We start from the raw sequence: 111,017 nt of genomic DNA, 5'->3' as shown, positions 1-111,017 counted from the left end.
GATTGTTTTCGTTGTACGACCAAAACAATTTTGTACAACGTTCCGGTGCGCAGTCATATTGAATTTGGCAGTATCGTATGGAATCCACTATATGCGATCCATCCACAACGCGTTGAAAGCATTCAAAGATGTTTTACGCGACACCTACGTTTCATAAGCAGAGTATTTTCACATAGACACCCGTACCATCAGCGACTTAAAAAAAATTATGTGATATGACTGTATCGGAGAACTTTAGCCGGTGTTACCTTCTTACATAATTTACTAAATAATCACATCCAGAGCAGTGGCTTCTTACAGGATGTTAAAATTTTCGTTCCTCATTTATTCCCTAGGTCTAAAATAAGCAATTGTTTCCTAATTCCTTCTGCCAAAACCAACCTAGGAAGCCAGGCACGTCTTCGCGATTTTAACAGATTGAACACAGCTAATCCGGAGCTGGATATATCTGGTAGTTGGCTGATCGGTTTTAGAGAAAGCATTGTTGGGTGCCTTTCTCGAAGATAGTAATTTGCTGGGTTTTTTTCTGTTTTAAGAACCAATAATTTCTGGTAATTTTAATGTGTTTAATTGTTCAATTGTATTTTTTAATTTCTATTATTTAAAATTAATATAAATTAAAGTAAAACTTTTGTTTACTTTGATTGCCATACATTTTAGTAAGATCATCATGTAAGATTCTGTAAAATATTCAGTAGACATAGACATAGATTCGTCGAGTAGAAATATGTCGTATATTCAATAAATAAATAAATGCGATAGGCAAAGTTTAGAATCCAAAAATTCTCTCTGGTACCCCTCAAGATTTCGGCTGTGGTAAACGTTGCTTTACCGTGTTGATACACTATGTTCACGCTGCTATCATCCAAAGCTGTTAGTTCTCCATTTTACTCATTTTATTTATAAAAAAATTTCACAGGTCAGATCACTCAAGTATGTAAACGAGTCTTACTTCCGCTAATATATATGTATATCAAATAATTTAAATGAAAATGATATTAAACATATGTAGATGATTGTTCTTTATCATTAAGATTCCATGACCCTCTCGCTTGGATTCGACCATGGGACCTCAAACTTTATTTGTTTTTCTGAAATTTTTCTTTAATAGTCAAGCAACATGCCGCTTCCTGATGATTGTTAAGTGGTTTATGCGAAACACCTGTTATATTTAAAATTTGAAAATCTACAAATTTAAGTTTAGTCATATTATAACAGGTGAGTCATACATATATACATTTAATAGAGCGTGTCACGTAGATTTCTTGCCACTGACTCATGGGTGTATAAAATACAATTTTCAGTAATTGAGTCACTTGTAACAATGCAAGAACTGTGTAGTTTTTCGAGAAAGGAATTTTTCATTTGGAATATAATACGGTTATAAATACAGCCTAAAATCGATTTTCTTCACCTAATTCCATAGTTTCCGCTACATACATAGTTACGTATGACACAATATATTTAAATATGTAATTTTATTACTAACTTTTCCGTACATGCACCCATTCCCGTAATGCACAAAATTGCATAAAATAATTGCCGACCGGTATCGCTATAATATTAATAACAGAAAATTATATGTAATCACATAAGTCAGTAAGTGGTCAGTGCATCTCGCTTAGTCAATTAATAAATTTTTGTTTCAGCAGTGTCAGCGGGTCATCAATGTTTCAATGAAACTTGAACACATACATGTTAGATTGCAAACCAGATAATAAAAATTGGTGAGGAAAGAAATCCTTCACTAAGAGTTTTTTAATCTGGGTCTGTTTCTATGCAACACATAAGTCATTCTGAAGATAAAAGTTCCGAATAAGACACTTCGTCTTTCATGACGAATAGCGCTATCCGTCAGTCGTGAAACGCAACAGTAGTGATTATCCTACCAATAAGTAATAAATAGCTTATTTGGAACTTATCCGCACATTGTCAACAGACAACAAACAGACCCTAAGTCTACGCAGAAAAAGACGACTAAGTTGTTTGCAATAATTACGTGTTTCAATTAAATAAATTTGAAGGGAAATTAGTTTTAATAGTGTACCTAGTGAATTTGTAACTTAGTAACTAGACATCCTAATAAGGAATAAATATTAAAGGTACACTGCCACATGGACTAAACTATTTAAATTTGTTTTGATGAAAATTTAATAAATTTTTAATTATTTTTATTATTACTTTGTAGGTTAAGAAAATTGTAAATACTGTATGTTTGATTGTGTAAATAAATACTTATTTAATTTAATCCACTGAATAAAGAAAATGATTAAAGTGGATTATAAAATGATAACTAAACAGTATTAATGCGCAATTGTCCAGTAATTATCGATATTATTTATAAAAATGTTATTTTGATTTATGATTTATAAAAACGTTTTATTTTATATTAATATATGTATATAATTTTACATAGCAGTGTTGGCCTAGTGGTCGTAGGTTCGATCCCCGGCTGTGCACCAATGGAGTTTCTTTCTATGTGCGCATTTAATATTTGCTCGAACGGTGAAGGAAAACATCGTGAGGAAACCGACATGTCTTAGACACAAAAAAGTCGACGACGTGTGTCAGGCACTGGAGGCTGACCACCTACCTGCCTATTAGATTTAAATATGATCATGAAACAGATTCCGAAATCTGAGGCAAAGAACTAAAAGATCTATTTCTTAACATTTATATATTGTTGACATTAGTGTCTTTTAGGTCTTGCATCGAAACGGAAAATCACGCAAACACATACTCTAAAATCTATAATCTATACCATAGCCTTGATTAAAAGATTGCACTTTTTTTATAAAACATCCCAACGCTAGTAACACCGGTACCTAAAGATACATGTATAAAAATAAAGAAGCGTAAAATAAAAATTTCCTGAGACAAGTACTAATAGGCAAACATACCAAACACGAAGAGAAAAAAATACAAATTACAAAAACTTAAGCAAAAATGATTGCAAAGTATGAACAATTATGGATATCCAGATATTTTAATTCTTAAGAATTCTTACGTTTTTAATTAACTCTAATGTTTTTAAATGCATTCTCATTCCCATTCCCAAACAACTTTTGAATGTTGTCATGAATGACATGAATGTGAGTCTTTTCGTGGAAGTGTTATACTCGTATAACTCTTGACTAACTTCACTTAAGGTTCTATAACCGCCAGATGTGATAGAGGGCGTCCACAGTTCTTGAGCTTCATAATTAGCCTCATTCCAAGTCTTTCCGGCTCTCTTTGCCTCATCTGTGAGACTCCAGGTTTTCTTGCGAGTTCCAAACAATCGCCTTTTGGGTATATAATTAAAATCTCTCCGGAGTGCATGTCCGACCCATTTCTACTTGCATGGCTTGATCTGCTGGCAAATCGGGCTTTATTGACAGCACCTACAATTTTTACTGGGTTCTACATATTAGCGGCTGCAAAATCCATGACTAGACCAGCTCTCAGTTTAGAAGGACAAAAATTTATTTAAATACATTTTATTTTAGAGACAACTATCCCCACAGTTAATAAAAATAACTAATGCGTATTATAATGTTACCAAGATTTAATTATTTTCAAATAGTAATTAATACTAAGTATATATATATATATATTTAGTATTAATTATATATATATATATGTATATCACATTTCCAGTCTTAAAGGGGGTAGGGACATGGCTACCCGCAGTTCACTTACAAAAAAATAGAACACGCTTCTAATTACGTTACTACGGAGACAACTAATCACCTGCACGAGTTAGTCTCAGTCAGTAATCAAAGTGATTGCAGGCCTTTAGTCAAACATTGAAAAACTAGCGAAGATGAGAGACAAATTATAGAATTTGGAGAAGGCTTTCAGTCCTTTGGAGGTCGTACAATAATATTAAGTATAATAACATAAACTTAATGTTATCCTTATTATAGTTCTCGCATACAGGCGATTTTAATTTTATTTATTTTTATGATGTTAAAGAAACCCAAACAGCCAAATCTAAATAAAAATGATAAACTGCGATTTATAATGCACACGTAAATGTAAAACTTTAATCTAGCATTCCACTTATTTAATGTTAGCGTTCAAGGGAGTTTATTCATAATAGGTGTTATTCTCGAGTAACTTGTTTGGTATAGGCTCAAACCTTCGGAATAATACATTCATAATTGAACAATTTAGTCCACGCAATAATAGGTTCTGTTTACACCGCGTTTGTAGTTACACCTACTTAATACTGTGTTTTTTAAATCACTTTTTATGCCTGTTATATCGCTATTGTTTATTTATAGCACTAATACATTATGTGAAAGAATCTTCTTTTGTTGATCGTACTAAATTTCGTCTAAATTGTAATTAATAAAATGTATCGTTATCCAAATTATTTATTCTTATTATATGCCGTGGTGACAAACAAACTATATGGTAAAGTTGGTGGTCTCAGTTCCACACTAAGGCGCTCATCAGGTCCGTTATGTGTAAAGACCTGGTTAACCAAGCCAGCCTAGCTCCTTCCAGAAGCACAAAAGTCTCCTGGGAGTTGTGCAGGCTCACGGCCCTTACTGCTCCGAGGATTTCTGTATGACAATAATCTAAATGACATGTTTAACTATTACTAACTCAATTCGTCTCCATACAGTCCGACCACCGAGAGCAAAGTTATAAATACAAATCATAACACTGGTGTGACTGTGAGGGTTTGCGTTATTTATGAGTTTCGACAAGTTTGGTTAGATTCTACCCTAACCGTATACGTAAAATGTAACGGAATATTTATAGCTAATTACTGAATGTACGGATCCTTTGAAGTTGTGACTTTGTTTGATAAATTTTAACATAAATAATGTAATTCTTGATAAATATTTGTTACACGTCTATCACATATAAGACAGAAAAGAAAATTATAACTTATGCAAGAATTACAATGGGATACAAAAATCGTTTAAAGCCGCGTTATTTTATGTTTCCAACTCACAAATAATAGTATTTACAACGTTCTTAACCTTTATAGAAATAATAACTAAAATTCGATACATAGAAAATTAAAACAAACTTAAAAAAGTTTGGTTTCTTGGGCACCAAATTTAAAAAAAAAATCGCTTAGACTAAACTAATCGAACAAAATGAAGCAAACAAAATTTATTTAAACTGTAATCAGGCCAATATAAATTAAAAGGACAATTGAAAAAGTGCACATGAATCCCGTTAACTTTAAATCAACAGGCGATCTTCAAAACGTCTTAAAAATACAAAGGAAAGTAGATATTTAAATATAATAGTTTGTAAAGAAGTTATCGTGTAATTCACACAATTTGAGTGGAAAACTACTGCAAACGATGTATTGTTTAATATTTAACGTGTCCTTGTTCTATAAATTAAATTTCGTATCACATACCTATAACATTATTATTTGTGTATTACATTTGTATTTTAATAATTCGATTAAATATGTCACATATTTAAAAAGAATTCAAAGCCTTATAATAAATAACTAACCTAAATATATTATTAAAAGGAGTCCCATTAGGCAAGGTTCCGAAGATACTGGCAGCGTTCCCCCTTTGAAAAGCTAGGCCTAATTCTTTGTCCGAGGTAGCTGCCAGCTCTTCGGTCTCCTGCTATGTTGACTACCCTTTTTGATATATCATCATACCTCACTATAAATACATATAAATAATTCTTCTGTACATGTGTATTTCACTGAACTCCTCTTAAATGACTGGAGAGATTTGAATGATTTTTTAATGCTTTTGGATGGCGTTCTAGATGGTTTAGATCAGCAAATCAGCCCGGCTAGCAAATACCATATTTAAATCATAAAGTATGGCCTTCAAATACTTGTTACGTAAGGCTAGACAACAATTTCGTTGACGATAAATGGATTTCTGTATTGATTGTGATTAATTTCACGTGACTGATAGGTATTATGTATAGTTAGAAATGTGTTTTCAGTCGCCATTTTGACAAAGTTTCACTCCACAAATATTATGCCCGATTATAGACGAACATGTTTCTCGTTAAATTAGTTAATTATTTATGTAATATATTTTGGGGTATCATGTATTGATTTTTTTAACATTGGGCCACCTGATGTGGATATGGTGATGGTATATGATGAAACCGCCGCCTACAGGTTCGAATTTAATGACGTGGAATAAGTGATACCATGATGATCTTATGTTCCAAAATAAACGTATTTTTTAAAAATGTAAATCGAATAACGAATTTTACTTTTTGTAGTTACGAACTAATTACAATTTACACTCATACAAAATATGTGATTAGTAATAAGACTGCTAGAAATCACTCATGACAGTTACTTAGTATCTTCTCCGTCATGATAACATGAATACAGTTAATACGTTTGCTTTGTCTCACCACCCTCGCATAGGCCCTGAGCAGGCGAAAAATAGTAAAAGCTCAAATATAAGAGTATTTTCTCCAACTTCGATTTTGTTCCATTTGGAGTAGAGACTCTTGGGTCGTAGGGTTCAAGTGCACATGCGCTTATTAAAGATATTAACTGGTATATAGTAACGTTGACCCCAGACCCCAGAGCTTGGGCTTTTCTCCCTCGACGAATAAATATCGCAAAACAGCGATGGAATGATGCCAGCGTCAAAGGTTCTCGCTGGCATAAATACCAAACTTTTAAAATTTGTTAAAATCATATCAATTAAATTACAATGTAGGTTAAGAATATGTAAATACTGTGTATTTGTGTGTTGAAAATTATTCACTCCATCTGTGGTTATATTCTAAAATTAAATGTTATTGTTAATATATATATATATATATACATTTTTATTTATTGAAAATAAAACGTGTACAAGTATAAAGGATATGGCTGAATACATATACATTAACGTAATTAAACAGTTTTTCAGTAATTAATTCCGTCCATCTTAATAGAATCTACATAAAATAAGAATATTATTATTTAATTTACAAAAGCCTGCCAACGCTCGGCACACTGATACATTGGTACATAGGAGATTTAATGAATCACTCAAACAATAAAACAAAGGGAAACAGTAATGAAAAAAGAACAAAAGCGAATTTTCATCGGCTAAAAATGTAAAAAAAAACGTTGCTACAATAATAGGAAACCTATCAAAATTTAATCGCCTTCGTTGCTCTGTTGAATGGGTTTGATCAGTTGATGTTGAGGCACAGGACCTGAATTCTCCGTAAATAATAACAAATTTTTGGGGTTCAAAAGTGTTTAATTTTGTCAATTGACAACGCAGCCCTAGCAAGCAGACGTGGTCCTTCATATTCCTTATCATATAATTATCGCTATTAAAAAGTCTGCCATATGAGCAATGATATAAATATTTCGCTCGTCAGCTCCCTAGCTATCAAAAGGTCACTGACCCTTTGCTCTGATAAGAAATTATAAGTGAAATGGACCGATATGGCTATAGCAGATTTTGTTTTCCCTTTGCCCTTTCCTTTCCCTGTAACCTGAACTTATTAAACTATTAACTAGCGCTTTTGGTAACAGTCGTTCATTTGTTACATCAACCTGAAAACAGATGCCTCTTTTCTTTTCTTTCTGGACTGCTTAAGCTCAATATCTAGATGTTTCTTAAAATCCTTGGCTAGATACAGCACGATGACATTACTGACCACTTCTAATTGTGCGTATTCAACGAAGAAAGGTTCGAATCGTCGTCGACCAATCCCTCTGCGAGCGGCTTGGAGAGGGAGAGTGTTCAGAGGAGTTGTTCGGATTAATACCTGCAGCTGAGTTTCATCATCGGAAGTCGAGGCAGAATATGAAATTCCACCCGCATCACCTTGACGTCCGCCGTTTAATAATTGAGCGTTTTTCAAGGCAGTTTTTGCCGCGGCCCACCACTTTGTGGAACCAGTTGCCCACTGAAGTATTTCCGAACCACTTCGACTTAGGGTCCTTGAAATAAAATAGCGTACCAATTCTTAAAAGGCCGGCAACGCACTCGCGACCCCTGAACATCAGGTGCGCCTCTTGCCCATTTGTCCCCTGTTCTATAAAAAAAACTTAAATACACAAACAAATTCCATTTGTCTAGGGCCTTTGGCGCCAGTCAGTGATAAGGCCAGTCCTTCCAGAATCCTTTAGGTCGAAGTTCAATCTCCATTATTATTATATATTAAATTACGTGACATTCCAACTGTGTTCTAAAGTTGTGCTATTTAAAAGCAGAAATTGTATTGAATTGTAAAAAGACATTGTATTTAAATTAAGTACAATAATTATGACTAAATTGAAGCAAAAATCATGAGTCATGCTGTTGTTATGAACAAAACAGATGAATGAACATATTTATGTTTTGTTTGTAGGTACAGGTGGTTAGCCAAAAGTATGCTGAAAAGTCAGTAATTTCTGAAAACGTTCGCTTGGCAACGTGTAATTTATCATTTCGTTTTCCTCTAATTTTCTTGTCATGCTTGTTTTATACGAACGCAATAAAGGATTTCATTAATTTAGATTCGTCATTGACTATGTCAAATTATATTCACCATACACTTTCATCGGTGCTTTGATCCTTTTTCAATGTCTTCAAACTGTTTTACAGCTTAACCTATCGATCCAAACTCTTTTGTATCGTGCGAAGAGTATTATTTCCTAGGGAAATCACTGTCTGCTTAATAAAGACGCGACAGCCCCTTGTGCAGAAGATGTTTCGGCGCAGAGGAATCAATCAGACACGTAGTCCTGGAATGCGTGCTTCTCGCTCTGTGTAGCCTGCTAAAAGGCCTAGGAAACTTATGAACTTCTGGAATGAGCTAGGCTGGTTTAGTTACCAGGATTTAAAGCACAACGGACCAAATATGTGCGCGGAAACTGTAGTAGTCGTAAATTCTAGTTGAACCATCATGCTATTAAACTAAATTTGCGGTTCTAAACCATAACACCCACCCAATTGATGATCAGCCTTCTGTGGCTTACACACATCGTCAATGCTTAGGTCAACGTAGATGTGGCCTTTCTCACGATGTCTCCGTTTACCGTATGTAAAAGTGTTAATAATATAGAAAAAATTTGGTGCATAGCGTGATTTGAGCGCACGACCGCAGTAGCGCTCATCACATCAGTCTTTCATTGCAAACAAATCACGAAACTCATCACTTTTAAAGTGATCCAAATTTAATATACGATACATACGAATCTATTTGCAATAAATTTTGCCGCGCTTTGGCCGTCAATGCGTATTTTGGAGTCGCACCCTACTATAAGAATCTTATTTTATAAATGTTAAATGTGGTAAGTATTCGACTTAGGGTCCTTCAAGAAAAGAGCATATTATGGCAGTGCTTGGTCCATGGGCGGTGTATCACTTCACACGGACAACATCCGTTGCCTGCCCGTTTGCCCACTTTTATAAAAATAAAATACTTATACTTATAAAAGTGTTGAATAATTATGTATGTACATACAATGTTTTTGGAATGTGGGTCAACTATTCAAATTAATAATGGCATGATTTATAAAACTTTTGTTCGTAATGAGCACAGTATTATCGTCTACCAGGTGTTACCTACTTACAGCAAGAAATTAATACCGACTATTAAATCATTTTCATAATTTGTTGCCTTGGATGATATATGTATTTCATATGATTTCAGTGTGAAGAAATTGAAATGTCAAAACCCGTATTAACGAATTGGAAAGTTGGTCGGTTAACCCATGACCATGCTTTACATAACGCAGACCGCCGTGGGCCAGTTTTATAAATAAAGAATATGAATATTAGCGACTTTAAGTGTATTCAGGCATGCAATTTATATGGAAAGACGTAATCTATTTTAAATACATATATGTATCCGAGGAGTATATGCTCTGAATATGTATATAATAAGTATATATAACGTCAACAATTTTACAGAAAGAGTACAATATTTAAAAGACTGCAGTTAGGGTTAAATTCAACTTCAGTTTATGGGACATTTTCACCAGAAGATTCCATTCAAATAGCCTCAAATCTAAGAAAAACATTTCAATTATCACATCATGTTTCATATCAATTTCAATTTGAGCACACTTATCTTGTTAGAAGTAGTATGTTAGCAATACTTGGTGCATATTGACATACAATGTTTTTTGAGTTTTTTACTTTGATAGCTTACGTAAAGGGCTATTAGACAAGATTGTAAAAACATTGTAATAGTGGTGTAACGTATAAAAAAATTTTAATTAGTTATTTCTTATAATTAACAATATAATATATATTCCCTACAGTATATCTTGGACTTCTGTGTGCTTCTTGGCAAAGGCCTCTTTTAATCCTTTCCTCTATTCTCTATCCTATTGACTCTTCTCCAGTTGTAGCCTACTTTTAATTGAAGTTCGTCCTCCCATCTTTTGCGATGTCGGCCACTTATTCTTTTTCCGTCTCTAGGGTACCATACCGTCAATATTTTGCTCCATTTTTATGGGGGCTCCGTAGGATATGGCCCGTTCATCTCCATTACAATTTGTTGGTTTAATTATATTAATAATTCGTAATTTCGAGAACTTATATATAATATAACCTATATAATATATCAGTAAACAGTTTTTTGCGTGTCAATTATCATTCTATAAACAAACGTCAAGGTCTTTTAGTGTATAATTTTTAAATTACATGAATACATTTTTTTCGATCATCAGCCTCCGACGAAAATAAACTCCAAGAGATAGGGATAGATAGATAGTAATAAGGCGAAGACATAATTTCATTTCATATTACGTCATCGACTTATCTATGACCATTATGTATCACGTGACTGATGTGTATAGTTTTATATATATTATAAATTTTTAATTAGCGATTTATGATAAACCAGTACATAAAATTTTATTATTACAAAACGCATTTTAAAGTATTGTTTTTAACATATTACTCATTAATGATTAGATTACACTTTTTTTCATAGTGTCAAATAGCCCATTGTTATAATTTTGTAGATCGTATTTAATTATACATGTATTTTTGGCAGCTATTAATATGTAGAGAGGTAGGAGTGAAGCAAGATGGGGTAGGCATTTGCTAAAAACGGGGCTTGACGCCTTTTTTTAAGACGACAGTCAATTTTTATCCAAATAATCTATTTAAAATAATTGCTGTTCGGTGCTGAACAGAGAGTCCCACTCTAATGGCTAATGATCTTGAAATATTTGTGGAAGTTCAGGTAAGGTTAGACGATGGAAAACATAATTAATAACTAAAGAAAATATTTAAAACAACATTGAATATTCTGTTCCTAGTTGGAATATTAGATCTCTTGTTGCAAAAACAAAAAATTCCTTTTTTGCAATATATTTATAGCCGTCAGAAATTTGTCGTTCAGATCTTTGGTCTGTTTTAAATCTTTTGTACGAAGTTTTGACACAAATATATGTAGTTAAGAAGTTCACCGGATCATGTTGAATTATGTAAATATTCATTGTAAAACGTACCTTATTATCGTTTTGCAGATAATGTGTGTGACAGCCGTCAACTGTCAGAAGACGATCAACAAATCTAGGAAACAGTAGGTGAAATATACATTTTGAAATTAATTAATTAATTTTTGCATTCATTTCAGACACATGCAAAAAAATTCAAATACAATAAAATAAAAAAATATCAGATAGAAAATTTTAATGGCGTGGTCACCAATTAAAAGCTAATTTATTCAACCTTGATATAATTTGAACTTATAGGTACATTAATTACGAAATATTATAATTTCTTTGTTTCGTTCAAGTTTTGTTACAAACAGGAAACTGTACACCTTTTGTACAGCTGACACGGTTGCTTCGTTAATAATAAAAATACTGCAAAAACATAGTATGATAGTACCAAGCTATATTTAACGTAACAAAAAAATTATAAACCATAAATAACCATTTAATAAATACTTAAGAAGTATTATTGTTAATGGTCAGGTTTAAATATTTTCCATGTGTTATTATTGAAATCAGTGGCCCTATTTATCTCCTCAGATTTTTGTATCAGTTTCTTGATCATTTGTTACAGGCAAGTCATCACCCTGTACTGTACCTGACACACGCTGTCTACTTTCTGGGTCTTCTTGGGCAAGCCGATTTCCTTGCGATATTTTCCTTCACAGGTCGAACGAATGTTAATGTGTTATTAATAATAATCTAAAATGAACTCAATTAAACCAAATTTTATCGGGTCTGACGCAACATGTCTGCTCTATTACAACTTGTTTTTCGGATAATAATAATGACAATCGCCGAGACGTAACAATTCTAGGCAGGTTTTTGTCTTTTGTAAAAATCAATGGCTCATCTTCTCTTCCTGTAGTATCGTTAGCAATTTCGAGAAGTTTCTAGGCACGCGTTGGAAGTGGTTGCTTTAAAAGCAGAGAACTTGAAGTAGAGACAAGACTATTTATTGCACTGTCTTGAGTCAAACTTGTCAATCTGTCCTTTGCTAATATAGAAAATATTCTTATTGTGCAAAAATACGTTAACATGTCAATAGGAACAGACAGGGAAATACAGGGAAACCTAGTATGGGGTCTATTCTGTTTTACCCAAATATCCTTGTAGACTATCCAAATAGACTAATACGATACTTGAAGAATTTAAATCCTTATAAGTACCTATAATTTTAATAACATATGATATATAATGTTGCTACCGCAAACGTAAATATGTTGGGTTTGGTCGGAGACAGCAGACGCAATGTACACGTTAACAAAGACATTGCATTGCTATTTCTGCTTTGAGTAAATCAAGTTGACTTGACTAGAAACAAATATCCATCCACCTCACGTTTGTGCTCATCGTTTAATGATCCTGTTAAAAAATTATGTAGGATTTTCAATAAAACTGTGATCGGCAACTCCGTGAAGAACTTTCGCACAGTCGTTTTAAATTTGTCTAGAGGCTGGAGATTCATTTTGTTCTGTCTTGTTGTGGCTAGAGAGTCAAACTCCTTGTGTTGGCTAGGCTTCCCATCAGGTGTGGCTCCAGTTATGTTCAGAATAGTGACTCTCTGACGAAAGTTGTAAAGCAATTAAAACGTCGTATTATTTACAGATAAACTGTGCTGATGCTCGGTGGACAGAGACTTTTACCGAGTCGTTTTAAAAAACGTTGCTGTTTAATTTTTTGCTATTATTATTATTTTCTTTATTGCTACATAATATATTTACAGTGTAATATCACGGTTGCTTGATACAGACTGCGGACCCATTACTTCTTAAATACATTTTGAAGTGAAACTTCTTTAGAATCGTTGTGATTTCAAACCGGATGCAACGAAAAAGCGACAGTAAAAAGAGACAGAAACATTAATTCATATGATTTAACGTGGGAGAAAATGAGATAGATAAACTTCTTTCGAATCGTCGTGATTTCAAACCGGATGCAGCGGTTAAGAGAGACAGAAACATCAATTCATCATATGATTTAACGTGGGAGAAAATGAGATAGGAGGCATTATACAGCCTCTATTTACTGCCGCTTTTTTTTTGATCGAATTTCAAACTTTCGTTGTTTTAGTTTTTGTCAAATTAAAGATTTATATTAAACTTATAAATTAAAATGTATAATTAAAATATACTGTTTTTAAAGAACACACACATTTAGATAGTGGAAAATGATTAATTTATATTTGTTTTTGAAGGTTTCACTTCTACCATGTGTGAATTGCACAAATGTTTTTTATTTTTTACATTATATAAAATAAAAATTAATATGTGTCTAGTCAAACATAAGTACTTAAATCATCTAGCTTTTCATAAGTGATTTTAAACGACAGTTATCGTATAAAGGAACGATTAACTTTTATGTAGGTCGTTCTAACACCGTGTTTTGAGTAATTAAGTATTAAGCCATCTATCATATGCCTTATCCCTTATCTGATTGTCATGTCAAACATTTGGTCGTTTTTAAATTTTCATAATATCATAGTCTAAATTGTCATAAAAATACGATTAAGTTGTTGTCTAATTACAAAAGCAATTACTAAATGAAACAATCGTATCGGGGCTTAGGTGAACCATGTATCATGCAACTGTAATCAAATCTTAGTTGCAATTAACATTAAAATTAAAATTAGTCATATGGTGTATCGTGCGAGAAAGAGACGGGAACAAGTGCTTTAAAGGACGATTTTAACAATTAATTTATAAGTTAGCAAATCGGGAAAATGAGCAGTGGTGGCCTAGTGGTTAAGCAGGCGACCCTCATCTCTGAGGTCGTAGGTTGTCCCCCGGCAGTGCACCAACTGGCTGTCAATGCGCATTTAACATTCGCTCGAACGGTGAAGGAAAACATCATGAGGAGACAAACTTGCCAATCAATTTGGCTATCTAAGAGTGCGTGACACAGGTTGACGACCTAGCCAAATGAAACACATACAAAAGTTTGAGGCACAGACCTAAAAAGATCTAATTTATTTTTAATCGTTGAAAAAAAAACTTATTCTACAAACAACCCAATCGAAGGCGTATTCAGGCATGTTGTTATCATAAAATAGTCACGCAACTCATGTTCATGGAATAATTATAAAGCGTACCTATGTCTAACAGTCATCGTTTACTAATGTATTTTTAAACTTCTAACTACGCATAACTATTATCTGGGGGCTCGGCAGTTTGTCCGATAAGTCGAACAAAACAACGGCCATTTTCGACCCCCAACATCGCTATGGATTAAACTAGAAGCCTGAATTTTACGTGGAAATTAAGTCAATGTGTTTATTTATACATATATATTATACATAAAAGATTTATAATATTGATGTGGTCCCTATAAGCTTATATCGATATTGTTAGCTAATTACGTAATAATTTTAGTTTAGTTTAGTAGTTTTAATTTTAATAGTTTATTCCCTGACGAAGGGACTGAATAATAAAAATAAAATTTAAATAAAAATATTACCGATGCAGACGGAGCGGGCGTATCTCGCGAGACGGGTAAAACGTCATTCGTGAACTAATTTATTATAATAATTAATACATTTATTGTATCTTTTTAATAGAAATGTAAGAGATATAAAAGTCTCTGGACATAATGACAGAGAACTAGAGTAAACCGTAAAAAAACAATACATGTGCAGCGATGGCTTTCTTCACTCAATGGATACGTACCGCAATATAGTGAGGAAATTCTGAGTTAATGTTAATGTTTGAGTAATGAATGTTTTTATCTCGTCCCATATTAAATAATAAAAGCATGGTGACACTACAGAGTCCCTTATGCGTTACCAGGAGCACGTACGCACGGCCTTGTTTACGTCGCATTGTGTTAGTACCGGCTTGCCTTGTACCCTGAAGCTTAAAATATACTCGCTAATTAGCCAACAATGGCTTCAATTATCCCGTTACTTAAATGTTTATAAATTCAATATATCTCTTCTATGGATAGAAATAAACATGGCAACAAATAATTCTATATTTCGATTTTTAAATTGAAACAGAATGGACAGCAAGAAGTTTTTAATAAAAAGTTTTAAAATTGGAATACAACGGACACCAAGGAGGTTTTTAATAAAAAGTATTGATTCTGGATGCGAGAATCATCTAGCCCTTATCGCGAAGGGTCGATGGCTGGCCTCGAGGTCAACGACCGAGAGCTGTCAGCTGTTGCACACAACTACAAATGACCTACTTCGCACACAGTTACATAAGTGTTCCACTCATTAGCGTATTTTGTTTTTTGTTGAATATGCTTTAAGGTGTTTTGTGGTATTTGAAATATGTTTGTAGACATACATTTTACAGTACATTACACATATGTTTTAATTAAATAACGTATGTTTAAATTTGTGTTATCAAAATTATAGATTGTCATATTAATTACAATTTATTTACGTTTAGATACGATTATCTATAAATTGTAATCATGATACGGTTAATAATAATCATTGAAATCATTGTTTTTATAGTAATACGTCATTAAAGTTGGGTTTAAGTATTTTAAATGTTATTTCAAATCGTAAAAAACATTTAAATACATTACGCGATGAATTATCTTCAATTGTTTAATTAAACTGGAAAATTGCTTTACAGCACCATATTTACCAAGACCGTAAGCTAGAGTTATGCAAACATTACTTTTTACCTTCACACTGCGATATAAAATTGCTATGAATAAGAATTCAAAGTAACATTGAAACAATGCTCATAAACGCTTTGGGATTGATTATTTGTGAAAGAATATTGAAATTATTCATAGCTCTTCATACGTTTTAAGTTACAAACATACATACAAAAAGTATATTGCAACATTATGTATTTTTTTTTGACATGTTTTAAAAATAAAAAATAAATCACTCAAATTAAGACAGATAAATAAATCATAACCGTTTTAGGTGTACCTAGGTGTCAGATGTATGTAGTTGTAACGCGGTGTGGATTCTGGAGTCTGGACCCAGACGCTAACCCTCAATGCAGAACGCGATTTCCAGTAGCGTATTGATGGAGATACGGATTAAGGGAAACTGTCACCGTGCCTACCATCCGTAGCGAGCTGATGGGGCTATCTGCATACGGCATAAAAAAAAATTGGATAAAAACCTAGTCCTAAAATTGAACTAAATTGTTTTTTTATACATTTATATCTACATAAAAACCTCAGAGTTGATAGATTTAATAAAAATTACTCGAATTGGTCCAGCGGTCTTTAAGAGTGCTTGGCAACATATTTTGCGATTCATTTTTATTTATATAGATAACAAGATAAAAGATTTGTTTGTTTTTGTATTATTTCACCTACATTACACATGATAAACATAGCTTATGTTGTTATATAATGAGCCTGGGTATCCGGAAGGTATTTCCAGGATGCTCCCTTGCTAAATACTATGAGCTGGAGTCGCGAGTCAGTATGAAAAAAAGCGGATCCAATAATCGATCAGACTAAGACTAGCACTTAGCACCAATGGTGGTGTTTCCCACTCTAAGCACTGGAGCCTTTTGTAATGGTAAAAAAAATACGGTAGGATTTGCGGTCTATAGTTAGCACGCACACGACAGCGGTTAAAATACACCTTTACTATTTCCGGTTCATGTATCAAAGAGGAGTAGTATAGAATACTTTGACGAAATTACCACGTACCTATGTTGGAGAAATTTAAATATAAATTTAAGTATAATCAAACTTAAATTTTTGAGCCTCGGCCTATGCTCTCTTATCAATAGCCAAACATAAAAACAGCTTTGCAAAACATGTTTTATCTTATCAATCCAGACTATTATTACTTTATAACAAACAAAATTTAATATTAAGTTCTCAAAAACATTCTACGTGACGTCTTTGTGTCGTTATATACAATTTTTATTCGAGAAATTTTATGTTTATTAAAACACTATTCCAATGATATCGTTATCCTTCCGTTCCATGGACATATTTCTAGTAAAATCATTGAAATAATTTCAACTTTCCAACAAACAAATAGGCCCGTTCGTTAAGAGTTTCCTAATTTGATGATAATCACTGAACAAGCTATGGCAATAAAAGTAACAGAGACAAACTTAAAAGAAATAATGTTCAACGATAGTTTAAGAGGCATCATTCTGGAATTTGCTGTAAATGTTGTAGATGAAGCTTTTAAAAAAAATAGTAAATGGTATTGGTAACCCGGATTCAGTAGTGAATCCATTTACTAAACCAATACCATTTACTTAAGTTGTACATATATATATACGTAGTAAATACATATATATTTAATACCTACGATGACATAATGTCATCGGCGTCGGGGAATTATTATGATTAAGCCTTTATAGCCCAGTATAATATATTAACACTTACATAAAAAAACTTAATATACCTAAAAAAAACGTGTGTACAAAACAGGCAGTAAAAGTTGATGATAATAGTTAATTCGATGACAGAGGTCGGCACTGAAGAACGACTGTCTAATCAAGCCGTAGCCGACTTTATTATCCGTTTAACAGACTAACATTTTTAAATCACATAATATAATTATAATAAAAAATTACCGAATAACAATACTATTCAGATGTTGATAAAAACGCAATCGCATGGTAATAAACTTTATTTAAATGTGTTTCAAATATAATTAGAAATTATATAACATAACAAATAAAGATTTACAAGGTCGTCCCGATAACAACTTCATATTACCGGTTGTTGTTTACAGTATGTTATCAGTGTTAGTCAGAACGTTAAACTTTATAGCAAGAAATGATCACGTTTGTTAAGATATCATGCATCATATAATCGTGACTACTTACGACGTTGTGATGCGATTAAAACGAAAAAATAAGTGGTTCCTACGTCACCCACAGAAGGCAATTTGTTTGTGAAGGGGGCGAGAATTTTTTAAAATTTGAATTAAAAAGACAAATTAAAAAATCTACTTAAAATAATACTTACTGTGTTTCGTTAACAATGTCCTAGTAATTTGTTCCTTAAATTCAATTTTGTTATGTGAAATATATTTTTTTAATATTAAAAAAATATTTATGTTACATAGTGCGTAAGAATTTTATAAGAGTTATGTGGGGAATGTCACAAAAAGCTTGAAACATACCTTTGGACCTAAAGGATAGAGCAATGTAATTTGACAATTGACATAATATGCCATATTGACAAATAGTTAGGCGTGACCCGTTAACGCTAACCGAATTTGTATGGGAATGACAAATAAAACTGTCTTTTGTGTTTGGTTGTTAATCCCTCTATTTCATGAATGATAGTTTTATATAAGTTCTCTAAGCTGATGAGATGCATGCTTGCGCAAAAACATAATGATTTTTTTCTATGTTTTACTCTACTGAACAGATACGATCGCAATATCAACACGGCTTTATGGGGGCCTAGTCAAACAATACCTTAACTTTTTTCACAGAACTTAAGAAGTATAATGCAGAATCGATAAAATAGATCAACTAGAACAACATCTCAAGCAGGTCAGGGTCTGCAAACATACCGTAAGCGTCTGCGCATATATGTACTTACCTGACTTTTATAGATCGAGTTTGTTGGTTTGCCTCAAACTACATACTACTACAATTAAGAAACGCAATTAAAACTTAGGGTCCTTCAAGAAAAGAGCGTACCAATTCTTAAAAGGCCAGAAACGCACTCGCGAGCCCTCTGGCATTGAGAGTGTCCATGGGCAGCGGTATCACTTAAGATCAGGTGAGCCTCCTGCCCGTTTGCCCCCTGTTCTATAAAAAAAAATATTTATAACAATTAGTTGCATGTACAGAAATTTAATACAATATATATCTATAGTTATACTAGCGGATCCGACAGACGTTGTCCTGTCTACACGTCTTTAATTTCAAAATTTCAATTTTTAATAAGCCATTTTGATGAAAATTATTATTCAAATGTTATGACAATATCTAACGATCCAGCACATGGTCACATACGATATAAAACAGGACAGACTAAAATTAAAATTCGAATATTATTTAAAATTTGACACTGCGATGGTAGCGCCGTCTGTCGGATCCAATGTAAAACATTCCAAAATCAACAACAACTAATAAATTGAAAATTAATTAAAAAAACATTGTCCAGCGGACAAAATTGTGAATCTAAACCATTCCCAGATCCCCTTGAACACACACAAAAAATTTCGTCTAAATCGGTCCAGTCGTTTAGGAGGAGTTCAGTCACATACACACGCACACAAGAAATATATATATTAAGATTATAAAGAAACATTTGTGGTTTTGTATGTATGTTTGTAATGCTATATAGATAAAGTAAGCGTAATAAGTACAAAATACATATTATATGATATATACTTATGGACCAGGTTTCGTCCAAACGTCTTGATCCTTCAAAAACTCTGTATTAAGCAGCGTCTGTCAACAGTACAATCTCGCAACCCTTATTACATTCTACAAACACGTATCTCCGCGCTGTGATCAGTCCATAGAACGCCTTGTATTCTAAGGTGGAAGACACTAGATCTCGCGGAAGGTCACCTACCCAACTGACCAGATTAAGTCTGTAGGAGGTTCACTCTAGATATCCATATGTCTGGATATCCAAAACTGCTTGCGACACACTTTGAAATCTATATCCATTTGGTTTTTATATTTTTTCCTATTATCTCTTGTTATGTGGCAAAAAGTGCTTGTCGAATTAAAAATTGTATTTAATTTACTTGTACCAATGTATCTGTGTGCCAAGTTTGCCGAAGTGTGCCGAAATTGGAAGTTATAGAAGGGAAATTTCAAGTATTACGTAATCAGGTATACTGTAATTTTGATGGGGGGGGATCCTTCCTCTTGCCAGAAAAAGTAAGCAAAGATCTAAAATAATTATAGTACATAAACGTACTAATTTTTGGATGAATCCTCGGCAATACATTTCGTTTTCAAGCATAGACAATATAATATCTGTAAAAAAGATCTTCAATCAGAAAAGATTGTATTTTGTGATTCTTTTACCAATTTATCAGAGCGTTGACAAGCAATACTCGTTTCTGAATATGAAACGAATATTGTTTTTTCCCAGGGTTTCATGTGACTAGCGGTTGTTTGAAAAGAAATGATACACAATGGCAACAACAAACAATTTTAACGATCACAACGAACCTATGAATAAAAACAGTTATATAAGCTCTGTTTACACACATTTATGAACCTGATTTCTTAAAAAAATGTTAGTTCGTTTAATAGGCAAATAGGTGATCAGCCTGAACATGCCGTCGCCTTTTAAGTGTAAGGCATGGCTATTTTCTTTCAGAGTACGAACGAGTATTCAATGCATACATAAAAAATCATTGGTACAGGTTCTAACCTGTAACCTCAGGGTTGAGAGTCGCAGGCTGAAGCCACTACGACAACACTATTCTTTATTTCAAGACAATTATGTTAAATAGTGTATACGATGTGTTTTTTTTAATTAATTTAAAAAAACACCTCGTATATCATAATCCTCATACAACATTAAAAAAAAGTGCGTGAGTACAAAGTACACATGTCAGAAGTGATACTTGTAAATTAATTATTACTAAGGTAAAAGACCAAATAGCTGATCATATACCAGTTTAATATGATCACACCATGTATTTGTATATCTATATTTACACTGTTTACACACTATAAACGTACTTAAGATATTATATAAATAAATAAATAAATGCGTTTACAAGACCTTATGCAAACAGAATTGCCATCTAAAGTTGTAATATATAACTACTAAAGGAATCGACCAATAGCGGGAAGAATAGAAAGAGAGATCGAGAAAACTGTATGTTTTCTCGATCTCCCTTTCTCACTCTCTCAATCGGTCTCAATCGCTCTCTCCCTTTTCTTCGACAAAAACGCTGCGCATCTTTGTGACGTTTCATCCGTAAACATTTTACCCTTTTTCGCCTAAAGAAGTTTCACTTCAAAAAATATATATCAATCAACAGCAACTGCTGTTAAATCTCTCATCAGAAGCATACATTTTTCTTAAAGGTAGGTTGAAACAACTGCTTTACATTTAATGATAGGCATGTACCTAAAACCGCATTGTATTGTTATGATCCAACGGATATAAAACGACGTAAATCTCTTCAAGGGTTTATGTTTAAAATCTCTTGAAATTGGCATAAATCCCATTTCAGACAGCTGGAAACATCTCTAGCTAGTGGGAAAGTCGAGAAACATTTCAGTCAATCCATTATCGTCATAGTATTCTTGTTGAAAAAATCATAATAATATAAAATAAAAATAGCCTGTATCCGAGTACCTATCCGAGGCCTCCGACGGAGTCAAAGCCTCTTCCAAATTCTTCCACTTGGCCAGATCGCCTAACCATTTTTCAATCCTTAAAAACAAAATTACAAAACAAAAAATAAATCTTAACTTAAGGTTACAAACAAGAACTAATGGTAAAATGCTAAGACAGAGGGAGTAAAAAACACGATTTTGAATGATTATAATCTAAATACACGAAGAAAACAGATTAAGGCACATATTATGTTTTGTTAGATTTAGCAATAAAATGCGGTGCACGGTGTGGTAAAAAGGGACATAATTGTATTAATTTATTAAAGTTTTTTCTCTATACAATATTAAATATGTATATTTAAAACTATTCTCTGATATGAGCCTCTGTTTGCAAATAAAACATAATATGTTGATTTATACCGCACCAATGGAAAGTTACAGAATCATTCCTTTTTTAAAATTTAGATTTCTCACTAGTAGTTACTCGTGCTTATTGAATATCAATTGTCTTTGTAGTGAGCTGGAATAATATTGAGATTAGCTTTAAGGTCAACGACCTCTTTCATCAGAAGTCATCATTGATAGAAGAACTGTCAGATAGATGTCAATGCCAAATCCAACTTTGACGTACGTCCTATTTGGAAGCAAAAGTGTATAGGGAAGTTCAAGAGTTGTTAATAGGTTCTTAAATTTGCGGTTTTGCTGCGCACCACCAGTATTTGAAACCAGCTATCCTCTAGCATTTCCGTACCAATTCGACATCTTCTCAGCTCAAAGCATTCTTGAACCCTATTTAACTAAATTTTTTTACAGCATAGATACTATGATTATAATATATGTATTGGTGCCCTAAAAAAAACATCTTAAATTCTTCTCTCAGTCTTCCCAATTATAACTAGTTCACGGAGCATCATGGTCACCCTGTCCGAAAATTCATTCATGTTACTAAGCAGCATCTGCAGCAAGCAGACACGAAAATTACTGATACCTTGTTACCAAGTTAACATGATGTCATAACTCATAATGGGAGCTAGATACGGAAACCAAGAAAGGCGTCCTACTGAAGAAAACTACAAGCCTAGGTTTAATATTTAGGTTATTAGAAGCATACGCACAAACGTACGAACTCCCATATGTCAAAATTCAATACGTTTTTGACATAAGAATGTCACACTCGGGAATCTTGACTGTGAATCTTCCCTTAGATTCTACAGAATGTTTTATTCTGATATCCTATTTTACGTTTTATTTTATCTTGTGTCTCTGGTTGTAAATAAACAGCTTATCTTATGTTATTTTTCGTTTAATACCAATGTATACTTTGGCTAGTCGGAATGATAAAATCAAGGTTGTCCCCAAAAATATTATTTAACCAGTAACATATTTTATACTACTATAGAATTGAAAATTGATACGCTCGGAGGGTAATACAGAATTAATACTTAGGGTCCTTCAAGAAAGAGCGAACCAATTCTTTATCATAGGTATCATATACCACCAGGAAAGCCCGTTTCTTTAAAAAAATCCAAAAGGCGGCAAACGCCATCTTGACTTGAAAGTATTTTTCGTTAATTTCTACTGTTTGCTTTTGTTTCATTTGACTCACATGTATAAAAAATTAACATGTAATTAAAACGTACAAATAAATTTCCTTCATGCATATAAATTCCATTTCCGCCAAGTAAATTGATAACAATACGAAAAAATAAATTAAAAAAAAGTGCGAATATTGACGAACAATATTTGAATTAATTCCAAAGCAATTCGGCGATGCTTTAAGAAAAAGAGCTGGTTGTCGCTAGCATTTAGCAAATTGTCCATAGACAACTTTTGTTACGTATTAATAAATTTCACCTAATGCACCATCTTCAAGATGCTTTTTGTTAATATGTTTTATTTAAAAATGACAGATGACATCTCTAATAAAAATGTCAGTTAAATTTTTATCTGATAATATCATTAAATATCATTAAATAAATTAAAACTTACCTTATAGATTTATCAGTTTATCATTAAAAAATATATTTTCATGTAGACCTATTATATGAATACCGTATATAAAAAATATGTATACATATATACATAACTAGCGGATCTGACAGACGTCGTACACGATATATCAAGCAATTAAGATATTAATGTACACAGTATGAAAATACTGACTGACAATCCTCCATGCAGCAACCAAACGCATACAAAAGATTTTTTTTTTACTTGGGGAAATGCATTGCGCATACCAATTTGCCATATGCCATGCCAATACCGGCGCGATTGCTTGAGGTGGAGGGTTATTTGGGACTCGCTATTGTGCATACCCACTAAAACCCCAAGGCCCCACCCACAATCGCCTTAGGCGGTATATGGCAACAGCCTTTCCACGCCAATTTTTGGTTTGTGATAGTTGACACAGCAAATATCCTTCACAGACCCGGCCATGCGCTTTTACATACAAATGAATTCATTCAATTCGGTCTAGTCGTTCAGTGACAGTTCTTGAAACTAAAATACAAAATTAAATATAATGTAGATAATCATTATAAAAATTGGATGGATTACGGCCTAGGTTCGTAAGGTTGACCTGACTATATGACTTGTGGGGTTTTAAGTTTTATTTTTTTTTACTGCAGTCAACATTACAGAAACGTTTTTAATACTTTAGATTATAAAACTCGTCTGAGCTGAAACTGAGCTATTTTGGTACAGATTTTGCTCAAAATGATATAATTACAGGTATTGTAAATTCTATTTAATAAGAATAACGCGAGCCTCGACTTATTCCATGATATAATAACGAAAAACGCACATACACACAAAAACCTTCTACACTTCAATAAGCCAATGATTAGTACATAATGTTCGTCGTATAGTCGTATAGTTCGGGAGCTAATCCATTGAAAATAATCCAAAAAATATATGAAAATATTGACAATTTAGCTAAAATTGTCAATATTTTCATATTTTTTTTAAATTTCTGTGGATTATCAATATATAAAGAGTTATGTATATAGCTTGCTAAAAGGAATAGATATTTAATACGCTATAGAATTGTGTTTAAACACGGGTGTGTGAGTGTATGTGTCTTTAATCGTATTAAACTTTTTTGGGCCTTGATTTAAGCTGAGCTAGGAAACACCTGCCTTTATGCACAGAGCATCTTTGGAATTTAATTCTTTCTATTTATCCATTTTGTGCTAGTGAGTAGCTGTGTGTATTAGAATATTTTAAATATGTACCCCCTGCAACACTCTAAGGACAAATTGACAATGATGGACAGTGTATAAATGTGTTCTATCAATAATAATTGACACGTGCAAGACGAAGATGTTATCAAACTGTACGAATTTGTTAGTCGGTCGTTCAACTGCATTTAGATTCCCCCAACTTCCAAATTCGAAATTCAAATCAAATATGTCCTTGACCGCAGACCGGGAAGATTACAGGTGAAAAATAGAGTCGATGTCATCATAGACAACATTCAATTTCTGATTTGTTTGTGGTCATTTCCGTCATACATCGATTGTGCCTTGAATGTTTTTATCTGAGGGTTCTTTATGAAGTTTTTGTATGTGATTTTTAGCAGTTCTAGTCCCAGTATAATCTTCGTGTTTACTTATTATATACAGGTTTATTTAAATTTTTAATTAGGTTTGCAAACAAACTTCATAACATAAGTAGCAGTGGCTATCTTCCAACGACAAAACTCACTTGATGGGACCGTGGGATATCAATTCGCGGGGTACCAATACCTATTAATATGGCCACTATTTATAACCGCAAGGATTATGCTTATCACATGTTAATTATTAACTGTTGCGGTTAACCACATGGCCCTATTATAAACTTCGCAGTTAAATTTAATACATATAATGTTTTTGTTATAAAATCGAGAAATTAATAATAATGTTATTTAATTATTTAATTTGTCAGGTTTGGATATCATAGTTCTCTAGGTATATTATTATTATTATTAAGTAAACACACAAGCAACAATGATGCGTGAATATTTAGGATTAAAAAACATTTCAAGTTTTTTTAAAGATTTATGTCAAGAAGACACGTATTCTTGAATGTCAATTAAACTTAAATATATACTTTAACGACCTCTCAAACCATTATTTCTGTATGAAGTTTGATATATTTAACAGCGCATTCAGACTGGCTTCTTTATTTGTGATATAAAGTGAGTCGTACCATTTCTTCTTTCGGTAATAATAAGTAAGAGGTAGTCATAATACTAAATGATGATGTTTATGTAGCGTCCTACCCGTTTGCCCCCTTTTCTTTTAAAAAATACAGGTAAATTGTAATACCCTGGAAGGTAGGTATTGATTTTCCTACGGTTATTTTCCAAGGTTTTATCCAAGGCAAATGAAGTCAAGACATTATTTTTCAGATTTACATCTAATGTTCGCATTTCAGTGTTCTTGATAGATAGTCAGAATTAAGGAATGCTGTTCAGTGGGTTTGCAATATTACTATAGGGTTTGTAATATAGAACAATTTGTGAATACTAAATTGACATCGGTCGTTTCATAACTGAACGCTAAGGCAGTTTTTGCCGCACAACTATGTGAAACCAGCTGTCCACTGAAGAATTTCCGTAACAATAAGAAAACCTTAAACATTTTTTTTTAATAATAATAATTCGCCGTGCGTTTTTCTCGCTCAAACTTGAGAATGGCTGATTCGGGTTAATATGATATTGAAATATACGTGTTTCAGTTCAGGGAAGGTTTAAACGGAGGGAAACATAAATAATAAGTAAAAAAAAATACTAAAAACGACAACTGAATTTTGCAATAAAACCTGTTTCTTAGTGGAAATTTTTTGATATCTTTTTTTTTTAGAACTAAAAAAGTATTTTATCTCGTTGGTCAAAAAAGTATTAAACCTCTTTTTAAAACACGTTTGTATTAAAAAGAGGTTTAATAAGTTAAGTTTTGACACATTCATATTATGTAGATGATACGAAGTTCATCTAGTTTTATTTCAATTCATTCGGCAAGATTTATCATTGCTGTGAATACACGTGTTATACTTAGTTTTGTTTTAATTAAATGAAGCATTATTGAGATTAACGTAATTTTTGCTTCCGATGTCATTACTAACCTGGCAGTCATATCTTTTATGAAGATGAAATCGTGTTGCGTATATATAGTTGGACTACAGATGGCCGTCTAATAACTGTCAAACGTAATGCGACGCTGTAACGTTTGTTTTAAATCAATACTTAATACAAACAATATTATCTTTTATTTAATAGTTAACGAATAATTTTTTTTTTAATAAAAACGTGAGTAGCGTGCCGTGGGTGTGTTTGGTAATACACGAAATTCGTGTAGTTAACTATGCTAATATAATGGTGCGCGTTCGACCTGTCAAACTGACATCAAAACTTCATACTACCTACCATAAATTCTGTGCTTAGTAAAAACTATTTTACTTTTATGAAGCTAAGCCAAAAACTTAATTAGAAATTAACCTATTTGAGGAAAACTGAATTTTTCGTTTTACTATTTGTGGTGAGACGACTTTATCTTAAAGACATTTAGATGTTTGCATGTGAGGTTGTCGGCACGAACGGGTCCATATTATGTATAAAACATTATGTTGGATCGCGCAAAAAGTTCAAATCAGCATTGCAAATAAACGTTTAACCTTGAATCGTGATTGTGACCGAACGGCCAACAATAGGTACCTTTCACAAGATTTTACAGCCTCTATATAGAAGAAACGATAAATCTAACGGGAGAAATATTGTTCTCGAAAATTCGATCTTTGATATGTTTTTTCCGGAGTATATAGAACAAATAGGCGAGGCTCAGGCTACATTGATTAAAATTTAGGGTTTCTTAAAAGCTTCCATAGTGTTAAAGACATAAAATTTGTATATATTTTATATGTAGTACTAAGTTAATTCTAATTAATAATTATCTACCTCGATAAAATCGTTACGTTTTTCGTTCGTTTTTAGGTCTAGGGATCTGAGTTTTGAATCCGTTTCATGATCAAGCCATACTCGAAGACAGCTGGACCAATTCATTTTTATTTATTCCTTGAACTCTGAGAAAGGTTTTTATAGAGTGGAAAATTAACTTTTATGTAGTAGATTTTATTTCGATTTTATATATTAAATTAGCGAACAGTCTACTGGGAACAAAGGCGGATCCAGGGGGGGGTCCAGGTTTTGGGTGGACCCATAATTGAACATAATGATTTTATTTCATTATTTGGCACCATCCAGATTTTATGTAACTACATATCTTCAATATTTATTGAATGTAATATAATAACTTTTTATGATGGTAAACGTTTAAGTTCTTGACTTGACCATGACTATGTGACCCCCTCCTGGCGCCACAGCTGGATCCGCCCTTGACTGGGAAGCGTAGTAAATTTTTTCATATATTGGTAAAAGTAAGTAAAATAACATAGTAAGGCGAAACGTTTATGGGTCTATTCATAAAAACAATGGCCACACCCATTTATATTTAAACGTTAAACGATATACATAAATTCAGTATTAATTAGTAAGTCAATGTTTAAAGGTGTGTCCAATGGTTGGAATTATGCGTAACAAAATGCTAATGTGAATTCCACGATTGGTTTTGCGTTCCTCAACTCATGTTTGATAAAAATATATTGCTTGAATGCATTATTTTAATTGTAATGACTCACTTCGTAGCTTAGTCACGCGCTTCATTTAATGTTTATTCCGAAAGGGTCCTAAACGAGCCTACGGGCCATCCAAAAAGGATAGTCATCGCAGCCCATAGACACCCATTTTCTTTAAACAATTGGAGGTCGCATCCCCCAGGGACCGGGACTCACACTCCCGCACAATTCCACAGTTCCCTAGATCGCAGTGTCTTGTAAAGCAGGCCGTGGAAGTCCTCCAGTCATCAAAATTTTGAAATAATACGGCTAGTACGGTGTTGCAACGATGAAGGCGAGATCCTATCAACCCTTCAGAACACTCTTCATAGTAGTTACTTAGTACACTTTGTAGAACACGCATAGAGAAAGAATCTAGTTGATAAACCCTTCGCTGAATTTTGTCAAGAGGATTGTTTTTTTTAGTTGGACTTGGTAATTACAGTAACAGGTAACGAATCAATTACAAAAAGCAAATCATAACTGGCAATATAGTCATACTAATTATTAAAAATCAAAAACATATGTATCATGTGAAATTTTGCAACGAAAATGTGTTACAATTTACGTTTGCTTGTTAATAATTTAAGCCAAGTAGGTTCTAAGGGAAAATACTTATTGCCTATTTTCTATGTGAAACTACTAAGTTATTTAGAACCTAAGGTGGTAGAAAAGTGTAGTGGTAATCATGACACATTCGTAACATAATAAAAACATGAGGAAAATATGAGGAACCAGCTACACACTGAAGTAAAAACAAAATAAGTTTATTTTGGAACATAAGATCATCTAGGTATCAATTATTCCACGTCAATCAATTCGAACCTGTAGGCATCCCTTCTCATCGGCAAAGAAGACAGAGGGTGTAGGCCGAGAGAAAAAGCCAGCGTAAAAAACTCTCGGTACTCTTTTAAAAAAGCAAATCATCAATCAAGATTTAAAACAAATATAACAAATTAATTAGAAGTAGCTGCACTAGTCCCAGGCCCTTTTATCAAATAGAATTAGAATTAGAACTAGTATTTTCGAACCAATTCGACTTAGGGTCCAAGAAAGCCTATTCTTAAAAGGCCGAGAACGCATTTGCTAGAGGCAATGTGCAACATCAGGTGAGGTTGACCTTCAGTTGTATAAAATAAAGTAATTACTTTCGACGCATTCGAGTTAAAGGGCTGGTTAAAAGGAGGAGGACCGCGCTAAAAGTTGAGCAGCAGAGTTTAAAAATATAACGTGCCAAGAGTTTAATTCTTATTTGAAATCGTCACAAACTCAAAAAAAAAATTTTCTGATAAATGTAAATGCTATATTCTGTGAATATTCCAGCTAACAACCCTTTTCTGAATAAACAACTTTAAAAAGTTTTTTCATTGACTATTTTTTATTTGTCCAAAATTAAACCAATGTCCCGTTTTGAATCAAAAAATAAATGGTCACAAAATATACACAAGAATATTTTTCGACAGTATAGAACTATCGTGCCAAATAGTCTGAAAAAATATGTGTTTAATAGAAAATTGCATAAGCCCAAGCACGCACACATAAGAAATGCGTTCATTGAATAAATTAATCACTTCAATGCACAGATTGCATAATAATTTCACTCTTCCCTTCGATATTGTGTAAAAATGTAAAAAAGACTTTATGATGTAAGACATTAAGTTTAAATTTGTTCGTAATAAGTAAGATTGCATCAGGATAATCCTGGGATACTTTTTGTGCACGGCCCTTTAGAATGGGTCACGTACACCGCACCTGTGAGTTGTGACAAATATTTTTGATCGACGGTTATTTGCTATTATTATTACTTAAAGATGGCGTACATCAGTGTTTTTCGCGCTTTTTATTCCCATCTTAGCTCCCTTTTTAAATAATGTTTATTGTAATTAATTTAATTGTTCACTTATGAAACTTTAATGATAGGTTAGAGGAAGAAATTACTAGAATATTGTTAACGATTTACAGGAAGTAAATTTTAAAAACATAAGCATAAGCCTTGACTTGTTTCAGCAATCGCCGAATATGGTTAAAAATAATATTCAGAATGTCCATAGCGCAAAATCACCATCATGAACATACCTCACATACAACACCTTCACATACTCACTTTTACACCATCACACAATACAGCCAAATTACCACTTAGTCAAATGTATTGAATAAATTTTGTTTGTTTGTTTCGCTTTGTTAATTTTTTTAACCTTTATGTAGTTAAATGCATAATATAATACAATATGTATTCCATCTCTGGCTATATTTTCAGTGTATCTGTTTGTATATATAATTTATGTGAGCTGTAGGATTACGAAATAAATAAATAAAAGTTGAAATTCTATTTTCAAATACTTTAAAAAAAATTTCGAATAGTTAAGGAAAACACTGTGTTTCGTTAGCTGCTTCTAACGTAAAGGCGTAATACAGAGGTACCATAAATTAATTTCTATACATATACATACATATATATAATATTAAAAAATTAAAAAAAAAAGAATTTTTTTTACTTGTGTAGGAATAGCAGACATCTTTAATTATTTTTAATAAGGAAATAGTACTCGAAATATTTCAGTACACCTTTCGTTCTCTACATAAATTTAACCTGCCAATAAGTAATCAAAAAGCTTTTACACCAAATTTCATTAAAACATTTTAGAGACATGACGCAAAAAATGACGAATAAATAAATGATGCCAGCGTTAGAGGTAAGTACTAAACTTTTTAATTTTGTTTCAATTTTCTATTTCTCAATTTTTATTATTATTATTACTATGTAGCTTAAGAATATTTGTAATACTTATTACGTACATGAAAAAGTCAGAATCATCAAGAAAACTATTCACGATAAAATCGTCGTAAATTTTTGCGACCTCGTAAATTTAGAACAGTAAAGTGTTCGTAGGAAGTGCTTTTGTTAAGTGCTTGGAAACATCACCATAGGATGTCTAATATGTTTGTATATATGTGAAATGAATGTTCTTCTCGTGGAAAATACAAAACAAATCAGTATTTACATAAATACTAAACTCAAGAAAATAAAAATCATTGATGATAAACTTAAGAATAACACACATTAAAAAATAACTGGCACATGGCCCTCATTTGTTATGGCTAAGTCAAGAAGTTCATTGTCTTTTCCAGTAGGAAGAAAAAGGAGAGGAAACCCACCAGAAACCTGGGAACATGAAATAGATAGTGGGGAAAGATTGGATAATAGTAGCCAAGATACGACAAGTGGAAGTATTTGGAAGAGGTCTTCACTCCTTAAGATCGTATACTAGTATTAAATATTCATAAACAATGAAAGTTAAATTATAATACTCGTATAAAGACTTATTTTTATATACGACTCTCGTTAATTCGAACCTGTCTTTAATACAGAATTATCACGCGTTCCCCACAAAATCTGTTGCTATTTCGGAATAAATCAATACATTTTATTCATTTGGTAATTCAAACGAAAAAAATCATTGCTATATCACAAATCGCCTTAATTCAAACTCATCGGCGTCCACGAACACTCGACAATACAAAGTTGCAGAGAGAAAGACCCGGAAAGATTATAAACACATTTTGCGACAAGTTAGAACTTGTACCTACACGAGCCTTTGGTTTTGTTATGTACAGATGAGACCAATACTTCAGAACCTTTGGCAGAGGTTGTAAATGAAGCAAGATCGTCATTATATACCTTACAAAGCATTTGTCTACACAACGAAAGTGATGAAAAGTCATTTTAGGCATTTTCTCTTAACAGTTATCAGCTAAGTTTAAGAGCAGCAGACGGCAGCAATTTGCTTCAAAGCAGTATAACAGAGTTCTTTAGTATTTATAAATTGAGATTACGAATATTATAACTTCTCTATTAATAGTATTGAATTGACAAAGGCACGGAAATAATCAAAGAGTTGTAGGTACCTACTATTGTAAATAATTGTTACTTATTTTAACGAAAATCAATAATTCTCTTCATTCGAGTAAATATTAAGAGCAATACAGTCGACTCTCGTTCGAAACTCGTGGGACTCTTAAAATATGAATTATCGAGTGTTTGAAATATCAAATGTTTCGAAATTTGTGAGAGAAAATAAATAAAACTTCGAATTATTCAGTGTTCAATTTCAAGCTCGAAGTGATCAATTTATATTTATTAATTACTATTCTATTACAATGTTATAGAAGTATAATATTAGTACACGAATATACAAGAAGTATATTGTTTATGGGTAGGACCAGCTTAAAAAGTTTCTTTAAAAGGTACACAAGGGAATTATTACTATGTTTCTGGAGTCGTAGTGAAACAATGAAAAACATTCACTATATATGTTTTCCATTCCTATCTAAACAAGTATAACCGTAAAACACGGTAAAAATGTTGACAATTGAACAGACATTACATTTGACATTATTAATCTGACAGCAATAAAAGAAAAGATAAAATAGAAGAAAATTTGTTAAAGAAAAGTGTAATAATATTTTCGCAGAAATTACTCTTGTGATTTGTCAAAGATGCTTCATTTTTTTTTGAACGCGGATACAAGTCCTTTAGTCGAAATACGGGACTATGAGAAGTTAAAAAAGACTGGTCGAGATCTATCTTGATCTTGACGATATAGAGAATTACTACTACTAATTACATTGGTTTGACCAGTGAAGATTTTTCAAATTTATTTCTTTGCGCATTTAATATTCGTTCGATCGGAGAAGGAAAACATCGTCAGGAAACCGGCTTGCATTAGACCCAAAACACCAACGGCCAATGTCAGACACATGAGGCTGATCACCTACTTACGTATAAGATTGACAATGATCATGCAACAGATAAAGAAATCTGAAGCCTAGACCAAAAACGGTTTTAGTGCCATTGATTTATTTTCATTTGTCTATGGATAACAACAATATGTTCAAAAAAATTTATTAAAAAGAACCTTTTTCATCAGCAATTATTGTTATGTGACATATTTAAGAAAGTGTACTGGCAGCATTATATTGAAGCTGATTTCATACATAAGTATGTAAAAATGTATGTACGTACTAGTTATTAAGAACTATGTGATGTCAATCAACCATTATACAAAGCCATATTATCAGTCCTAATTTCTTATCATAGATTACGCTATAAGCCGTCTTAGGAGCAACGATTGTGTACACTTAAATATTGAATTCGATTTAGAAATCTAAATATATACAAATCTTTTAAATCTTGTTGCAAATAGACTAAGGTTCAGTCATTCAAACTCATAAACTATGTATATCTGTTTTAAAGCACATATTTATAACTTCAATAATAATTAAGTTTACTGTCAATAGCACAAATCATGCTATCTTTACACCTATGCCTATGTTATATATATGCGTAATATATAACTATATCAACTCGAAGGTTGTTCATCAAGATTATTTTGACAGCTTGGTCATAATAACATCACCTGATATTTGTTTACTTTGCCAGATTAGACTTAAGTAAAGGGGAGTATTATTAATTGACCGATAAATTAATAATACTTGAAGTTGTTGTTCGTTATTAAAATCTATGCTTAATAATAGAAAAAGGGGTAGTCCTTTGTTTAGTTAAAATTATATAATAGCAATTTGATTACGACGGGTTAACATGGTCACGTAGGCCCAAGAGCGAGATGCACAGCTGAGATTACTAAAGAGTAAATAGATTGTGTTAGAAGAGCTAAGTGTGTGCTAGAGAAGGACAGAAGGGTGGCGTGACAACAAAAATGGCGGTGCCGGTTGCCGAATGCCGAGTGCCGACCCAACCGGCTTGATCGTATTCGGACCACGTGCGTGCTACGTCGTAATAATCTTCCGAACGTTGTTGACAAACAAATGCCCCAATATGAAGGTCACGCTATGGGGCATTTTTATGTCGTTAGGAAGACAAAGGATTTTCTATTAAAAGCCAAAATTACAGAAGATAAAAAGAATTTGCTTAGATTTTTAGAAATTTATTTACTAACCCATCAAATACTTAATAAGTTGATGCCAAAGAACATGTTTTTATAATAAAGCTAATTAATAACTTAGAATATAGTAGAAACCGATAATACAACCTACATACCGTTAAATACCATTGTCTATTTTTTTAGAAATGATATTATGCTGATGATAATAATAATATCTTGATTTTAAGGTGTCTACGTGTCTCGAAAAGTCAAATTGGCGCTTACGTGTACCTCGTTAGTCGCCCATCAACAAAGGTGATGCAATGCTTACATATCTATGTAGATATTATATGTAATTAATATTAGTTGAGATTATATGAATGTATACTGTATGAATCTTGTGCATACAGGACCATCAATATGTGAAACATTTGTAATGAGTCCAGTGCTGTGCATATTATAACATAATATCCACTGGTAACAGAAGAAAGAGCTTGACAATAAAAAATGTAAACACGTCAGCGCTCGAAGTGAGCGAGTAGGCATGCGCAGAAGGGGCTAGTAAGAGGGGCAAGGGGAGGCCACAACAACGCACTCGTTGCGGGGAAGGGTCGCGGGTGCCAGGGGGTAATGCGATGCGATGTACGCCGCAACCAGTCGAAACCGACCGGTAATTTCTTCAGTTGGATTTTAGAACATCGAACGGGCGGGCGTGTGTAGGATGGATCGTTAAGACTTAAAATAATTTTTTCATTCCGCCTTCTAGCAGTGTTTGTTTATACCTTTGACACGTTTTCCGCAAATCCTTCTCGACCGTGGTGCTTAATTTCTTTTAGATTCGGCGTTTATTTTCTATTATACCCTTTATCAAAGCGCCGTTCCGATTTCTCGTCGAGAAGGCGGCCGCACAAGTTCGAAAGCGGCTTTTTAAGAGTAGTCCCACCTACTCGATAACTTTATTATCATTGTATCAACGATTCAAGCAAATATCAAGATGGTGAAGAAGATCTCAGAAGAAAGTGTTGATAGCGGTAAGTACTATTTTAATTGTTATTTTTTTTACGTCCGATAGGATGCCAATATACCGGAAGTAATTTTATGGCAACATCATAAAAATTGTATATATATATAACTCTTTTTAAATATTTACGTTGCAAATATTATTTTTAATGTTTGAGTTGATTTTTTTATGTTACTTCGAAGTTGGCCGTAGTATCAGTTACATCAATTATGTTTATGTAGTTTAAATACTTGGCTACAAATATACAATAAGTACTACATTAAACGGTATAAATTCTGAATAGGTATATGACCTGAATAATGAGAAAGATAACAGCTTTTTATAGCATTATTATTTATTAATATAATTAATTATTAGTACATTGCGGATCTAAAAGTTGCTTTTATTCCATATGAATCAGGATAAGTACTTTCATTCGTATGTTAATCACCTTATAATTAGACTATCTTGTCTTTGATTAATGCAACTTTTATTTGTCAATGTCAACTCAAAACTTCAAACTTACTTAATTTTTAAATGATATTAAGTCGGCGACTTGAAATACTTGAATAAGTAAATGTATCCAGAAAGCGCGAACTAGGTCTCTCGTATGTCAAAAACCTATAGATGTTAGAGTTACATATCTGAATCTACCCTTATAAAATTAAAACCTCTTGCTAACTAAATAAAGACTACGCTACTTTCCAAGTACTAAAGAAATCTTAAAAAATGTAATGTAGAAACCAAATAAAACTTTTAATCATATTACTTACAGGATTATTGATTTTTAAATTTAATACTAATTTACTAATAATTTACTTATTAACGTTTGGCGGTAAAATTATTGAAGATCAATAATATTATAATAACATTAGGTTGTTACTTGTTAGCCCAAGTACAGTAGTATTTTAGTAACAGATAGCGTTACAAATTGTTAAATTTTACACTTACATTGAAACAAAAGCCATTATCGTGTTATAAGCAGCAAAAATAGAACGGAAACGAAATTGTTAATAAAAACAAAGTTTAATTTTGATACCTCAACAGAAACTGAAAGTGTTTTGCAGCAAATCATGTTCCACCTAAATTTGCTGCATCATTTGTAACAGAACATTTATTTCAATACGTCTGCCATTTTTTGGCTTGTCTTAACATATTACGACTAATAATCTTATAATCTATAATAATATTATAGTCTATAAGCTAGACATTTTTTGAACATGGTCTGTGTAAATTAGTACCTTTTCTGAGAAAAGAACTTTTTAACACATCCTTATTGTTTATCGTTTAAAAGTAAATAGCTTTTTTATTTTTAATTGTATGGCGACTAAAATGCATTTCATTATTTTCATCGACTTAACATGGCCGCTGGAGCGCGTCGCCCCTCGTTCATTGCCAAGGTCACCTCATAACACCAAACTGCGCACTAAGCTTTGATAAACACTATACTAAGTATCTGTTGCTATTTGCTAGGAGCTATAAAAACCAATGACGATTCAAAACAAACTTTATACGATCACTTAATGCTATTAACTATCCGCTAAATATAGCATACTAGCTGATTCTAGTACCCTATGTTGTCCGTTTTAAAACATGTGACGACGTGAGTTTTAGCTAAGAAATTCTCAATTTTTTTTACAATTACGAGTTTGGATATCTATAGGGTTGCGATATGTTTTAAAGTATTGCTGAATAAATTAAAATTGAGTTTTCGAAACATTATATATTTATGCTTGTATCAGTCGAGTTACATGTTTTTAATTATATTGAAAATACAGTAGCAATGAGCACCCAGGTTGAACGTTCCCGTTATCAGTACATACTAATTTAATATTTATGTTCGTCCGCATGAGCAGATGTTCCAGTATCATCTAAATCTCATGAGTACAATCATAAATAGTTTCCATTATGAATAACCTTGACCGTTATAGGCTAACGTCATGTAAGCTCCCCCTCTAGTCTACCCCTTTGAAATCGATTTTTTGAACGTATACGATATTATGTGTACCATAGACGAGTACCACGCGTTATAGACAACGCAATTCTAGAATGTGGCATTACTCGAAGAGCTCCTTTAATGTTGCTCCTTAGCTGTACTTTGTACTGATGAATAAAAAAAATTTTAAAAGTTGTTGTCTATAGACAACAGTCTTATATCTTCTTTTAAAATTAGTAAGTTATCTGTGAAGATTTTATCTGTCGCATTCAATGAGAAAATTAGATAAATGTGTTTTCTGTCAATCACTTGGTTTAAGGACGACCTACTTGGCAATTTGTTTGACAACGGTCATTACGGATTGGTGACAAACGTCATGCTGGTTATGCAAGCTCATGCAAGTCATTAGCATGATTTAGATCTTTCATCAGCATTTCATATAAGAATGTAATATATAATATAGAATTTTTTAATTCATGGTCTTAATAACGTTCAAATGATTCATAAGAAAATAATTGTTTCAATATATGCACAACCACTACGTGCAACCAGGTACCCACTGAGTTATATCCGAACCAATTCCACTTTGGCCGGCAACGCAATAGCCCTCTGGCGATGTGAGTGTCCATGGGTGGCGGTATCGGTTAACATAAACCTCTGCCCGTCGGTCCCCTGTTATATAAAATAGAGAAGACAATTTATTTACGGACAAAAAGTAAATTTCACCCAATTTAAACGTGTTCCTGTCATGTTTATTAAGAAATATTAAGTTTCACAAAAAGCATGACTACGATTATCTATATTTAATTTTAAAAGTATTCAATAGTATTTTGCTTCTGTGATTTTGGGCGCATCGAGCATACGCACAATTGTATCATTCTTTAGTAGACATTAAATTGAGTTAAGTCGGTACGAAGTCGAATCATGTCGAGAGCACTTTTATATAATATTGTTATATATGTATTTCGTTATGGAAGTTTACCAACGCAGCACGATATAGCATTAGAAAGTAGAAATCACTTAGCCGAGGGCAAAATCTACTGGACATATTGTGCTATTACTTCAACAAAGTAATATTACTTTTTAATTTGTGAGTAAATCCAACGGCGCTACCTTAAATTGATTATCTTATTAATAAATTTTAAAGACAAAGTCAAATCATTAATTTCAAATAGGCCTATTAAAAAGGCACTTTTGAAAGTTAAAAGAATTAAAATATAATTTACTCTAGTTGCCCCTTCTAAAAAATATGGAAAAGAAATGGCAAGAAATTTTATACTTATTAAAAATTTGTTTTTGTATACAATGATATGTAAAATCTTTAAGCCCAGGAAGGACTAGGGCCTGACACTTAAAACTTAGGATAAGAATATAAAAAAAACCTTTTGGATTTTGACATGGGAGTCTAAATCACGTACCCTTACAAGTATTCTGAATCTTGCCCTCTTAGTTAAAAATGGCACGTTTAAATGCTAGCTTAATAATAACCGACAATTATTCTGATATTACCATATGAAAGAATACAAGGTAAGCATTACTCTATCAAAAGCCTGTCTAGGTTTTATTCAACGTTTTAGTCATGGTTTTCTATTTTACGTAACACCACGTGGTGCCACATACGAACTATCACGCGAGCAACATGTGACATTTAAAAGGCTTTAATGGCATAACGATTCATATTTTAACGATACGAAGTTAATGATATAATGATAATCTAACGACTGAGCGACTCACTATCGGAGATTTTTACGAATGATTTCGTCGTGTTCAAGGTGAAGCGTTGGCGGAATTCTTAATGGCACAAGTAGGTTTCTGTATCACGTTGTCGTTTTTAGATTTTGTGTTCATTCGTTTCCTAGTCTGTAAACTTGTCTTCGGTGGAAATGAGTGTTCAATTTGTATTCTTATGATTGCAAATGATTTTTGTATCTACTATTCTTTACGCTTACAGTTTACCAAAAATATTTATCACTACATAGTATAATACAAAGTCGCTTTCTCTGTCCCTATGTCCCTTTGTATGAGGAAGGTTTATATGTATAATAACATCCATTAAATGTGATGTCGTAAATAATTACATTTTCCGCTTACATTGCAAACGCAGGCTGAACCCTACGAGTTTTATCAAAATAAAAAAAATAAAATGTACTAAGTATTGTACACATTAAAAGGTCTACAGAAAAGTCCGTGATGGTATATGTCGCGTATATTATCGGAGCTTTCCAGCGACGGAAATAACAATACATAATAAAAACCTGCTTTTCATCAGCATTGCACCCGTGCGAAGCTGGGGCGGGTCACTAGTATATTAATTGCAGTAAATCTGCTTACCTATTACTTGAACGGTCCCTGAGCCTACTGGCTAGATAAGACATCCCCGAATCTTTATTTATTTTTTTATCAATATAGGATAACATCCTGTGAAAACCGACATGTGGTAGACATAAATATCGTTGATGCTTGTCAGGCACAGATGGCTAATCATATACTTGCATTAAGAATGTATATAAATTTATGAGACAGACAAAAATGGCTCAAAGCCACATTGTGACGAGACTACTCTCGCGTTTTGTCACATTCATTTGAATATTGGACCCTATTAACACAGAACATGTTATACAATTATGAACCATAAAATTAAGAGAATTCGAACTCACAGGATATGTCAAAGTTAATGCGCAATATATATACGATTGTTACAATCAGGAACATAACATGGCGCGCCCACTTCGTTTCCTGTTTACAAAACTTCACTTATTAACCAGTACTAAACTGGCATTTTATCTAGTATTATATTGACTCTTAATTACTTAATCTGTACTTTTTATCGTCTTTTAATTAGTACAGATTATCACCGTTATTCATAAATACTAAACGTGTCAGATAACACTCCTAAGTTTTCTCGTCTCTTTCAGACAAACAGTACGTAAGGATAAAAGAGATTAATGTTAAAATAATACAGTTAGGGCCTGTTTCACAATGTATGGATAAAGTGCCAAATAGCTATGCAACACATAAATTATTCGAAAGATAAAAATTCCAAATAAGATACTTGGCATTTCATGACAAATAGTGCTATCTGACAGTCGTAAAACGCAAAAATACTGTTTATCCTACAAATAAGTAACAAATAGCTTATTTGGAACTTATCCGGACATTGTGAAACAGGCCCTTAAACTTGATAGCTTGTAAAGTTGATAGCTTTCTCTTAATGTAATAAGCTTCATAGACAGAAGTATACTTATATATACGAAGGTTTTAATAGTAAAATTACTAATATATTAAGTACTAGGACTGAATTAAATGAAGTCACGCGACGACCTTAACAGGCAATAAAATAAAACGATTTTATTATAGACTTGTTTAATAGTATAAAAGTAACCTAGTTTCAATCTTCCATGCCTTCTGGAAAGAAACGATGTGATTCAAGGGCGTTGCCAGTTGATTATCAAGATTGCCAGTACGAATACGTAAATAATTACCTATGTACTTAATGTTTTTTTTATATATTATCCAATTAAATTTATTAATAAGGAATAAATTGTGGTTCAATTTTATTGTAAAGGCAACTTTTATTTAACAACATTTATATAAAACCAACACTAATATGATTCTACGGAGCATATAAATATCTTGAGAGCTAGAAGAGGCCTATGTCTTAGGACATACTAGATCAAATGTCGTATATTGTTTTATGTTTAAAGTTATGTATGGACACGGAAATAATAGGTTTCTAAATATTATTTATACGAATGTTTCTACTATTGACTTCTCTCTTTAGTCTCTTTCTACGCCTCGAAACTACTAATCTTTATGTTATCAATAGGCAGTTATTCAAGAGGTTTAATAAATTCGTTACAGCTTTCAAAACCTGTTACTTCGGTGGGAATTAGTTTTTATATAAAACCAAACATGAAATACATTTACTGGATTTTTGGAATATTCTAATAGTATGATTAAGGTCTGATTGAATACAGTAACAGAACCTTTTTGATAAAAACTATTTTTATAAAAAAAATAAAACAATGACGTTAGCTTTGTTTGAGGCGAACAATCAATACATTGGTATTCAAGTCTGTTGTAACAAAGGAAGATAACGTTAGTGTTACTAGATTGCCTGCCGAAGGTAATAATTATTTATTTATCTATGTAAAATCGGACAAGTTTTTACAACCGTTTTAGGACTGGGCCTCAGATTTCTGTATCAGTGTCATGATCAGATAGTGATCAGTCTCATAGTATACACGCCGTCGACTTTTTGGGTCTAAAGCAAGCCGGTTTCCTCACGATGTTTTCCTTCACCGTTAGAGCGAATGTTAAATGCAAATACAGAAAGTCCATCGGTTCAAAGCCGATGATCAAACCTACGATCTTACCAAAGAGCTTTCAGAATCCTTTTTAAGCTTTCCCCACTATTAAAAATACAAGTGTGCATGAGTGATTCAGAATAAAACATAACCAGTTTAATAGTTTGGGTAACAATTCTATAAATCTCTAGGAATGCACCTAATTTCAAATGAGAACCTTATTCCCTTGAGTTAAATACATGATAAAGCGACGCATACGCAGTGGGCGCGGCCACGGGTCGTTGAACTTGCTTTGTTTGCCAACTCAGCTGCAGTCACGTATCAAAATAATAATAATATTCAATCAGCTGATATACTTGCTTGACTAATGCATCCTTTGGTTGTTTGTGGATTCTTGTAATAAAGTTCACATCTGCTTAAACATATGGTACATGTGAACATATTTAAACCTTTCGTAATCCTTAGTCAAAAATTTACGTTCATCACTAAAATTGAAACAAACGTGTGTTTTATGTTTGCTGTTTTATTGTAGCTAGCAACCAAATTTGGTAAAACGGAACGATAAAAAAAAAATATTATTTCACTGCAAAGCATAAATTATCTATTATGCAAGTAACACATTAAAAATAGTTACACAATTTCACTGAAGTATTCGTGAACCTATTCCACTTCAAGAAGTGCGTACCAATTCTAAAAAAAAACAGCAACGCACTAGCGAACCTGCTTATGATGTTATTTTTACATGGCGGTATCGCGTAACACCAGGCGAACCTCCTGCTTTTCCCCTGTTCTTGAAAAAAGCGTGGATTAAATTAATTTATCTAAGATCCACAGAGTACAAATGACAATAGGAAGGAAATTTAGTGCTAACAATATGCCACGAAAAACTGACTAACTTAATATATAAATTATAATCTTAAGTTATATGTTTATTTATAATCTTACAGCTTTACACACATACTATAAAAATACTAAGAAGACATAAGTCAATTAATTTCATTGGTAGAAATAAAAAGAAAACTAAATTTGAACATTAAACATAATATTTTGAAGACAAAAGAAATTGTGACTACTGCTAAATATGTCAGTCTTCGGACTTCCTAAATATTTCCTCACACCCTCTTTGGTAACGTACAAAATTATAAATTCGTACTAATACAACAATGGTCTCTGAAAGCGGAGAGAGCTATCGACACGACATTGTTTTTGATGCACGTAACTCGTAAAGATCGGAAGACAATATGGGTACATCATTATGCTTTCACTGTTGCTACTGCCAAAGGAATTGATGCGTCATGATGAGAAACGTTTTTGTTAACGCATTTATCGCTATATAATACAGGTTAACTTTACCTCAGGTAAATTGTTTATTAGTTTACATTTCTGTAAAAATTTTATATATATAAAAAACATGATATATTACAAAAAACACTATAATGAACTATATCTAAATTATAATATTATCTAAATTATACTCATTTTATCAGCTATATCACTATAAACATAAAACATTTTTATCTGCTACGGACGCAAATCAATTTCCTAGTGTAGAATTGATTAAGTTTTAGGTTGATTTTTTATAGGCTTTTTATCCCTATGAAGTTTAAATATATTTTTACACACTCAATATCTTCCGGTACTCAGGGTGACAAAAACGTAACTGTCATAAGTCCAAATCCAAGCTGATAATGGATTTGTAGCAATAAAGTATTTTGAAAATAGAATCACAAAACAACCAACAAATAAAAAAATAATAAAAACGAATCTCCTTTATAATCAACTCGCTGACATTGATTGACATTTAATTCGGAATTGTCAAAGTGATTTCTATTCACATCTCGGCAGAAGTCCACGATGAAACAAAATTACAAAATGTATAAAACTGTTTTAAAATTAAATAAACTGGTTCTTTCAAGCTTATTTCTAAAAGTAAATTGTGCAACACGTGAGAAGAAATACGTCTTTGCTACCAATTGGATTAAGATTGCGGCGTGATTGCATAGAAATGCACATTTGTCTACGAAGAAAAGTAGATAATACCGTAAAAGTCTATTTGCAGGCAGCTTAATTTGTTTAATTGAGTTTGTACTGGGTATTTATTACTTAAATGGCTTGTACACAAGTTTGGATTCCCACGGGACGGAAGAGACTGGCCAGTACGTATGTAGTTGACCAGATAGTTTTAAACCTAACACCTGTCTGTCCAGGGCAGGGACTGGGTAAAACAACGTTATCTAAGGGCAAACATTTTTAGTGAAGTATTTCCGAACCAATCGACTTAACGTCCGTCAAAAAAAGTGCGTACCAACTCTATAAGGCCGGTAGCGTGAAGCCTCTGGCATTACAGTGTCCATGGGCGGCGGTATAACAATTACATACTTAACAGGTTATATAGGGGCTGGAACCCGTTTGCCCTGTTCTATAAAAAATAGGCTTTAGATGGAAGTTGTTATCTGTAATTTTCATAATATGCCTTTTATTGCGGTAGACATATTTCTGCCACCGTTTCAGCTTTCATTTATGGCCAAGTAGATTAATAGCATTCTGTGTTTGAAATGATTTTCGATTCTTTTCGAACAGCGATGACTTTAAATCAAACAAGAAAAATCTGTTGTGGAACCAAAGTTAAAACTCACATACCCTTGGTATGTTCAGATACTTAATATTACAGCTCCATTTGTAGCCTCTGTTCAAATACTTAAAAAAATGTCATCATATATAAATTTACATACAAATCGCAATGAAACACTTCAATATATTCTTAGTCCAACCATTTTCATCATGAAACAATTTAAGCGGTTATTTTGATAGGAGCCTACTTACTTGAGCACGTTTCCGTCTGTTTTATAACTAAATATTTATCAGCTGTAATTTTTTATCGGCCTCGTAACAATTTCAATGTGATTATTAAAAGGTCGACTATCTACTGCCGTGGTTTCCTTTTTGAACGAATATAATGGGCTTCAAATAAAAAAAAATTTGATTCAATTGAGTATAGAAATCCTACGAACATTAAGTTACATCTGCAGCTCTGAGTAGGAGTTCTTGGATCTATTTCTCTAAAAGTCTTACACGAATGCACAACAGCGTTAATACTCAATCTTGTAACATATATATTTTATATTTGATTTTATGTACAGACATATTCATAATAGTTCTCTATTTCCAGGCGTCGGTCGCGGCAGCAGTCAGTCAGGGAGCGAACGGGAGATAGAAGTACCCCGTGGATCGGAAGCATCAGCACCTGTAGCGATCCCTGACAGTGAGGACCTCCAACGCCGCAAGGAAGAGGCCCGCAGGAAACGCCGCAGGAAGAAGCGTTCTGGCAGCTCCGTGGTCACATCATGTTTCCAAGGTATAGATGAAAATTGTATTTAATTTATTCATAGCCTAAATATCAATCTCTAAATATCGAATCCAATTGAAATAGATTCCGATGTAATCAATTTAGAATCGTGGTACTAAAACTTACTATTAAACAAATCAAATTATTTATTCCAATAAGACCACCTAATATGGCAATTTTGAACGTTAAATAAAATATATAGATGATTCTAGTTCCCCTTACAAAAGGTAGTTTCATTGGACAAAAAACTTCACACTTACTCTTTTAAAATCGGTTTTACAATATTTTGTATATATTAGTTAAATAATTATATGTACAGACAATGTACTCTTAAAATATACTAAAATAGGCATAAAGTATACTTACAGATTAAGCAATGTTGCATATAGGTCTTATAAGACTATGATTGTACTATGGAGCAGGACCAGCATGTTTCCAAGCATTCTTATTTTGAAAATAATCTTCTAATTTGTAATACGCTCGTTTATACTTGGAGTGAGCCTGACTGATGTACGTTTTCAGACCTGTACAAGTTGACGGGCGAGGTTCTCGGTGAGGGAGCATACGCTTCGGTGCAAACATGCGTGAACATATACACGGGGCAAGAGTTCGCTGTGAAGATCATCGACAAAGTGCCGGGGCACGCCCGCGCCCGGGTCTTCAGGGAAGTGGAGACCTTCCACTATTGTCAGGGCCATCCCAACATAATCCAGCTCATTGAATTCTTTGAGGACACCGACAAGTTTTACCTTGTCTTCGAAAAGGTTTGTAAAATAATTACAAATATCATTTGCGCATTTCGAGTCACGTGTTAAAAGTTTTTAATGGGCTTCGGGTGAAAGTACTTTGTGAAGGATAATTATTTTTATTCGTTGTTTTACGTAGGTCATCTGGATATTTGAAATTTTGGACTTTTATCATTTAAAAGGCCGGAAACGCACTTGCGAGCCCTCTATGTGAGTGTCTATGCGCGATACGTAACATCGGGCGAGCCCGTTGGTTGTTACATAAAAAAATATATCATTTACAGTACATAATATCGTGCTTAGTTCCATATGAAGAATTGCATCATGGTATTTGTACTACAGAAGACATACATAGTATGTTGGCAATACAAATTATTTTACGACACCACAAACAAATATTGTTTTGCATTCTTGACATCGTCAACCCACAATTGGATATTTTAAACTGATTTTAAAAGAATATTTCGAATTATTCAGAGTATTTGTCATGAACGGTTTAAACCCAGCTTAGTTTATAAATACATCAAAAATTGCACAGTCAGTCTGCAGTTGTAACTTATATGGTCTCTTATGAGCTTTGTTTTAATGCTGATTCATGTAATATTCTTACTTTGTTTACAATTTTATTTACATAAAAAAATATAAAGAATCAACTACAAAGATATTTTTTTAAGTTTTTGCAAAACCAACAATATTTTTATGAGTAAAAACAAGCTATTTTAGGAATATCGTTTTCAATAAATATTACTACAATGTATTATATAAAATTTGTTTATTACACTATATATACATAGAATGCATTTCCTACAGTACATGTTACAAGCTATCTATCCTAAAATACGTTATGAATTAAAAAAAATTCAATAAAAATTATAAAAATATTATAATAATTACAATTTTAGTTTTTATTAGTTTAATGTTGGCGAAACAATGCGGATTAGGTATCGTCAGATTGTTTAAATTGATTTTTTTTTAATTGATCAGCCCACAATATGTATATGAAGCTTTAGATAATTAGTGTTTATTCTGTTATATTCGCGAAGTCAAATTAGAGGTGCCTGAACGCCTAGGTTGGTTTTTAAGAAATCGTTTATTATAAGCAATTATTTGTCGCAAGGCAATGGAGCGCTGGTGAAAAATATATCTGACCTTATCAATGTTTATATATGAAAGGTTATTTGCGTATGACGGGGTTAAGTGATCATCTGAGTTTGTTCCAAATGTAACTGCAAATCATATCGAAGGTTCTCGTTTTGTATTTGTTTACATTTAGATTACTTATAACCTCTTATGGGAACTAAACGTTTGTTTTTGTTCCTAAATAGAATTTGAAAATGAAATTCTCATATTATCCTCATTAACAATCGTCAAATTAATGCGATTATTTAGTCTAGAAAGCCTACAATTCATAAAAAAAATAATCGGCAAACAAGGCCGGTAACGCACTTGAGAGCCTTCTGGCGATGAGTGTCCATGGGCGACGGTATCACTTAACATCAAGTAAGCCGTTTGTTATATTTTAAATAGTAAAATAAATACTTTATAAAGGGAAATAATACAATTTGACAGAAATAGGCGAATTAGTTCCTTCACCGTTATGTAAATATTATGTTATGTATAAAATGATAAGTTTACTAGAATAAAACAAACATACAATGTTAATACTCGGAACAAACGCAGGCTGCAATTTCCCCGTACTAGACATCTAAAGCGACTATCTAAAGTTAGTAATTCATTGTTTTTTTGGAAAAAGGATACTATTTTTTAACAAAATCTCAGAGGCTCTTTTATCTCTGCCTTTTAATAAAAAAGGCTTACTATAAAGTAAGCGATAATCTAGTTGATAAAACGGCCTGGGAGTAGTGCTAGGCCGGCTACATCTAATTAATTTGCGATATTTAAAATAAGTACCGAGAGTTTTTGACGCCGGCTTTTTCTCTTTGTCTTTTTTGCCTATAAGTAGGGATGCCCATTCAAATTTAATAACGTGGAATAAGTGATACCGGTATCTCATATTCCAAAACAAACATTTATTATTTTTTAATAATCTAAGAATCTAATTATGTAAGTAAATTTATATTTATCCTTTCAGATCAACGGCGGTCAGTTGCTCGGACGCATACAAGAGCACCATTACTTCTCTGAACCGCAAGCTGCAGAAATTGTACGCGAAATTGCGAATGCGTTGCATTTCCTTCACGGCAAGGGCGTGGCCCACCGCGACCTGAAGCCGGAGAACATTCTATGCGTCTACCGAGATAGGCTCTGCCCGGTGAAGATATGCGACTTTGATCTCGGTAGCGGCATCAGCTTCACCTCAAGCCTGGCCAGTCCACTGGCGACGCCGCAGCTTATGACACCGGTGAGTGTTAATTGTCAATCTCAATTTTATACTGTCATAGACTAAATTATTTTTTAGTAATTATTTATTTATTTATTTATTTACACTTCGTTGCTAAAGAAATACAAATAACACAGTATATATAAATTACAAGGGATGCAACGGACATAATTACTGTATGACCCGATTAACTTGGTATTTACCTGCCATATTTGCGTCAAAACTTACACATTTTTTTTAACAGACGATAGAGATACTTTCATTACACATGCTGCAGCTATGAAACACACATTTCTGAAGGCTAACCAAGTGTTTGCTATTTCTAAAAAGACATCAAATATCTGATAGGGTTTTTTGAAAGATTCAAGTGTCGTTTTCAGTATTTTACTTCAGTTATCAGTTATGTTATCCACCGTTTAAACCTTTTCTTCTTCTTGAACTTCCAAAAATATATCTAGAAGAATAAGCCAAATATCATTTTCGAGTTTTAGCGAGAATTAACAGCAATTCATTTCTATTACAAAATCTCATCCCCGATTTCTTTACGATTACTAAGGATTAAAAAAAAGGCAAGATACTATAAATATATATTTTAATGTAAAATATAGTAAATGCATTTGTTTAATAACGCTAATTGCGTGAAATTTTATACTAGTTGATACAGCCATAATAATTTCACTCGCCTAATTCAAATGGGCTAATAGTTAAACTCCTTAAGTGTTACAATCGGGCACCAAGGTCGTTTTGTAAGGTCAAATTCATCCAGACATTTAACAATAGATCTATGAATTATTTAACATAACCCAGAATGTGTTAATTATTTATTAATTAATTTGAGAATGACTATCGGAACACAAGGTTAATTAACGAATGCTTGTATTGATATTTTGACAGCGAAAGGTCAAAAATGTGTCAAATTTAATGAATTTAGCATGTTCACGATTATTTTTAAAACCGATATTTCCATCAATAGATGATAAATTGTTATATTCATTTTATCATTTTTTTAATAAACTCAGAATATTGTGTCGTGAATACAGGTGACCTCTCAAAATAAATACCTATACCAATCGTTTATATTTTAAGCTATCTCGCTTTTACAAAATGATTACTAACAGTGATGAAAATATTGATATATTTTACAATCTTCCAGCTTTTATCATGCTCTTAATGAGGTTTAATTAAAGCTACTTTAATTAAAAAAACTAATTAATTGACGATTTCAGGTTGGCAGTGCCGAATTCATGGCGCCTGAGGTGGTATCTCTATTCGCTGGGTCGGCTGCAACGCATTACGACAAGCGATGTGATCTGTGGTCTTTGGGGGTGATCGCATATATTTTGCTCTGCGGTTACCCTCCATTTCGGGCAAATTGCGGTGCTGATTGTGGGTGGGAGAGGGGGGAGAATTGCCGTGCGTGCCAGGATTTGCTCTTCACTTCTATACAGGTAATTTTTCATATAATCTTAGGCTATTTAGCAACACTGTCTTTGCCCCTTCTTTGTATTAGATATTTGTCTGTAGTGTTATGTACCATTGTGGAAAATTAAATAACTGTATAAAGCTGGATTGGTTTCTTTATTGATATTTGGTTGTTATCAGTAATAGTTTCGTTTTTTACTTTTCAATAAAAGAAAAAAAAACAAAACTTTTCCTAACTTTTTCTTTTTTTTTTAAACTTTTTACTTTTCTTTTTGTACCTACTTTAAAATGCCGTGACATCAAAAAAATTTTTCCAATAAGAAACTACAAAGTCATATTTTGTTTTATAGGAGGGCAGATACACATTCCCCGAAGAGGAGTGGTCGGAGATATCGCATGATGCGAAGGACCTCATCCGGCAACTGTTGGTCCGAGAGGCATCTCACCGGCTGAGTGCTGAAAGGGTTTTGAAGCATCCATGGCTTCGACGAGCTGATTCCGCTCTCTACCCACCACTGCAGACACCCATTAATATCAAGCGGTTAGTATTTTATTTCATATAAATTACCAAATCCTTTAATTAATAATGAATTTAAAAACGCACACAAATCTTTAGGAATATACTGAAATCATGTTTCAAGTAAATAATTTAATAAAATATATTTTTTTTAAATCCCCCTTTTAGGTCCCAGGCCTATTTCTATATCTGTGTCATAATCATTTGTAAATCTAATTGGCAAGTAGGTAATCAGCCTCCAGTGCCTGACGCATATGTCATTGACTGAGCCGATGAAGTTTCACTTTAAAAATATGAATTAATAAAATGTCTAACTGGTTCTTACCGCACAGACTACCAGATATTTTTGGTATATAACTAAGAAATCAGTCCAGAAATCAATCTGGCAGATTTTAAAACAAAATTTCTTCCCCTTACAGCAACCTATCAGCGCGCAACCTGTCAAACTTCGCGGAGTCAGCAATGGCGGTGAACCGTGTGATTCAACAACACTTCTCTATGAACTACTCTTACATGGAGCGTCCCACACTTCGCGGCACCAAGTCCTGCAACCCTGCCGCCAACCAGATAATCGAGGAGCTGCAGAATATGACGGTGGCCGACAGATGCGGGGACTACTGTGCCCCCTTTGGCCTATCTCCTCCGACCGAGTCGCAGCTGCTGCGTCGTCGGCTTCAGGCCGATAAACCACTTCCCGTGCATTAGCCGTACTTTATGGGCGTATACTCCGGAGAAATCACCATTTCGGTTAAGTCATGTTCCAAGATCACTCAACTAATTCCGAACTCATGAATCAATTGGGCAGAAGTTGAGTCTATAAGGGGTATACGCCCATGCCGGTATCATCACCTCATCGCTACGTTGTTTGAGAAAATCTTAACTGTAGTACATCTACCGTCTCAAGATTACTCGGGGTTGGCCATTGGACGTGATGTCACCGGTGACTACCGCCGATTTGCCAGACAATATTGTGCGGCAGTACTGGATGCGACACGGCATTTGCTTCAAATTTAAAACAATGAATTTTGAAGAATTAAATTTGTGACGGTAGTTTAGAATTGAAGCAAATTGCGTGTTATGTTGGAATTGTTTATCCACCTTTTTCAAAATTGAAGCCGAGTGTGCGCAGATGTTCGGCATAATCGGAGCTCGACGCGGCAGTGCCCGTCACATTCCTAGCACAGGTCCAAACTACCTGTGATAGCCCAAAGCCGCATCGCGACCGGTCGCCCTACTAATTGTTCGACCGGTCGCGCAAATAATCGTGTCGCCAGTTGTGCGACTAGTCGTGTGAATAATGGTGTGACCGGTCGTGCGAATAATCGTGTGTCCGGTTGGGCGAATAATTGTATGACCGGCTGAGCGACTAGTCGTGCGACCGGTCGTGCGAATAATCGTGTGTCCGGTTGGGCGAATAATTGTGTGACCGGTTGGGCGAATAATTGTATGACCGGTTGAGCGACTAGTCGTGCGACCGGTCGCGCGAATAATCGTGTGACCGGTTGGGCGACTAAACGTGCAACCGATCGCACGTTGCGGTTTCGACGTGAGACTGTGCCAATGGATATTCCACCAGTGATAGATCCGATCGCAATTACTGTGAACGGTACTTAGAACTGTAACAGTTTTATTTGAGCCTTTTAAAGATATATTTTTATGAATAAATAAAAACGACTGAATAGTTTTTATCGATGTAGAGTATTTTGTGAGTTTATGTTGAGGCGGCCCCCGCCGAGACCGTCCCCGGTCGATAAAATCGTATTATATGGAGATAGTTGTGCTGATACATACTTTATTACTGCTACAGATAAAATATTTTTTTTTGTTGGATTTATAAAATCCTCTATAATAATTTGAGCTTGTGTGATTGATTGCCTTTGTTCATGGCTTATCCTTGCAATAAATTTTTTTGTTATGTAATGTTTTGAATACTAGTCTGTATATTATGTGATGCATTTTTACCAACAACGGAAAACGTTTCTCACTATGTAAGATTCAATCGAGTTAGGTTTTTATACGAGTGTTAAGGGCAATAAGTGACATTCCAGCATTTGGCGGATAAATTATGACAGTTCTTATTAATTACAGACTTATTAGACAAGTCTATATGGAAGTAATGTATGAGGTTCTGCCTCATAGTGTGTCCGACGAAGGCCTAGTGTGAAGTTCAGTGTAATTGTGCAAAGATCTATAAAAGTACACGAACATCATAACATTAATAATTGTATGAAATGTCATAAATTATTGACTTGACTTAAACTGTTGGTTAAGAGTCGCATGGGGTTCCATGGGCTGCCATAATATTGTGATCAGTTTGAATACTTTTATATTGCTGAAAGATTGTACCTAATGTTGAGGTAAATGTAGACTTGCTAGATATTCCTGCGTACACTGATTGGAGAAAGTAACACGTAGCGATACATTCGATGATATTGATTTAAATGGATTAAAATTTATTTTTCTGCCCGGTGGCTTTATCCAATCAATTCTAATACTTACGCAGATCTTGTTAATTTTTTTGTTTACGACTAAATTTTTGATTTTAAACTTTATTGAAATACAAAATGTTTGAATTTCATCTGGATTTTTATTTATGCCCACTATGTCTATGCGAGATGTAATTTGCCTCATTAGAGCTTAAAATGTAACATCACGCGTATAAAAAGCTTTTTTTCTTATATTGTATTGATAAAATAGTTCTATACTGTGCATCGAGTAACGCATCTACTTATACGTTACCTTGAGCTAAATAAGAATAGCGTGTGACTCAACCGTGGGGTCGTAGGTTCGACCTCCGGCTGTGTACCAATAGACTTTCTCTGTGCCTTTAACATGGGCTTGCCTCGGACCCAAAAGTCGACGCTCGTGTCAGGCACAGGAGGCTAATAACCTACTTGCCTTTTAGATTGACAAATCATGGAACATACAGAAATCTCATGCCAAAACCTAAAAAGGTTGTAACGCCACTGCCATTTTTGTTTTTTAAATAAGAAAATTTCGACTCTGGTTCTCTTGTGAAATTGAGTAATTTATCGATGGTGACGGCTTTAATAAATAATAATACGATACCCATTTTTATAAATATTCTGTAAAAAGTGCCATCTATACCTATATTTCACAAACATTGCGATCGTGTATCTTAAATAAATTGTATTGTTTATAGTGCCATCTTCAAAAACAAAAGAAATACTATGAGGTTGTTGGTTATCAGTATTTTATCAAAGAATTAAATTATAAAACACATAAATTGTTTAAATTATTACACATTTTCCACATACGTTATGCAAAAATATATTTTATTTATTATAATATTTCAGGTTCTGTGTGAGCGAAACGATTTTTACTATGCCGAGAACGAATGACAGCTGACATTTTCAAGTACAATCAGTCAATCAAATATCAATTTCGACCTCCGCTAGAGGGCGTGTTCTCTGGCACGGCCACGTAAGTCAGGGTCGAAATTTTCTTCGTTTTACAATTTAATCGCTTTTATTTTACGTGTTGTGCTAATATGTGAGAATGGTATAAGTGCAATAAATTGTGAACAAAGTTTTTGTGTTTCTTCACCTCACCCAAGCAACGGTATGTTAAAAAACTAACTTACACTTCTGTCAATTCTAATGAATTAGCGTTAATTAAACATCCTCTTTGATATCACGTTTATTATCTAAATACAAATAAAATCATAGACACAAAGGATTAATGTATGTTTATGAAGTTTGACTCAATTATTTTTACACTTTCAGATTTTCAAGTTATGGCTAACATACCCCCTTACAATAGCAACTCTGGGCCACCTAATACGGCTTTAGGGCCATATCAGTTCAATCAAGCGCCAACGAACTATACGGGATCTGTAAAACATGATGCTAACTCGAATATGCCTGCACCACCTTCTGCATTTAATAATCAGGCCAACCATTACAGCCAAAGTGCAAGTAGCTCACCAGCTTTTAACAATCCAATGATGATTCAACCTCAGAACATGCAATCATCGCCTATGAGGCCCCCCATCAAACCATTAACAAATCAAAGTCCAATACCAAACCTCCAGAACATTCCATCTAGTTCAGCCAGTCCTCATCCAATGTATAACACTAGCAATCCTTCTCCATACCCTCCCAATCACCATTCACAGCAAATCAATGATAATGCTCCACCCCTAATACCTTCTAGTCAATATAATCAACCAACTAATGGGCCAAATCCTACAAGGCTGCCTGTTAGTCAATATCCCCCATCTTCAGCATCATTCCCACCTACAATAAATCAAAGACCACCATTTCCTCCATTAAGCCAGCCAGTTCCATTTGGTAATCAAATGGTGGGGCCTCCAAGGAGCAATCCTATGATGCCAGGAAGTTCGACATTGGGTCCCAACATGATGGCACCACAATTAGGGCCTTCCAGAAATAATGCAATGAATGGCCCAGCAACAGGTCCACCTCTTACATCATTACCTGGCCCAAATGAACCACCCAGAAATCAAACAAGTGGACCCCCATCGCTGCCCTTAGCTCAAATGCCTCCCATTAGGCCACCAACAAACCAGCCTATGAATATGGGACAACCAACTCAAGCCATGGGCTATTCTAATAATTTAAGTGGACCTCAAAGCTTACCACCATTGTCATCACAACCAATTCCAGGACAACCTCCTATGCCTGGAGCTATGCCAGGTCCACCAAAGCCAAATATACAAAGCCGATATCCTCAGATGCCTCCCAGTAACTACCAGCAAGGGCCTCCAAGCCAGGGAATGCCACCTCAAATGCCCCAACAAGCCATGTACCCACAAATGAACAAAATGCCAGGGTTGACTCAGCAAATGGGGCAATTAAATGTTACTCAGCAGGGATTTGATCAACTTTGGGGTCATCAAATGGTGGATCTAATGCAGTGTAAGCATATTCTTTCTGAATATCCTGAAGATCCACCGGAAATCAGACTAGGTCCCAACTTTGCCGATGCTCCTAATTGTAGTCCTGAGTAAGTATTATCTGTTTTCATATTGCCTGATAATAACTCAATAGCTATAAATAATTTTAATTCTTTGACAGTTATAAACTTTCCACTATGTAGAAATTATAAGTACACTGCAGCACATAACAAAATACACAATATTCAATGAATTTTAATTTTAAATATATATAATTGAGTTTAATTCTTTTAAATATGTAGCACTCACTGATAAATCTTATTTTAATGTTTTGTAAATAAATTATCTTTTGCATACATGTGTTGAAAGATAACTGGAATGCCTTTTGTTTGTTTTCCATATAATAAAACACTTATGTGAATAGTTGTCAAATAAAAGAAACATAGTCACTCTCTGAGTGAAATAAAACAAGCTTTGGATTCATCAATAAATTAATAGGATGTGTCATAAACAGTGAATTCATTTCTAATGGAAGACTAAATTTATAAATGGTGATAGGTTTCTTATATATTCGTAATTGTATTTTCCTAACTAAAAATATTGAAAAGAAAAAATTAAAAGATATAAATAAAGATACAAATTATACTTTATTTGTTGCTTATATAATTTCCAAGATTACTCATAGCTTATGTTAATCACATTAAATTTATGCAACTGTTGTGTTATGTTAGATTGCCATTATGTAGTTAAAGATGATTGTCCATACATGTAATAATTCATAATAACCAAACTATGATGTTTTAACAATAGTGTTTGTCTTTCTGTCAAACTGTCTTTGTGTTGTGCAAGAAAGTATTTCAATTAAACCTGTTCAATTTAAATAGTTTTTTTAGATAATGGGACCAGAGTCTTGAACTAAAATATGCTAGTCATATTCCATTACACAATAGAACTGTTATCTTAACTCTGTGATAAAAATCACCTACTTTAGTAAGCAAAGGCTATCTCTGAATCGATACAAAGTTGTAGCGTTTTATCATATTTGTTTCATTTTAAATAAATTGTAAGATGTTATTATTATTATAGATATCATTAGAAAATAAGGAAAAGGTTTGTAAAAACCATCTCTGTGCTTTACTTGCTAGGATTTGACTTCAGATCAATTGCTTTGTGTTCAATCGCTGAAAAATTGTTGTTGATAACACAAAAAGGCGATTACACACTGACCATAAAAAAATGATCTGTCAAACAAATGCCATGCATACAAACTTTTGATGATGTATAGATGAAATATAGATGTGCATAGAATCACATCTATAAATTAAATAATGACTGTGTGTTGCTCCCGTATACTTATGTTTTTAAATAGAGGCTATCCCAACCATTTCTTCTCTAATATAGCACACAAAATAATATTGTCAGCTGGCAATTTAAGATTAACATTGAACTTTCAAGGCATTTACATTACTTTCCTTCATGTTTTATCCTTAACACACATGCAATAGTATAAATGGTAGTTGGAGCCTGATTCACAAATTCACTCTTATATGGCCAGAAACTTGATCAGATAATATAAAAAATAAATAAATATGAGCAGTAGAATGGCTTAATTTTTTGCCATAATTACATATTTAAAAAAAATAAAACACAAGAACAGAATCTTTTCTCTTTTAGAGACTAAGTAGTTCTTGTTCTTGGAAACTTACTTATTAAATATCTTTATTTGTATATTAGGTTTAATTTGAATAACTTATTAGTCTTAAGTTATGCTAGATGGAAATTTTCCATGATGTCTTAGCAAACACATTTATTAGAAAAATATTTTACTATAAGAGTAAATAAGTACGTATTACATTCCAAGGATTATGTATTTGTGACCTTTTTGCTTTTTTATTTTCGCAAAAGTATTAATTATTTTTTTAATCTTGTATAACAGTTAAATGTATTTGTTTATTAAATTATATACATTTAAAACATCAAGTATATATATATATATATATAAAGTTTCAATTAGCTTCATTAGTTAATTTTACAACTAATTGGCAAATTAAAATCGGTTATATTCCTTACCTCAGCCTACCTACTAATATAGATTATATTTTTAAACAATATTCCTTAATTTTATTCAGAGTTTGATAAATTTATATAATATATGTTGCATGCAAACATAAGACTGTTCATTTAAAATAGTATAAAGGATAAGTTTAGTATAAAAGTCTTATATCAAATTCAATGACGTGGAATAAGTGATGCCTTGATGATCTTATTGTTATTAATTAATGTTACAGAATATTCCGGTGTACAATTAACAAGATACCTGACACGAATACATTGCTACAGAAGTCTAGACTGCCTTTGGGTATTTTAATACACCCTTTCAAGGATTTGAATGTAAGTAAATATTTTGTTTAAAAGACTGGTAACGTACTATCAACCAATTGCCGTTGTGCGTTGTTGTCCTATTTAAAAGGATTGCCTCAGTGGCTCCAAGTGAGTTAAATCAATGTATTACGTAGTGAAAATATACCTAAATTAGTAAAATTTATAGAATTTTTTGTCTCGTTTATTTATTACTAGTGCCACAAGAGCGACAAGAACAAAACATTGAATATATAAGGTTTAAATCCGTTGTCTTTTTGTATTTATTTGTGAATTTTTCCTACACGTACGTAGAATAGGTATAAAAAGTTAGATGTAGTAAGCTCCGCAGTTTAAATTGGTATCGTCGAACATCGAATTTAATTATTACATGTATTAAACGTTCTAAGTACAGTGGTGGTTAATCTATAGTGTTCGTTATCTGTGTCATAAACAAACCATTGACTACTTTTATTATTAAAAATAATCTAACTAAACCATTGAATAGAATAAGAATTTACGAAGAATATCTTGTCTAAGTTATACTTTTGTGTATTAATATCGTGTTCCGGTTGTTAAACATGTCTTATCAGATCTTGCCCGTGCATTGTATAATTAAACGTATCTAAAGCGTTAATACTTAATATCGGGAAAATTGTGGTGGGGATGAAATCGGCTCGATTTGCCTACACGAGAGCGATCTATGGTCCTCCCCACCACCCTGAAATGCCTCTGATTGTAGGGTCGGTTGTAGACATTTTAAGGAGTTTTACGTAAGCAGTATAGAGGCGAGCAGGTCTTTGATTTTTTTAAATGGTCACGTCAACAGAAATGATTTACAGATATTACCTACACATGGCACGAAAATGCATTTCGTTTTCTAGAATAGACGAAGATTCCTACAAAAAAATTATTACGTTTTTGTAGTATTATTTTTGAGAGCTTCTGCTGACAAGAGAACTGTCACGGGGGTTTACATTGCACTAAATCTACTTACATAATACTTGAACCGCCTCTGAGCCGCAAGTAAAACGTTTACTAGGTATACTATATTAACGACCTTAACAGATGGTCTCCAAATGTCAAATGAACACTGGCCTTTCTTACCTTCCTTTTGGCTACAGATATCGGTATCTGTTTTCCGATTGCTTTTCTAATAAGCAAATAGGTGAATAGGCCTGTCACGCCGTCGGCTTTGTGTGTAAAGCCGGGTCCACATTTGTAGCATGTTGACGTATCACGATCAGTCGTAACGTATCTACTATTTGTATCATAAATATGGACGCTCATTTTGTCCATGTCGTATATTTAAGGCGTATCTTGTAAAAAACACGTCCATACTTAGCAAATGCTGTATCATGTCAGTGTATCGGCTTTTGCTTTACAAATATAGACGCTCACTTTTCTTCCGATGTATCTTTTCCTGATACGCGTGTCTTTCAGTGTCCTTTCCCTTCTCGTACGGTTCAGTCATGTCTTCGTTCTCAAACGGTTTAGCCATGTCAGCAATTGCTGACAATTTGGCGGTTACTTGCGCCTGTTATATTATCATTAATAGTATTTCACAACTTGATAAGTTTTATAAAACTTTCGTTTTCCCAGCTCATCTTGTTCCTTTTTCACTGCGACTAACAACTACTATACTTCGTTCAACAATGTTTATGAAATTGCATTCACATTCAAACTTGTTCGATACGACATGTATTTCCTTTGATGATCGCGAAAAAACCGACAATGGATGGTTCGCCGTGTATCAAGTATCGTATCGTGATACAGTATGAAAATACGTCCACACCACCGATCGTGATACGCGTATCGGATACGAGGTATATTAAGATACGCGGTTATTGCGGATCGGGCCGTATCAGACACGGCGTGTATCATTAACGAGTATCATTTTGCGTCTAAACTAGCGATCATGATACGCGCCGAAGCCACGCAACGGAGATACGATACACCGAAATGATACAAATGTGGACCCGGCTTTAGCGATAGTTCAACGCGCACGTAGAAAGTCCATTGGAACTTACATCCTCAGGGAGGAGTATCGCACGTTAAAGCGACAAGCCAACGCCGCTGTTCCGGGATTACTTGTACTTAAGGGGTTTTAGTTAAGAAATGTATTTACCTTGAAGGGAATTACGTATAGACTTGTAATGTGTTTTCTCACATAGTAGAAAGAGACAAAGTATAAAACTACCGTGTGTATTATTTATTACATTTTTTAAATAACCATGAATGATTATAAATTCTGATAAATATTATAAACCATTTTATACAGAGTTAGAGTATGATATGAATTGTGTTAGTTAAATGAAAATTAAACAATTTTAGATGACAAATCAAATGAATATATGCATTTTTCGCATACCATAATTTCTATTGTTATATGTTTTTAAGATTGCGTCCATTTGACTGACCCATTACAAACTTTTAATTGTATATTACAATTAAACAGAAAACAAATGACTGCAAATAACATAAATATTCAACACTTGCAATCGAAACGTTAGGGCAAACTTCTGACAACTACTGTTAATATTTTTTTTTATTAAAAACAAATGAATAATCGAATTGTGTCTTGTCTATGGTTTCAAATGCTGGTAACGTTCATAATTATCAAGTATCAACAATAACAATTGCAATACGGTTTCACTAGAAATCAATAAAACCATATTAATAATTCAGGTGTTGCCTATAAGTAACAAATCGTTTTTTTGCATTGATAATGGTGCAGTGATGAATTATAAGAAGACACAATCAGCCAATGTTTAATTAATTATCATAATCACATAATAAGTACAGTTAAATTATTTGTATTTTTATCAAAACTTATGGTCTATATACTCTCCGAGACGTTGTACTTGAACTGAAAGAATAAAAATAAAAAACACGGCAGTTTACAGGGCGTCCCAAAGTTATGGGACATGAAGGAAAAGTACCTTAAATATCATAGATAGGGCATTAACTTTGGGACGCCCTGTTCTGGGTAGGTTAAATAGTTTGGTAGCCCTGGCGTAAGAACTTTTTAAATACATCGTGCAATATGGCACCCGCATCTATATTGAATCTCTCGGTAGATAAGTTATTATTATATTTTTTTACAGTATTTACCAGTCATACAATGTACTACGATAGTGCGTTGCCGCGCGTGTCGCACGTATATCAATCCGTTTGTATACTTCGTCGATGGAAAGCGGTGGAAATGCAATCTGTGTTATCGGGTCAATGATTGTGAGTATGCTATTTATAACAGGAACAATATTAAGCAAAATGCAGTTTCTTGAACGACACATTTCTGAAAGAGATTTCTCGTTCAAGAAACTGCATTCTAGATGCGTTCTAGATTTTGGCTTTTTAACGCATGGTCAGTCAAAATAAATAAAATAAAATGTTTGTTTTAGAATATAAGATACAGGTATTATATTCCACTTTTTTTTTTAATTTGAATGGGTATCCGTACTCAGCGGCAAAGACGTCAGAGGGTGTAAGCCGAGAGAAAAAAACTCTGGGTACTCTTTTAAAATAGCAAATCATTATACAAAATGGCAAACAACACTTATTCTAAAACAAATATCATAAATGTTTTTATAGGATAAAGGACATAAAAGACAGCCCAAATAAATACATGCTTTTATATTTCATCAAAGTGTTGCCATCATCTGAGTCTTTTTTTGGATTTCCCATTTAACATTCGCTCGAACGGTGAAGGAAAACATCGTGAGGAAACCGGCTTGCTTTAGACTGATCACTATCTGATCATGAAACTGATACATAAATCTGAGGCCCAGTCCTAAAAAGGTTGCGGCGCCAATGATTTGTTTTATTTTTATTTTAACAGTGCCAGAAGAGTTCCAATACGACCCAGTGAGCAAGTCGTATGGAGATCCAACTCGTCGGCCCGAAATCAAATCTGCAACGATAGAGTTCATTGCTCCCAGCGAATACATGCTTCGTCCCCCGCAGCCGGCTGTTTATTTGTTCCTGCTTGACGTCTCGCAGATCGCCAGGGAGTCTGGATATTTAGATGTGAGATTTTTGTTTTTCGAGTGGGTACGACGCAGGGCGGGGATTGAATTATGTTATATTGTATTATTACCTTACACCAAATAAATGGCAACTTTTATGTTTAGTGAGTCACTAGGTGGTAACGAAACGTTTTACTATTGGTACAATAAAACTTAACAGCCCGTTACATAGGGGGAAGAATCTCCAAAAATTGCGTGACGTAATACTTGAACGCCTGTATGTCAAATCTATTTTTTTATTGGTGAATGATAGTGACAAGTCTCGTTCTAAATAACCCTTAACGAAGGGGCCACAATGCACAAACCGTGCGGGCCATAATAAAAAAAAAAAAAAAAACCCTTAACGAAGTGTAAATTAAAACCCCTCTAGACATCTTGGTTTTCCCATAATTTGTGGAAATAAAGTTGGCTTTAACTCTAGCTTGTACGGTGAAGGAAAACATCCTGATGCATATCACAGCTGGAATCAAAGAGAAGATGACAGAACGCTGATCAACTTGCCTATTAGAAAATAGAACTGATTAACGATTTTTTTAATTGCACTTATTGAATTTAATTTAATATTTTATGATTGCAGTTGGTCTGTGGAATAATTAAAGAGCATCTGGAACAGTTGCCCGGTGATGCGCGCACGCAGATCGGCTTCATATGCTACGACGCGCACATCCACTACTACGTGATCAGCGATGGACTCACTAGGCCCCAGGAGTTGACCGTTTTGGATATTGATGGTAAAGTCGACTTAGGGTCCTTCAAGAAAAGAGCGTACCAATTCTTAAAAGGTCGGCAACGCACTCGCGAGCCCTCTGGCATTGAGAGTGTCCATGGGCGGCGGTATCACTTAACATCAGGTGAGCCTCCTGCCCGTTTGCCCCCGGTTCTATAAAAAAAAAGTATAAATCAAGAATATAGGGAATCTTTGTGTTTTTTATTATTATTAATTACTTAAGATGTCATTTGGAACATGGTGTAATGGTTGGAGCTTTACAAACATTGTGTAAAACAAAAAACTTGGTGATTTAAAAGAGTGGCGGAGAGTTTATTGCCAGTTCTTCTCTTCCGTTCTACGCTCTTGATTTGGGAACTGGCAGTAAAGTTAGAAGCATTTAGCATGTAATTTGTACTTCTCTATTGACGTTCATAAGACAATTGAAATCCAGTCTTTAGCAGAAAAGCATGTTAATCATTGATTATATTAATACAAAAAGCGCCTTCAAAATCTCTGAATCTGATTATGGTGTTAACCAGGGCCTCCAAGAGCTCCATGGGAATTAAAAATTGAAGATGAACAGCACAAAACAGAAATGTATCAGGTTTTACTCGACCAGATCAGCTCAATGATGGTGAAACTCAACCGATTTAGGGAGCGCTTATCTATCGCAACAAAATTATTGGAGATTTCATCCCAAAGTTGCTGAAATACCTTTGTTATTTTATTATTAGTTATAAAACAAAGAGAAGGCGAGTTCGTACCCCCCCCCTTTTACCCCCCAAATTCGTTACGTAACAAATGAAAATACTATTTCTCTATAATTTATCATACTCAGTAGGGTCTAGTCTTAGTTTTTGTGACGAAATATTTCTAGGGGGGGTCACAAAAAGTGTGACACAGCGTGACAATGGGGGGGGGGGGGGGGAGGGGGGGTCAAAAAAAGCTGATTTCAGTGTGACGTATTTTATGAACGGCCCCTTAGAATATATCGGACTTTTTTAAAAGTTGGTTAAGAACGGTTTTAGTTAAAATTAACGTGCCTTCCAGAGGTGTTCCTTCCATCGCCGGAGTCGTTGTTGGTGAACGTGGGCGAACAGCTGGATATGATCCGGGAGCTGCTCACTCAGATCCCCAGGAGACACTCTGTGCCTGGGTCACCTGCTTCGGCCCTCGGTGCTGCATTGCAGGCTGCTTATAAACTTATGGTGAGTGATTTCCATAGCCATCCTTTTTTTGCAATATTATTGAAGTTTTTTTTTGTGCGTGAGAGAAAAATCCGCGCGCACCGTCACAAAAAACTGACACCCCAAAGTTAGCTATAGTCAACATTTTAGTTTTTTCAATTGTTAGTGTCGTTTTTTTCTACAAAAATAAGGTGAAAGATAAAATCATTGAAACAGTTTTTATCTTTGCCAAAGAAATTTAATTTCTAACGCGTGAACATACACACTTTTCTATTTAACAGTATCGTAAGTAATGTTTTTTAAAAAAATAACTTTGTGTAAATAGTTCAATATATATATAATTGTAATATTAAAATTAATCGTTTTGTATAATAGTATCTAAACAAGAGGAATGCCAATGAAATCCTGATTAAATCAAATATTAACCTGGCACCTGGCAAATCAAATAATAATTTTATTCAAACTTAAACAATGATCCTATAATATTCTAGTCACCGACCGGAGGCAGAATCACAGTGTTCCAGACATGTTTACCTAATATCGGACCCGGAGCACTACAATCCAGGTAATATTTGTATTTTCTTTTAATCAATGCTATTTTTTTTGGACCATGGACACTTTCAATGTCAGTGGGCTCGCGATTGCGTTGCCGGCCTTTGGTGGTGCAATAACTGCTTTAAGAAACGCTCAGTTTCATAAGGGTTTGGCTTATTGGGCGGTTTTAATTACATCTTTAATTTTCGACGGTATGATGACAGCCTAGCCTTGTCCGCATACGTGACGTCATTACTACGTACGTACGTACGACAATGACCTTTAATGTGAAAGTATTTAATAAAGAATTATATTCACCATCAGAGAGGACCCCAACGCCCGATCATCAAAGGAAGTTGCACATTTGAATCCGGCCACAGATTTTTACAAGCGGCTTGCGTTGGATTGCAGTGGAGCGCAGATTGCAGTGGATCTGTTTCTTCTGAGTTCGCAGTATTGCGATTTGGCAACACTCAGTAAGTATTTATCTTTTCTATAAACATTTTTTTAGAGAGTAGAGTAGGTACAGTGGATAATTTCTTGAAGTAGTCATTGAATTTTTGTCTTCTTTACACACTTGTTACCGATAAGCAATGTAAGTGATTGTATATTCTCTGAATTGGATGACGATGGCACAAAATGAATTAGGGTGGATAAAATTGGAGGAGGCCTTCTCGCATCTTATTTAAAATTGTATTCATATCTATTTTATTTAATTTATGTAAATAGGATGTGGAAGAACAAAGGCTTATTATTATTATTATATGCTCTGAAACGATTTTTTTTTTGTAATAATTTATGAATTTATGAAAAACTAAAGGGCTCATTTATTACTACATTTTGGAATTTATTTGTATGCGTTTTTAATTATTAAAAAAAATTTAACGTTAAAAGATTATGGCTGGCTTTTAGGATCAATAAAACGTAAATACATATGAAATCTATTTAAAAATATAGACGTAGGCAGAGACCACTTGCTACGATCCTGATATATCTCTCTCGCTTCATTCACGTGTCGTCACCATGCATGCTCGTCCGTTATGGGTGCTTTTAGCTTTTCCTAGGAAAATAAAATCATCTTTCCTTAATACTTGTTGCTTTGCCAAAAGAGATGTTGATTAACTCGTAATTGTATTAATACATACTGATTATATAGGTGGAACGTAGAATTTTTGCAGTCCATTTTGTAAAATTTTAGATAAAAAAGCTGGTGTTACTTTTCAGGTGTAGACCTTTTTCGTGATCGTTTTTCTAATTGGCAAGTTGGTGATTCTATATTAGGATGAGATATCATAGGATATATATCATATCATAGGAGAGATAGGATAGGATGAGAGTCGCACTCTGAAACCGCTAATTTTATTCTGGGAGTACATTGTCATTACATACCTTTTAAAATGAATTGAATACCTCTTTTAAATTTGCAGGTGGTATGAGCAAATTCAGTGGGGGCTCAGTGTACCACATCCCGGTGTTCAACGCGGCCAGGCCTAGACAGGCTGCGCATCTTAGGAATATGTTCACGAGATATCTCACAAGGAAGATTGGCTTCGAGGCTGTCATGAGGGTGCGGTGTTCTAGGTGAGTAAAACAAAATTGGCCATGGGGCATGTCGATATTTTTATTTGCTTCTTAGAAACCATTGTAAAAACCTTATTACCACCAAATAGTGGCTAATCCTTGGAAGCAAAAATACGTATAAAAATACTACAACTTTTTGACGAAAAAGTTAGGTTTGAAGTGAAACTTCTTTATGAGGGTAATTTTTTTATAGACGTCACGAATATATGCAGCGTTTTTGACGTAGAAAAGGGAGACAGCGATTGAGAGAGTGAGAAAGGGAGATCGATTAAAAAATCGTTATTGGTTGATGCATTCATGATAAACCATTATTATTAATAATGGTTTGATGGAGAGATCATATCCTGGTAGATGATGATCTATTGGGACTTTATCTTAGTAATAATTAATTTACAACGAAGTTTCACTTCTGACATGTGTACTTTGTACGCACGCACTGTTTAAATTTATCAAATATTAATTTATTTTTAAGACTGGTAATGCTAGAAAATGCCTTATATAATATCAATCATAATCCCTTTAGGGGTATAACGATACACACATTCCACGGCAACTTCTTCGTGCGTTCGACGGATCTGCTCTCGTTGCCCAACGTGTCCCCGGATGCTGGCTTCGGGATGCAGCTGACCATCGAGGAGTCCTTGTCCGACCTGCAGCAGGTCTGCTTCCAGGCTGCCTTGCTATATACCAGCAGTAAAGGTAAATATTTAAAATTATAACGAAATTTTATTTTTGATATTGACAAAGAATAACGTTTATAATCTTCCTGAGATGTGTTAGGTGGCATCGTTTTTAGTGGGTTCAGTGGGTGTCGTATGCGTAAAGTGAGAACACAAATGACACGAATATTTATTGTAAATGTAATTTTACGGCTCTTAGTCGTCAATCTGGCTCGAAGGACCAAAATACTTTTTTAGGTCAGAGGTGCATTCATATATAGAGAATATATAGTTTTCTAGCTGGAGCAAACGGGCCATAAGGTCACCAGATGTCAAGTAAACCTTAAAGACGGTTTCAGAATACTGATTTGTGACCGTTTTAAAAGAAATATCGATACCAGAAAATTAGAGTTTTCGTAAAGGTCTGGTTCCTGCAGTGTTTACTACAGTTTTCTGGCGTTTCCAGGATTTCAGAAGGTTAAGAAACATTCATGAATGCACTGATTCTAATTTTACATTTACTGCCAGTACTCAAATCAAGGGCGTAGAACGGAAGAAAAGAACTGGCATTAAATATGAATAACAAATTGTTCTTATTATTATGGCAATTGATGACATTCTTAAGCCTATTTTTATGTAACTGATTGTGAGGATTTATTTATTTAATTTAACTGTTTTCCAGGTGAAAGGAGGATACGTGTTCACACGATGGCTCTACCAATAGCGACCACTCTCACTGACGTATTGCACGCCGCCGACCAGGCCTGTATTGTGGGACTCCTTAGCAAAATGGGTGAGACTTGCAAAAATAAATTTATGTAGAGATATATATATATATATAGAAGCTTTGTTGATTATTATTTTTTATTCGATCATTGTTTACTTGATTTCAAACGAGAATTTTTTGTAGTACTTTGTACGTCAATATGATTAAATTTAAATGAAAACTTATATTTTTTTATAGCAATAATTGCATTATAAAATGTCATGTAGATAAAGATTTAGACATACGAAATAGAATAAGGACTTTGGAAAATATATTTTTTAATTTCTTTTTTCTCTACATAATTATATAAACAAAATTCATAGATTACATGAAATACCGATAATTATTTTTATATAATATATATTTAATATATATTTCAGCCGTGGATCGATGCGTGACGGCCTCGATGTCTGAAGCGAAGGAGGCCCTCATAAACGTAGCCATCGATGTTTTGTCGGCCCATAAGCTTTCCCAGAACCTTCCGGCGGGACCCGCTTCCAGCGCACTGATGGCACCGATGGCGTTGCGGTTGCTGCCTATGTTTTTATTGGCCTTGATGAAAACGGTAAGGGGTTTTTATAAGTTTCCGGAGGGTTTATGTGAAGACAATGTAATCCTAGAATAAAACTACTATATAAGTCTCTTATTGTATTGTAAGTATACATCTTTCTTACATATTTACAAATGTCGAACCTTAAATAGCTTATGTAACCGGTTTTATAAATAAATTCAAAGCTCTCGTTAAATATAAATTAATTAATAAAGCTTTTTGTAAATTTAATGATTGTTTAAACGATCCTTGGAATTGATTTTCTCCAGTACAAACAATTTGTATGACTCAATACTTAGCAATTAAAAAGAGTTCCGGAAAGTTTCTTGCCAGTTCTTCTTGCCCGCTCTACGCCCTTGACTTGCGAACGGGTAGTAAATGAAAATTTCCAATAAATTTACTTCTTTTTTGACGTTCATAAGTGTACTTGTTTACCTATATGAATAAAGATATTTTCAGTTTGAGTATAATATGTATGTTGATGGTAAAAAAAAATATTATTATTACTTTGGGGCTCAGTTAGTACTTGGTTCATTCACAACGTTGATTCGTTTATTTTTTTTTCAAATGTAGGTGTAAATGACCATTGTGGCTATAAGAAATATAATTTGGCAGCTTTTTAATTTTATAATTGTTTACATTACAGAAAGCATTACGTACGGGCACGTCTACGCGGTTAGACGAACGCGTTGCGGCCATGTGCGATCTAAAATGTCAGCCACTCCCCCAGTTGTTACGTACGGTTTACCCGGATTTATACCCGATACATACATTGGATCAGCACACGCATATGGAAGAAGCAGAGGAAGAGGAAGTTAATCCCGACCCTCCAAGATTGCAGCTTACTTCGGAGAGGTTAGTAGAACAAAATGATATTAAAACACCAATAAATATACCCCTTAATTATTATTAAAGTGGCTTCAAAGCTATATAATTGGATTACAATATCTTAATATATATAAATCTCCTGTCACGATGTTTGTCCGCGATGGACTCCTAAACTACTTAACCGATTTTGAATTAAATTGGCACACCGTGAGCAGTCTGGTTTAAGAGATAGGATAGCTTAGATCTTTAATTATAGTCATAATTTTATTTTATTGCAAATTATTTGTTTATTATTTGATACAATTCTAACAGATGCGGCTGTGTTAAAAGTACCAACGTTTCACATAAGCTATCTACCTTCCATATAAGTTCTCCTACCGTTTCCCTTGAATAGTTTACAGCTATGTTATATAACAAAAATCTTAGCCATAGCAACGCTTGGCCGAGTCTGCTGGTAATTATATAAATATATACTGTATTCTGGAAAAAGGTTGGTGCTGTTTGGCTGACGTTTTGACCGACGTTTTGACCCTTTATATAAGAGGAGTAAATATATAATATAATAAATAAATAAAGGGGTATTACAAATGGTTTACAACCCATTATCAGACCCATTAAATACACCTACTTGCCTATTAGATTGACACATGGTTATGAAACAAATACAAAAATCTGAGGCCCAGACCTAAAAAGGTTGCAACGCAACAATTTATTTTTTTGATACTAATATATGTTTACGTTTTGCAATACCAACGATAAGATATATTTAATAAAAAGGATTAAAGAACTGCAGTCTGATAACATATATTTTGAATTTTCAGAATCAACTTAAATGGCGCCTATCTCCTAGACGATGGAGAAACAATGGTGATCTATGTTTGTAATGCGGTCAGCCCCGCGTTCCTCTCTGAGATCTTTGGAGTTGCGGCATTCTCTCAACTACCGGATGAAGCCACCACTTTGCCTCATTTAGACAATAAAAAAAGTACTATTTTACACGCCTTCATAGACAAACTCAACGATGACAGACCATACCCATCGAATTTAATTGTACTCAGGTGAGTCCAAAGATAAAAATCTATAATTTATGAATATATAGAATTGTAATTCATTTTGAAAGTTATTGGATTTCTCTTCTAAATAAAATAAATATATCTGGGCTCAGATTTCTGAATATAATATAAATAAAATAATTATTTGACAGAATAATTATAAATTTAATTTAATAATAAATGTGTTGTTATTCTGTTAAATAATTCTTTTTAATTTAATTATAACAACTTTTTAGTTTTTATTTTTGTTTTGAATATATTATATTTATTATATGATTATATTATCATGAACTATGGTATCACCATACTTAAATACGACAAAAAATATTTACCTAGGGAACGTTCAAGTACGTAAGCACTAGGTGAGGGGGAGGGGGGGGGGGGTTGTCTTTGTTTTTCATATTTGGTTATTACGTCAACAGTAATTATTTACTTTACTTTTTACACATTCTCTCTGCTTGGAAACGAAATGTATTTTCTAGGATTCTTGCATAAAATTAATACGTTGCTGTACTGATATTTTTACTGACAAGAGAAGGGGGGGATAAGTTGCAGAAAATCTGCTTACGTGATACTTGAACGACCCCCTAATGGCTTCAGCGATTTGAAGACCCTAAGTTGGTGAAAACATCGTTGAGACACCGGCATTTCTCACATCCATAAAAATAACATGTGTCAGACAGAAGACCGATCACCTACTTGTCTATGAAAAAAAATATCAAAGAAACAAATACAATATGTAGCTAATATTTAGGGTTTGAACGCCGCGAGTAATTCCCAAATTAGTTTATTTTAAGTATTAACGTTTATATAAAAAAAAATTACAGAGATAACTCACCATCTCGGACGAAATTCACCGAGCGTCTGATAGAAGACCGAGTAGAGTCAGCCTTCTCATACTACGAGTTCTTGCAACATGTCAAAAGTCAAGTGAAGTGAAGAAACTAAAGTGTATAGTGTATTGTAAAGTGACAAAGTGTGAAAGTGTGGACGGTGTAAGGGCAGAACGAAAAGCAATGGTAATTACATTAAGTATTCATTTTTAATCCTTTCTATGAACAAGTTTCACTTCGCGAATTTTGTTAGTAACAAAAACTCATTATTAATACTCAAAATTAAATCATTTTAATGAAATCAATAAAGCACTTTAAAGCACAAAATGTAATAATTTCAATCAGTGTGATAAATTTATTAAAATCACTTGCAATTAGGGCTGTCAAAGTCATTAAATATTAAATTAGTATTTATATACCAAATGCATAACTAAAGTTAAAAATAAATTTACAACACATTGTTAAATAAATTTAGAATTTTAAAATGTGTTTAATGCTCACAAATCACAGTTTTACAATTATTATATTAATTGTGGATTTTATCTTCTAAATTCTTACCGTCATACTTTTCCAGACTAATTCGTGTAATATATCACAAGTAATAGTTATTAAGTCAATTTTGAAATGCAATAATTATAAAATGTGATTATTATCTGACAAATTCTTTAAATAACTCTTGCTCATGAGTTTGATTGCAAAAGAACAATGTCGGTTAGAAACTCAATTTTTTAATTCCATAAACTATGCATAACTCGGAAGACTTGAATCTCTATCTGAAGAGCACTTGGAAAATATCTGGAAATTTAAGAGTTTTTGTTACTACACAGGCTTTTAGAAATCTTATTCCTATACAAATGAGTCTTAGTAATCAAATTGACTAAAGCATCTACACCAAAGTCTTGGCGAGCTTAATGGCGCCCTCTGTTGGTCTTGAAAAGACTTCGCTTTGGTGCATTAATGTATTTTGAAACGTTTTTATAAAGGTTGTCCCATCGCAACACGATTTGTATAAAGTTTTCAGTTAAGATTTATGTATTGATGTATCATGGTTTAATAACTACAGCGTAAACTCTATATAACGACACTGAATGTCCATTTTACGGTGTTATTGAGAGGTGTCGTTAAATGGAGAGAATAAAATAAGAATTAGAAAAAGTATATTTCAGACTAGTGTCAGTAGTTATGTACACAAAAAGAATCTTTTTCCAACACTATTGCATATAGTCTGTTATTTTTGTCTGACGTCTATTGCTGCATCAGTAATTTTGTTGTATCTTTTACTTATTTTATTCATATCTTGTGATATTGAGGCATCTTGGTCATAAAGGAATTTTTATTACTCTATTGTTGTCGTTATTGAGAGTGTCTTACCTTAGGGAGCGATCGTATTACGTCAGTCAATTTTTTTGTCACGCACACACACAAACACTGACACACACAGCCAATGTAACGCGCCGTGACGTTTTTCTATACCCATTAGCAAAACGCTTCGTGACTCTTTATACCTATTCATACATTATTCATTACGTGGTGTCAAGTACCGGAAGGTCTAAAATTATATTAAAATTATATGGTGTCAAGTACCGGAAAGTCTAAAGTAACACGTAATTCTATCCCCGTTTGGCATTGTAACGCTTTACAAGAGGAAAAACAAACAATGCATAAAACTTGAACTCATATAAAAAAAATATTTATGATAAATTTTTCTTTATTAGACTGAAGGCATCCTTCAGTCCATTATTCTATATTTGTATAATCATAACATCCCTTATTCGATATTTTGTATAATGAATCAAAAAATAAAATTATGTTACAAGGGAGCATTGTAAGATCATCTTTCTAGCGAAACCTTAACATGTATGTGGTTTATTAGTAGACTTGATGACCCTAAATCCAGCCTTCTAAGCCTGGGACAACCTTAAAATCCTTTTTAATATTTATTTATTTTAAATTAGATAATTGGCTAGGAACTTGTTAAAGAGGGTATGAAATTGTATGTGCGTTTGCTTTGTATATAATATCTAATGTGAATTATGTGGGCGCCTAATTTATGTGAATTCTATTAACCATTAAGGAAATGTATCGCAAAATGCAGAATTTTATATTTAGTGGGAAATACCCGGATTATGTTCTATTTAAATTGTTGTCAATTCCTTATTGAGTTTAAAAAAAAATTAAAACGTTGCTGTGGTAACTGAGCTGATAATATAAAGGACTAGACTAGATATTTAACGGATGTTAGTGAATTGACAAAAATCTATGTTATTTTTCAGCATAAAAACTGTGAACAATTTTACTAGCTTATATAGTTTTTATTGCAGTTCTCTTTTTGTAATACAGCCAATTACTCTTCTACTTAATAAATAATCTGCATTTATTATGAAATGCGGCTTCAGCCCTGGTACTTTGTAAAACTGATATCATTTTTCAACGATTGACTCAAATTTATAACTTTGAATGTAATGACAAAATTTAATTTTGCAACATGGTAAGAAAAAATTAAAATTAAAATTTTGTTATTACAGGGTTAGCCTACTGATGCATATATACCAATACATATTTGAAGTAGTCTCGGGTATTGTAAAAAATTGTGAGATGGCTTTCAGCTTTTGAGTAGTTTTATTTACGTTTATAAAACGTTAAATTTTGATATTTGTCTATGATTGGGCGCCTATGACTGTATGAATATTATGTGACTTTTGTTGTAATATCTAGAGGCAATAAATATATTGTACAGATTAAATGATCGAATAAATGGTCTATTTATATTATTTTGACTTTTACTTGCTCTTCCTAGGATAGACGGTAGTCAGAAATAATGTTTTTCGAGGGTAGGTGGACCTGTTTAACTTTTTAAGAAAGTGAAGCCTTCAAAATCAATAAGCTTATTGTATGTACAATAATAAATGTAAGTAAAATAAATATTCGTTCTCAATTTACATTTACTGCCAGTTGTCAAATCAAGGGCATACATAGAATGGACGAGAAAAACTCCGTCACTCGTTTTAATCCCCAAGGCTTTTTTAATTACAAAATATCATTAACTTTAAGATAACTGGTTAACTCTGGTCAAAACTGGGGTCGACTACTGCAGTGCTGTGACGGATTCAAAATTATTTGACTTATACACCAACCTACAAATAGTCCAAATAACGCATTTAAGCGTAACATAGAACAGCTATCATTTAACAAATAGTATTTGTTGTTAGTAATTATCAATTATTTTTTAAGTCAGATGTACTTTTAACTTCTGTTTGACTAACACTGAGTTGTCGGGGACAAACGAAGAACATTCTCATTTATTTTATTACATAAGATAATACTATTGTTCATGTAATAATATTCAAATAAGTACATCAAAGACATGATAATTAAAGACTTCGGAAACCAGGCCTTGGCTTTCCGAGTGGAATAAACATCATTAACATATATTTAAAGGAACATAGGAGATTCAATCTGTTTGGATTTTACTTAGCAATCATAGCTTTGTTTTATTTTTCCTGAAAAAAAAAATAGATTTTGCTTTTACGAATTTGTTATACGCGGCATGCGGTTTGCATTAGCCATAAACACTAGCTAATATGAAAAACTAAAACGAAACGGGTTTTGGTTTTTCCAACGGACGTTAAGGAAAACAGAAAATTCAAGGTAAGCCAGTTATTTATATTTAAACAACTGTTTGGTTACATTCAAGTTGTCATCAAGTCCAAAGGGCCAGTGGTCTTTGGGCGCGAACTCGCTTCTTCGGAATATTTGGTCTTCTATTAGCGTCCAGAACCATCGGTAGCTTCGTGCTCTGAGGAACTTTTCAGAGGATTCCACGACTGCGTTAATCGCTCTACGGCAGACTGGATCCCGCTCAAAGTATGTGTTAATAGCAAGATTCTTTATGTTACAGCGGAACACCTGGTGATTTAATTGGAAAATATAATTAAGATGTCACTTTAACATTTGATACTCAGATATCAGATCAGAAACCGCATAGTTTTTCATATCTGTCACATGGTCTTTAAAATCTTCACGTACAGTTAGGGAAGTCTTTAAAGTACGTTTATAATTCATGTTAAATTAAAATGGACTTTGATTAAATAATACATATACTATTTTAAATGATACCTAGTAATCTTATCACAAAACAATCACGAATGAGTATTACGTAATCTTAGTATCAGTATTTTTCCTTAATAACTATTAACATTTTATAATTGTTGAAAAAAAATATAAAAATAAACTTTTGTTTATATAACAAACAGCTGATTATCTGCCTGTAGATATACATAATTTGACCTCTTCTTGGGTTTCCCCATACCTCGATACAAATCGCAATGTTCAAGGTTTTATTTATTTATTTTATTTATTTATTGAGTCTACAACATCATACATATTACTAAATCTACTGATAATTTTATAAAATCTTACATCTAATATGTATGACAATACATGTAAACATAAGTTATGCTAAAAAAAAAGGTTTTGAATATAGTATAAGCATTAGATCTCTGACGCACCTCATGGCCACACATCTCCAGCACGCAATAGTTGACAAAATCAACTGGTATCAGATCCACGCGGAAGCCGAGTGTTTGGAGGTGATCTAGTTCATTTAAAGTTCAATTAGTTGCGAAGCTAATTGTTCACAATTTAATACAAACGTTGGCAAGGAAAACTTTCATGTTATGCCATGTAAATCTCTAAATAAAACATTTAGCTGTGTATAAGCTTAGTATAGCTGTCTTTAGCAACTTAGTGCATTACTTTTGAAAAAAATGTACTATTTAATAAATGATTATTTGTGTGAGACATTGTAATTTATACAAATTTAATAAAGTGTGATATATACGATACAGATAATATAAGAATTGACTCTAACTAATAATGTAAAATGTAAATTAAGATAAATTTGCGCGCCACTGTGTGTGGTAGAATATGTGAACGACTTACGATTGTACCACCTTAACATTTTGTACCATAGGTATTCTTGTAATAAATTAATGGTTATTATTTGTTTGTAAGTTAAAATATGCTTAAATTGCATTACGAAGAAGTATGTATGTATACGAGACAACTATTTTTTTTCTTATAAATATATAAATTACCTCTCAAACCTCTTAGTTTTTGAGGTTTATGTGATACTGTGTAAAACGAATCACACGGTCCATAATAAATTCTTACAAATTGCATTGCATGTATAAATATTAAAAAAACATTAGGAAAAATAAAGACTATCAAACATCTGTTTACAGTTTTAAATGACAGGAAATGTCTTGACTCTACTGTCTCTACTACTCTCTTGTCTTGTCTTGTCTAGGCAAACAAGGTTTTTATCACTAAAATACTACCGAAAAAAATATTGTAATACTAAAAAAAAAATATATTTTTAGTTTAGGAGCCAAAAAAGCAATGAAATCTTACGTCTTTATAAAAGTAGATTCGTGTTGTTCATACATGTAGCCAATTATTACTATTACTAAATAAGTTAAGTTCTTTTATAGAAGTTTTAGTTATTTTAAATGTTATATACAAACCCGTGGTACTTATATAAAGTGAAATAGTATAGTACAAGTAAATACTCCTTTCGTAAATTATATTTTATTTTTATTCCTATTTCACAAAATTTAAAATCATTTACATTGTATTTGGCGTTACCCCTATTATTGCAATTACCCCTATTCTATTTTTCACGTAACTTAAGCTTTAAAGGAATGCCACCGTCCACAATTTGGACAACATTAGACCAAGGGTTAACTTGTAGGTCCAACCGTGTTTTTGTTGAAGGTTCCACTGAGAATTGTTTCAATACAGCAGCCAAACCAGCTAGGGACTGCATCTGACCGAGACGTGCCCCTGGAAGTAAAGTCGGAAATAAATGAACTCTTCTGTAAATTAAAAAAAAATACGTTTATTTTGGAACATAAGATCATTAAGGTATCACTTATTTCACTCAATCTTACACAAGCCAAATTAATCAATCAAACGTTATCAAGTAATGCTCGCACCAATTAGCCACTATAGAAGGAATCTAAAAAGGATGAGAATATGTTCTTGATTTAAATAAGAAAACAACTTACCGATACAAGCTCTTGGCCCTTTCCCAAACGGTAAATAAGCGTAATTATTTAAACTTTTCACATCTTCTGATGAGAACCTGTCGGGCCTGAATGTTTTGGCATCTTTGAAATTCTTTTCGTCAGTCTGGATTGCCTGTATTGGTATTATTACTTTCACACCAGGATCGATCGTTATCCCCAATTGCGGTATCGTATATTTTCTTGCACACTCCCTTTGTAAAAATCCTAAAGATGGGAATAATCTCATAGCTTCCTTAAGGGCCATATCCAATTGAGTCATCTCTGATATTGCATCGTAGCACAGTTTGTTGTCATATTTTGTTAGCACTTCATCAATCTCCGTTTGGACTTTAAGCTGTATTTCAGGATTTAATGCAAGTTGATGTAATGTCATACTTGTCGCTGACGATGATGTTTCGAATCCAGCTGCAAAGAAGACAAACAATTGCGCTACCAAATCCATTGTTTCAAGCTCTAATTCCACAAGTTTCGGAGCTTCGTTGTTTATATTCTCAATGGATTCTCCTACAATTTTTCCCTTATCTTTTAATTCTAATAAAAGATCAATGAAATCATTTCTACCAGATGGCTTGTACTTTCTCTGTTCAAATATTTTCACAACAATATTATACATTTCCCTTTCCAAATCGTCATTAGAAACGCAAATGTACTTTCGCACTTCTGGAAAAAGGTCCCAAACAGCCAAAAGAATGGCATCACGCAAAGGTACAGTAAATACTTTTTTCCCCAACTCTCTGAACGCCGATTGATCATTATTCATAGAATTCATTTCGATCCCAAAGCCACAGGCACCGATGAAGTCTGTAGTGAATCTAGCCATCAACTCTCGAGCATCAAATTCTCCTCCATTCTTAGCAATGTCCTCTCCTACGGCGTGTAATTTTTCTGCACAATTTATAATCAGAGGAAACATAGCCTTTAATTTCGCTGTGGTGAAGGCTGGGGTCATATGCTGCCGTAGGAGTTTCCATTTATCACCATCCACATGAAATAAATTTCTTAACAGTGGTTCCATTTCAATGTTTCTACCCATTGCTCGTGGGTAGAAGTGCATAAAATCTATATTCAGTATATTCCTGACGATATCGAGGTCTCGAATTATTAACTCTGGGGTCGAACCTCGGAAGTATCCAACTACCTTTTCTTCTGGATATTTATTATATAAATCAGTTGATACTTGTGTTAAAGCTTTAATCCCGAATAGATTCTTGAAATGAGTTCCAAACACCGGCAGCGGAAGTTCATGTTTTACGTTTCTTTTACTCCAATACAGAAAATTTCGTGACGTATACAAAATTAAAAAAATGCTTGCGATAAATAATGAGAATAAAAACATTTTATTAACGATATAATATAAAAGTAGTTATTATACTTTAACTGTTAAAACATTACTGAATTATAGAATATAATATAACTCTGACAATACAATTGTCTATAATTGATAATTGTCTTCTTATACGCCTAAAGCACCATTTACACGATACTATTTTCTTGAACATACTACAGCAATAATTGAAGGCAAAAAAATGACACGCAATTGACGTACAAAAATTGTATGCATTTGTTTATACTTTAAAACTTGAATGCAATTATTGTATTCATCATCACATCAACACATCAGTAGAACTATTTTTAGGAGATCATTGCTTACAAGTCTTGACTTGTCTAAACACAGGCTTGTACGTGTGTATACCATTTACGGGCGCTTTCGTTCAAGTATTGCAAGCATTTGCGTTGGCGAATTTTTCATTCAAGTCTTGAATGTTTTAGAAGAGAGATGTTAATATGAGTAAAAATGTGTTTAAATTCAGTTCTGCGGATATAATGAAGTTCATTAAGATTTATCGCAGTCATGAGGAATACCGAAAATGTTAATTATAAGAATCGTGATGCACGCACGTGAAGTTGACATAACAAAAAAATAAAAAACTTCTTTCCAAATGAAGAGATAATTGCGTACAAGAATTCCGTAAGAAATTATTTTTCGTGCTGTTTACATTAAGAATAGTTTTAAAAGGACACTTTTCCCATTGATCAAGAATGTTACGTTTTGTTTAGAACATGCACAACTCATTTATTGCGTCGATATAATTGTATGCTAGAGGCAAGAAACTTACCTCGTGTAAATGGCGCTTAACAATTAGTTTTGTATTAAATTCATTTGTGCAAATAAATTCTTAATTCAAATTGAAACAAAGACAAACAAAAATGTTTTTATGTAAATTTTATTTAATAATTAACGGTTACTAGTCTTATTTGGTATATAATTTTTCAATGCTCTGTAATTACTTAAACCAGGCTCTTACATTGCATTCTATCTGTCGCCATAAATGGATTGTCTTCGTAGGGTTTGGTTATTGGGATGCAGATAGGAGATCGATGAATTGTCACAATCTGTAGACATATTGGACAAAATAGCTAGATAGGATTGGGCAACATTTTTCGAGGAAGAGGATTCTTCATGTATGGGCTTGAGTTTTTCACTATTAGTACGTAATAAATAAAACAATTTTAATTTTATTAAATAATTTATTAAGTCAATGGATAATGGATATAGTAAAATTAAATTATACACGATATGATTTATGAATTTATATGTGTTCATATAACTGTTTTCTAATATTATTATAAACTTTATAGCTTTACGAATACAGTACAACTCAGTACTCAGAGTTAATTAATGTATTAACTATTTAAATACGTTTACCAAAGGGAAGGTAAAACAAGTGAGAAATTCAGCAGTACAACTGCCGAATTCAAAATTAAATATTATTGCTAATAATTAAAATAAAACACAGTTCATTACTTCCGTCGCTTCAATTTCAAGGGTATACCTCCTTTCACCGACTGTACAGTGTTGCTCCATGGATTAAGAGGTAGTTCTGAGGGGGTTTTGTCTGAAAGCTCTACCGTGAACTTCTGCAGAATAGCAGCCAGCCCCGCCAAAGACTGCATCTGACCTAGTCGAGCGCCTGTGAAAGATGATTTAGTATGTAATAATGTTCACGTGAAAAATCTTTTTGCGTAAAAATATCAAGCATCATTATTCGGATTTGCAGCTACTTGTACTATTGGCGGTTTTGTCCTCGGAGTGAAAAAAAATCTAAAACTTGCGTTTTGTGTTGATATTTTTAACGTATATGAAGACGGGACGGTTTTAAATTCAGAACTGTCAAAAAATATATACTTAAACAGCCTTTAGTCCTTTTCATTAAACCTTCTCTTAAAGATAAAAGTACACTTATTTTATTAATTTATATATCTACATACGTTTAAGTAAGTTGTTTAACTAAGTTGCTTTTATACAAAACTATTATAAAACCAATATGGACATATGGAATACAGCTCTGGGGATCTGCTAGTGCCTCAAATATATAACTAATACAAAGAGCTCAAAATGACATACTCAAGCAAATATCAAACACTCCATGGTTTATCAAAACAACAGAAGTCCATGACGTTCTTTATATGCTCATGGTAAAAGAGGAAATAATCACACATGGGTATAAGTACAAACTAAGACTTCAATCAGCTAGCAGGACAGCTACAACTAAATACCAGAAACCACTCGACGACTAAAAAACCGGAGAGACATTTTGACAAACCCAACAGACTGAGTTTAAATGAAAATAGGCAGACATCCGCTGGGAGTAGCGCCTAACACGTCAGGAAGCACTCAACGTATCTGCTTATGATTATACTTATGACAAAGACTGACTGTATGATTAATAATATGAAAAAAAAATTGTCAACATTCGTTTGACAAACTTTCACGAACATCCGAGCTATTTTGGTAGATATACAGTTGTATAAATAAAATTTATATACGTCAATAGCTGTAGCGATATAGTTAAATTTGTAGTTTAAACAGTTTTTTTTATATTAAAATACTCGAATTAGTTTAAGTTCTATGAAATAGTTTTATGAAATACAAGAAAACCCAACAACAGAAACACACCTTGATTGTAACCCACAATTTTCATACATCTAATTACACCATTTAAACATTTGTTGTCTGACCTAAATGCCCGATTATATTTATCAATAAATAATATCAGTGACTGATTATTTAGCCATAGACGGACAATGACAAAAGAATATCTGTTATATTGTTTAATAAGTGGTTGTTCTGATAAGAATATTGATATAGCAACACAAGCGAGTCGGATTCCTATATTATGTAAAACTATAGTAAAACTACTACTTTGGTCCTTGACTACTCTGTACCGGTTAATTAGATCTCTGTTTACGAAAAAAAAGAATTGTGTAATCTTTTTCTTAGTATTGCAATTGAATATGCTGTGGCAACAAACTCAGTTGAGTTCGCTCTAGGAAAATTATTAAATGAGAAGATATGGTTATTAAAAAAACGAAATTCAAATTTATCTACGAGTTCGAAGAAACTGTCAGATAATATAACACATCTAAGCAAACACTATGCTATCGTAATTATCAACTCACCTATACAAGCTCTAGGTCCTTCACCGAAAGGCAAATACGCATATTTATTTAGGTTTTTGACGTCTGCAAATCTCTCTGGCCTGAATTCTTTAGCATTGACAAAATATTTTTCGTCGGTTTGTATTGCTTGAATCGGTATTATAATGTTTACGCCAGGATCTATCGTAATACCTAATTGTGGTATAGTGTACCGCCTCGCACATTTTCTATGCAGAAATCCTAAAGATGGAAACAGTCTCATAGCTTCTTTAAACGCCATGTCAAGATGAATAAACTCCGAAATGGAGTCGTAGCAGAGTTTATTATCATATTTTGCTAGAACTTCATCTATTTCCTTTTGAATCTTACTCTGGATATCAGGGTTTAATGCTAGTTGATACAATGTAAAGCTAGTGGCTGATGAGGAAGTTTCAAAACCAGCAGCGAAAAAAATAAAAACTTGGGCGATCAAATCCATCGTTTTTAATTCCAGGTCTATATGTTTGGGTACTCCATTGCTATCAATATGTTCAATAGATTCACCTTCAATTTTGCCTTTCTCAGATAACTCTAACAAGAGATCGATAAAATCATTTCTTCCTGATGGCTTATAGTTTCGTTGCTCAAATATTGATAAAACAATTTTTGATATTGCATCATCTATATCAGTTTTTCGGACACGTATTACGTTTCTAACTTCGGGAAATAATTCCCAGATCCCCATTAAAACAATATCATAAAAATATCTGCTAAACATATGTCGACCGAGTTCTCTAAATGCTGAGTGTTCGTTATTAATACTGTTCATTTCAATGCCAAATCCACAAGCACCGATAAATTCTGTTGTGAATCTAGCCATCAACTCCCGGGCATCGAAATCTCCACCGTTCTCGTCTATTTTTTCTCCTACAATATGTAGCTTCTCAGCACAATTTATAATTAAAGGAAACATAGCTTTTAGTTTGGCGGTAGTAAATGCTGGTGTTAAGCGTTGTCGGAGAAGTTTCCATTTATCACCGTCTAAATGGAAAATATTTCCAAGCAACGGCTCTATTTCAGGGTTTCTGCCGAGTGCTCTCGGATAGAAGTGAACAAAGTCGACACTAAGAACATGTCTGGCAATATCCAGATCACGTATGACTAGGTCCGGTGTAGTGCCTCTAAAATATCCGACCACTTTCTCCTCTGGATACTTGTAATACAACTCCGTTGACAGTTGTGTCAGACTTTTGATACCAAACAGGTTTCTGAAATGATTACCAAAAAGTGGCACTGGAAAATCATGTTTCACATTTCTCTTGCTCCAATATCGTAAGTTTCGCGTCGTATATAGAAATAACAACACAATAATTACGAGGAACAACACAAACAACATCACGCCGGTCTGCTTCGTTTGCAAGCGACAATCTAACTGAATAAAACAGCTAGCTGTCAGCCGCGCGTTTATGGAATGATAAGAGGTGCCACGATATTGAGCTTTTAGTGAACAAAATATGATTTTTGATATAAACTAATGAGCGGAGTGGCCATTCAACAGATCAATATTATTGAGTATTGTTGAAATATCTTTATCGGGTAATTTATGGTGCAATTTGTAACAAAACTCAAGTAAAATATTTTGTTAGGTAAATGAAGTGCTTCCTGGGCAATGTTTACTCAAGATCTATACTTTTTGACCTTCCTTAGAAATGTGCATTATATTTTTTATATTATGTTATAAATTTATTATCGCTTGTCGAAATTAATGCAATATACGTCAGAGACTCGTGCAATAATGTAGTAATACACAAGTCTTGTTTACCAATGATGTTATGTATATTTATGTTACATAGCCATTTGCCATTAGCCATAGCAGCGCATATCTAGTATCGGTACCCCTCTGACGCGACACCGTAATAAAAGGAGATGGACAACTTAAACTTAAACTTAGACACCTCACATCGGGCCGGTCAATTCTCAATTAGGAATAAGTTTAAAATAAGAGGCTTTTGATCTAACCTAGCATCGTTAGGTTGTCAATAATTGTAAAATTTAATTAAAGCATTTAAATCCATTTTGTTTTTTTTTAATTCACTGCTGGCCATCACTTAATTTTTATTATAATATGCAACTTGACACTATTTGAAAAAAACTTAAATTTTTCATTGGTACATAAAAACAGAAACAAAAGTTTTACCTACAAGTCTATATCATGACAATATATTTAGAGACATGTCTTATGAGAGCTTAAAATAATGCCGCACGTCCATAAAGCAAAGAAGAAGAAAGAAGAAGCCTTGTTCTTTATCAATATTATAGTAAAACATTCAAGATACATTAGTACCAGACAAGTGGATTCTAAACTCGGAGTTCGATTGGCAAAATTACACGACAACTATATTTAATGTCTTAATATATTTATATTAAACGTGAAAATATCCTAAAAAGTATTAAATGACAATACATATCTATTATTGGTATTAATAAGTCTTATCTAAGAGAATTAATCCTATTACATTTAATAGGATTAATTTTTCATCATTATGAAAAAAATTGTTTTTAAACGGGGTATAAATGTTATTACATGTCCGGTGTTGTCGTAATTTATGCATGTCATAACACTTTAGTTAATAGTCATCAAGACCGATTGAGGTGGGGACGCTAGCTAACATCTAATCGACATAAATTATAAAGTTCGGCCTAATCAGTTAGAATACTAGTATCGCCATCTTGTAGAGAATAGCAACAACTTTAAACAACAATTTCAATATTATCTGCATTCGATCTTAGTTTACACTATCGGACACTAGAGGGCGTTATTCGCTTTAATACGTCTGATACCATAAGCAAATAGCAATTTTACCACCCACCGGCGTCAAATATCCTTTACTTAAAGAGAGATACTTAGAAAGAATATATTTATACTCAATATGTAAATTTGAACATTAAAAATTACCCTAAATAATTCTTCAACTATCTACTATCGCATGCATTAAGAAACTATTCATATATAGGTAGGTTGTCAATAGGCTCGCAATAAGAGCTCGTAGTAGGAGTGATTAAAATTAAACAATTGTAATAAATTGTAACTTATTAAAAACTTATTAAACAATTTCAAAAAATACTTTTTAATGCAATTATTACCAAGACATTTGGTAATGAGATTTAATTATTTCATGTTCATTATATGTAGGCTAAATAGGAAACAATCTACGAGGTGTAACTGTTTGCCAATAAAAAACTAGTTAACACATAAAATCACATCATTTTTTACTCAATTTGAATTTTGCACTAAAGTAGGTATTAATGTAACATTATTTACAGTTTTTAAAGATATACTTATCTTTATTGACAACATAAAATTTTTAACTTATGATTGTGATGAATAAATATTTTTTCAGTATAAATTAAATATAAAATTACACACGCCATTATGCATGAAAAATCGTGCACTTGCAATGATAAACTTCTTTTTATAGTCTATAGAGGTTATTGTAACTATTAACAGACCTCTTTACTAGATCATAACCAAATCTTTCTTCAAATACTTTTTTAAGATCTTCACGTACAGCGAAACACTTTAAACTATGTTTGTATGGCATATAATATACTACTGTTTTAAATGATTACCAGAAATTTATCATGATTGCTACATACATATTCTTAGTGTCAATATTTTCCTTAATAATTGTTAAATTTATTCTTTTACTAGCTAACCGGGCGAACTTTATCCCGTATTAGAAGCAATAAATGACCAGATTTTTTATTTTTATCGATTCCAACAGAAATAAAAACATCAATTATTTTAATCATTATTTTTTGGACAGGTAATTTGGTGCATAGGTTGCACTCTCCAGTGAAGCACGTTATGACAAGATATTTATCAGGCGCATGAACAAGTAACGTCTGAACATGCATACATAGAGAAGAACATATAATTCATCATGGGAAAAACATGGATTTTTTAGATTTAGACCACAATCTTACAAAGATTGGCCTTGTGATTTATTGATATGATTTGGCATATGCTCCAACGACAAATCGGTTAAGATCATTCTTAAGAGCACCTTCAAATTTTTCTTTGAATTTACTTACCACCAAACGCGTTCCGTTGCACAGTTTTAGTTGGTATATTAGTATGTTTTTATAATATTGGTATGTTTCGAAGCATGATCACTACGAAGCCTTTAGTACTAAATTGTACTGTGGTGAGCCAGGCACATTCCAGGAGTTTTAAGTTCAATTTTATAGTTTATAGCTTCATATTCATTCTTACATTGTCAATTGATTTGAATGAATGCGGTGTACCAATAATCGAATGATGAATGAAGAATGAATCTTCTAAATTATGTAGTAAAGACATCTACATTTTTATTCACGCAACCAATAATTATATCAAACATAATAGGGCAGTAAAACTGCCAAATTCAAAATAAAATCTATAATTTTTACTAAAATTTATGACAGTTCATTACTTCCGACACTTTAATTTCAATGGTATGCCTCCTCTCACTGCCTGTGCATTGTTGCTCCAAGGATTAATAGGTAGTTCTAGGGGGGTTTTGTCAGAAGGCTCTACGGTGAACTTCTGCAGAATAGCAGCCAGCCCCGCCAGAGACTGCATCTGACCGAGTCGAGTACCTGTGAATAATGATACATTTAATAATTTTCAAGTGATAAATGAACATACAAATGAATTACATTTTTGGTTAGAAATATCTCGTGAAAAATCTAAAACTTGCACTTCGTGATTGGCTATAACTGGATAGTTTATTAACTTATATGAATTGAATTTTTTTAAATTCAAGATTAATGTTAGACTACTTAATATAAATTAGATTATTTATAGAATGATATAAATCTCAACAGTCCTTATCGGCTTAACAGTTCATTATGTTTAAAGAACTTTACTAAATAACAAAAAATATATTATTTTACAAGAGAAGGTAATATAAACGAACGAGACACATCTCTCACATCTCCATCAGCCATCCTAATTTTGATCTACTAGGCCCATTCTGACATGTATATTTAATGCGCTTTTGAATTGGTGCGCGTTTAACCAATTATATAACGAATTTTATATGGTAATTGACTATACCTTTCTTAACATATGTCGACCATCATTTCATAAACATCCAAGATTATTTTAATGAACGATATGAAAGCGCCCCAGTCATTGTTCAGGATATGGGTACTGACTCATGAAGTATCAAAATTCGATCGTTATTTTTAACTATTATACTTGTACCTTTACATTCGCCAAGTTTAAACTCACCTATACAAGCTCTAGGTCCATCTCCGAAAGGTAAATACGCATATTTATGTATGTTTTTACCGTCTGCAAACCGCTCTGGCCTGAACTCTTTAGCATTGTCAAAATATTTTTCATCAGTTTGAATTGCTTGAATCGGTATGATAATGTTTACGCCGGGATCTATCGTAATACCTAATTGGGGTATAGTGTACCGTCTTGCACACTGTCTATGCAGAAATCCTACAGATGGAAACAATCTCATACCTTCTTTAAAAGCCATGTCAAGAAGAGTAAACTCCGAAATGGAGTCGTAGGAGAGTTTATTATCATATTTTGCTAGAACTTCATCTATTTCCTTTTGAATCTTACTCTGGATATCAGGGTTTAATGCTAGTTGATACAATGTAAAGCTAGTGGCCGATGAGGAAGTTTCAAAACCAGCAGCGAAAAAAATAAAAACTTGGGCGATCAAATCCATCGTATTTAATTCCATTTCTATATGTTTGGGTACTCCATTGCTATCAATATGTTCAATAGATTCACCTTCAATTTTGCCTTTCTCATATAAATCTAACAAGAGATCGATAAAATCATTTCTTCCTGACGGCTTATAGTTTCGTTGCTCAAATATTGATAAAACGATTTTAGATATTGCATCGTCTAGGTCGCTTTTTCTGACACGTATAACATTTCTAACTTCGGGAAATAAATCCCAGATCCCCAATAAAATAATATCATATAAATATCTGCTAAACATATATCGACCGAGTTCTCTAAATGCTGAGTGTTCGTTATTAATACTGTTCATTTCAATGCCTAACCCACAAGCACCGATAAATTCTGTTGTGAATCTAGCCATCAACTCCCGGGCATCGAAATCTCCACCGTTCTCATCTATTTTTTCTCCTACAATATGCAGCTTCTCAGCACAATTTATAATTAAAGGAAACATAGCTTTTAGCTTGGCGGTAGTAAATGCTGGTGTTAAGCGTTGTCGGAGAAGTTTCCATTTATCACCGTCTAAATGGAAAATATTGTTAAGCAACGGCTCTATTTCAGGGTTTCTGCCGAGTGCTCTCGGATGGAAGTGATTAAAGTCGACACTAAGAACATTTCTGGCAATATCAAGGTCACGTATGACTAGGACCGGTGTAGTACCTTTAAAATATCCAACCACTTTCTCCTCCGGATACTTGTTATACAATTCCATTGTCAGTTGTGTAACGCTTTTTATACCAAAAAGATTTCTGAAATGATTACCAAAAAGTGGCACTGGAAAATCATGTTTCACATTTCTCTTGCTCCAATATCGAAAGTTTCGCGTCGTATATAGAAATAACAACGCAATAATAACGAGGAACAACACTAACAACATACCGCCTATTCGTTTGCAAGTGACAGTCTAACTGAATATCTCTTGTTCAGCCAGCTATCTGTCTTTAGAAAGATAAGAATCAGTGAGAGATTTAGTAAAAAGAATATTATGTTGGATATAAACCGTTGAGCGGAGGTGCCATTCTAAAGATCAATATTGTTGATTGCCATAATCTAAGAGAATTAAACATATTAAATGATAAATAACTTATTTATAAACGGGGTATAAATGTTATATTGGACGTCGATGTTGGCAAAATGCAAGCCAACATTTTGCCAACATCGATTAATGGTGATCAATTGAGGTTAGGGTACTAGCTACCGTCATGTTAACAACAAATCCGCGTAAACTAATAGAAATTAAATACTTACCTAAATGCATAAATGATACTTGAATTTAAATTTTAATGTATGTATAACCTCATTAGTAATCATTGACCACTGTCTAAATAATAAACGAATCGGGTTTTTAGAAAACAGTAAATTTTCATGACCAGCCATATATTATTTTAACATAACATCTTCAGGTGCAAAGTCGAATCTCCGGAATATTAAGATTAAGAAGAATATTTAGATTTTGATTATCGCATAGAAACATCGGTGGCTGCGTGGTCTGAGTAACTTTTAAGAGGATTCCACAACTGCGTTAATCGCTCTACGGCGGACTGGGACTCCTTCAAAATATGTATTAAAAGCAAGATTCTTTATGTTACAGCGGAACACCACACGTACGAAATCAGGTGATACTTTCATTGAATGTATTTCCTTGTTCATTGAATGTAGGCGGAATCGGAAGCAATCTACGTGGCAATAGTAAAAAACCATAATCATTTATTCATATAGGTAACATAATGTACACTTATGAACGTCAAAAAAAAGGAACAACATACATAAAATGATTCCAATTTCTACATTTACTGCCAGTTCTGTTGTTAATAAAAGTTCAGTAATACAGTTACAAACTTTTATAAAAACATTAAGTTTTCCAATTTTGTAGCTAATATTAATATAAAATTTTGCTTCAGATTATTTACAGTTATTAAAGATATACTTATCTTTATAAACATAAAAAAAATTGTTTAGGTATAAATTATATATTAAATTACCCACGTCATTATGCATGAAAAATTCGTGCGCTTGCAATGATAAACTTTATTTTATACTCTGTAGAGGTTATTGTAATATTGACAGTTATCTTTACTTCATCAAAACCGCATTGTTTTTCAAATATTTGTATTTAAGATCTTCACATACAGTTGGGGCGAAAGCCTTTAAACTATGTTGTTAAGGCTTTTGATTATATAATATACTGTTTTTTAAAGAGATCCAGTAATCTTATCACTAAACGATCACGATTGTTTATTACGTATGCTTAGTGACAGTAATTTTCTTTTATAGTATTAAATAGCTTTATTATTTTATTGGCGAAAGATGCGTTTTACTAAACATATCTTATTTAGTTTTTATTTAATTTATTGGCTTTACGAGTACTAACTTTATTATTATTATTGTTTCCTTCATTCAGATAAAAAGTTAAAATAATATTTGAGAATATTTTTAGAGAAATTTTGTCTATGAAAGGACGATAGCTTTTAATATGAAAAATACTCACAAAAGTATTTTTTTATGTGATGTGGCTGAATATATGTTTTTAATTTATAAGATTAGCTAGTATTTGAAAAAATACAGTAAATAAATAAAAAAAATAATTATTTTATATGGATTTTGTGAGTCAATGTAGATGTTTAGAAATTTTTTTATAAACTGTGTCTGCACAAAGACACAATTTAAAACTAAACATTACGATGTAGACTAAATTAAGACTATTAAGTAATGTTTACAGAATAGCGTAGTAAAACAGCAGAAAAACCAACTATATATAATAATAATACAGTTATTTACTTCCGAAGTTTTAATTTCAATGGTATTTCTCCTTGCACTGCCTGTACTATGTTGCTCCATGGATGAACAGGTAGTTCTATGGGGGTTTTATCTGAAGGCTCTACTGTGAACTTCTGCAGAATAGCAGCCAGCCCCGCCAAAGACTGCATCTGACCTAGTCGAGCACCTGTGAAAGATGATACATTTAATAATTGTTTTGGTTGGTTCCAAACCAACAAAATGGTTTTAGTTGAATCTAATTTTTTTTTATTAACATTACCCTATGCTTACACCTAGAAGATGACGTCACAAATAACAATTGCCCCCATCGGCTCACATGGTTCATTAAAACTTAACTGTTATAGATTATTAAACGATAGTAAATTTATTTTTATACGGAGTAAGTAAAGTTGGTATCTGAATTATTGCAAGTCATAATACAGAAATACCTTTTTTAAATGCATGCCAGATTGTAGGTGGTAACAATCTTCAATCTGCATTATTGCGAGATAAAAGACAACAGACTTTCAGGGCAAAGAAACGAAGACCAGAAAAGCTAGCTGACGACGTCATAAAGGTTTTTGAAAGAATGTACGGAGGAAGCAAAGAACCGATCTAAATGGAAAGTTTCGGGGCAGACCTTTTCCCAATACGTTTAGTGTATAGTAACAAAACTAACACCCTATGTATATTTTAGAGCATGGAATTATTTTGTCCTTAATTCCAAGGACAATTGTAGTTATCCCATAATATTAGTGGCACCCTCAGATAGAAGCATTTAAAATTTTAATTTTATTTTAAAATACAATCGTCAATAGACATGATTACAAATAATACAATTATTTATATAATTATAATTATTACTATCATTGTTATCGTTCGTATCGAATCAATCGTGGTAGGGACAAGAAAAAGATGGCGCCTAACGGAATAACGACGGTGAGTGACGGTAATTTTTATTTCAACAACAATAAATAAGTTTCATTTTAACAAGAAAAAAATATTTTTTTTTTATAAAATCTATGGACCATTTGTTGAAGCTTTTTGATAATTTAACCTAGGTTTATCATGAAGAACAACCACGCGACGGGAGATTTAGATTTTATATTATTTAATTTAGATTTTATAGTATCATGTACTTGGTGGGACTATTCTTACGTCGAAAATACTTACCAATACATCCTCTTGGGCCTTCGCCGAATGGCATATAGGAATATTTATGGTGATAAGTGGATTCAGGAGAAAATCTTTCAGGCCAAAACTCGCTAGGATTTTCAAAATATTTTCCATCGATTTGTATTGCTTGTGACGGTATAAAGACAATCACACCGGGATCTATCGTTATGCCAAGTGAAGGAAAGGTGTATTTCTGGCAGCATACTCTTTGCAAAAAGCCAAAAGATGAGAACATTCTCATGGATTCCTTGAATACCATTTCTAAGTAGGTCATCTTACTGACTGCTTCGAAGCACAATTTACCACCATAACTCACAAGGATTTCGTCGATTTCTTCTTGGGCTCTAGCTTGTATTTGAGGATGAAATGCTAGTTTATGCAGTGTGACACTAGTCGCAAAGGAAGATGTCTCAAATCCTGCCGCGTAAAAAACAAACACTTGAGCAACCAAAAGCTCATCATCTAATGTTAGTTCTATGGTTGCTGGTGTTCCATCTGGATTTTGTTTCTCAATAGATTCACCAGTAATCTTTCCTTCTTGAGATAAAAGTAACAAAACATCGATAAAATCATTACGACCCGACGGCGTATAGTTGCGCCATTTAAAAGCAGTTAGAACTATATCAGCAATCAAGTTGTACAAATTTTCGTCAGCAAGTTGTATATACTTTCTTGTCTGTGGAAATAAATCCATTATACCAAGTAGGATGACGTCTTTTCGGGTTCTTTGAAACACAACTCTTCCTAGATGTAGGAATGCAGAATTTTCATTACAAATCGTATCCATATCGATGCCAAATCCACAAGCTCCAATAAACTCGATTGTAAAGCGCGACATCAGGTTACGTACATCACAATCTTCTCCACGCTTCCCTTTATCTTCTATAAGCGCTTGCAACTTTTCTGCACATTGACCTATCAAGGGAAACATGTTCTTTAATCTTGTACCCGTAAAGGCAGGCGTGAGTCGTTTACGAAGCAATTTCCAAATATCTCCATCGACGTGGAATAAATTTTTCAAGAGCGGTTCAGTTTCAGGGTTCAATGCTGCGCCTCGAGCGTGAAAATAAGTAAAATCTACGTTGAGAATGTCTCTTATGATGTCTAAATCCCGAATGACGAGTGCGGGTTGACTGCCTTTGAAGTAGCCAACAATTTTTTCATCAGGATACTTGTAATACACTTCGGTCAGAACGTTTGTCAAACTTTTCAATCCAGTTGCATTTTGAAAATGATTTCCGAATATGGGTAGTGGTCTATCATGTACCACGTTTCTCTTTTTCCAGTAATTATAATTTATTGTGTAGATGAAGTAAAAAAATACGATTAACAAAGCGATAATTATTGGAATCATTATAGCTACGCGGCGTCACACTCAAAACTGTGTCGCAATCGTGACTCTAAAAGGAATTAAACTTCCTTTAATGCTTCTAATAAATCGTTTTTATTGCCAATTTTATTAAATCCCAGACGTGCGTGAACTATATTTATTGTTTTCTAATGAAACATTGCTTATAAATTATCTCCAGGCGCTTTGATTTATACACTACTAACGACAGTCCTATGCTATAATAAAATGTACCGATCTCGGAAAAATCACAAAAAAATATTTGCTATTCCGGGAAATTTAAATTTAATTTCAAAATAAAAAAATCTATAGTGTATCTTTTAGTTTTATTTCCATTTTTAACAAAATTTGATTTTATTAATTATAATTCATATTAATAATATATATACCTATTGGCGATGTAGGGTCGGTGACCCGTTAGCAAAAGTCCACTTGTTGTATATATTATAGAGGCATAAAAAGTATGATTTTTTTATTTATATATTTATATAAAACACTATCAAATTTATCCTCATAGCAATAATCATACAAATCACAAATTACCCACTCGCCAAAGACAACACGAAGTAAACAAATTATGAGTCTCCATGGTTTAAAAATAGACGTGGAATGCCGGATATTGCAGGCATCCGAGATACAGGTGTTCATACTTCAGCCCAGTGAATTTTCAGTAGCCAGTACGCATTCTGACTGGGCCGCGTGCGCACGTCTAAAAAATCTCGATATAAAACACGATTAGTGAAAATAAATGGTGAAAGTGTCAGTCTGCTTCTGAAATATATAATCTCGAAATGAAAGTTCTTCCGGTCGAAGATAAGGTTGCGAGGGTTGCTAATGAGAGGCCTTCTGTGGTGGCAGATGTTTCTAAAGAGATAAGGGATGAATTGAACAGGTATTTTATTATTGTGATTCACACATTTTGTAAATTTGATATTAAGTTGGACTTTCTAACAGTTGTACTGAAGTCTTTCAATTATCTCTATTTAATTAATAAACTTAAAATATTGCAAATCTGTTTATTTTTAAAGTGGTTTAAGTTATAAATAACAGTGACTTTAAGTATTGCTTACAAAATATATTTTTTAATTTACTATTGTATATTTATATATTTTTTATAAAATTATTAAAAATTAGATATGTATTTACAATTTTTTTGACATTTATACATATGAGGCTTGTCAAACCAATGTACGTAGCAAGAGAATAATAATTATTTAATATGATGTAATGCTTTCTCAAACATAATATTTAAAGATATTAAATTTAAGAAATTAAGGTATAACAAAGTGACAAAATATGATATTTGTGGAAGACCTTGTGTCGAGACAAGCAAAGATAATATAAACAATTATTAAACGGACACTCGCGCTCAATTTTTTTTCTTTTATGGCAATAGTTTTAACTTTATGCAATTTTCAAGTAAAAGGTAGGATAACAACTCGCGAGAAATAATATAAAACACATTAAATGGAAACAAAGGGATAAGCTAGTTAAAAATAAAATGTTTTTTATATAAACATTAAATCTTAATATTACTATTGATTATGAAAAATAGAGCGATGTAGATTATTGTTTAATGCTCAATTGTTTATTTCTTTTAAATTAAATTATCCAAAATTATGCATGATATTTAGTAGTAAATTCAAGAGATCACAGATTACCAGCAAATTACACCGCGAGTTCAGTAATGAGAGTCACAGATTACATAGAATTAAAACATATAAAACCTTTTTATCTTCACTTTGCGATAGATGTAAAAACAAAACCAAATGCGTAGTTTTCTGATTAGAGCAAGTTCGTTAGGGTCAGACGTGGTTGGCTCGAATCCAAAATGACACAACCTCGTGGAATGTGGACTGTTTACGCTTTGTTGATGTTTTTATAAGTGCCAAAACTACTTCGTAAATATATAGATAATTGAAAAAATACACTTCTTTGACGTGGGTTTTAAACACAAAATACGTAAAAGAAATATCTCTAAATAATGCACATATTTATGTATATATTAGTATATGTATATATTTATATACACTAAAAAGTTTTACAAAGCTTTAACTTTCCAAACTTAATTGTAATATCTCATATAAAATTTGAATTTAAAGTCTCGTTCTATACAACTAATCTACCGTCATTAGCTATTAGGTCTTCCAGGTCAATTACATTAAATAAACCACGCTCCTCTAGAAAATTGACGATAATTTCACAGCATTTTATGAACTGGGTCAAAGTGTAATTATCAAAATAATGGGATTTGCTATAAATGCAAAGAGTCGATCGATACAGTTTGATTGATGCCGAGCGTGATTTGAGTGTTTATAAACAATTTGTGGGACGATTCTATTTCTGTTACTTGAAATTCATTTACATTATACCGATATTTCCAACATCATTTCGTACCTTTGGTCTTTTATTAATCATATTTCGTCAGTGTGATTAGAAGTACAGAAGCTTAATTAATACGTACTGGTTTGATTGGCCAATGAAAAAGAATCACAGCGTTGGTTCTTGTTTTGTCGATTCGTTTTTTTTTTTTTTAATTAACTCCTTAGCTTGGCCACTAAGTGCAGATATTTTCTACAGAGGCTGTCCTCTAGGCGTATCACGAGTCATTGACTTCGTATACATATGTGGAGCCCACGCTTTGCCCGGCGCTGTTAAGGCCCTGCGACCAAGTTTGGTGGTAAATGCCGCCCCAGAACTACCACCACCGCCAGAAGACTATGTACCGAGACATTATGTACCACTGTTGGACACACCCAATTCCGACATGCATCCTTATATGGAGAGCGTCGCTGACTTAATAAATGAAGTGAGTACCCATTTATTTATTAATACCAAATGTATACAGTGTTTCCTGTTCTTAGACCTCAGAATAATGTTTTCTGGGTCTACCTAGCAAACTACCTAACTAGCTACCTATAATCTCTAGATTATGCGATGTTGAAGAGATAATCACCGAAAGTGTATCAAAAAATGTCTGATGGGTATAATCGTTTTATTGTTCTCGAATAATCAAATAAAAATCTATTCAAACAAAAATATTGTACTATGTTAGCCTACGTCCTTTTCAGCCTACCTAATACAGACTGAACAATCAATATCGTCTATACAAGGATTACTGTTATTGTATTGGATTATAATTTTATTTGTCACAGGTAGTCACAAGAGATGAATCGGTATTGGTTCATTGTGTCGCCGGTGTATCAAGATCCGTCACGTTGTGCTTAGCATACCTCATTAAATGGCACAAAATGACACTCAGAGACGCGTATCACCATATGAAAAGGCGAAGGTAAATACAATTATCTACTCCTTAAGCAAGAAAAGATTAAAGAGTAACGTAGTAATTTTAAACGTGCTTTGGAACTGGTTCATATTAATCATGACGAATAAGAGTAACGTAGACTAAATTCATTTGTTACCATGGTAACCGCTGGCAGTGTACCTTTCATGCTGGCAGCATTTCCTTCCTGCATTGCGGTTCGTTGAGCGAGGAAAGCACTGGCTCTAGAGTCAACGGTACTACGTTCCAGGCGCCAAATAAATTAGCAGCAAAAATCCCACAGCAGTTTACTCCAAAGGGATCAAACTTGGACTAAAGACTAAGGGATCGAAGTGTCAGAGGGAGATGAGACTCAGGGCTAACGTGTCCACACAATTAGCATAGTTACTACTATGTTACAATATTAATATTTTGTACTACATGTATTTTCCCTTCGTAAACGTTACCAGCTGAAATATTTAATTGAATTAAATATTAAAACTAAGGTACATGTATTTAATCATTTGCAGGCCGCAAATACGACCGAACACTGGATTCTTTAAGCAGCTAATAAAATACGAAGAGAGATTATTTGGTGAAGCCTCCGTCAAAATGGTGTATTGTGAAGCGATCGACAAGGAAATCCCGGATGTGTACGAGCCAGATTATAGGGGAATGACCTGGTTCAGACAGCGGTATGGGCCTATTGAGAATTGTTAAAATAATATCATATACTCTGTGCGCAGTTTTCTCTCCTATGTCATAAACATTTGACTGATGGAAGCGTTGGTTCGCCAAACGTTAATAATATATGTGAAGTAAGGTACAACTCAGCTTGGACATTTAATGCCCATTTGTTAATTGTAAGCCTGGTGTACTATACTTTTTAAATTTCGATTAGATCTATTGGAAAATTATTTATTTCTTTAATCGATAAATAATAAATGGCAGACGGATATGTGTACAAGAAGCCTGCAGAACAAAATTGTCCTATGTACAGTTGCCTAGGAACGTATAGAAGATTTATTAAACGTTTCGTTCAGTCACTTGTCTGTTAGGAACGTTAGCGATTTGATTGAATATCGATCTTTAATTAACTCTCTAGAGATTCAATTAATTCTCCGATTTAACTACTTAGCGACATATACACTATTCTATGTATAATTAGGCTAGGATCAACCTATGAAGTTAAAAGGGATATGGTAAGGAGATATATATATACTATATTTGTAGTTATTCATGTGACAGCACAATTAGGGGCCCGTTCAAGTATTACGTAAGCAGATTTACTGCCATTTATTACCCCCCCCCCCCCCACTCTTGTCAGCAAAAGTAAGCAAAGCTTATAGGAAATCTCGAAAATGTATTTCGTTTTCAAGCATAGACAATGCGTGGGTAATATGTGTAATAATGTAAATAATTACTGTTGACGTAATCACCAAATAAGAAAATCAAAGATTTCCGTAATACTGGGACGCAATACTTGAAATAGACCAAATATAATTAAATTGTGTCTTTCAGTCATTAGTGATACAATTATTAGGTTTTTCATATATCGTACATTCATAAATCAATTTCAGTTTAATTTTTGCTCCAAAAATGTGTATTTTAATAAAAAAAATTATGGGACTTAATTTTTGCGCTAGCTGTTACAGTATAACTTCGGATATAGCATAGTATATAATTTGGAAGATATGTTCTTTCTTCATACGTTTTGATTATTAATATAGGTAATTGATTTGGTAATTTTTTTTACTATCGGTTCATATAATTGTAAACACAATTTAAAATTAAGATTGCTTGCATATATTATAAGAATTAGTTACTGATATGTTAAGGAATAGATTAGGTACTTATAAGACTGAAAATGTGTGCAAAATGTATGTGTTGAATATACGATTGTGATATGTATATTCTAATTTGAAGAGGGACCAAATAAATGAATTTTATATATTTGTTTTAATTATTTTATATTTGACTAATTCCATGATAAGTACAAGCCTGGCTCGCAAATGCCTTTAACATCAAATCTTGTGTTTGATTAAGTTTCTCTAGAAACTACAGATTTATTTACTTGCCTAATTTTTATTGTAATTTTGACGAGCAAATGCACAAGCACAATGCGCAAGTTAAAATCAAGCAAGAGGTTGTCAATGTTCAACAAACGACTTTTGGAATTAATAAAAAGTTTCTTTTACTTATGCATATAAATAATAATATAGATTATTCACTCTTCACAATATTGTATATATATTTGACTAGCTAAAAAATGCAATATGGCCTTAGAAATCCAGTGGTATTACTAGCCTTCCATCGCGGATTGAAAATATACAAAGATACAACAATACTAAAGCATGTTTGGCTGAGTACTGGCAGTGTGAATTAAACGACTTAAAGAGTTTGATTTAAAGTCTACCGTCATGTGGTGTAAAAATCCAGTTACGATAAAATAGTGTTTAACAATTGCTAAAATGCGAAAGCAAACCGACGACAGTGTGTTGTGGTTTTGGCAAGAGATTTCTGTATCTATTTCATGATTTTTTTTCTTTATAGGCAAGTTTGTTTGGTTCTGGTTTGACGTTTCTAGGCAAACCGGTTTCTTCACGATGTGTCCTTCGCAGTAATAGAAGAATTCAGAATTGATCCTTTCTTCCAACTCTGAATATATTTCACCCGCGCGAACTGATTAATAATTTAAGCCTTGATCTAAAAACAGTTGCAATTACCCAATACCATTGGAAGTAATGACTAATTTCATTGAAGCAATGGCCTCGTGGCATTGAGAGTACAAAAATATAACATCTGTGCCAATTGAAAACTTATTGAAACGTCTACATTACTACACGGACAGCATTATTAAAACATTGGTAGAAACAAATAAAGCAATGGAAACGCTGTGTAGTTTTAGAATCGCGCTTTTGTTTTGCAGACACTGACAATGCTCACTTCCTGATTGTGATGTAAGCGAAAGAATTAAACTCTTAACGATCCGCGTTTAAATTTGTCTGTTTTATCGACGTTCATAAATGAGAAACGTGTAGTTCAAACATATGTTAACAATAATTTAATAATCGAATTCTTGAAGAACTAGTTAGTATCCTGACTTTGCTAGATTTTTTTATGTTTTGGAAATAAAGTGTCCTGTCATTGTCATTGTCATTGTCATTGTCGGCTAAGGGTACACGTTAGTTTCTATATTCAGGAAGAATTGCCGTTGGTAATCTGATATTATAGGCATTTTCCTGCTGGTTTTTGACCCCGTACTACCCAAGAGCGGTCTCCCTCAAAACGGTCGTTGGCTTGATTCGATTGTTAACAAGAGAAAATAATGAAACAGAGCATAGATAAGAAGCAAGAGCACCAGAAACAATTGGAAACGTTTTATTTTCGTGCTCACATAATGTAAGAAAAACCTTGTTTGCAACAAAAAATCATTTATATCCAATATTAATAAAATTATATTAAACAGCTAACATATATTAAAATAACAAAAAAAAACAATAGTTAACCTAAAAATATAATAACTAAAATATATTATTTAAAGGAGTCCCTTTAGGCAAGGTTCCGAAGATACTGGCAGCTTTCCCCCTTTGAATAGCTAGACTAATTCTTTGTCCGAGGTAGCTGCCAGCTCTTCGGTCTCCTGTAATGTCGACTCACCTTTGATAGGACCCTACGCCCTTAAAGTCTCGACATCGAATGGGACAAACTTATATATACGGACCCTAAACCCTGTATTTACATGCTTTAAACAAAAATTATGTTGTAGATGTAGACATTAACATAATACTGATGTTAATAAGCAATATAATTTAAGAACATAGAAATTCTAAAATAAACATTTGCTAAAAGCAGTTAGTTAAAAAAACAAGGCGTAATTGTTTCAAAAAAAGTGTGACAATTGACACGTGACTTGGCAGAAAGAATCAAGTTCAATGTTTTGCTAATTACCATTGGCATGGCCATAAATAGACATTGGCGAGGAATTTTAAGACGTTTTATTCAGACACTGACTGACGAGAGATGTCTGTATTTTTAAAAGACACAGGGTGCCTCAAACTAAAGTACTTACATGAGTAATTCATATATATTTCTGCCAAAAATACAAAATTTTTCATAATGCTAATATCTACATAAAGATCAAAAGAATAAGTCGATGCAATCTGACTAATAAGGAGATTTTACTGAATTATATTTTTGATTGCTCCCCGAATCCAAAAAAAGCCCTTGCAATTCCACTCTGTCCAATTGGAAAGAAGCCGTTGGTCCGGTCATTTCAGGTAATCGATTGGGAAAAGAGTTTTATTCTAGAGGAATTTAATGTTCTGCAATGCGATGCCGGAACAGGTCACTAGATAAACTACTAGATACCAATTATAACTTGTTAGCGCACTAATTAGATGACGTAATCGTTCAATTCTCCCTGTCTTTGGCTTACCACCTTTAAATATCTTATCTCGTTGATGTTAAGACCTGTAAGGGCCTAAACTTGATCTTTCAACCGAGTGATCAGCGTCAAGATCTGGTGGCCAACCCTCTGCCAGCCTATCTTTTTTTTGTCTCTACTCCCTTCTACTCACGTTTCTTCTAAACTCATACTTACACGTATTTTGTCATACTTTTCACCCTTTTATATTTTGATACCTATTGATAGCATCGACCTTGTTATCACATTTCCGTATACATTCGTTTTGGCATACAACTCTCACCTTCATGAAGGTATGTCTTTTGGATTAGTCCCAAACCTTGGTTGAAGGGAATGTCTGACTTCTTCGACTTTCTTAACGCTATTTTGTCTTGTAATTGGATCAGGTGTTATACCAACAACGGAACAACTTATTAAATTTAAGTATATATAAAAGTTTTCTTGCCCTCTTACAAAGGTAAAAACCGTTGAGAAAGGACACTACTCTAGAGGGTTATCCGGATAGGTTTACCCGCTAACAATGCTAGATTTGATAGTCTCGTTTTCCTGTATTTAAAGTTGATCACAATTTGTTATTTTTATATTATCAAGAATACATATAGTTATGGCTTTAATTTTATATTTTAATACTTGATAATATTTATATTGTTATTATTAACTGGAAAGTTTTGTTGTCGTTGTTTGTAGATGAATATACAGTGCTAATGTGAGTGAAGATTTTATGAATCAGGCGTACAGAACAAGGTAATTTAATTATGCTTCATCACAGCTATGTAGCTAAATAAATTAGCGTCAAAGTCTTTGTTAGTAAAAGGAGAAATTAGGACAACTGTGCAAGTATAATATGTGTTAAAAATTATTCTAATACAACCTGTACAAATCGGTTTTCTTAAAATTTTAAATTAAAGCAATAATAAACTCCCCTATATTTATATGCTCACAGTATTTAGATACAACATTCTTAACCTACATAGTAATAATAACTAAAAAAGGATATATAGAAAAGTATTTACTGGGAGTAGATGAATTTTTTTTTTTAAATTATAAAAAATTACATTTAAAAAAATGAAATTTCTACATTTGTTAACGATACCGCCATGAACACAATACAATCGCTTCTTACGCATTAATTGAAGCACATAGTAAATATGTGATACGTAAATTTCAGTTCATATATGTGAACACCAATCAATGAGTTTAGTATTCCGTTATTGATAAAAAATAGCCGCAGATTTAAATAGTAAGTAATTTTATTCATTAAATAATAATTGTCATGGGCCTTAACACACTGTCAAGAGTCGGTTACCTCACAATCCTTCATCATACAAGCGAGTGTTAGATCCGAGCATATGCAGAAATTTCTTGTTGCGCAGTCGTGAACAAACAACCGAAGAGTTGAGAATTGCACGTTTAAGTCGCTATTTTATTATTATATGGAGTTGAAGATTGTGCATTGGTGGAATGTTTCTGGAACTGATGATTTAAAGAATCTGAAATTTCATGAATTTTTTTTTGATTATATACTTTCGCATAGATCCAACTTTTTGGTCGTTCACCGTCACTGGCACTACTGTGGTTTGTTCAGCCTATGTAAAGAGTGACAGACTAAATAGTAAGATATATAATAGTAATTTATTCCAATTAGATAACACAGATCCATTTTAATTAGTAAAGACTTTAGTACTAACATCAACAACAAATTAAATAATGAAATTAATTAACCGTCTACACAATTATGTCTCGCAGACCCGGCAAGTACGAATAAACTACCTAAAACTTGCGTAAAAGTTCTTCGCCTATAAGTTATAGCCTGGCCAAACATGCCCGAAACACTGCAAAAGCGTGGCAGGCCCAACATCCTACAAACGTTTTTATATTGAAAATTAAATTAAGCAACAACCAACAACACTGTATGAACAAACTTTTTTTTAACCTGTATATGTTTATATAATTTTCTTTTTTTTATAGAACAGGAGGCAAACGGGCAGGAGGCTCACATGATGTTAGGTGATACCGCCGCCCATGGACACTCTCAATGCCAGAGGGCTCGCGAGTGCGTTGCCGGCCTTTGTTATATGTATTTGGGTGGTCTGGAAGAAACAGCTTTAAGCAGAAATAAATAGTTATTATGATTTAAAGTGTTATTAATATGTTTTTTTACTGTTTACTCAGGATCGATACATGTATACAGGCTTAAGCCACGCACCTATATTTGAATATCATAGCGAATTATTCTTGATGCTTTTATTATTACTTATTTTTCAGTGACAATATAAATGGTTTTCGAGAGGTCAATTTGATAGGTAACTGTTTTGAGTTAATTCCGATGGTCCGATAATATCCTTTTAAGTTCGGAGCTAAGATTTTATGTGCTATTGTCTATTGTTATTACATTGGCGTTTCTTCTACCGAAAAATGAGACGACGATAACCATAGTCGAAATAAAGCTACACGACTACGTGGCCGAAATACCTTTGCATACCATCTTATTTATACTCAGCACTTAAATCGGCTGCTCAGCGACATTCCTGAATATTTTTAAATCGTCATGACTACCGCTTGTATTATGACATAACGCGGACGAAGAATGTGCTCTGCCATATGCGAGTCGCGCGTCGTTATTCGCAAGAAACCCCGACGTTTTTGTTGACGTTACACGTCAGAATTGTCGTTAATCATACGCAAGCGCTTATTAGTATAAGCTTATAGGACATTGATTTATATTTTGTTCTAGTATGCACGTACGAGTAGCGACTTTTTAAGAGTAGGTCGCAATGGAACACCTGGCGGATAACTGGCGACATCTATTGGAGCTTTTAGAAAAAAGCGGGTACCTGCACTTTTTACCACAAAACCAATTGTCTATTGCAAACATGGGAATAATACATTGCTACACTGTTAGGTTTTTAACCCTTCTTACACTGTTCTTTATTCACTGTCAATTGGCAATTAATAAAACGTTTATTTGTAATGAAGTGGTACATTCTAATTCATTAATTATAATTAAACCGAACAATCAGTTATATAAAAATAGACAAGCAAATCATAATCTCATAATAATAATAACAATTTAGTTCTTCATAATTGTCGCAAAACTTATAGTCTAAATACTTTTCCACTCTATAAAGACAACTTTTATGAAAATTATTTATATTTAATATTAAAAATTTTATATATATTAACATTTTTGAATTGGTTTTTCATCAAAGCTTGCTTGAATAAGGCTGTTGTTGCAGACGGAATTTTAATTACTATCCGTACAGCGGTGAAGTCTTTCAAATACAAACGAGAAATGTTTAGGCGGGAAGATTAATTCATGTATTCGGCGTGAGTTTGTCCAAACCGCTACAGATAATTTTCAATATAATTCAATGAAGTCTTAACACAATATCTCATTATTCAAATTCTTCGTTTGTCACACTTTGTAATATTAAGTGCCGAGAAATGGCATTCATCATTTATAAATTTACACTACTTAAGTGAAACAGTAACTATTAGAAAATTTAAAGTTAATAATAAATATAGATTAATCGTAAACAGATCAACGTAATGGTAGTACCTAGGTAACACTGAAATTGTTTAGAAAATTAAAAACGGCTTTATTTAGAAAGTTGCGAATACTTTTATTGTTTTTTGAAGTAATCTCCGTAACTCTCTACACATCGTCGCATTCGATGGAACCACTGAGAAAAGCAGAGGGCCCATTCTTCCTTAGGAGTCGCTTCTATGGCATTTTCGTACGCTTTCACCGCATCTACCGGGCTCTTAAAGGGAATACCTCGAATTGTATCTTTAGTTCTTGGGAATAAATGAAAGTTGCAGGGCGCCAGGTCAGGACTGTATGGCGGATTCTTTATCTCGACACCTGCCATAATTATATATTTAACAGTACGTTTGGCGGAGTGAACTGAAGCATTGTCTTGGTGAAGGAGAATCCTGCTATAATTTTTTCCATGACAACAGGCAAACAGCGATTGACATACCAGTCTGCAGTAAATCTTTAATTGGCGCCTGAGCACAGCCCAAGGGTCTCTTTTCCAAAGAGAACAAATTCGAAGTTCGATGAAGATTTTTATATATGTATGAGCTGTTTATTATTTTCTGTCTGCTCTGAGGCCGCCACATCTTTTTTGCTTCTTCGACGGAGGTGAGACAGGACTATCATGTCCTTACAAGAAGCATGCCATACCAAAGCCCGTCCCATCTTGCAATTATTGAATTATTTTTATGTATAGTATATAGTGAGAAACTAAATTCATCAACAGGTTTTTCATTGCTTACTTTGCTACATACCTGTCACACGGTCAGCCCTACATTGGTATGTTGGCAGACTTCCAGAATGACACTAGCTGAAGGAATGTGTTATGATATCAGTATAATGATGGATCTATCGCGCTTATGAAATTACTTTTGTCTGAATAAGTAGTCACACAAGGAACATTTTTTATGAAATATTATTTTTTTCTGGTTAATTTAAATACATAATATTATCTTAATTTAGTTTACTTTGACATTCACTTCCCTTAACCTGTATCCACCTAGAATACAAACTCGTAGTATTAAGCAATATTTCTTTGAATATAATATTTTTTTTCTCTAGAATAAAGTTCACAAGAGTTCGACTTTAGATTAATTATCTAGCCTGTATAATAATTAAACTAACTTAGACTAAGGGCCTGTTTCACAATGTATGGATAAATTACCAAATAGCTATGCAACGCATAAATTATTTGAAAGATAAAAGTTCCGAATAAGATACTTCATGACGAATAGCGCTATCTGACAGTCGTGAAACGCAAAAATACTGTTTATCCTACCAATAAGTAATAAATAGCTTATTTGGAACTTATCCGGACATAAGAAAGGTGAAACAGACCCTTAGTGTTCTATAATGTAACACTATATTCGCGTACCCGCGATACCGCAATTTCACTTATATGCACTACACTAGGGTTAGTTCTCTTTAGGTGTCTTTTTCCTTTTGTATCAAGAAGTTGCCTCGCCTCACCAAAAATTGCCTTATATAATAGAATGATACAATCATTCTATGCACTTAAATTCCAAATGATTCTTAAGCTTATAGCATGATTATTATTTTTTTATCATAATTACCTCTCAATAAACAAAGAACAGAGTTGGCCCAGTGCCTTGCGACTCTATTTCCACTATTTTACCGCGAATTAATCACTTGATCATAAAAAGGAAAATATTGTTTGGAAACCGGCATGCCTTAGAATCAAGTCAACCACAAAAGGTTGATCTCTTTCTAAAAAATCAAATGCTCACGAAATGGTTACATAAATCTAACCCATTGTAGTACTGGTTAATTTGATCAATTAAATAATCCCAGCGCTCATCTTCATCAGTTTGTATAAATAGCATTGAAATAGATCCATGTATTTCACGTCAAAATACGGCAAGTGTTTATTTGTGAATGTTACAAATGAAACTGCCCAGATGTAGCCCTGATTCAAAATTCTATGGTATTTATAAACAAAACTCGCGAATTTCTGAATTAACCAGGGTCATTCACCTGAAACAATGTGATTAAAAAAACTGCCAAGAAGTATAAATCTATTGGCTAGACTTCGAATTGTGGGTATGTGGGTATGAATAATGCACTAACATTTTTAGTATAATTTGCGGATTAGCTGCCCCCGCTTACTTCGTTTTAATACATAACATGGAATATTTTACTTTATTACCCCAAGACTTTTCGGTGTTCTGGAATGAAAACTTTTTAAGTTTTTCTGTAAATTTTCTCTATATAAACATCAGAGTTCGAGTCAAAAATTTCTAATTGACAAATAAAAATGGAGGTTTATCGTAAGGGTTGTATGTATTTTTGTGCGTTGTAAAAATATTGAATTAAAAATTAAATAATAATTTAGGGGTGTGAAAATTTTTTTCCGATTCGCAGACCTAACCGATGTGCACACCAAATTTCACGAAAATCGGTTGAGCCATTTCGGAAGAGTTTACGAGCACCGTGACACATTTTATATATTAGATAGCTGACCCGAAGAATTTTGTACCGCCTAACAGTCAATGAACATTTTTATTTTAAAGTTGTTTATTATTATTATTATTATTGCTATTGATTTATATTTATTATTAGAAACGGAGTCAGATACAACAAATCAAAATGAGATAAATATATTATAAAATACCATTTTTGTGCTTAAGTTTAGCTAATTAAATGTCGAATGAAAAGGTTGACCACTTTCAACGGATGTCGAGTGATATAAATATCACGCTCATGAGTGTAGCCCTCACGACATAATCAGGGCAACTATGATGGGATGCAGGTTTGGAATGTGTCGCATACCTGTACATCATAATATTATCTGGGTCGCAAGTCGCCTTTTTTTTTTCTTTTTTTACTTTAAATGCCCTTCCGCGGCGCGACTGATTGGTGCAGAAGGGTTATGTGGGACTCGCCATTGTGCATACCCACTAAAATCCCAAGGTGCCACCAAAAATCGCCTTATGCGGGATGCGGCAACAGCAGAGCCTTATCCGCTTCCCGACATGCGATGCGGCGGTTGCGTCCGCCTCTTCACGTCCATTGTTGGTTGTTGTCGCAAGTCGCCTTTAGCAACCACCATCATGTTGTTTTACTTAAATAATTCAAATGACACTCTTTTCATCTTTTTTAAATTTGTTACAAGTTCAAAACCTTTTTTTCGGATACCGTCTTAATTTAGAATCGTTATTAATTTGCTGGCGCCACCTTTCGTAAACACATTGTTTATAATGTTTGTGTGTGTTCTTTTATAATCCCGTCCCGTAAACATACAGAATGTTAATAATAATAAAATTGAGCTCAGGGCAGTGTTTGTGTGTAATTCATTGATAATATTTTGTAAACTAACATTATAAAAACGTACATATTATAATACTGAAAAAACTCAAACAATCGTTGATTGATAACAAAAAATACATAATTCATTGGCCCTAAATAAAATAGGACAATTAAAAAAAAATAAGTAGAAATTTTCCGCTAGTATTGAGAAAAATTGCACCTACTCGTAACTGCGTTAATTTATAAACGATGTGGAGACGGTTTTTGACTATTGTCAATTTTATTTGTTTGATATATATTTTCTTGCGCAGTTAATTAGTTTATTAACGTGTTTATTAACAAAATACTCATCTTTGTAATCTATTGAACAAAAGCTTAAAGATGATAGACAATGACGATTTGGAAATTGTACTAATATTTCTTTCCATTATCATTATTATGTACTGTATGAAATATATTTTATATTATGGTGTATTCTCCTCGTTTGGTTTCACACATCTTAAAAAGAGGATAATTGGGTACTAGTATAATTGTATAGAATATATTATATCCTATACGCGTGTCAAAATTACACGAGAGCGTTATAAGGCGCAGCACTATCCAGAGTCATGCAACTTCCTCACAATCGAGTAGACAATATCGCAGCAAACTCTGTATTGATAATGTATACTCTGTATATGTTAATACATAATTATGTAGGAATAAAGAAAATAATAATAATAGCAAATAATTAATGCAGCAAGGTCGCTAAGACAATCTGACGTATTACATTGTGACACCAGACTGACAAATAATGCTTATATTCATTCCCACAAGGGAAAACCTGTATACCAGGGAAATGGTTTTATACATGAACAGTTACATGTTCATGTATATTCATCGCTTTGCACAAGACAATTTACATTTACGTAGAACCTATTTCTTACACGACATTGCCGTCGTTTGCCTATTTTTAATTTAAAGTAATGTCGCAGTAACTGTCGTTGAAAATGGAACGGTGCTAGAATCAAAAACAAAATGTATCTTTTGACCCAATTGTATGAAATTTATTTCTTGAAATAATTGACCTCGTTTATTATGAAGACGTTCGCGAAATATTTACTTTACGACTAAAAATGTTTCTTGTCAAGGTTTTTGGTTTTCAAATTTATTTTGTTGTTTTATAATATGGTTTTGTGTTCGTATCCGCGCTGGCTGAGTTTAAGTGTAAGATTCAGTAATAACACTAAGCGATGTCTGACTACTGAATTTACACATACGGGGAGCATAGTGCCCACTCGTTTCTAAGTTAGTCGTAAGTCTCGTTTCAGAATCTCACTCTAAGTCCTACACATTCCAATATATCGACCCCATCGATCTTAATGTAGACGACGTCACCACAATGAACAAAAAGATTACTAGAGCCGAGAAAGAAAGAGGCTATTTAACTTCTTGACATCAAGGGCCTAGCGAGAAGATTAAAACCATTCAAATTAGTGAAATAGTGTGAGTACACATTAGTGCTATACAGTGGTAAGTTGAAAATAGTGCATAAGAGTGTCTTCCCCTTAATAGAGACTGTTAGTATAGTATCTTCGGAACCTTGCCTAAAGGGACCTCTTTTAAAAATATTTTTTGATTATTAAATTTTAAGGTTAGTTAAGAGGTATTTTTTATGTATTATGTTATTTGTTTTATAAAAAAATATATCATATTAATTAAGACTCAGCATGATACAATGGATTTGTCTGAACCAAAAAAAAGTAAGCAATGTCATTAGTAAAGTCAAGTCAGTTGATGCATAGGCTTATTTTATTTCATTCATGCATGCAAAACGTCTGGTGCGTCCGTTGCTCTCCAAAATTGAATTGCCAAATGCACTTGTTATTTTAAATTATGATTCTGACTCACTGAAAAATCATTTGAATATTCTTCTTTAACTCAAACTTAAATCTCAAAAATCAATGGCGCTACAACCTCTTTAAGTCTTGGCCACAGATTTCTGAATCTGTTTCATGATCATTTTTAAATTGGCAAATAGGTGATCAGCCCACACTGCCTGACACACGTCGTCGACTTTTGGGTCTAAGACATGTCGGTTTCCTGACGATGTTTTCCTTCACCGTTCGAGCAAATGTTAAATGCGCACATAGAAAGAAAGTCCATTGGTGTACAGCCCGGGATCGAACCTACGACCTCAGGTATGAGAGGCGCACGCAGAAGCCACTAGGCCAACACTGCTCAAGAATATTCTTCTTATTATGTTGAAAATTAACGGTTATTTAGTTTAAACTGTAAAATATCAGTTATTTTATTTATTTAACTACATATACGGATTTTACTTTATCTGCATCTTATAGACAAGTATTATCTATAAAACCCAACAAGTATACTTGTAGACTACTATTTATTTGAAGAAATATGCGGTCAATTAAGGTATTGATTTATAATAACAACTTCAAAGAATACAATAAGTTTAAGTATACTACAAATATAAAAATACATATAAACTTTTCCATGCGCTAAAATGTTTCAGGTCCGTAAATTTCAGGGCAAATGAATTTTCTCTAATTATGACGGAAACTTCAGTTATGATATATAATAGCAAACATTATTGATGATTAACTGGCTAAATGCGCAGTTAACGAGTTTGAACCTCTTTGATGGGCAAAGTTGTCGTAAATCGCGAATACTCAGTAAAAATGTTATAAAACTATTTGTTCTCTGCGATTTCAGTATATATTTAAACCTAAATAGCCTACCTCGGTTTCTTTTAAGGCCTCCAAGGTTGCCATAGTGTTACAATTTTGCTCCATTTATCTGCTCTTCTAATAGTAGCCCATTTCCATTTTAGTTCTTTTGTTTTATATACGACGTCAGCAAACCCTGTGTTAACTCTTAAATTCTTGTTAATTATTTTGGCAGCCATATGTGAGAATATAAAACTACTAGCGACCCGCCCCGGCTTCGCACGGGTGCAATGCTGATACTAAATACACTACAGAAAATCTGTGAACGTTGTATATAAAAATGTGGGTTATCCATAAGAGATAGACATATACCATCACGGACTTTTCTGTAGACCTTTTCAATGTGTACAATACTTACTACATTATTTTGATAAAACTCGTAGGGTTCAGCCTGCGTTTGCAATGTAAGCGGAAAAAATTTAATTATTTACGACATCACATTACAAACCTCAAAAATAACAGTACTTCTCCACTCTTTAATGGATGTTATTATACATATAAACCTACGATACATTGAATCACTCTATCTATTAAAAAAAACCGCATCAAAATCCGTTGCGTAGTTTCAAAGATTTAAGCATACAAAGGGACATAGGGACAAAGAAAGCGACTTTGTTTTATACTATGTAGTGATTAATAATAACTAATATGAAACAATACTTTACTTCTAATAAAAATTGTCAACGTGTACAATACAAAGATGAGATCACTTATCTAAACACGAATCTGAACTTCTGAATGCCGGCTATTTCGGTCCGTGAATCACAATGCAAGCGCGTTGCATTTCTTCATATAGAACGACTGCGCAGGTGAATTTTCTCACAATATCTAGGTTTATTAAACAATTTGGACATATGTACTTAATGGTTTCGTATAAATTTAGAAAGAAATATAATATATAGAAAATAGTTTATTTCATAAAACTAGTTAATTGATCAAAGAGCAAAATGTAAAGTTTTATTTAATTTATGTGATTATAATACTTTTTTCGTTTGGTTTGGTTAATATTCAAATAATCTTTGTTTTTATGCATTTAGATAATTTTAATGTTTTGTGAGTTAAAATACATAATAAATTGAATAAATAATTAATTGATTAATTGTTTATTTGAAACAAAATATTTATATTAATGTCATATAGATTTATAAATTGAGTGATGGTGCTCTGTATGACATATTTATTTATTGCCTATTATTAAGCCAAGAATAAAATTCTATCTGCAGCTGCATATACCAAGGATTACACGTGAAATGGATATTAAACATTCATAGTTCTCAACCTAATTATAAGATGGATGTTATTAATAAAAAAAGTTTAAATATTTACGAAAAAAGTTATTCGTGAAAAATGTCTAGAAGTGAACGATTTGAAGATATAGTGATATAGTAGCTCTAGTGAGATCAGACATAGCAATGCTTAACGTGATCCAGGCAATAACTTTTTTCCCTAGTAAAATTTTCTTTTGAGCAGTATTGGCCTAGTGGCTTCAGCGTGCGACTCTCATACCTGAGGTCGTAGGTACGATCCCGGGCTGTACACCAATGGACTTTCTTTCTATGTGCGCATTTAAGATTTGCTCGAACGGTGAAGGAAAACATCGTGAGGAAACCGAGATGTCTTAGACCCAAAAAGTCGACGACGTGTGTCAGGCACTGGAGGCTAATCTCCTCCTTGCCTATTAGATTGAAAAATGATCATGAAACAGATTCAGAAAACTAAGCCAGGACCTAAAGAGGTTGTAGCGCCACTGATTTATTTTATTTTTATTTTAACATTTCCTCTTTGTTTTTATTATATATTCCATATTAGGCTATCTGTAGTACAATTGTGTTTTGTTATGGATATTTTATGGTAGCTGTACGATTGCAAAAGAAATTACTTAATAAATTTATGGTAGTTAAAAAATAAATGGTAGGCTAAATCAATAATATTTTTTTAAAGGGAAGACACTTATTACAAAAACATATATAAAAAAAAATAACTTAGTAAAATATTATGAATATTTATATGTATATATTTTATATATATTAATATAAATCGAAAGATTAACTAAATTTGCGAGAGATTTTAATCAAGCATTCGAATGTTTAGTATCGGTAATTATAATGCATTTAATTTAATTGATGGCAATTAAATAGCAAATGATCGTGTTTTGTTTTGTCAGTCGGTCGAAGCAAGGGTATTCAGGCAATTTGTATAAGAAATAGAAAACAAACTACGTTCGCGTGGATTTAAGAAATGTTTTAGCGCCAAGGATTACGCGTTTACATTGCAATGTCGCTTAGAGATTTATTTTAATTTTTCTCTGAAACATCACACGTCTTACAAGAAAGATACCCAGATACTAATGAAAATATGTTATAGAAAGGACATACATGTGTGAAAATACCTTGACTTACAATCAAGTAACACGTAATATCGCAGCACTCAAATCGCTAGTCTTTGTATTGAAGAAGTAATGGGTCCATTAAACATCCGCGAACCTACGCTACATAATTATGTAGGTATAAAGAAA

General features: G+C 33.2%; 7 protein-coding genes across 7 annotated transcripts; 3 read left to right on the top strand and 4 right to left on the bottom strand.

Annotated features, from left to right (window-relative positions):
• Positions 1-34,819: 34,819 nt before the first annotated feature.
• LOC111000579 (MAP kinase-interacting serine/threonine-protein kinase 1) lies at positions 34,820-52,350 on the top strand. Its single transcript, XM_022270072.2, has 7 exons — positions 34,820-35,188; positions 44,570-44,755; positions 45,269-45,510; positions 47,585-47,854; positions 49,060-49,281; positions 49,606-49,796; positions 50,192-52,350. The coding sequence occupies exons 1-7, from the start codon at positions 35,152-35,154 to the stop codon at positions 50,475-50,477; spliced, it is 1,434 nt and encodes a 477-aa protein (XP_022125764.1). The 5' UTR covers positions 34,820-35,151; the 3' UTR covers positions 50,478-52,350.
• An 825-nt stretch (positions 52,351-53,175) lies between these two features.
• LOC110991950 (protein transport protein Sec24A) lies at positions 53,176-72,507 on the top strand. Its single transcript, XM_045631601.1, has 16 exons — positions 53,176-53,354; positions 53,519-54,761; positions 56,940-57,042; positions 60,117-60,243; positions 60,851-61,038; positions 61,615-61,768; positions 62,797-62,954; positions 63,425-63,498; positions 63,792-63,943; positions 64,895-65,048; positions 65,572-65,747; positions 66,390-66,500; positions 66,854-67,038; positions 67,670-67,878; positions 68,673-68,909; positions 69,731-72,507. Exons 2-16 carry the CDS (start codon positions 53,530-53,532, stop codon positions 69,840-69,842), a joined length of 3,372 nt encoding a protein of 1,123 aa, XP_045487557.1. The 5' UTR covers positions 53,176-53,354; positions 53,519-53,529; the 3' UTR covers positions 69,843-72,507.
• A 2,806-nt stretch (positions 72,508-75,313) lies between these two features.
• LOC110991942 (cytochrome P450 6a2) lies at positions 75,314-77,215 on the bottom strand. Its single transcript, XM_022257544.2, has 2 exons — positions 75,805-77,215; positions 75,314-75,580 (listed from the first exon to the last, which is right to left on the bottom strand). Exons 1-2 carry the CDS (start codon positions 77,159-77,161, stop codon positions 75,408-75,410), a joined length of 1,530 nt encoding a protein of 509 aa, XP_022113236.2. The 5' UTR covers positions 77,162-77,215; the 3' UTR covers positions 75,314-75,407.
• A 1,158-nt stretch (positions 77,216-78,373) lies between these two features.
• On the bottom strand, positions 78,374-81,717 carry LOC110991944 (cytochrome P450 6a2). The gene is made up of 2 exons (XM_045631600.1): positions 80,287-81,717; positions 78,374-78,797 (listed from the first exon to the last, which is right to left on the bottom strand). Exons 1-2 carry the CDS (start codon positions 81,638-81,640, stop codon positions 78,628-78,630), a joined length of 1,524 nt encoding a protein of 507 aa, XP_045487556.1. The 5' UTR covers positions 81,641-81,717; the 3' UTR covers positions 78,374-78,627.
• A 2,860-nt stretch (positions 81,718-84,577) lies between these two features.
• LOC110991949 (cytochrome P450 6a2-like) lies at positions 84,578-86,915 on the bottom strand. The gene is made up of 2 exons (XM_022257552.2): positions 85,523-86,915; positions 84,578-84,885 (listed from the first exon to the last, which is right to left on the bottom strand). Exons 1-2 carry the CDS (start codon positions 86,874-86,876, stop codon positions 84,716-84,718), a joined length of 1,524 nt encoding a protein of 507 aa, XP_022113244.1. The 5' UTR covers positions 86,877-86,915; the 3' UTR covers positions 84,578-84,715.
• Positions 86,916-88,772: 1,857 nt separating this feature from the next.
• Positions 88,773-91,312, bottom strand: LOC110991970 (cytochrome P450 6B2-like). Its single transcript, XM_022257579.2, has 2 exons — positions 89,930-91,312; positions 88,773-88,943 (listed from the first exon to the last, which is right to left on the bottom strand). The coding sequence occupies exons 1-2, from the start codon at positions 91,284-91,286 to the stop codon at positions 88,774-88,776; spliced, it is 1,527 nt and encodes a 508-aa protein (XP_022113271.2). The 5' UTR covers positions 91,287-91,312; the 3' UTR covers position 88,773.
• Positions 91,313-91,946: 634 nt separating this feature from the next.
• On the top strand, positions 91,947-96,495 carry LOC110991964 (dual specificity protein phosphatase 14). Its single transcript, XM_022257574.2, has 4 exons — positions 91,947-92,172; positions 93,861-94,089; positions 94,436-94,572; positions 95,073-96,495. The coding sequence occupies exons 1-4, from the start codon at positions 92,072-92,074 to the stop codon at positions 95,260-95,262; spliced, it is 657 nt and encodes a 218-aa protein (XP_022113266.2). The 5' UTR covers positions 91,947-92,071; the 3' UTR covers positions 95,263-96,495.
• Positions 96,496-111,017: the final 14,522 nt, after the last annotated feature.

Source organism: Pieris rapae, chromosome 16, assembly GCF_905147795.1.
Source record: "Pieris rapae chromosome 16, ilPieRapa1.1, whole genome shotgun sequence".
Classification (NCBI taxonomy): Eukaryota; Metazoa; Arthropoda; class Insecta; order Lepidoptera; family Pieridae; genus Pieris; species Pieris rapae.
Note: the sequence above shows the minus strand (reverse complement) of the source record. Positions and strands in the feature narration are given on the sequence as shown.

Bases quoted from the DNA above. Each gene is read 5' to 3' on its own strand.
- LOC111000579 (XM_022270072.2), top strand. From the start codon at position 35,152: ATGGTGAAGAAGATCTCAGAAGAAAGTGTTGATAGCG. The intron at 45,511-47,584 runs GTTTGTAAAATA...TTATCCTTTCAG, and splicing joins TTTACCTTGTCTTCGAAAAG to ATCAACGGCGGTCAGTTGCT. The intron at 49,797-50,191 runs GTTAGTATTTTA...TTCCCCTTACAG, and splicing joins ACACCCATTAATATCAAGCG to CAACCTATCAGCGCGCAACC.
- LOC110991950 (XM_045631601.1), top strand. From the start codon at position 53,530: ATGGCTAACATACCCCCTTACAATAGCAACTCTGGGCCACCTAATACG. The intron at 60,244-60,850 runs GTGAGTATGCTA...TTATTTTAACAG, and splicing joins GTGTTATCGGGTCAATGATT to TGCCAGAAGAGTTCCAATAC. The intron at 67,879-68,672 runs GTTAGTAGAACA...TTGAATTTTCAG, and splicing joins TTGCAGCTTACTTCGGAGAG to AATCAACTTAAATGGCGCCT.
- LOC110991942 (XM_022257544.2), bottom strand. From the start codon at position 77,161: ATGTTTTTATTCTCATTATTTATCGCAAGCATTTTTTTAATTTTGTAT. The intron at 75,581-75,804 runs GTAAGTTGTTTT...CTTTACTTCCAG, and splicing joins AGGGCCAAGAGCTTGTATCG to GGGCACGTCTCGGTCAGATG.
- LOC110991944 (XM_045631600.1), bottom strand. From the start codon at position 81,640: ATGTTGTTTGTGTTGTTCCTCGTAATTATTGTGTTGTTATTTCTATAT. The intron at 78,798-80,286 runs GTGAGTTGATAA...CATCTTTCACAG, and splicing joins AGGACCTAGAGCTTGTATAG to GCGCTCGACTAGGTCAGATG.
- LOC110991949 (XM_022257552.2), bottom strand. From the start codon at position 86,876: ATGTTGTTAGTGTTGTTCCTCGTTATTATTGCGTTGTTATTTCTATAT. The intron at 84,886-85,522 runs GTGAGTTTAAAC...CATTATTCACAG, and splicing joins TGGACCTAGAGCTTGTATAG to GTACTCGACTCGGTCAGATG.
- LOC110991970 (XM_022257579.2), bottom strand. From the start codon at position 91,286: ATGATTCCAATAATTATCGCTTTGTTAATCGTATTTTTTTACTTCATC. The intron at 88,944-89,929 runs GTAAGTATTTTC...CATCTTTCACAG, and splicing joins AGGCCCAAGAGGATGTATTG to GTGCTCGACTAGGTCAGATG.
- LOC110991964 (XM_022257574.2), top strand. From the start codon at position 92,072: ATGAAAGTTCTTCCGGTCGAAGATAAGGTTGCGAGGGTTGCTAATGAG. The intron at 92,173-93,860 runs GTATTTTATTAT...TATTTTCTACAG, and splicing joins ATAAGGGATGAATTGAACAG to AGGCTGTCCTCTAGGCGTAT. The intron at 94,573-95,072 runs GTAAATACAATT...AATCATTTGCAG, and splicing joins CACCATATGAAAAGGCGAAG to GCCGCAAATACGACCGAACA.